This window comes from Peromyscus maniculatus, chromosome 1 (genome assembly GCF_049852395.1).
Source record: "Peromyscus maniculatus bairdii isolate BWxNUB_F1_BW_parent chromosome 1, HU_Pman_BW_mat_3.1, whole genome shotgun sequence".
NCBI classification, from domain to species: Eukaryota; Metazoa; Chordata; class Mammalia; order Rodentia; family Cricetidae; genus Peromyscus; species Peromyscus maniculatus.
Genome location: NC_134852.1, coordinates 188,772,393 through 188,916,571, shown reverse-complemented (window position 1 = coordinate 188,916,571; position 144,179 = coordinate 188,772,393). Strand labels below are relative to the sequence as shown.

Sequence of the window (144,179 nt, the reverse complement as noted above, 5' to 3'; positions counted from 1 at the left end):
CTTAAAAGTCTCTTTATATTTGACAGCTCAGAGGAGGAATATCACTTCTTAGAGATTTATAGGTAGCTTATGATATATCAGGGAGGTATTTGCTCTGAGGGTATGGCTGGACCACAGTATTATAGGTTGAACTACAAAGGACTTTAAATGCCCTCAACACTGGCATCTTTTCCCCAAGTCAAATCTCACCCCAACCCAAATCAATACCGTTTATATCTTGATCTGGGTGGAGGACCAGCCTATACCATGTCAGACAAGGTTACCTGTGTGCTGTGGTGTGTGCGGCCCTCAGTCAACCTCCACTATGGCTCATCTAACTGGAATTCCTGCTCTGGGTGGGCCAGGTTTTCAGACGAACTTGAGTCAGTGCACCTGAGAAATGGAGTACTGGTTGATGACTGCCTGTTACCCAAACGAGGAGCAACCCCAGCAGCACAAACCCTGGCTGTGGTGTAAGCATGTGGTATAATATAGATCACACACTGGTTAATAGGACCAGTCACACAGTTTCTGGTTGTTTTCTCTGATAAGACCAGGTACAAAGGACTGTGGGCAATGCTTTCAGAATCAGTTTAGAAGTCTCCCCATTTCTACCCTGTTCTCGTATTTGTGGTGGTCTCCATCAAGGTGGGGCTTACGTTTGCCCTGTCCTGGGTCTGAGCTGTTGCAACATCAAAGACTATCTACCTCTCACAATTTTACTATGGGGAAAAATGATTTCTTTCTTTCTTTCTTTCTTTCTTTCTTTCTTTCTTTCTTTCTTTCTTTCTTTCTTTCTTTCTTTCTTTCTTTCTTTCTTCCTTCCTTCCTTCCTTCCTTCCTTCCTTCCTTCCTTCCTTCCTTCCTTTCTTTCTTTCTTTCTTTCTTTCTTTCTTTCTTTCTTTCTTTCTTTCTTTCTTTCTTTCTTTCTTTCTCCCTTTCTCTCTTTTTTTGAAGGCACTATACCTTCTTCTAACCCACATCAAGGCTGTACTGATTAAGACAGTCATATTCTAGCATTTTATTATTGTATCAGGCACATGGCCTATCTTAACTGATAGGTACTTTTATAAAAAATAAGTTATATTGGACATTACTGATTTTACTATAACTTTTCTGTTTCCTTCATGGTTCATCTCCAACTTGATGGTCTACTACCAAATAACCATGTGATTAAAGGATTCATATCGGAAAGCTTTAAGATTGATTATAGATGAATTGCTAAAACTTTGTGAATCGTTTATTCATTAATGAATGATTTATTCATTAAATTAAATCACAAAGATAGTGTAATAAACGATGGCTAAAATAAATGGTATTTGGTGAATGCTACATTTGTAATCAGTGAGGTCTGGAACATTCCGAATCATCATCACTGAATCAGAAGCACCTGGTCAGCATTATTTCATTAGCAGGCTAAAGGGCTTCTTTTGTAACTCGTGTCCAGTCCTGTATTTCTAGACTGTGCCTTTCTGACTTAATGGCAAAATGTCGTTGATATTCATCTCCCTTAGATTTTTTCCCCTGGTACCAGAAAATTAAAATAATTAGGAGTTCTGAAATGGAAGTAATTCTGTAAGAATAGTATTTAGTGTTCTTTTCAGGCTGTTTTGTGATCATAAATTGCAAACTCTGGTCATGCTGACATCATAGTTGCTTCCATGTGAATCCCAAGTGCGCTACTCCCAATTTCAGTTCCAATTTCAGAAAACAAGATGGTTCCGATGAGTGACTCGGCTTCTAAGTCTTTGGAATCTTTTTCTATTGCCCCACCTCTCCGGAGGTCAGAGGTTCTCCTTCCATCATGTGGGTCCCAGGGATCGAACTCAGGTCGGCAGGCTTTGTGTTGAGTACACTTACCCTCTAAGCCATCTGCTGGCCAGGCTCTAAGTCTTTGTTTTTCACAGAATCCACTGTAGTTAGGGAAAGATCACATGATCCAGAGCCTGAGCTAAGAGGACCCTGTGCTCTCCTTAGCTGGAGATGCTTGTGGCTGGTGGGCGGGGCTGGCAACCTTATAGAAGCAAATGACATATTCTAGAGTTCCATGAGGTATTTGGGGGAGGATTTTGTCTCATTTCTTATTTGTTTATTTTGTTGGCTGCTAGTACTCATGAGCAGAAATGAATAGTAGATGTCCAAATAGAAAACTTTACTGAATAACTTAAAATTAAGTGAAATTTTATCCGCTGCATTTGAAGGCACAGATTAGGAACTCTCTCTCTCTCTCTCTCTCTCTCTCTCTCTTGTGTTTGGGTCAGCATGATGTGTACATGCAATGTTGAATTTAAGGACAAAAGCAGAAGCATCGTCTTCGTAAGCCACATGACCCAAAGAGGGTGAGGACAAAGACTCTGGTCCCTTGCTCTTCCCTGGTGTCTGCCTCTTCCATCTCTGAGGAGTCCACAAACGGAGTCTGGCTCTCGTTAGCTGCCTTGAGATGCCATCTGTGGCACTTGACTCCATGGGCTGTGTAGAGGGTTCCAATATGAAGATGGTTTGTGGGTAGTACAAGACAAGCTTGGCTGCAGGAGGTGTGGGAATGGAGCCTTTCTAGTGTGCCCATCGATGAAGAGTGCCATGCGGGCTGGGCACCAGTTCTGAGAAGTGGCTGAGCTGTGGACCACCAGTTTGCCCTCATAGGCATGCTCATAAGGGCATGGGAGTGTGGCCTGAGCACATTGAGAGACTTGTGACCTGCTACTCTAGTTGGAGCAGTGATTTGACCAAGGATAGGAGTCTCCCTTCTGTGGCTCAGATACCTGTGTTAGAAACAAGTATGAGAGAGAAGGGCCTCCGATCACTCATGTCTGAGCACATCTTCTCTAAACTATGTTACAGAACCTAAGGATGTCTCTGGGTAGGTGAGAACACAAGGAAAGTTGGAACATTTATAGCACAATACAGTTGCCAATGTACTCCAATATTTACATATTGATATTCTGGAGACAGATATTCTAAAGTTTTTAATTACATGTGTGTGTGTGTGTGTGTGTGTGTGTGTGTGTGTGTGTGGTGTGTGTGTAAGATATGTGTGTATATGAACATATTCACACATGCATGGTACATATGTGGAGGCTAGAGGATGACTTGGGGGGAATCTGGTCTCTTCTTCCACTATGTGGGTCCCAGGGTTTGAACTCAGGTCATCTGGATTGTTGGCAAGAGTCTCTATCTGCTGTGCTCTCGTGGCTGCCCTGGAAGGGTATTTTAACAGTGATTTCTATGACTGGAAATGTTTGATGTCTCCTGACCTCCCCTAAACGTCTGTAGTAGTTACTTTTCTTGTTGCCAGGACAGAACGCCTGATAAGGAATTAAAGGAAGAAATGATTTATTACAGCTGACAGTTCAAGAAGATTCATTGCAGGGAGGTGGGGCGGGACGAACCAGAGTCTAATTGGTCCCCTGTGTCCTCAGTTGGGAGGCAGAGGGTAAATGGGAAGTAGAGAAGGGCTGTAAACTCTTCAAGCCTGCTCCCAGTGACTCACTTCCCCCAGCAAGGTTCCACTTACTGAAGGGTCCACAGCCTTCCAAACAAGTGCTAACAGCTGGGGACCCAGTGCTGAAATGTGTGAACCTGTGGGGGACATTTCACATTCAAACCACAACAATGTCCCTGATGACTAATGTCAATCAGTGTCATTATTTTTAACTAATGTTAAATGTGATCGCACAGCCTTCCTAAGGAATCTGTGGTTAGAGAATATGCCTTATGTAATACTGGAATTCCTGGGGGCAGGGCGGGGGGCGGGGGGGGGGGGAGGCAATTGCAGTATATGCTGGAAATCTCCAAAATCTTAAGTAGAACAAGGGAGTGGCCGCTGCTAAGGCCAGCCCCGAGGGAAGACTGTCTTGTATGTCATCAACTCCCCTACCATCAACTCCTGCACTCCAGCCACTGCTCCTCTTCCTGAGCCCTGTCTGGACGCGCATTATGAGGCCAAGGCCCTTATAGCTACTGCCGTGCGATGTTGGGTGACGACATTCCTCATTTCTGGTCAGCTGTAAGTTCATTATATTACTCAGGCTACCGCCCCACACCTCCCTTCCCCATGTCCGTTGCTGGGACCATTGAAGTGTTTTCCTACCGGCTGGACCATTGCTGGGACTATTCACTTCTTCCCTCCACTGTCCAAGAAGGATGCTTTTGCTAGTTGCTTCTTGTCCTCTTTGGGCTGTCTTTTCTTAGGACTCCTTGTAGAAAGGGGGTAGGGATGAAGGCAGCTTTGGCAAGACCTAGAGAGAAACTCCTAGTCCCTCCAATTTCCTGGAGGGGCCTCTCTCAGCTGATTTTTTTTTTTTTTTTTAACTGCAGAAGTCTACCCCAAGGTGATTTGCTGCATTAACTTTCTATCACTGTGATGAAATACTTGAGGAAATCAGCTTACAGGAAGGAAGACTTGTTTTGGTTCCTGTTTCAGAGGTTTCAGTCCATGGCCACGTGGCTCCATTGTTCTGAGAAAGAGCATCATGGTGGGGAGAGTGTGGCAGGGCAAAGCTCTTCACCCCTTCATGGTGGCCTGTAGTGGGTAGCCATTCCAGCTTTGACCTGGAGGCTCCAACCCCCATTGAGGCTTCGGTAACAGTCACACCTACAAGGTGGGACTGAGAGAGGATGCTGAAGACCCTGGTTCCAGATGGGCAGGCTCTCTTAGTTCCTGGACCCTGGACGCTGGAGGTAGACTGAGCAGAGCACTATGCCACGCCTTTCCCAGACTCTGTAAACTATCCATTCACTTGTAAGTTACCCCACAAAATAAACCTCCCTTTTAACTACGTGGAGTGGCCTTAATAATTTCACCAATAGTGACCAGGAAAGGAGAGCGGTTAGGGACCAAGTGTAGCCTTCAAGGACATGTGCCAGTAACTTAACTCCCTCCAACTGACCTCACCTCCTACAGTTTCACGGACCTCTCAATGGCTTATAAATCTCCGACCCTTCAGTGGGATTAATCCATTAATGAGATTCGAGCCCTCACCATCAAATTACTTTCCAAAGATCCCCTTCTGAATGTGATTGCCCTGGGGTCCAAGCTTTCAGTATACCAACACTGGCATCATTTCAGATTGGAAATCACAGCACTTGCTGTCTCCAAAACTTCTAGGCATGATGGAGGCTGGCGTGATACAACTCCGCTTCATTAGCCACTCTCTCACAAAACAGATTCAAACAGGCCTTACCAGCCAGCAGTGACTCACTGGGGCACTCGTGTATTTCTGTCATTCACTCTGCTCAGAACTTCCATGTTTTCAGACTGGGTCTCCACTTCTTTCAACCTTTCTCTTCCAGAATGCTTTCTCCTGGATCTCCCGTCCTAAGTTCTCCTAACCCTCAGAGGCGGCTCAGAAAGCCTCTCTTCCACGCTGCCCTTCCCACATTGTTAGCCTGAAGGTCACGAATCGACGTGTTCTTCCTCACCGGCCAGTGCTGTTCTTTGCTCTGCTGGGTGCACCCTATTCCACTAGCTGTCCTGGCTTGTCCGCTGCCTAGTGGGGCACAGTGGCTGACGGCACCGTCTTTGGACTGCTTCTGCCCCCTGGCTCATTAGTTTTGGGCTTTGTGGGACTTAACCTTAACCTCTCTGATGCTCCTCAGTAGAACAAGGATGATGTGATGCCTTTATCTTCTGTTTATTGTGATGCTTACACGGGCTAGCTCTTCCTGGGGATATAAAAGGTCAGCTATTCATTCTATAAATATTTATTGTGTGTCAGACCCTGAAGATCTTATGCTAAACATCCAAGTCATTGCTTTTCTATTTTAATGATGAAGAAACACAATAAACAACAAGTAAGTCCTAAAACCATTATGCACTAACAGTGTCTGCCAATCACTGATCTAAGCATTGTAATGGGCTGCTAGAGCGTTCCTTCACAAAACTCCTCCGAGTTATACATAGTCATTATCTGCTTACAGATATGAAATGAAACAATCAGTATTTTACACCAAATCAAAAAGCTAGGAAGTGGTGCAGCAAGGACCACACTGACACTGTGTGTGTGTGTGTGTGTGTGTGTGTGTGTGTGTGTGTGTGTGTGTGTGTGTGTATGGGGAGGGCACATAGCCTGGAGGGAGGAAAGGACGCCAGGGCTCTTAGCACAGGGCCAAAGGGGGATGAAGGGCTTTGAGGTCACCTGCCGTTGAGTGAGGTCATGGGAGGCAGAAGAAGGAGGAGCAAATGCAGACTCTGAAGCAGGGATGAAATAGATGATACAAAGCAGTGTGAACGACAGTCCAACCAGGACCAGCGACCATTAGAGGCTGCAAGATGAATCTGAAGAGCTGTGAAGGTTGACTATTACAAATGCTGTTTGTTTTGGCCATTATAAACACACGTCTTGCTCTTCCCGTTAGCTGGTGAGGCCAGGATCGTGTACCTTGTTCAGTCTTGTGTGTGCCCACAGGACCTGGTAGAACACAGGCCTGCCTCTTTAAGAAACTGGTCATTCTCAAGAGACCAGATCTTGCAGCCTGAAGAGATCAAGCTATGCCCCCATGCAATTCTTTCTGGGACAGAGTTAACACACGCTTTTACTATGACTGAGCAGCTCATAACCTATGATGCCTACTTCTTCCAAGCTCTTTGACATGCATGCTATGTTATATAAAAAAATCTGGTGATGGGAAACTTCCTGCTAGTGCAGCCCCCAACTTCTAAAGATCTGATAGGATAGTTCCTTTGTTCTTGGGATTGCTCAGGGCCTTGCTCCCTGGGATTTTCTCTACAGTCTCCTCTGGCCTCTGGAGTCTTGGAATTAAAGGCTCGGTAATGAAGTTCTTCTCCAGGGTTTGAAAGGACACCACTCCTTCCTTTGAAAGCCCTCCTCCTGTTTACCTCTCATGTATGTTCTGCAGCTTTCTGTCTGGGGCTCTCCCTCCTACCTGGCCTGGTCATGGCCTGGAGGCCCCGTCTTCTAGTCACCGCCCCTTCCCGAAGGGGCATTGTGCGGCAGCCTTTTCTCCCTTGGGCCAACCACTGCTGCTCTTTTCTAATGTTATTATATTTAGTATCACTCTGTTCCGTGGCTTTGTTAGTAGAAATTTAATCTTTTTGTTGCTTTGGAGTTAGAATTTCAGTTTAATTGGGCAAACCTTAGGCTGTGGAGAACCAGCTTTTCAGCCAACTCTGCCACTTAATAGCACCTGTGGGGAGCATGCTTTTGTTTTTTGAATCTGTTCCAACATTTGTCAACTGCAGAGAGGAACATTCCCTTCAAAGAATGTTGTCAGGGTTATGGGAGTGATGCATATAAAGCACACAGCAGACATATATCATATATAGCAGACATATGTATATGTTATATATAAATTAGTTGTATATATAATATTTCTAATATGCTGTGGGACGTCTTTCTGTATGCTGTGAATATGTGTGGCTCCCATTGGATAATAAATAAAGCTGCTTTGGCCTATGGCAAGGTAGCTTAGATGCAGGCAGGAAATCCAAGCAGAGATACAGAGAGAAGAAGGGCAGAATTGGGGAGATGCCAACCTGCTGTCTAAGAAACAGCATGTAAAGGGACACAGATAAAGCCATGGAACACGTGGCAATACATAGATTAATAATAATGGGTTGAGTTAAGTTATACGAGCTAGTTAGCAAGAAGCAAGAAGCCATAGGCCATACAGTTTGTAATTAATATTAAGCCTCTGAATGATTATTTTATAAGCGGTTGTAGGACCGTGGGGCCAGGTGGGACTGAAGAAACTTCCGGCTACACTAGTACTCTGACTTCCTGCCCCTAGACTGTATAAACTGACAAGACTGCTCCATAGTATGATTAAAGCAAAGGTTTTTTATTGTATATACGAGAGAAAGAACAGAGGCATCTGGAAGAGTTCAGAGAAAGAAAGTAGGAGACTGAACTCGGCCAGCAGACTGGACCTGGCCATGACAGAAGCAGGAGCACAGAGAGGGGGTGGGTTTGAGGGGTGGACATAGAGAGGGAGAGTGTGAGGAAGACAGAGAAAGCCTGTTGAAAACAGCAGGGTTGCCAGGTGGTGGTGGCGCACGCCTTTAATCCCAGCACTCGGGAGGCAGAGCCAGGCGGATCTTTGTGAGTTCGAGGCCAGCCTGGTCTACAAAGTGAGTTCTAGGAAAGGCGCAAAACTACACAGAGAAAGCCTCTCTTGAAAAAACAAAACAAAACAAAAAAAAAAAAAAGAAAGAAAGAAAGAAAGAAAGAAAGAAAGAAAGAAAGAAAGAAAGAAAGAAAAGAAAATAGCAGGGTTATAAGGAGAATGAGTAGCTAGTGGGGAGGGAAGTCCATGAGCTGGAGGAGGGAGTTTAGGGTGGGGAGGAGGTGAGAAGGGCTAGGATACTAACAGACTTTGAAATGTGTAACAAGTACTTGTGATACTGAGGGAGCCTGGAGGCCAGCATGAGCTTTGGTATGCTATAGGCACAGATAGCCATTTGTCCCTTCTGCCTTTTGGAATTTGTGGAAATGGAGTTTTCTTTGGACCTGACAAAGACCTATCCAGCAATAACTCCCCAGAAAACTTTATTTCCATTTCTCAAAATCCTTAGATGATATCCACAGACAAAATGTCCTCCAACTATGCCCAGGCCCCATGGAAGCTTACAATTAATGTGCCCTTGACCTGTAGCCACTTTAAGTGTCCTTTACAGGGGATAACCTTGTCAATGAGCCACGATTTCAGAGCTGTACATGGTGCCTCTCAGGCAAGGTCTTACCTCAGCCCACAGGTTATGAGCTATCCTTTTAGATTTTTTTGTGTCTGCCCCCAGTGCCCCCTCACCCCGTGCCCTCTCCCCCCTTCCCCTCCTGCTGCCCCCCCCTGCTGCCACCTCCCCCCTCTCCCACTACCCCCTCCACCCTACTTACCCCCACCCCCACCCCCGCTACCCCCTCCCCTTAGTTTTACCATCAACTTGACACCACCTAGAGTCCCATGGGAAGAAAGAACCTCATTTGAAGAATTGCCTCCCTCAGCTTAGCCTATGGGCATATCTATGAGAGACTGTCTTGACTGATCACTGATATGGAAGGGCCTAGTCTACTGTGAGAGGCACCGTCCCTAGGCAGGTAGTCCTGGGCTGTGTAAGAAAGCCAAGAGCAAGCCAGTAAGCAGCATTACTTCATGGTTTCTGCTCAAATTTAGTTCCTGCCCTGACTTCCCTCAGTGATGGAATGTGACCTGGAAGGTAAGACAAATAAACCCTAAACCCCTTTCTCCTCAAGTTGCTTTTGGTTAGAATATTTTCTTCCTCCCTCCCTCCCTTCCTTCCTTTCTTCTATCTCTTTCTAATTTTTTAAAAAAATATTTCTTTTATTTTTTGAGATTATAATGACATCATTTCACCCCTTCCCTTTCCTCCCTCAAAACTCTTCCATATACATTTCCTTGCTCTCTTTCAAATTCATGGCCTCTTTTGTCCCCCATTAGTTGTTGTTACACACACACACACACACACACACACACACACACACACACACACACACACACTCCTAAATACACAAGTACAACCTGCTCAGCCTGTATAACGCTGCCTGCAGCTGTGCTCTCCCTGGGGAGATTGTTTCTCCCACTCTCAACATTCCGTAGTTGCCTGCCGCTCTTTGTGGGGGGTGGGGCCTCCTGGGCTCCCCCATCCCCTTTGGCATGTCTGTTGTCTCTGTTCAACTCGTGTTTAGGCAGCCATGTTGGTGAGACCTTATGTGTGTAGCTTCTCACTTTCCCAGGAGATATCATCTCACAGCAAACTCTGTGTCCCTCTGCATCTTAGTCTCTTTTTGCCCCCTCTTCCCAAGGGATCCCTGAGCGTTAGGAGCAGGAGTTGTATTATAGATCTACCCATGGAGATCGGGCTCCACAACTCTGCATTTTGATGGGTTGTGGTTTTCTGTAATGATCTCCGTTCCTTGCAAAGAGAAGTTTCCTTGATGACTGGGGAGAACTACATTTATCTGTGGTTGTAAGGCAAATATTTACAATGTAATTAGGGGTTGTGCTGGTTGTAGGTTCCCCTCCAGGGTTAATGACTTCAGTAGCCCTGGCTAGTTGGCTAGGTTTCCCATACCAGGCGTGGTTGCCCTCTTGTTGAGCAGGTCTTAAGTCCAATTAGAGAGATGTTGGTTACAGGCAAGGTATGTGCACCATTCATCATGCCATGTTGGTTATTGTGGTTCATAGACATCATAGCTGGGTGGGACTGTTGGTTTCTTCACTTTTTTGGCAGCTTGCTTGGTGCCTTTTGATACCATCAAAGCTAGTTCTCAGAGATGAGGCTTTCAGGTCAGTTCCAGCTCAGGGGTCTCTAAACCATGTGTCTGAAGTGCGTGGTGTCTTCAGCAATAAGTACTCACCTTCCTCCTCTGGGGGCACCCAGGGGCAATAGCAATAGCTTGTGATGTTTTGGGGGAGTCTCTGGGACAATCTGGTCAGACTGTTCTATCACAGGAGCTGAAACCAAACTAGAACACCAGCCAACTTGGGATCACAGGGAAATCGGTAGAACCCATCAATCAAAGAAGAGCTAGGCTATGGTTTTTCCTATGCTCTGATGGAGCCCATGGAAACATACAGCATGATTTGGCATGCCCCTTCTGAGAGATTTTGTGATCCCCCTAAGATTTTGGGATTCCCCCTAATAGATGAATGATTATTTTAATTCTTGGTTAGTTCTTCAATGTAGCATTACCCAGAAGCCTCTCTAATGGGAGGCTCCCCAATTCTTTCACATTGGTTGGTGGTATTGTTTGGATCATCAGTGTTCTCTAACACCCCACATGTTAAAGGATTGGTCTCTATGGTGACATTATTGGGACCTAGAGAAATGCTTATGACATGGGGCTTAGTGGAAGGTCTTTCGGTCATTGGGGTGTGTCCTTGAAAGGGAGAACAGGAGTTTGGTCCTCTCTTCCCTAGTCACAAGGAGAGTGGTCTTGCTCCATGATGTGCTCTTGCCATGATGGACTACTTTGTCACATACCCCAAAGCAAATGGTCATGGGTTGAAACCTCCAAAATCTTGAGTTCAGATAAGTCTTTTCTCTCCATCATCTGGTTGTCTCTGGTGTTTGTTATGGTGGTGCTAAATTAACCAACAGTCCAAAGAAACTTGGACGTTTCCCTTTTTTTAGCCAGTGGCCTAAATCCTAAAACATGTCCCTTGTTCTTTCTTTCTTAACCTTGGTGATGAGTCACTTGGAGCATATGACACCCCTACTCCTCCATGCCTCAGCTAGAATTTGCTGCACTGTGAGGAATTTCAGGGTGCATGTGATATGCAGAAGGGCAATTTGCAGGCGTACTCCAGATCTTAGAACCCAGGTTGGCCAGGCTATATGCATTCCATTCATTTCCCAGCCTGCCCAGTAAGTTCGCCTTATACCAGCACTGGGAAGAAACTGAGGCAACGCCTCTGCTGCCACTAAGTTACACTGGTTCCTTCTCCTGGGTCCACACTTGGAAACCTGTAATCTTTCCTCCAGCTAGACTCTTTGGGCCAAGACCAGGGACAAATTTCACTGGTGTCCTGGCTTTCTCTCATTGGACTTAGAAGGCATACCTTTCCCTTGCAGTGTTCTTTGACTTCTCTTTCACTCAAAATAAATTTACGTTTAAAAACAATCATGCTCAAAAAAAAAAAAAAATCATGGTTCAGTCTTTATAACTACTAGGAAAAATCTACAGTATTAATTGGTCCTGAGTACTTATCTGGCTACAGAGCAGTTGCCCTGTAAACGTCTGTGGGACCAAATGTTTTGTTGAACTTGTTGGGCTATTTAATTCTCAGAGATGCAGCCTGGTCTGTCTTATGTATATCTCACAGAAGACACATTCAGACTTGCAAATACTTCTGTGGAAAGGTAGGAGACTATTTTCAACATCCTTCCAAATGGAGGTAAAAGCTGGACTCTGATTTGACCAAAGCACAACCAGATCTATCATCTGCCAGATTAACTGGGGTCTGACAGTGTCTGCTACCAACTTCTAGCATTATAATTGTGGCCCAGGATACTGACAGTTGTTCCCTTTACCCAAACAGACCAATATAGCATGCTCTGGTTTGGAGGCTGCTAGGGGCAGAGGCTATGACTCACTTAACTTTGCATCCCTGAACCTGGTCCTGATGGATAGGGGATATTCAGTAAATATTTGCTCAATCAATGAATCTGTTAATCCTGAAATTCACCAGAAAAACCAGTTCCGCCATTTTGGCTTAATTTAAGCAAGCTTTTATTAAAATTTTAAATAATGACCAAGACGGAATTTGGTCAGGACCATCACCTGGAAACTTCTCAGTAAGTGGCCTGGAGACATTGTACTTTCCCATGAGGCTTCATTGTTATTTTCCAAGAACTGCAACTCCTAGAATCCCAGGAAGTTGTCTGGTCCTTGGACAGGTGTTATCTTTTAAGAACTACAATTCCCAGAATTCCAGGAAGTTACCTGGTCTTTGGGCAAGTAGGGCTTATGGTTAACTTTGGATCTAACAGAATAAAATTTAGGAATATATATATATATCATATTGATTTCAGAGAGAAACATTATTATTATTTTTTCACTGTGAAGGATGGACACAAGACAGCTACATAGTATGTTTTGAAAATCTAAAAACATTACAGCTTGAGGAATTATCCTTCATCATGCTTCTGAGAAGTTGGGCTCAGCTGGTCATCTTGGGGCATCATAAGCAAAGGTAAGTCTGAGAGAAAACAATAATGGAGACTTCTTTTATTTCACAACTTAGTAGCCGCTGCTTCTCCCTTGATGTGCAGTACCTTGAAGCATCACGGTCCTTACTGGGTCAGGGTTGACCTTGTATCTCGTATGATACAAAGTTAATGAGCAGCATTTTTTAAATGCCAGGTTAGTCATTCAGAATTTACTGTACAGACACACCTTGCAGTTATCCAAAAAAAGGATGGACCTTATAACGCCTCCCTGACATGTATGACCATGGAGCCACTGGGAAGGAGACACTGTGGGGTCTTAGAGACCTTAGAACCAATAGATGATAGCATCACGTGCTCAGGAAAACCCTACCCTTCCTCTCCTACCACACTGAGAATGAGTTATGTCTTCATGATCATAAAACTTAAGGGGATTCAGAAAAAGGGCCCCTGAAAAAGTTGCAAGCTATAATTTACCAATTTCTTAGTTTCCTTTCAATCTTCAAGTTCTATGATACTTGCATTATTTGGTAAATTCACCTCTAGGCATTTAACACAATCCCCCGCCCCTTTTTTCTCTTCTTCAGGCACTTGCTGACATCTATGAATAAAGTACGTGTACATACCACACAGATGCGCACGCGCGCGCGCGCGCGCGCGCGCGCACACACACACACACACACACACACACACACACACTCCCCTCTAGTCTTTTCTGGAGCGAATTATTTAAAATAACTGACTGACTGAATCTCTGCTCACTGGATCTCCAGCATGTCAGTCTCACTTGGGCTCTGACTGTACTTTTTATTTCAGTTAAAAGCAAACATTTCCAACAGAGAAATGGCTTGAGGCGGCAAAGGGCAGTTTTAAAACTTTTTTCTTCCTCTGCAGTAAGTAACAGGGCAGACAAATGGCACAAAACAGAAGCATATACCCGCTCCAGACTGGGGAGGAAAAAAAGCTGCTGTTGATTGTCTTGACTTATGCTAAATTTATCATGGTTTTCACACCCAAACCACCTCAGCCTCAAAAAAGAAAAGAAAAAGTGGCAGATCTCCAGTAAGTGAGGAAGCTGATAATTACCTACCAGGATGGTGTGACAGTTCCCTGAGTCTAAAGCCTCAGCAGACAGTGGCGTTCTTATTGAGGAAATGGACACACCTCAGCAGGTTTTTGCCCTCATGTTTCAGGGTGGTAAAACCACCCCCAAAGAGAGCCTTGGCTCCACGGTGTGAGGGTGTCTGTGGTTAGCGGTGGCGTATTCTAAACTGGAGGTGGTGGGAGGAAATGCTTGCTCTTTGTCAGAAGGCACCCGACCCCCACGTCTGCTCCACAGCCAAGTCTCGGGTCTCTCTGCACTGGGTAGTCCTCTTTTATTTTTCTCAAGAGTATCATTGCTGCTCAGTGTACTTGCTCAACTCAGACACTCCCTAATTCTCTAAGATGGTTGCAGCTGAACCAAAATGGGTGCTATGCTGAAAAGCCCCTCCAGGGCCGGGGTGGCCGGCCGGATCAGTGGACTTTCAATGTAGGGCAAGGACTGTGCGTGTGTCTTGTTAAAGGACAGAGGGGAAGCCTGATCAATCCTAGTGAAATTAAAAATTAACGTGCTTTTGTTTGCTCGGTTATAGTCTTCGAGTAGGTCAATACCCAGGGGCTGTGCCAGTAATCTGGTTTGAGGTTGGCCACAGAGTCTGCTTGAAGACCAGCATGGGTAAACAGGGCTGAGGGCAGCTGGGCAGGCCTGGGGCTAAATACATCTAGGATATGGACACTCACAAAGTGCTTACATGTTCCTTTCCGGGGCTGGCATTGGTGCTGCTGGCCAGAGGGTGTGAGAGGACCCGGGGCCTGGAGACATGTGTACTCCAGTGGTTCACTCCAAGAAGACTTAGGACACCAAAGACATCTGCCTCTTTCCTTCTTTCTTTTCTGTGCCTTTTCCTCTCCCCAGGGCAATATGGCAGGTAGAAGTATAAGGAGCTGGCTAGAGATGAGAGCGATGTGTTTATAGGAGACACATGTAACTAGACAAAATCTAAGAGTGACTTGTTCCCACTTACCCTTTCATTTGTGTGTGTGTGTGTGTGTGTGTGTGTGTGTGTGTGTGTGTGTGTGTGAATGTACCTGGGAAGTAGACTTAAGATGTGTCTATGAATGTTGTCATAGTTAGGGTTTCTATTTGCTGTGATGAAACACCATGAAAAGACCTCAACTTGGTGAGGGAAGGGTTTATTTCAGTCTATAGCAGCCGTTTATCATCCAGGAAGTACCAGTGCGAACCTGGAGGCAGGAACTAAATCAGAAGCTGCGGAAGAATGCTGCTTACCGGCTTGCTCAGTCTGCTTTCTTATATCACCCAGGACCAGAGGTGGCACCGCCCACAGTGATCTGGGCCTTCCCACATCAATCATCAACCAAGAAAATGCCCCATAGGCTTGACCACAGGCCCGTCTGGTGGGGGCTATTTTCTCAGTTGAGGTTCCCTCTTCCCGATGACTCTAGATGGAGTCAAGCTGGCATAAAACTCGCCAGGAGAGCCGTAAACTGAAGAACTGTGTTAAGAACTCTGCAAGGCCAAGTGACTGAACTTCATGATAGTGGAGAGTCAAACGTTGTAGACCAGAGCCAATTTATCTTGGGCTGTTTTTAGTCCTCTTGAAAGCAGTTTATCACTTAGCCCAGGTCTGACCCAACACCCTTGTAACTATCAAGGTTTACGTGTATATTTAGCCGATCCACCACTAGCTTCCACTAATTGAAAAGCCGAGAAGTCTTCAGAGAATACCTGAGACCTGTAGCAGCTTTTTCTCCCCATTTCTGTTCCCCATCAACCTGTGTCTCCACCAGCGTGTTTAGTGAATGACTTGATCTGTGGCTTTCTTTGTTAGGTAACTGAAAGACTCTCGTGTAAGCACTTCCACAGGTGAGTGAGTTTTTCACAGCAACCTGAACCCATCTTCCAGGACCCTGGTCACCCACATTTGACTCTAGCATCAATTCTTATTCTCTTTGAGGTGAAAGTTGCGGAGTTTTGTTTGTTTATTTTCTCATTGATGGCACAGCTACTAGTCTATAGCTACTCCATAAACACCTGGTGACTGAAATTCAAAAAAATGAGTGAGTGGACAAAGCTCATGTAAGACTAGGAACAAAAGAATGTAATTTTAATTTATAGTCAATCAATTGCATGTAGTTGTTGATGCCTATCTCTACCACTTTCTCCTCTCTTGTTTTTATTTATTTTCTGTGTCTGTGTGTGTGTGTGTGTGTGTGTGTGTATGTGTGTGTGTGTGTGTGTGTGTGTGAGAGAGAGAGAGAGACAGAGAGACAGAGAGACAGAGAGACAGAGAGAGAGAGAGAGATTTGTCCCCTGGAGATACTTAGCAATGTTTCAAGACGTATTGGCTGTCATGTCTCTTGGGGAGTGCTACTGGCATTTAGTGAATAGAGACCAGATATGTAGCTAGTCATCCTACAACACTGAAATACCTTGATCAAAATGTCCATAGTGAAAGACTAAGAAACATTTGTATTAATGCTAGTATAAGTGAATGCTGCCAAGTTGTTCACAGTGACAACTTATGCAGAGGAGGTGGAATAGGGTTTTGGAAAATGATTTACTTACTGAATTTAATCATTTATTTATTGTTAGAATTCTTTTTTGAACAGAGTCTGTATGTGGCCTGGAACTTAAGATCTGCCTGCTTCCACTTCTAGGGGGTTGGAATTACAGGAATGAATCATCATGCCCAGCTTCTGGAATTTATTAATTTTTATTTTACGTGCATGTGGTGGTTTAGATAGGAATGGCCCCCATATTTGAATGTTTAGTCACCAGGGACTGGAGTTCTTTGATAGGATTAGAAGGATCTGAAGGTGTGGCCTTATTGGAGGAAGTGTGTCACGGGGGTGGGGGTGGTGGTGGGGGTGGTGGTGGGGGTGGAGGTGGAGCTTTGAGGTTTCAGAACCCTGTGTCAGGCTCAGTCTCTGTCTGCTGCTTACAGATCAGGATGTCGCTCTCAGCCAGTGTTCCAGCACCTGCCTGCCTGAGTGCTGCCCAGCCTGCACCCCGCCTTGATGATAGCGGACGAAGCCTCTGAAACTGTAAGCAAGCCACCAACTAAGTGCTTTCTTTTATAAGAACTGCCTTGGTCATGGTGTCTCTTCACAGCAACGGAAGAGTGACTAAAGCACTGTATGAGTGTTTGCCTGAATGTATGCATCTGCACCACAAGTATGTAGTGTCTGCGGAGGCCAGCAGAGGGTGTCAGGTCCCATGGAACTGCAGTTACAGAGGGTTATAAGCCACAATGTGGGGCCTTGGGAAGAACAGCTGGGGTTTCTAAACACTGTGCCATCTCTCTAGCCCCCAGATTTAGAGTTAAAAATAAACAAACAACAAAACCCACCAGTAAATTAGAAAGATATCAAAACACTTAAGCTGGATACTTAGTTAACAGGCATCATTAGGATCCTAGCATAGAGTAAGGGAGACACAGTGGGTGCTGCTCACAGCAACAGAGCTGAGCAGACAAGCTCTCATTCATCAGGGCGGAAGGCCCTCAGTGTTTGCTGAAATACTGCTTCTCTTTTTTAGTTAAAAAGAGAAAGTGCTTGGGGTGATGTAATTACTGTGTGTGTTGGTTCCGAAGCACAGTTGACAGCACCTTGTCTTAAAAGGAGGAAGCCAGCTCTAGATAGAAGAAACTCCAGTCTGTGTCTGGCCTTGAGGGCAGCTTCCCCTTCTACCTCACCTATTTTGGCCCAGCCTCTGCCCTCAGGGAGCAGAGTCTCAGAGGAGAATGTGGTACAAGGAAGAAGATACTGATGGAACCCTGTGCTTGTGCTGAAATTGTTCTAGAAACATCCATGTTCGCACCTTCACTTCACGGAAGAGAAAATGAGGGCCAGGAAGGTTGAATTTGCCTGAGACTATCCAAATAGCTCATGTCAGAGTGGAGTTGAAGCCCAGGTTTCTGCCCCGAGGCTCTGGGGTGTGCTGTTGCTCCAAGACACCCACTGTTTCTCCTTTGCCACCAGAGCAGCTGTCAGATCATTTGCCAGGCAGGCCCTGGACTTGGTCCACATTCCCAGACTATGGTTTACACCCCTGGAAATCCATATGGGGCCTGAGGAGGTTCCAGCAGCAGCAGCAGCCCACACAGCAGCCCAGCCTGGGCCAAGCAGAACACATTCGGCCACTGTGCAGAGCAAGCCAGGGAGGTCTGGAAGCTGGTTGTGAGGGGAAACCACACAGACGTCAACTCATGTTTGGCAGACTGGGTCCATGGATGGGCACAGTGCCAGAATGGATAGCCTTGGGAATAAAATGATGTGTGGGATGGTGTGAAGTATGCTTGTGTATATACATACATGTCTGTATTAGTGAACAAACAGGAAGGTTGCGTGTTTGTGTGTGTGACTTTTCCTAGGGAGATGTGGAGAGTCATCTCTTCACTTCTGATAGGGCACCTACAGACCAAAGGAATGATTCCATTCAAATCCAGCTTGGTGGACCAATGAGCTTATTGGGTTTATTTATAGGGGCTCCGATAAGGAGTTACTAATAGGGAGTATTGGTGACCTGTGTGAATGGAAGTTCTCAGAAGTAAACTTCACCTCTCATGGAGAATCTACAACACTGAATGACTGAGTAGGACCTTGTGGTTGTGAAACGTTAGAATGTTGCCGACCCAGCAAATTATCTCAATTTTAGTACCTTTGAAAGCTACTCATCGTCCACCTTCATGTCTGATGTAATATCCTTATGACTGTCAAAACCTCTAAAGTGTATTCTGAAGCCTGGCAGTAGTGGCGCACGCCTTTAATCCTAGCACTCAGGAGGCAGGCAGATCGCTGTGAGTTCGAGGCCAGCTGGGCTACAGAGTGAGTTCCAGAACAGGCTCCAAAGTTACAAAGAGAAATCCTGTCTCAAAAAAAAAAAACACAAAAAACAAAAAACAACAAAAAAAAAGTGTATTCTGAGCAGACCGCTAATCTGCAATGATCCCAAAGCTGGGAATGCTATCAAAAGGCACCTGAAGCCCATGATAGGGCTTCCTCCTCTGTAATTTACCTATTTGTGGTCCCCACTAATGTATTTGGCAAATGTCTTGATTTATGACCCTCTTCATTCTACAGTTGATAGAATCTCATGTATCCACTTCTGCAGAAGAACATGTCTCTCAGAGCAACCTGAACCTGTGTCCCCAGACCACGGTCATTCATATTTGACCCTGTTTTCTTATTCCCTTGAGATAAGAGCTGTATTTTTGTGTTGACAGTTTTGGCACCTATATGTGGGGTCCAAGGATCCAGTTGGAGCAGTCACTAGGGTCAGCATCGGATACACACATGGGCCTTTTGTGGCCGGCTGTCTCTTTCCACCTTGAGTGGATGATGGAGAGTTCTTCTCTGTGGAGCTCAGGTCACCCTTGGCTTGGCGGGTGGTCCGTTGACAGGCTGCATGGTAACCTGCTTTGTTTTCAGACGGTGCTTACTTTTGCTCATTTCAGAGTGTTCACGTGTTTGCTCCCAGTCCTCTTCTCCTGTCGCTTCTTCAATGATGTAATTCTGTGTTTTTCTGTGACCTCTCCTGATGGTTGCAAATTTGCTCTTTGTTTATTGAAGATTTACTGCTCCTCCCTGCAGGGTGGAGACGTCAGGGAGAATGCCACACACAACATCATGAGAAAGTCCCAGAAAACACACCTTATTCCTGGGATGAAGGGATTCTTTTGGGATGAACGCCGGTGCTCAGCTCACACCCCAGCCCAGGGATGGTGCCGCTCATATCCAGGGTGCGTTGTCTCTTGTAGATGGAAGTTTCTGTCCCGCCCAGTCCTGCAGCTGTTCAGTCCCAAACAAACACACAGAGGCTTATATTAATTATAAAACTCTGGCCTATTGCTCAGGCTTATAACTAACTAGTTCTTATGCTTAAATTAACCCATAATTCTTGTCTATGTTTAGCCACGTGGCTTGGTACCTTTTCTCAGTCCAGGATTCTCATCTCATTTCCTCTGCATCTGGCTGGTGACCTCATCTCTCCTTTCCTCTTTCCAGAATTCTCCTAGTCCGGTTGCCATGCCTATACTTCCTGCCTGGCTACTGGCCAATCAGTGCTTTATTAAACCAATAGGAGTGACAAATCTTTACAGCGTACACGAGCATCATCCCACAGCAGTCTCTCCTCAGTTAAACATTTCTCAAAGACATACCAAGCTATGTGTTTCTGTGTCAAACTGACAATGAAGACGGATCATCGCGGGGCTACTGTCTGTTTGCCTGTACCCTCCCCTCTCTCTTCCCCTTCCCTACCACTGCCTCTCTTTAAAAGCCAGGCATTCTACACCCTTAGCCAAGCCTAGCTAAAGTAAACACATTGAAGACTTAACTGTAAAATTTGAGGCTTCAGAAAAATTCATTATGTAAGGAATTGATCTCAGGCCTGTCAAAAATGCAGATATTCAAATTAAAATATTAGTTTGTTTATTTTGTAAAAATTTGATTGTGTGTGTGTGTGTGTGTGTGTGTGTGTGTGTGTGTGTGATTACTTCCACATTTGTGTGGGTCCCAGAGGAGACCAGGAGAGGGCATTCAATATCCTGGAGCTGGAGTTACAGGCAGTTGTGAACAGCTTGATGTGTGTCCTGGGAACCTCACTTGGGTTCTCTGGAAGAACAGTGAGAAGGGAAGATTCAGTCAGGGTGCTTGATGCTCTCACATAGGACCTGGTTCGCTTCCCAGCACCCACATGGTGCCTCACAACCATCTGTAACTCCAGTTCCAGGGAATCTGATGCCCTCTGATCTCCATGGGTACCAGGTATACATACAGTACACGTATATACACGCACAAACAGCCTTACACATAAGATAATAATAATTAAAAATGAGGGGAAAAAATCCCTTTTTACTACTGAGTTGTGTTTTCAGCCCTAAAATGTTAATTTTGAGCATTCTAGTGTAATGTGAGTCGTATTGGCAAATTGTCCTGTGCTGTTTGTGCTTATTGTGAGCTGACTCTTTGAAGAACAGATGAGCTTTCCTGTCTCAGACTCAAGCACGCTTGTCTCAGCATCTTGTGCTTCCTGAGGCAGGCTTGCGCCCCTGCCTCTGTGTAAGGGAGGAAGGAGAACAGCAGAGCGGAGGGTTGTATACACATTGCATCCCTGAGCGAGGCTAGACCTTAGGCTGCTGAGTGTCCCAGGGAGTACACGCCCCTGCGGGCCATTGGGAGGGCCCAAGCTCACCCATGAGGATGCTCTGCTTTGCCTGGTCACCTTCAGCGGGGAGCCCCAGCAGGACTGCTTTCAGGACTTCCCCAGCTGGAGCTTGTGATGATGTCACTCTTCCTCCTGGCCCAGTTGGGTTCCTCCAGGTGTTTTGCTGGATGTTGTAAGGGTTTGATCTGCTACACTTGCTGCCTGTCGGCCCCTTCTATCAGCTGTTTGTGTTCTTCTACTTCTTCTCGATTATATCTAATAATCTCACTCAAGTGAGTGAGCATGCCTGTTGTGGATCATTTTTCATATTTAAAAATAGCTGATATTTTGCATTTTCTAATGTTAATTCTGAAAACTAAGGCAAAAAAGCAAAACCCTATCAAATTCCCCACTCCAGGTTTATAAGACATATAGCTAAGTTTTTAACATCTAAAAGGTGATTAAGTTGTTAAGATATGATTTTATTAAATTCTCATCAAATGTCTAGACTGATTTTTGCTGGGAAGAATTAAAATATAATTTTAGAAGATTAAAAAAAATTAAAGGAAAGACTGATGAGATAAAGGTATTGTCACCAAGCCTGACGACCTGAGCCCGATCTGAAGAGCCCACATTGTAGAAGGGAGGACCAACTCCCACAAGTTGCCCTATTACCTCAATATGTGTGCCATGGCACATGTATACACACATGCACACACACACACACACACACACACACACACACACACACATTTTTAAGTTTTAATTTGAAAAACATGAAGGACTGGCCTACATGCAGAGACAATTCTACATGGTTTCTGGGCTTTGCCTTACAAAATATACATGTATTTTTGTCAATGTTAAGGTCTCTATTCATGCTATGGCAAAATAAAGTTGCAAGATTTCAGCATTAGTTCATTGTTAACAGATAATACATTGTTATAAATAACGCTATGAGATCAGAAATTTCAAGATCTAATTTAGCACAGAGGCACATCCTGAAGCTATTAAGGCAAACCCAGACTTGTTCACAAAAGACAAGATTGGATCTAGGGTCTTTGTGTTCAATATTTATGCTCATAACAGAAGGTGATTTTAAGATACATGTGTGGTATTGTATTCCCCCAAATATTGTGCATGCTAATAAACTTATTTGGGCTCAGAGACAGAACAGCCACAATATTAAACATAAAGGATAGGCAGTGGTAGCACATGCCTTTAATCCTAGCATTCCAGAGGCAGAAATCCATGTGTTCAAGGATACAGCTAAGCATGGTGACTCATCATGCCTTTAATCCCAGAAAGCAAGCCTTTAATCCCAGGGAGTGGTGGTAGAAAGCAGAAAGGTATATAAGAAGTGAGGACCAGGAACTAGAAGCATTTGGCTGGTTAAGCATTTTGGCTGGTTAACCTTTCAGGCTTCTAGCAGCACAGTTCAACTGAGAGCCATTGGGATGAGGACACAGAAGCTTCCAGTCTGAGAAAATAGGACCAGCTGAGAAGTTGGCCAGGTGAGGTTAACCATGGCTCATTCTGTTTCTCTGATCTTCCAGTTCACCCCAATACCTGGCTCAGGTTTGATTTTATTAATAAGAACTTTCAAGATTCATGCTACATACATGAATATATAAACTGTATAAACAAGTCTCTGGCAGACACAACGTGGTAAAATGTCATTCAAAATTTTGTTGTCCTTTTCAGACAGGCTATATTTTTATTAATAGTGAGTATCTGAATGCTGTGGGTCAAGCCTGTTGTCATTGATTCTATCCAACCGGAAACACTGGATCTAATTCTATTTCTTCATTTTTATTATTTTATTTATTTATTTGTGTACAATAAATTTACTTATTTATTTATATGTGTGCATATGTGTATGTGTGTGTGTGATAGCACACATGTGGAGGTCAGAAGATAGCATGGAGAAGTCTGTGCTCTCCTTCCATCGTGTGAGTCCTGCTCAGGTGGCCAGGCTTGACAGTGAGAGTCTTCCCCAGCTGAGCTGGCTCTCCAGCTCTTCTCTCTCTTCCTTGGGTTCTCCAGAAAGGAGCTGCCAGCTCCTCTCATTCTTCAGAGGAGCAGTATATTTTTTACTCAACACTAAATTACAGAAGGAGTTTTGGTTCCCTGTGTGTTTCTCTGGCTTCTTCTGCCTTCTTGCTTACACAAGACAGTGTGCCGCCCACAGTCACTGGAAGGCCTTCCTGGATGTCATGTCATGTTCTCAGACTCTTGCTAGATCAAGACCAAAAAATATGTAAAAGATCCCCTGTCACCCTAAGTTTCTCTGGTCCCACCTGGCACCATGGTCCAGCAGCCACTTATAAAATAATCACTCAGAGGCTTAATATTAATTGTGAATTATATGGCCTATGGCTCAGGCTTCTTACTAGCTCTTATAACCTAACTACTTTCTATTAATCTATAAGTTGCCACGTGGCTGTGGCATTACTGGTCTGCTGGCATCTTGCTGCTTCTTTGGTGGCGGCTGGTGTTTCTTCTACCTCTGCCTTTCTTCTTCCTCTCTCACTCTTTTGGATTTCCTGCCTGGCTCTAACCTGGCTTGCCACAGGCCAGAGCAGCTTCTTTATTAACCAATCATAGCAGCACATTCACAACGTACAGAATGACACCCCGCAGCAATCCCCTTTAACTGATTAATTTTGTTTAACAATTTAAAAATACATGTGCATAATGTGTTCTGATTACATTTTCCCACCCACCCTCTCTCACCTCCCTTCCCCTCCCCCTTCCCCTCCCCCCCCTCTTCCCCTCTCCTCTCGCCCCCATCAACCTCACCTCATCTCTCAGTTCCTTTCCCAGGTTCATGATTCTTGGTTTTGTTTTATGAACCACTAGTTTAAATCCAAGTAATAATGAAGTCTGGGACCTACAAAAGGTGAAAACTTTACAGATTAGCAAGATGTGGGCAGATTATTTGCTTGTTATATCATAAATATAATTTAGATTCCATTCTCTTTCAATAAATTGGTAAGTTTGTTTATTTTATTATTTTGTTTTGTGATATTAAAGAAGGATTTTTTATGGTAAAAAAAGATGAGAACAAAACTAAAAGGCTTAAGTATGTTATGAAAAGGTTTATAAGGGATAAGACTTGAAGATAACACACACATGCATACATAAAGGCACACCCATGTATGCATACATACGCACACACATGTTTGTGCACACACAGTCACACATACACATGCACACACTATATAGTAACATACATAATTAAAAATTCCTTAGTTTAAAATAAATATATTATGTTAAAATTCAACTTTTTGTTTTAAAAAATTCCTCCCTGTATCTATAGGTATTTGTATTCTATGAAATGTGTTATTTGATATTAAGAGTATTTAAAAGGCTGGGCAGTAGAGGAGCACACCATCCATCCCAGCACTGGGGAGGCAGAGGCAGGTGGATCTCTGAGTTTGAGGCCAGCCTAGTTTACAAAGCAAGTTCCAGAACAGCCAGGGCTGTTACACAGAGAAACTCTGTCTCGAAAAACAAAACAAAACAAAACAAAACAAAAAAAAAGAATTAAATCAAATAACATTCCAGTATTTCTAATAACAGGTAGAAACAAAGGTCAGGCCTGATAAAAATTAAGAGTTACAGGTTTTGTGGCCATAACCAAATATTTTGATTTTTTTGAGACAAGATCTTGATACATAGCCCTGGTTTTCCTAGAACTCCCTATGTAGACCTTGAACTGTTCAAGGCTGGCCTTGAACTCACAGAGATCTGCCTGCCTTTGCCTTCCAAGTGCTGGGATTAAAGGCGTGTGCCACCACTCCCAGCCATAACCAAATCTTATCTTTTTTTTTTTTTTTGTAATCAGGAAGAGAACTCATTTTGCAATATTGTCAATTTACTTTTGATTGGCAAAATATGAATATTTAAAAAAATTTGAATCCCAGCTAACCTCACTGTGGGATACCTAAAAAACTTATTTGATCAGGAAACATGAGATCTTCAGTTATAAAACATCACACATGTTGTTTTAACCGGAGAGTGACATCTTTTGTATAATTTGAATAAGGAGAGTTTACCCAAGGAACATTCTTTTGGTTTCTTTCCAGGATCTTGATGTGGAAAAACTGCAAAGAATTCTGAATTTTTGTTGTAATTAAAATTAAGTCTTTTATAATAGTATACAACTCCTCTTAATAGAGGTGGCTCATCTAGGTTTTTACATAATTTTTATAGGTTGCTCGCTATTTCTATTTTCTTTTTCAAGACAGGGTTTTGCTGTGTAGTTTTGGTGCCTGTCCTGGATCTTGCTCTGTAGACCAGGCTGGCCTCGAACTCACAGAGATCCGCCTGGCTCTGCCTCCCGAGTGCTGGGATTAAAGGCATGCGCCACCACTACCCTCCTTGCTACTTCTTTTAGAAGGAGATAATAGATGTTTTTCTAGTAGAGACCTAGAGGAACCGTAGGGTGCACCTCAGGCTAAGGAAGCCAAAAGCTTTAGTCAGTTTTGAGAAGAATTAGTGTCACTTGTTTAACCATCAATCCAGAGGTTGAAGATCACAGACATGACTAAAGATTTGTATCATAAGCCAAACTTTACAAACAGATTTAAATATTTGTCCATTGACGTTGTACAATTGTTTTGTAAATTAGCAGGAATGTGACAAGTAGGAATAATTCCTTGCAATAGATTTTTAGGTTGTTTTTTTTTTTTTTTTTTCCTGCTGCTGAGGTGTGGTTATCCAGCTAGAGAAGGCTTCATCCAATGGGAAAAGAAACACAGATGCAGAATTTAGATACAATCTAATCACAGGTTTTAAACAGCTCATTTAGTAAAAGAATAAAACAAAATCCTTGTTTTCTAAGCCAGTCTTTTGTAAACATTACCAAGAACAGGTCAATATTTAAGAAAACCTTATTTGTTTTAAGCTAAGCATCAAGCATGTGTTGTATCCAAGGGCATTGGATTTTGGCCTTAGGAATTTTAACAACCTTCAATTCCAGCCAGTTTAGGTATACCCGTGTTATCTTTTAATGTTTCACAACCTTTTTACAACATACTTAACCTTCAAGTTTTGACCTCATTGGTCTATTTCCACTTTTGGAATAAATCTTTACTTTAGGACAAAATCTTTGTACAAAACACTTTCTCATCAAAAACTGTTTCCTTTTTTCTGTAGTCTTCTTTATCAGAAATACATTTTGTGCCTATAACCTTTGTATCTTCTTTTCTTACCTGATTTTTTTTCCTGTTTTAAGTTTCTTTATAAAGTTTTTAAACTGTTTTTTCTTAAAATAACTATATTCAAATGAGAACCCAGAAAACCATATCTGAAACACCAAAAATATGTACATTGCATCTTAAATATCTAACACAGATACAAGCAAAACATTAATATTGTTTCTGAAAACATCTGTTTCTCTTCTTATGTTAGTAATTCAAATGACCGATTATAAACTATGCAAGTCTCATTTGTAACAGGCACTGAGACATTGCTCATGATAAAAAGGGTATTTTCTTTTCTTCTAAAAATTTCTTTATTTTGGAGACAGGGTTTCTCTGTGCAGCCCTGGCTGTTCTGGAATCTGTATACCAGGCCAGCCTCGAACTCAGAGATCCACCTGCCTCTGCCTCCTGAGCTCTGGGATTAAAGGAATGTGTCACCACTGCCCAGACAAAAAAGACATTTTCATTTCTCAAGGGTACTAAAAGCAGGATTAAGGTGTGCCATTTCCATTTTCTTTGCTTTGGAGTCGCCCATTTACCTTTGCAGTAAGGACCTCAATCATTGGACAAGTATTTTACCAAAATTACCTTAACCTTCTTTAGACCAGAGGACTCAGAGATAAGTTGCTGTTGTGGGATAATTGATCGAATTGCGACACTCCAAGATTGCTAACAAAGTTAACTTTGAATCAGGGGACAGAATCAGTGGTTAGCTGCCTCAATTTAGCCATAGAGATTTTGGAGGACCCAAGATATGATAGAGAGGCACAGGAAGGCATAGTGAGGGGCTTAGAAAGATTCAGGGGGATTTTTTAAGCTGGAGAGTGTGGGGAGAGGGTCAACTGGTAGTTTCTCCACTGCTTTCTTGATCTATCAGTTTTCTAACCCAATATATGACTCTCATGATCTTATTGATAATAGAACAATTTAGATAAATGCTTCAGTCTCCAATAGACTGTAAAATAGAACTTATAAGTGTAATATAGTGTAGCACATTAGGATAATCTGAAATGACTTTGTCTGCTTTTAAGTTGGTTAAAAAGTTTTAAAATGACCATTTGTATTAATTTAAAATTTTTAGAATTATATCTTGGACATGGCTATGATAATAACCTTGAAAACCTTATTTTTCAAAAAGAGGAAATAGCAATAAAAATACTCCTAAAATGTTTATATTCACACACACACACACACACACACACACACACACACACACACACACACACACTCATGCATGTAACCATGACTTAAAGTTAAGGATATGCCAAGGATAGTGTGCACTAAGGCTGTTTAAAAAAATACACCTAGTTGTTTTTAGGAATTTTAGGGGCAGATTGAGTTTTGCCCATGAAAACAATTGCAGTGATCATGAACACGCAAAGTAGAAACAAAGTGTTCTTAGTAAAACAAAACAGAAACCTTATATGTTTATATTTCTAAGGCCAGAAAGGCTCCCTGGAAGTATCGAAGGTTAAGCTTGCTGCTCCATTGTTCCTGCTGAAGACTTACCCAGCAGAGACTCAAGGTACAACAGGAATTTTTATATAGTTCTGGGTCTCTCTTCCCTCTGGTTTTATCCTGAAGCAGCCCATGGCAGTCTTTCCTGTTGTTCTGCCTAAAGGAAGAGGCAGGATGGGGAAAGAGTGGATGAGAGTAGAGAGGTTGAGAACACTTAGACTTCTCAGACTGTATTTTTAGTTCATACATAACTGCTAACATTTTAAAAATTAGTTTCCTATCCAGTATTTCCCGCTAACTTAGATCTACTTTCTAGAACTTTTATTAATACATTTTAATGCATTTATTTTCTTTATTCCCCCCCGCCTCTCTCTCTCTCTCTCTCTCTCTCTCTCTCTCTCTCTCTCTCTCTCTCTCTCTCTCTCTCTCTCTCTCTCTCTCTCTGAAACAGGGTCTCTGTGTGTAGCCCTGGCTGTCCTGGAACTCACAATGTAGACCAGACTGGCCTTGAACTCAGAGATCCACCAGCCTCTGCCTTCCAAGTGCTGGGATTAAAGGTGTGTGCCACCACACCTGGCATATTTTCTAAATTCTGTATCATAGTCAGATGTGGTGGTGCATAATCTCAAGTATTGGGAGGCAGGGGCAGGAGGATCAGGAGTTCAGCATCATCTTTAGCTACATAATGCTCATCCTGTATTAAATTTCCCGGACTCCTTTCTATTGTAGTCTTTCTCTTCATAGTGTTAGGGGAGGGATTTGGATAACATTCTCAGTGAGGTCCCGTATGACTTAGATTTCTGTTTTAATTGTGATAAAAATGTATTATCCTTGGAATGAGTCAGAAGTCTATGGTTGCAAGAAACCAAAGCCCTACTGGCGTCTTGTTCTTCTGGTGAATGTAGGTGTCTGGTGGCTGCTGTTATCTTGACCCACAGCCTTTCTAATCCTCTTCTCCATCCGATTCTCCATGTGATTCTGGGTAGGCAATCCTCTGACTTACACATCCTGCATTGTGGGTGGCTTGTCCCCTTGATCTCTGGCTGGGGTTTCCACTGATCCAGAGTCGTCAGAAGGAACCAAGTCAATGTCACTTCATTCCTTCTCAGGCAGATTTGATAACTGAGCTGTTCCCAAGCAGTAAAGCAGGGTCAGCGACCATTGCTGGAATGTAGTCAATGAGGTCTTGGCAAGCATAGTTCTGCATCCAGCCTGCTGGAAACAAGGTGGGATTTAGGAAACCCACCTGCTGAGGGTAAAACTAGGAAGAGTTCACTATTCATCAATCACAGATTATTTATGAAAGGCTTGCATAATGCTTTAGGTAGGCCTTCTGTGAACATTCTTGAGGCTGCTCTGTGTGTACAGCACCCAAGATGCTAACTGAAAGGATGGTATATGGTGCCTGCCCGTAGGAGTGGCATCTCTTAGATTCCACTTGGTCCCTAGTACTTCCAATTGTGTGACCTTGGCAATGAATCTGCATGTCTCTGTGACTCAGGAATCAAACGCAAAGTGCTCACCTTGGAAGTTTGCTGTGAGCACTCTGGGGCACTTAATAATTGTAATATTTGTTCTATTAAATGAAAGGATTGGTGGAACACTCCTGGGAAGCTATTGGGTCTAAGGTGTGTGCTGTCGGTGTTCATATTTGTGTGTGTGTGTGTACTTGTGTGTGTTTGTGTGTGTTTTCTTGAGCATTTTAAAGTCATATTCCAGACAGCATGTTTTTGCACCCATAAATGCTTCAGCTCATACCTGTAGCAGAAACTTAAACATTAAAAAAAAACCCACCTCTAGGCAGTGCTATTATTACATGTACATAATTAATAATTCCTAAATGTCACTATATCCTATTCACATTCAAATTTCCCCTTTTTGATTATTTTGTTTGTGATTCCAGATGCTTTGGTACTGAGCATCCTTCTGGAAGCCTTGCTTTCCTCCTGCAGGCTGGCAGAGGAGGGTGGTACCACCACAGAGCTGTGATTTGCGAGTGACTGGAAGGGCTTAGTGATTCCACAGCCTCCTGACATTCCCACCAGCAAGGTGGGAACTGGGGCTCCACCGCACTGCTGCCGTGACCCCGTCTTCTGCAGAGAACGGAAGGATCCTTTGGCACACATACTCTTGCTAGGCAACCATCACCACCCGGAAACTCGATCGCTCTTTCCAGCTGGTTTTCAAATCAGAATCCAAAGTTCACAAAGTGTTTATTTTTATGTTTTACGTACTTGGCTTCTAATCTATGTTTGCTCCCTTAATCTCTGATCTGTTCCACGAATCATTTATCCTAGATATTTTCCTGCCCCCTCGGTTGTCATGATTGCTCTCCATAGGGTTGACTTTTCCTCTATCCTCTACATTTCCTGGAAAATGGTCCACTAGATCCAGAATCTGGATACTTTCTAAAATATTTCAAAGTAGTGCTGAGTTATGTCAGGAGGCACATAGTGTCTGCTTGTTTTGGTTTTGGTGATGAATCAGTGGGTTCAGACATGGCCAACTTGATCACACCATTTCTCAAGTTTCTCAGAAACATTCAACCACCGAAGATCATTCCTAGATCAATCACTGCTAGTTATATGGGAATTGTGTGTGTTCCCCTACATTTATAATTGTTTATATTTTACATACTACTTACTTTTATTACTGTCACTTAGTTTAGTGTGCTTAATCTGATGCTGAGTGGTAAGACATGAGGTAACTGAAGAAAACTGCAGTTTTATCTCCAGTTTGTCGGGCTGCCCTTTTGAGGCTAAGCATCCTTGGAGTGCTGTTGGGTTGTTCCTGCTGTATCAGAAATTAACACCAGGACATTCTCCCACATATGTGCGCTAAGGAAGGGTCTACATCTCACAAACCACCCGACATAATAATAATAACACTTGTATTTTGGTTTGACATCACCTCCCCTTTGTGTGGGGATCATGGGAAGAAGTATTTTTAAAGGGAGATCTAGCCCACCATGATTTGGGAATTTGAGAGAGGAAAAAATATCATCTTATCCCATAATATGTCACCGAGTCACAAATACTCACAAAAACTTCAAAATCCACAATGCAGAATCTAGTAGGGCACCTGTCTGGGGGCAGCACACTCGGATTTCTTTTTGGAGTGTTTGCTTAGCTTAGCTTGGTTTAATAAACTTCTGTTTAAACTGTTCTTGCCACTTGACTAAATTCTTTGGGAAGAGACCTGTAACAGACCTGCATGTGTTTATAGAGTATCTTTTAATTTCCTTACATGGGTGATGGTGAAACCAATGTCTTCTTTCCCTTTCATAAGCTGCCTGCTTTCTTCCCTTGGATAATCTTAGCCAATATTATTCGCCTGACTTTTTTTTTTATTAGTACAATTTCTTTATTGAATCTTTGGGAATTTCACATCTTGCACCCCAATTCTGCTCACCTCCCAGTCTCTCCATATCCTTCCCTCCCACTGCAGTGCCCCACCAATGAAAATTAAAGAAAAATAAAACCAAACCAAACCAAGCCAACGAACAAAAAGAAAAAGAAAATAAAAAAATTCAAAAGAACAACAACAACAAAACCAAACCAAAACAGCAAAAACAAACAAACAAACAACAAGAAAACCTCTTTGCTCCTGGTCTTTCCTGCCTCTCCAGCGTCTCTTCATTTGTCCCGGTGGCATCGGGGGCCATGGTATTCATATGGTAGATCCTCTGTCCAATCAGCTTTACTAGCAAATGTTCATTGCAATGAGTCACTGGTCCGGTTCAAGGCCTTTGGGTTCTGGTGCACCATCATCACTGGATCCTCACCAAAACTCCTCTCAGACATCCCATGGCCTCCCCTAGTCATGGAGATCCAGTCCCTTCACAAGCTCTAGAAGGTCCTAGATGGGGGTAGATGTTAGGGTGGGAGTTGAGATGGTCAGTCTAGGCCGCCAGGGCTGCCCCACTCAGGTGAGGGGACTGAGACAGCTCCTCTCTGCCCTTGCCGTCAGAGTCAGCTCTCCCTCACCCATGGTAAGGGGTGGGACCATCTCTCCTGAGTGGGGGAGCAACTATCCCATGAGGGTCAGGACCAGCTATCCCAGTGAAGGACGGGGCCAGCCCTGCATGGCCTTCTGATTCTATCACACATGGTTCCCTTGGCCCCCTGAGGCAACACAGACCTCAGCTGCAGCAGGACCGTGGACCCAGACATGGCCCTCAGCAGCAACGTGGGCCTGGATTTGCCCTGCTTTTTAATCTTGGTTTTAAGTGTGTGTATGTGGTGGTAATCTAATTGTACTGAAATGTGATTTTGATTGTATGTTAATAAATAAAGTTGCCCGGGGGTCAGAGCTATTAGAGCCATAGCAAGAGTGTGGCGGTAGTGGCACACGCCTTTAATCCCATAGATCTCTGTGTATTCAGGGATACAACCAGCATTGGAGACATATGCCTTTAAGACCTAGGGGGCTGTACATTCAGACAGTGACGAGGCAGTCACATGTTTGGGTTTACAACCAATGAGAAGGCAGAACAAAATACTATAAATAGACAAACAGACAGGATATAACTCTCTTTCGGGAAGCTGGGACACCGCAGGAGGAAGGGTGAGATTTTAGCTCTGAGCTCTGACCTCTCGGCTTTCTCTTTTACATTGTTCCTGTGTTTCTTATTTAATAAGACTGTTGGATACATCTACATGTGTACTGTATTGTCACCTGACATTTAAATTACCTTGTTTGGGTCTAGTTTAGTAATTTTTTTTTCATTTTTTTTTTTTGTATAAGTCCAGTGACTTATTTGTAGCTAGAGTTTTCCTGCCTGGCCCACAGTCAGGACAAATCTTTGTCACCTGCCAGTCCCACAGCTGCTCAGACCCAGCCAAGTAAACACAGAGACTTATATTGCTTACAAACTGTATGGACATGGCAGGCTTCTTGCTAACTGTTCTTATAGCTTAAATTAATCCATTTCCATAAATCTATACCTTGCCACGTGGCTCGTGGCTTACCGGCATCTTCACAAACTGCTTGTCATGGTGGTGGCTGGCAGTGTCTCCCTCTCCTTCCTGTTCCACTGCTTCTCTCTGTTAGTCCTGTCTATTCTTCCTGCCTACCCACTGGCCAATCAGTGTTTTATTTATTTGACCAATCAGAGCAATTTAACTTAACTTAATTTAGCTTCCCAAAGTAACTCTATTCTAGATGTCTGGGCCAGGTTTTCCTGGATTACCAGGTACCCTATATTTAGTTTTATAATGCATGTTTTTTTGGGGAAAATTACTTATACTGACTGCATTTTCCTATCCAGAGGAGACAGATAACCATACACCCTACTACATTATTCTCTAAGACTTTCTTCTTCTGCCCTGAGACCAACTGCAAATCTGGCTTTCCTGTGTGACAGGTAATTTAGTTATACTCCACTACATCTCAACAATACATCCATTTCTTTTTGTTTAATTGAAGCATTTCTCTGCTTGCTTCTTTGCAGTCCTGAGGATCTCCTCTCTGTTACCTTTGTTACCCGAGACCCATCTTTCCACTTCTGTTCCTCATCTTCCTCGGCAATTTTGGATGTTCCACTCAGAGACAAAGTTGGGGACACCCAGACTGTCTGTGATCTAAATCATTCAGATCTGCTCACTCAGCTCTGTCCCAAGTTCTCTAGGGGTGGTGTCCTGTTCCCTGTGGCCTCCATAGCATAATGCCTGATGCTTGAGAGGCAAGTTTCCCCTGAGGGTTGACACACAGGGGATCATTTTCTTCAAGGAACATATAGTGCAACAGGACAAACTATGTAACCTACGTACCAGTCACATGGATGTCCTGTGTCTGTCTGCTTTCAGACTCCATCTTGACTTGTATCTATCCACAGAGTCTGCAAACCCTTTCCCATACACTGTGGAAAGTCCTGGTGACCTGAGCCTTTCCCTGGGCGTCCTTACCTCCTATGCCAGCTCCCACATTTTCAAAGTCTCAACCTCTGCTTCTCAAAGCAGATCGCTTTTCTCCTTTTCACCTGGTGTGGACCATGTTTAAGATGCACACAGCTCTCTGGACATGCCAGCACATGTGCCCCAGGCGTGGGGTGTGGGGTGTGGAGGTGGGGGTGGTGGATGTGGGATGGGGTGGGGTGGGGGTGTGGGAGAACAGGGGTGGCATGGGGGGGAGAACTCATTCAACTGTCCCGCATGCAGAACAAAGGCACATCTAAGTTCTTAAGCACCCTTTCCCTCTGTCTAGCATCTGAAAGCCTTTGCTTTCCCAGGAGTTCTAGCCCCTCCACGTCTTGCTAGATACCACCTCCAATCTTGCTGGGCCCTTCTCCATCTCTCTGGACCCTCTCCTCGCTCCCTTACAACAGTGTCTCCCATGCTCCTGCTTTCTCTCTGCTCTCTTCTGGGATGGCCATGGGAACGCCAATGTCCCTTCCTAGTGTGGTCCAGGGATCTAGTGCCTTTGTCTATCTTGCCTGCTTCTGGGCCTTGCCCTGGGACTCTCTGGGGCTGTGAAGTCTTGTCAGAATGTTTTGCTAAACAAAAGCCAAGAGGTCTTCATTTCCTGCCAACTCCCGTTCCTACCCACTCTGTTACCTCTGCCACTGCACTAGACTGCACCAGCGTGATGGTTGCTGGACTCTGCTGTCTCCAGTATGACGTTCTTCACCTTTTCCAGTTCATGCTCACCCTCTACCCAGAATGTTCTTTACAAACAATAATGTGACTACATGGTGTCTCTTCTTAAAATGCCCCTGTGGCCCCCCACTGCCCTTCAGAGAACACCCTAGGTCTTCACTGTGTCAACTGCTCCCTGGTGCCCCACTGCCCTTCAGAGAGCACCCCAGATCCTCCTATGTTTTGATGACTGCACAGGTCCAGCCTGGCTGCTGCTCCTCCTCTCATGCTGTCCCCTCTCTCCCTCTTGGTAGTCCCTCTGGTTTCCCTCTAGTTCCTCAGAAACCCGGTTCTCCCTAGTGACCGGATGTGGCCACTTCCTTCCCCATCATTTCCTGCCATGCCTGCTTAGGGAGAAGATCAGGGCCTCTCTCCTGCTCCCTTGTCGTGCCTGCCACTCTAAAACAGCTCCTGCCAGAAGTCCACTTCTGTGTGACTTCTAGCTGGAGTGTGTGCTAAGTGGAGGAGGAACATCATTGTGTTCTTCACTGTTCTCTCCAGCAGTGTCTGGCACAAATCCTCAAGAAATAATTAGAGGGTGAACTCAACAGCCACGAGAATACTATGACTGCTTGCTGGGGGCATGGGGATGGGTGCTAATTAAAGACCTCAGCAACTAAAAAATGGGATACTGACTCTTTTGAGGAACTCAGTCACGCTGTATCGAATTTATATGCAGCTGTTAGGACTCTAAAAGCAGGGGAGGGGTGTTATATTCAGAGGTACCCAGCTTTGTTTCCAGAATTATTCGGTTGCATATGAAATCCCTCAGCTCCTGCTGATGAAGTGATTTCTTCGGAAAACTGGCTGCCTTCCGAGAGGAAGGAAGGCCCCCTGAGATGCTTCCCAAAGAGATGAAAGAATTTCCGAAATAGCAGCTTAATGTTGTACCACATATGGGCTTTTCAAATTCACAGCTGGTTGGAAAACCATTTCTGGCTCCAACCCATTGGAGTTACTGTCTTCCTGGTTTCAAGCACCCCACATGTTAACTCCTAGTTGTCAGGGATTTTCCCCTCCCCCATCTGCTCCTTCCTGGTCGATACAGTATTCTAGTGTGTGAATCTAGCATGACACTAAGTGTCCATGTAGGACATAGGCTCTGTGGGTTGAGGGATGTAGCTCAGTCAGCAGAATGCTCACCTAGCATGCATGAAGTCTCTAGGTTTGGTCTTCAGGTGTGGTAATGCACGCTCATCACCCAGTCAGTGATATAAAGGGCTCAAGGTCATTTTCTCTACCCAAACAGAGTTCAAAGACAGCTTAGCTTACATGATATAGGGTCCATGGAGGTGGGTGCTACACTTTCCTTCAATTTTTTTTCTACATAGTGTTGAATAAATGAGTCACCTATCAACCATCAAACAATGTAAAGGAGAACATTGACAGCAACCCAAACGCTCAGCTTAACCGTGCCCCCCCCCCCCCATGTCACCCTCTCCTGCTGCGGGATATTTGCACTCTGAAACTTCCGAGAAGGCCAGTAAAGTTCGCTTTGAATCAGAGGGCGGAGCTATCTACTAGCTGACCAAAATTAGCCATAGAGGTTTTGGAGGACCAAGGACATATAGAGAGACACAGGAAGTAGCAGGGTGGGGCTTAGAAAGAGTCTTAGCCCTTTTGGATGGAAGAAGGCGGGAGAGAGAGGAGATCACTGGTCACTTCTCTGCTGCTGCTTTAATCATTTAGGTTCTTACCCTGCTATCTGCCTCCTGAGTTTTTATTGATAAAGAACAATTAGATAAACACTTCACACTCCCTCCCTATGTGGTTACTATCGCTGCATAACGACCATCCCACGATATGCTTTAGAACAACATTTCCTATTATGCTCAAAGACAGATTTTAAACAGGGAACATGGGCTACGGCTCATCTATTCATATGACACCTGGGGCTTCAGTTGTGTCGACTCCAAGGTGAGGGGTTTGGGAGGTGTAATCACCCTGCAGCTCCTTCAAACAAGTCTTGAGGGTCGTGCTGCTTTGATTTGACCTGGGTGTGGTCGCTCCATGGTTTGGGCTTCTGCACAGCATGGCAGCATCAGGGTAATCAGATTTCCTACTTGACCGGAAGATTAACGTGTTGCGTATGGCAAACGTATTATGTGGTAGAACACTAAGGTCATTTTCTGCTGTCCTTCCTGAGTAAAAGAAATGACAAGAATTCTGAGGTTTGAGGGGAGAAGTCACCTTCACGTTCTGATGGGACCATGAAAAATTGCAGTCAGAGGAGAATATGGGCTGGGAGAGATTTCTGCAGCAGTCTCTTGGAAACACAATCTGGTGTACTCTCTCCATCCTCACCTACTGAGAAGCGGGTAACAGACTTTCATTAGTGGGCGCAGGAAGATGACTTTCAGTCAAAGTGATCCTGTGATCATTATGGGCCCTTTCCAGGTTTTACTGTTTCAATAATCTGCCCGTCCGTCTGTCCGTCTGTCCATCCATCTATCTAACTATGTAACTATCCATCCATTTCTCTTCTTCTCCTTCTCCTTCTCCTTCTCCTTCTCCTTCTCCTTCTCCTCCTCCTCCTCCTCCTCCTCCTCCTCCTCCTCCTCCTCCTCCTCCTTCTTCTTCTTCTTCTTTTTTAGAACTCTCTAGAGTTTTATTCAGTGGATCTCCGGGTCTAGAAGAAGGTGTTAGGCCCCTTGGTGGCGGAGCGAGGCTTGTGCTGGCCCCGCAACACACGATGTGGCAGCGCGAACTTGATCTTGGAGTCGTGGAACTGCTTGACAGCCAGCCGGTGGCACTTACCCACTGCAATCTCTTCTACCTCCAGGATCTGGATGGAGTGTGTGCGGGCACAGTGCCAGGCACCCATGTCTCGGTAGCATTGTGTGACAGCACCAGCGGTGGTCAGGTCCCGGTACTCCCGGTACAGGCTGTGTGTGCCACTGCGGGAGTCATAGCGCAGCCAGATGCCGAAGTTCTTCACACGTGGCAGTGATTTCTCAAACATCTGCCCGCAGTACACCATCTCCTCCATGACATCTTCATCTTCTACAGCTGCGACACGAAATACCAGAAGTGGGACTTGGCCAACACATGCTGGGGAGTGAAGATGTGCATTCGGCACAGTGGTGGCGTGTGGCACTTCTGGGTGGGCAAGCAGTGTCCTACCACCTTGTACTCCTGAAGAGTGCCCAAGGCCTTCATGGCGGTCCATCCTTGTTTGCTGCCTGTCACAAAAGGCCCATTTCATTTTAAAAAATTAACAAATTCCCACTACATTTATTTACTCTGTGTGTGTGTGTGTGTGTGTGTGTGTGTGTGTGTGTGTGTGTGTGCGCGCGCGCACATATGGAGGCCAGAGGACAACTTAACAGGAGCTGGTTAACCTTCTACCACATGGGAACTTGGAATTAAATTAACTCAAGTCATCAGGCTTGGCAGCAAATGCCTTACCTACTGAGCCATCTGACAAGCTCTTGGTTTTGTTATGTTTTAATCATGATAGATTTTGGCTTAGGAAATTATGTAGGCAAGATGAAAGTAACATTTTTGTCTTGTTTTTTTTTTTTAAATCAAGACATTAATAAATATGCCTTGGGGGAAATAAGGACTTGGAAAAACTTGTAGAAATAATTTTCGTCTTAGAAATTAATGTGCATTATTAGCATAAAGCCTGAGAAGTCTTGCATCAAAGTAATCTTCCATAAGGGCCCATGAGAGGGGAAAAGGGAAGCTTTGAGGCCTGGCAGAGGGAGATAATAGAGCACATGTCATCTGAAAGTGAAAGAGAGAATATGGATGGGGAGTGTCTAGAAAGGTTTAAGCAAGGATGTGGGGTAGGGTGATAAAAAAGAGGAGGAGTGAGGGACAGCCCCAAACTAAGTTTGTATAAAAAAAAAAATCACAAGGAAATCTGCTACTTTGTAAGCTAATTAAAAATAAAGTATAACACGAACCTCAATGGATATATATATATGAGTTTAATGGTGATTACAGACTCACTGATACAGGATAAGGTAAATCCAGTTGCAGCATCATTGGAAAGCTGGGGACAGATCACATGCTGCTTCGTGCCACCTGATCCAGTCTTCACCACCCAAGAGAGCAACCACTGGAGCCCTCCTCAGATAAAAGCAGTCATGCAACCAGCCAAGAGGCCATGCCCCAAAGGCTGGTACTCCAAAGCTATTGGCAGAACAAATTCCCACTACACTTTCCCTTCTGTCTAAATAAGAAGGTTCTAAACCTAATAAAAAAACTATATACAATAAGGATGGTTGTCAAGTACTGTCCAGGAGAAAGAAATGGTAAAAACATAAACAAAAATGGAACTACAACCAACAAGAACAACATCAAGCAAGAAACACATACTAGATGTCCAGACCATGGGTAAATGGCAAAATACAGAGATTACTCCAATAGCTGTCCTATCCTGAAAAATCTAAATCTAGTACCTGATATAGTCTTAGCTAAGATATGAGGGGATTGTAACTGTAACCATCTAGTCTTCAACCCTATCAATGACCTGAGAAAGAAAAATAATATTGCCTGAGTGAGCAGGAAGTACAAGCAAGCAACTAATGAAAATATGTAAGAAATGACAGAGACTACTGGCTGCCTGAACAGTCACCCAAAGTTTCCCTGCAGTGTTGGGGCATCCACTTTTGGCTACAGGCCTAGAATATCTGACAGACCATTTTCAGAAGCAGGAAAATTCTAAAGACTATCCTACCCTGTCTTGGCAAGGTTCAGCAGTCACTTTTTCTTGTGTCCTGCTTGTCCAAACTGGACAGCATGCTTACTGTCAGCAGTCATGGCAAGGGTAGTTCTTTGCTCAAGAGGCCATTTTTGCCAAGAAGACAAATTTCATATGGAGTGTCTTTGATACCCAGCATCCTCTTTGGAGTAGATAAGTGCTGCCAGGAGCAGTTGTGTCTCACATCAACGGAATTCTAAGTTATTAAAACATTTAAATGCCATATTCTCTAGGTCTATGAAGTGTTTGAAGCTACGCCCAAATTCCCAAATATACCAAGCTGGCTTTGGAGATGTGTAAAAGTTAAAACCTTCATTTAAAAAAAAAAAGAAGCTGGGCGGTGGTGGCACATGCCTTTAATCCCAGCACTTGGGAGGCAGAGCCAGGCGGATCTCTGTGAGTTCGAGGCCAGCCTGGGCTACCAAGTGAGTTCCAGGAAAGGCGCAAAGCTACATAGAGAAACCCTGTCTGGAAAAACAAAAACAAAAACAAAAACAAAAAAACAAAAAAAAAGAAAAGGAAAAGTGCTGTGGGATGGTCTGTATGTCAAATCTGTTGTTCTGATTGGTTAATAAATAAAACACTGATTGGCCAGTGGCCAGGCAGGAAGTATAGGCGGGACTAACAGAGAGGAGAATTGAGAGAACAGGAAGGTGGGAGGAGACACTGCCAGCTGCCGCCATGACAAGCATCATGTGAAGATGCCAGTAAGCCACGAGCCATGTGGCAAGGTATAGATTTATAGAAATGGATTAATTTAAGCTATAAGAACAGTTAGCAAGAAGCCTGCCACGGCCATACAGTTTGTAAGCAATATAAGTCTCTGTGTTTACTTGATTGGGTCTGAGTGGCTGTGGGACTGGCGGGTGACAGAGATTTTTTCTGACTGTGGGCAAGGCAGGAAAATTCTAGCTACAGAGGGGTAGAGCTGAGCAGTGGTAGCACACACCTTTAATTCCAGCACTTGGTAGACAGAGCTATGTAGATCTCTGTGTGGTCAAGGATACAGCCAGCATTGGAGACACACGCCTTTAATCTCAATACCACCCATAGAAGACCTGGAGGTCTGTACAGACAGGCAGTGACGAGGCGATCATATGGTTGGGTTTACAACCAATGAGAAGGCAGAACAGAAAGTCTATATAAAGACAAACACACAGGAAATAGGTCTCTCTTGGCTGAAGAGGATAGCTGCAGCAGATGGGTAAGGCTCTTAGCTCTGATCTCTTGGCTTTCTTTGCATTGGTTCTGTGTTTCTTATTGAATAAGACAGTTGGTTACATCTACACCTATCCATCTGACATATATTTCTGTACATATAGAAAACCTAACTAACATGATGATAAGAATGACAAGCATGGGTGACTATTAACCTATAATTTTTATCAACCTAAGTAGCTTCACATTATAAAGTAATCTGTAAACAGTGTACAGGTTGTACAGTATACAGATGTACAGTATAAGGACAATGACCTTGAATTTGTGACAATATACAAAAATATCTTAATCAGAGGTAGAAATGTATAGTGCAATATGACAACAATATCCTTAATTTGTATCAATATAATATATATATATGTATATATATATCATATATATATAAATCCTAAACAGAGATAGAACAAACATACAGAATGACAAATATAATTTTATATTTGTATCAATATACAAAAATACTTTAAACAGGAGTAGGAACATATGTACAATATGACAAATATATTTTTGAATTTGTATCAATATACAAGTTATCTTAAATAGGAATAGAATTTTGCATTTGTATCAATATACAAGAATCCACACCAATGCAAGTTATCTAAACCTGGCAGTTACTAAATTGGTTTAAAAGTAGATACAATAATCCACCTTATTATCCTATCCTATATATGTCTCTTTTTTCTTTTCCAGAAGAGATTCCTGAGTCTAAACTTTATTGATCCACCCCCAACCCTATTACAACTTATAACCAACTCTCCAGCCCCTATGTGGCAACTCATAATTGTTTTAAACTCAAGTTCCAATAAAGTTTAGATAGAGAGGCTTTAGTCAATGAAGTCTACTGCACAAACACAAGGACCCGAGTTTGAATCCCCGGCACTCACATAAACAGCTGAGTGTGCACATCTGTAACTCTTGTGTGGGGAGGTTGGGGGAGCAGAGACAGAGCCTAGAACTCATTGGCTAGCCAGCCTTGTCAATTTGATGAGTTCTAGATTCTGTGAGAATGGAGGTATTCTGAATGTGTATGGGTAGATAAAGCTGCTCCTAGAAGCCATAAGGTAATTAAATGAAAACCTTAGTACCAGGGATGGGCTACCTCTCTGTGAGTTTTTGGCTAGGCCCCAGAGACCCCCAAAATAACACAGGCTATTGTGCCATGTAGGCAGCTGGGGGCAGAATGGTCATTTAGAAATCTTACTCAGTTGTGGACTTTATGTTCTATACTACCAATCTACCAGGCAAGGTGTGCCCACTGGTATAGGAGTAACAAGACTATTCTGGAGGGTTATGAATTTGAAGTCCATTCTCCAGAAAGGAATTCACATCTGGTACTGCAAACCTGCTCAGAAGCCTGTGGTTGGGAAAGACAGAGGAAGCCACTATGCTAAATAGACACGATAAGTCTGTCAAGTTGTCTCCTAGACATCTGTGTTGATGCCCAAAAGATGAGTGCCACTGTCAGGTTTGATTAGTGAAGTTTCCTTTTGCAACTGGAGAATGTTAATGCAGACTCACAACTAACCTAAGGGCTGAGAATATGTGACTGACCAGTGCTCGGCCCTGACAAGGGCCATCTATGTCATCCCTCCATGGCTCAGGGAACATCAAAGAAGAAGGTACAGAAGGAATATGAAGTCCAGAGAAAGAGCTGGAGCGCTGTGAAAGTCTGACACATGGTTACACTCGAGCGCCCAGCAGCCGTGACTAACTGCGCAGGATTAAGCCTGTCTGTGTAGGCATGGAGGCCTATGCCTTTAGTCCTAGCATTCTAAAGCATATGCAAGCAGGCCTTTATGAGCTTGAGGCTAACCTGGTCTAGATAGTGAGTTCCAGGTCAGCCATGGTTGCATAGTGAGACCCTGTCTCAACTCAATCAAATAAATCCATGATTAAGCTTGTCAGCATTCTGTCTCAGAAGAGGGAAGGGCTCATCGACCCTGCTCCTCTCTGAGGATCTGAAGGTATTTAATAATTGCTGGTGTAGGGAAGGATGGAGGCCATTCTCTCTCTCTCTCTCTCTCTCTCTCTCTCTCTCTCTCTCTCTCTCTCTCTCTCTCTTGATTTTTTGAGACAGAGTGTCTCTGTGTAGTCTTGGTTGTCCTAGAACTCACTCTGTAGACCAGGCTGGCCTTGAACTCACAGAGATCCACCTGGTTCTGCCTCCTGAGTTCTGGGATTAAAGGTGTGCGTCACCACCGCCTGGCTTGGGGGCCGTTTTCTTCAGTGGTGTAGCTGCTGATAAGTTGTCTCCTGCAGATAATTCCTCACCTGTGTTTCTGTAAACAACTTTGATTAAACTTACTGGGACACCAGAAAACAAAACAAAAAAGACACCAACATAGAAGGGGACTAATTGGGACAAGGAGGGGATCAGGAGGATAATGGAGAGTGAATTTGGTCAAAATACATTATATAAATGGATGAATATGCCATAGTGAAATTCATGCTTAACAGTAAAAGAATAAAATTTTCAAACATAAAAGAAGAAAGAAATCAAATCTTTAGGTTCTAGGGGTAGGGTTAGTGAAGAAACCAACAAAAAGAAAGAACTCTCATTTTTTAAATTTGGGCACCTGTTGGACTGTTAATGACCATTATTTCTACTCCTGTTGTGATCGCTTAAAATTACAATTGTTTATTTATTTTGTGTGTATGTATATAGATGCATGTGTGTCATGGGGTGTGTGTGTGTGGAAGTCAGAGGACAATTTATCAGAGTCTGTGGATTCTGAGTGTCGAACTCAGGTGGTCAGGTTTGGTGGCACATCTCTCTCCTTGTTGAACCATCTTTTCGTCCCCCGATGTGATTGTTAATGAACTGGAACTTATTGGGCCTTGACGCCTTCATCTATGTCCTTTATCATAATGTCCAGCCTGTAAACGGTACCTGACAGATGACAATTGCTATTAGCATTATTAAGCTATTCCAACCTCATCTTGTTCTCTCATTCTTCCCTAGAGCTCTACCATGAATGGAACACTACAGTTTACATCAGAGTGTTCCCACCCTGCTTACTTCAGGGACCACACTGAGTGGGAGCAAGAAGCCCAGCCCCTCACTTCCCCGTTCCTGCACTAAGGGAAGGGCAACAGAATGCTACTCCTTGAGAAAATCACTTGCTTTGGGGATTCTCAAGTAGTTGGATCTGTTTTTACAAAGACAGGCACCTTGATGAAAGGAAAGTGGAGCAAAAAGCTGTAAATTCTCTCTGCTCACCCTCTCCTCTCCAGCCCTGGATGTCTCAGGAGCTGCAGAGGGCACTGTATTATATCAGCTCATCCCCTCAGCATTCACAAACCAATATGCATGTCCTTATGTCAACCACATAGGCTTAAGACTTATGCAGAAGATTGTCACAGAATCCAGTGGGATGGGAGAATGTCAGTCAGGCCACAGGTAAAGCTGAGCTTGAGGCTCAGGCTGGGACACAAGCTCTATCTTTAGGCATTCACAAACCAATATGCATGTCCTTATGTTAACCACATAGGCTTAAGACTTATGCAGAAGATTGTCACAGAATCCAGTGGGATGGGAGAATGTCAGTCAGGCCACAGGTAAAGCTGAGCTTGAGGCTCAGGCTGGGACACAAGCTCTATCTTTAGGCAGGAACGGAGCTGGAGAGAACATAAAAATCTGGCCTCAAAGAACCAAGGTACCTATCCAGCTTTGCCCCACCAGGTTGCAAGGCCTGGGCAAGTCACTTGCCTTCACTTAAAGTAGAGCTGAGATAGAATTCTAAATGAAGATGAGGTGAATTTGATATTAGCTCCTAATTGTCAAAATCTGCATGCTTTATGACTGACAAGGACACAGACAAGTTCATAGATTGTTATTTGTTGTAATAGCCCAGCCTGGGAATTACTTGAATGTCTACTCACAGTCAAATGGGTAAACATATTATCTGAGATTCCCAGTGAAATCAATGAGAAAGACAAGAGATATAGTACATGCAAAGACATGGATTAACCTGCCAGACACAAGAATATGAAAGACCAGTGGCTATCCCTAGTGTCTACAGTCTACAAAGAACACAGGGCTACCCTAGGGTCATGTTCTGCTTCTAGATCTGAATGTTGGTGTCTTAAACCTTACGAAAAAATGTTCTAAACAAGGAGACTAGAGAGATAGCTCAGCAGTTAATAGTATGGCTGCTTTTCCAAAGGACTTGGATTCAACTTCTCGCACCCACAACCATAAGTAACTCTAGTTCTAGGGGCCTCTTCTGGCCTCTATGGGCACCAGGTACACACAGACATACACACAAGCAAAACACACAATTTTTATGTTTGTAGATGAAATTGTAAGCCAGCTCCAATGAAATGTTTTCCTTTATAAGAGTTGCCTTGGTCATAGTGTCTCTTCACACCATCCCATGCCCTTGAGCAAGTCAGTTCCCTTCCGTGGTTCACATCTTCTAATACTCATAAGGCGAGTCCTTGAATAAAGTTGAGAGGAAGCATGGCCATCTCTGGCACAGCTATTAACCCCCCCACCAGCCTCTGTAAAGCCTTGCCATGCCCAGCACACAGCAAGATAGCCCCCTTCTTCATCACCGACCCTAAGCAACACCAGGTCAGAAGACCCCAGGCGGACACCACAAGTCTGTCTTTGTTTACCATGCTGGGACAATCTCTGAATTCAGCCTCGCAGGGCAGCTGTGGGGATCAAGACACTGTGCAAATCCGATAGAGATTACTCACACTGTTACAACAACACTCGAAGGCAAGTCTGCAGTCCAACTGGCAGAGGGACCGAATTGAAGTGTGGACTATTGACGACAGCACCGATTACTCAGAGCTGAGCCTGTAAACTGTCCATCGAAGGCAAGCTGCAGACAAACAGGTTGCAATTCCTGGGGCCAAGAGGCTGAGTGTTGAAATTGGTTACGAAAGTGAATAGCCACAGAGTTTTGGCAAAATTGGGCAGAGGAGCCTCATGAGGAAAGACCTCCCAGGAGCTTCAGGTGCTGTTCTGTCTGCAGTTCCTATGAGAGCCTTACCCTGGGCCCCAACATAGACCATCTAGGTTGGGACCAGAGAAGCCCAGGCTACATGAGCTCCTGAGCTGGGACAGGTCCTGAAGCTCCCTCCATGAGTGTCCTGTTAATCACGCTATAAGCTTGTTCTGTTCAGTTCTCCCAATGACCTTGTTGGTTGAGTCTAGTTAACACCCTGATGGTCTAAGTGAGGAGAGGTGACAGTGTTTGACCAGATGTTGTGACAATGTCTGTGCTCTTCCTGTAGTTATTGGCCTCAGAGTTCTCACTGGTGCTTTTCCCGTGGGAATGAAAATGGTGTTTACTGGGCAGCCACAAGAAGGCGATCACCCAACTCACAGTCCTCAGGTGTCCTGCTGCCCTGAGCTGGGCGCCATTCTCCTTACTTTATAGGTGAGTTGATGTCTGTAGGGTTAACCTGAATCTGCCATCCAGCAGGAAGCAGAAGTTTTAAACTTGGTTGAACCAAGTTGAGCCAATCCAAGAGCCTTTATTCTACCCTTCTGCCCTCTGATCCCCTTGAACCTCTGCTCACAGAAATGACTGCTCTCAGTTCTCTACATGGGCCAAGCACATGGCCTTGAACTTTAGTTCAAGTAGTAGTACATACAAATCCTGGTTCTCTACCCAGTGGAAAGCTCTCAATGGCCAGGACTCTGGTCGTATCTCATCTCTGTTTTCTGTGTCACCGAGCCAAGGGACCGGAGAAGGCAGGAAGAGCTGTACGGGACTCAGAGCTAAACTAGGGGAGTTGAGTTTACCAGGGAAAGATCCCAGGAGCTTGTTGGCTGAGGGTGTGAACTGGAGCAAATATCTTAGTTGGAGAAGGGTGGTGGACATTCTAATGCTTTGTACATTAACTGCGTAGACAAGGACTCAGGAAGGAATACGGGAAGTCGGCGAGGAAGGAGGAAACGTAAGAGGCTCTGACCGCTTGCTGCAAGCCAGCGGGCACGGTTTCAGATGCTTTGTAGACAATCTTAAACACACACACACACACACACACACACACACACACTTTGCCTATTGCATTGCTCTTTCATAGATGTCATGAAGATCATGGCCTCATGCCACTCCCACCCTTCTATCCCTATGGAGGCTTGGACAGAGGCATCAAGCCAGTGAGCAGAAGCAGAAAGAGAACCATGGGGAAGGGAAGGGCAACTTCCATCCTGGTCACCTGAGGCAGTGCCAGGCCACCCTACTGGAGTGCCAGGATGCCCAACCCTCTCACAAACTGTCTGAGACCCATAATGTCGCAACTGCATGCCTTGCTGGGAGTTGACATGGCTCCAGGAAATCTTGACAAGAGGAAGGAAGAGCAGTTTGGTAAAGGCCAACCTACCTGGGGAACCAGCGTGGCGTCATTGTCAGCCTGGCCAGCAGTGTAATGGGCAGGGCAATCCCCTCCCCCTCCCGTACCAGGACTCCTGGAAAGCTGCAGGCTGACCAGACCGATTTGATCAGTGATTTTTTTTAAAAAGCGATTTCATAGAGATTTGGAAGCTCCATGGGTCTGTAAAGAGACCAGAAGTGGAACTACAAGCCAGAGGCAGGTGACTCTGAGCCCCTTCACCACTATTTCAAAGGAAGCATTATGGTAATATTTTATTTGTATTGAAATGTGATTTTAATTGTATGTTAATAAATAAAGTTGCCCAGGGGTCAGAGCTATTAGAGCCATAGCAAGAGCGTGATGGTGGCGCACGCCTTTAATCCCAGCACTTGGTAGGCAGAACTAGGTAGATCTCTGTGTGTTCAAGGATACAGCCAGCATTGGAGACACACACCTTTAATCTCAATACCATGGAAGACTTGGAAGTCTCTACAGACAGGCAGTGATGAGGCAGTCATGTGTTTGTGTTTACAACCAATGAGAAGGCAGAACAGAAAGACTATATAAAGACAAACACACAGGAAGTAGCTCTTTTTTGGAGAGGTCTCTTGGCTTAAGAGGCTAGCTACAGCAGGCAGGTAAGGCTCTTAGCTCTGATCTCTTGGCTTTCTTTGCATTGGTTCTGTGTTTCTTATTTAATAAGATGGTTGGTTACATCTACAAAGCATTCTGTGCCCGTTGAGTTATTTGTGCTGTGTGTACCCCTGAAGGATGGGATGAGTGCTCTCTCTGCCTTTCTCTTCTGTCCTTCTCAGGATGGGAACCCTCCCCTTTTCCAGCGTATCCACCCTGTATACACCATCTCCTCGTACGTATCACACAGTGGCCCCTTTGCTCACACCCATTGCTGCAGCACCAGGTGCTAGCGTTCACGTAAGCGTGAGCCTGAGCTGCACACACCGTGATGCTGAGAACTTGCTTCTGCCGAAGAGAAGAGGCTCTACTGTGTTTTCTCTGAGCAAAAGGGGGAAGGTTCTTGACTTAATAAGGAAAAGGCACCGTCTAAAGTGGGGCCCTTCATCTGAAGCTTCAGATACCCACCAGAACAGGGCTTCTTAATGTTTCCACTCATAACCCTTGTTGCCTAAGAAAGTTTTATATACTCCCAAGCATCTGAGTACATAGAATAGGTACACAGATTAAACATTTACCGACAACAAATCATGTGTATTTGTGGGATTATTTATTTTTTATATAAAAATTAAGCCCTGACTGAGTATTTGGTATTGTGGAATATAGAACATCTTCAGTAGTTTTCAGTCAGTATTTTTTTATTTGTAATAGTCAATGCTGAGAATTCTACTTTATATAATGTAGTAATAAAACAGTGGGAGAAGTATGTTTAGGGCCATTTCAGAAAGTGTGGAAAATGTTATCCTAGTCCTCAGATAAAATTCACTTAATAACTTTTAAATGAAAATTAAATCAGCAAACTCAAACAGCAAATAAAAAATCAGACATCATCTATCCATTGTGTGTAAGCAGAAAGAGGGCTCCAGAGGGAGCAGGGGACCAGCAAGAAAAGCAGGGCTGGGGAGGAGGGCGGACACGAACCAAGTATGTGTGAAAATGCCCGATAGAGTCCAGTACTTTGTAAGCTAACTTAAAAAAAAAAAAAAAAAAAACAAAAAAAAAAAAAACAAGAAAAAATATTACAGGGTGCTATTTGAGAAAAAGAGAAAACACTGCTAAAAGTGTATGTGTGTATATATGTATATATATGTGTGTGTGTATACACACACATATTAACATTTAGTGTGTGTCTGTGTATATGGGTCCACACACAACAGGTGTGGAAATCAGTTCTCTCCTTCTACCAGATGGTTTCTGGGAGTCAAAGGAAGGTCCCCAGACTTGGTGGCAAGCACCTTCACCCCGTGAGCCGGTCCAGTAAAAAGCTGTAGCACAAGGCAATCCCAAGAGATGCTAACTTGATCCCTGTCTGCGAATGGTGGTGGAAAATATTAAAAAGCCTTTGTTTTCTGTAATTAAACCGCCATGTTTCTGTAAGAGCAGAAAACTTGCCACGTGCAGTGAAAACACTGCCATTGGTGACGTGCAGTACCCTCACATCCGAGCCCAGGTGTCACTCCCTCTGTGGCGTGACGGCATGTGGCACTCTGTGTGCTCAGAAGCCAGCCTGCAGGGAAGTCACGGGATGCAACACGTACGAGGGCTTCCAGAAACACCTAAGACTCGGCACACATTGGATTTTGAATTTTGGGCCACTGTGTTCTCAGAAAGCTTTTGATAATGCTGATTTCCACCCTGCCCTCGCCCAGTCAGTGACATGGCCCCATAGGGGATGGTGACCCACAGTTTAAGAAGCTGGGCACTCGATACCTTGCATATTTCCCACGGATAAATTCAGATGCGCAGACATTAAAAACCCGGACTTCAAAAAGGAACCTTCCTAGAGTGTCGGCCTCCAGCCCTCCATCCAGATGCCCTTTTTGAGAGCAGCTCTATTGACGGGCTCTGCCCAGCACACTGGGGTGCCCCCGTGAACTAACTACGCAGGTTTCTCTGGCTCCCCCCCCCCGCCCCCCCCCCCCCCACATACATAGAGTCTGGGTCTAGTTTGGCTCCTCCCATGTTCCACTCCCTCTACGGGCGGTCCTAAAGCAGGTAAGAGGAGGACCGCACAGGCAGGCATGGAGTGTGAGGATTGGAGTTTGAATAACTGACCCCAGCTCGTGTGTTGGAGGCTTTGATGCCCAATACAATGTTTCAAAATCGGGATTCAAGGAAAGTGAATCTTGAGGGCTCAGACTTCATCGTGGATTTGTTTGTTGATGGAGTCATAACTTGATTGTACAATGGAGAGATGGTACGAACTTGGAGGTGTACCCTGACATACTTTGTTTCTGGTGCCTCCCCGTCTCTCCGCTTCCTGGATGCCATGAGGAGAGCAGCTTTCTTCTCCCACGCTCTTCTGTCATGATGTTTCTGCCTTGACCCAGGCTTAAAAGCAATGAGGCCAGCTTGGCCATGGTCTGAAACTCCAAAACCTTGAGCCCAAATCAACCCTTCCTCCCTGTAGTTGGTTTGTTCAGGTAGTTTGAAACAGCAATGAGAAGTGACTGACCTAGGACATGGCCTGACACCCTGTGGCATGGGCAATCTGAAAATCTAGTGCTGTAAATTCAGTCATTCTCCCAAGAAGCCAAGCAGAGAGTTTTGGGCCTTAGTGGCCATGAGATCACCTTTCTCCTTTGTGATCTTCCAGGAAGTCCTTGGTGCTCATAGGAACAGATTAGTGACAAGACTCAATGACTTCTGGGCTCAGGCTTTGCTTATAAGTTTGTGCTTGTCAAACGGGCCCAGGGTGCATCCCAGCAGCACATCACATTGCTCACCAGCGCTATGCTCCTCATCCTCCTCAGCTGGATGCCCTGCCCTGGCTGGGTGAGACTATGATGACCACAGCAACTCCAGTGGGGTCCAGGTAGAAAAGGCCAGTTTGTGCCTACAGTCTCAGGCTGGGCTGAGCTGCCTTTCTGGTCTCCAGTAAGCACTGGGGCAAATGTCTGAATCTTCCTGTCCTGAGCCGTGTGGACCTCAGGCTTCTCTGCACGTGTGTCTCTGCATGGCGGGTGAGGGGACCATTCCTGGTGATTTTGGGAGATGCTCACACTGGCCTGCGCTGACGTTCTCTCTGGGGTTCACAAGTCACATCACCTTGTGCTGAAAGAGTAGTTTGGTTGTATAAGGCTGCACTGAAGGCTATCTGACAAATTTCCCAGGAGACAGGTAACACTGACGGTATGGCTTCGTAGTAGGTGAGCCCAATGGTCACCACTGTCCCAGGCCAAAATGAAGTGAGGCATGGGTGTGGCTATTACTGTTTATCTGGGTCCTAGTGCTCTTTCAGGAGCCCAAGTCAGGATCTCAGGGATAACAACCATATTCTGTCCTTGGCCATGGGCAGTTGAGTAAAAGGTACAGCTTTGGGAGTCCCACCCTGGTTTCAATGGCAACCCTGTTCAGTTTGGTGACCCAGTTCCGAGCCTGAGGAAGTGAGAGCGGGGAGGGGCTTATTTGCTTTTCTCTTTTGAAAAGTCTAGATTCAGCCTTGAGAAATGGAAACTGTCCTATTTTTTTTTTTTTTTTTTAATGTACCGAGGCTTTCCCAAAGTAAACAAATGCTGGTTACTGATTACCTGACCTACATTTCTCATGATTGCAGGGGCGGGTGGCAGCTCTGCAGAGGAGGTGCTGGGAAGCAGTGGAGGGGGAGAATCCTGACCCCTCAGCGAAAGCCAGAGTCCAGGTATCCCCACCCCATCCCGTCTTTAACACAAACAACAGCCAGCCTAAGTATGTAGAGATTGTCTTCTCTTCTCAGCATTATTTCTGCTCTACCTGGGAATAGCAGAACATCTGAAATCAATTTTCAAGTACTTTGGATACAGTTAATCAAAAAGCTAACCACAGGAATAATAGCTGGACTACTGTAGGAAAGCTGTGGATGAACTGAAAAGATCCAGTATGGCACTAAGAGCATCCTTATTACCACGCCCACCGTAACTTCAGTGGGACTGTGTGGAATAAAAATACTTCCAGAGGAGGGCACAATAGTGACTCCCAAATATGTCCAAAGGCCTGTGGGTTCTGTGACTGTTACATGGCAACAGAGACTTTCTGCATGTAATTGAATTTAGGGTTTTGATTGAGAAACTCTCTTGAATCATCCAGGTGCTACCTCCCAGTGTTAGCCTCTCTTATAAACAAGACAGGAAGCAGAAGAGTCCATGCTACACTGTGGGTTTGAAGGTGAAGGAAGAGGCCATGAACCATGGAATGAGGGAAACTTTTAAGACTTAAAAAAGGAAAGGAGGCCGGGCGGTGGTGGCGCACGCCTTTAATCCCAGCACTCGGGAGGCAGAGCCAGGTGGATTTCTGTGGGTTTGAGGCCAGCCTGGGCTACCAAGTAAGTTCCAGGAAAAGGCCCAAAGCTACACAGAGAAACCCTGTCTCGAAAAACCAAAAAAAAAAAAAAAAAAAAAAAAAAAGGAAAGGAATCAGATTCTCTGTGGACCTTCCAAAAGGAAGGCAGCCCTTTCAAGACCTTGATTTTGCTCCATAAAACAAATTTTGCCTAGCTCTCTATAGCTCTAGGCCAAGAAATGGGTGTTGTTTGAAGCTCCTGTGGTGATTTGTTAGAGGGGCAATAGGAAAATGATACACCTTCATTTATTGATCTTGCATGTGGAGATAGTCTTTGATTTGCCATTCCTCAAGCCCAGATCTGAATTCAAACATTCTGCTTAGAGCCAGGACACGTTGTGGTCCTTGACGACCAGGAACTAGTCCGGCATTCTTGGTACTGCCTTCTCCATGAACCAGTCACCCTATGGAAACCTTGGTAGGTTCTCAGAATCAGGAAGAAAAGTGACAGGTACATCCTCTTGACCTCCGGAGTGTGCGCAAGGACCAGGGGCACATCGACTCCAGGCTTTTCCAAGACGCCAGGGAGGTAGGTGGAGGTGATGTTCTTGTCTCCATGGTTGACTCTTGAAGGCTCTGGAAGTTGCTTGCCTGAACCCATGGAGTAGGCTAGGACCTGAGCAAGGATGAGATGGCCTTTCTTCCTTGTTGCAGCTTAGCAGCTGCACCTGACTCTACCTTCCTCTGGTTAGTCTGTGAGACACAGCCGTTTTGGCCCATCAGAGGACACGTCTGAAAGGTGACATTTGCTTTGTCAGGACTATGCCACTTTGACTGCTGCCTCATTCTCTTGTCACCTTCTTTTCACTGGCCTTGATTCTTAATAACTTGGTGTCTTCCTAGACCAATGGCAGCTTCTTTGCCTGAGCATTCAGCCTGTGATCCTGAGGGACAGTTGGCTCCAGTCAGTGTAAATGGAAGTGGTACACACTATTGTGGCGTTGGCCTCTGAAATCTTCTGGGCAGGTGCATTATCCCTCCTCCTTTAGCTCCCTAGATACGGTCTTCAGTGATACCCTATAGCAGTGGTTCTCAAGCTTCCTAATGCTGAAACTCTTTAATACAGTTCCTGATGTTGTGGTGACCCCCAACCATAAAATTATTTCATTGCTACTTCATAACTCTAATTTTGCTACTGCTATGAATTGTAATGTAAATATCCAATATGTAGAATGGTCTTAGGCTACCCCTGTGAAAGGGTTGTTTGACCCCAAAAGGGTCACAACCCACAGGTTGAGAAACACTGCCCTACAGCATGGTAGGCCCACAGGATAGACGTAACTAGGGATCAGGACGAAGAGATGCCTTGCTAACCTGAGCATCCTTGCAGAACTCTTATATGAGTTACAAATGAGCTGGTATTGTACACAGCTGTGTGTTTGGTAGGTCAGTTGATCTATCTGACAGCCTCTCATCTAATCTACCTCTTTAGATACAAGTGGAGGAATTAGAGAAAGATGTGCCCCTAAATATGAACGGTCATTGCCAGGAATGAGTGGACACTTGAGTGCTTACTATGGCTAGACTTAGGCTTAAGTCAGAGATGCTCAGACCAGATGATTACACAGAAGGACAAGCCTAGGGCAGCTTATTGCATCGAGAGCTAAACTCAGTTAAAATGTAGTCCAATGCTACTAAGTTGTTATCAATTTAAAAAAGCAGCAGCCCCCTCTGGGGGTGGGCAACAATCATAGAACAGGGTAAGAAAGTTCTCATTCTAACAAAGAGGAGAATAAAAACATCCCTCCCCTTCTTAATAGGTCAAGTTTGGGATGGAACATAGTTAATTCTCTTGACTATGGAATCATCCATTCCTTTCAATAATTCACAATGATAGATGGAAGACATATGGTATATAGTTGTATACATTGTAGGTAGCTAAAAGGTAGGTGGAGACCAAAGATAGGCGAGGGATGGTAGATGTGTAGATAGAGAGTACATTGCTATCTTGGTGGATGTCTAGTGGGTAAACACAGAAAACACGGAAGCTAGAGACATTGGGGTCTGTTCTCATGGCTATGTAACTAGTACCTGGGGGTGGGTGTGGGTATTCAGCTGTAGTTAGATATGGGACTCAAAACCCACCTCCACATTCTAGCCCAATAGAGGACAGCTATCAGGCAAAGGACATTCTATTTGTCCCAGAAAGTTCCCTTTGTCTTGCCACTGTTTTGTTTTTCTTTAACTTTATTATGTTTAGAATTTATCTGCTCAAAATCTGTCATCTAGTGGGGTAGAGGGAGGGGACACATGTAACGGCTTCGTTCCCTAAGTCCTAGCATGCTCAGACATGGTTCTTCTGCCCTTTCCTTGTAACACAAGTTGGATTAGGGCATAGTTGTAAATAAATTTTCCTTTTGGAATTCTTCACATTTTTTTTATTTGTGTTTATTCCACATATTGGGTGTCCAAGGAGACCAGAAGGCATCTGATCCCTTGGAGCTGGAGTTTACAGGAGGTTGTGAGCTGCCTGATGTGGGTGCTGGGTTACTGGCAACATAGAACCATTGGAGGGTTCTGAGCAATGCAGTGAGTGGTAGGTTCCATGAACAGACAGGATGGCTGTCACAGAGATCAGCCAAATGTGTCAGCCAGTGATTGAAGGCATTCCACTGTTCAGTCCAACTTGCCCAACCTTGGCTCCTATGAACCTCCTTAAGATAGATAGGCCACAATCCTCCTATATAGCACCAAAACTTATCATAAAGCCACACTAAGAGCGTCAAGATGAGCTGGAGAGATGACTCAGTGGTTAAGAAAGTCTACTGTCCCTACAGAGGACCCAAGCTCCATTCCCAGCACCCACATCAGCCAGGGGTTAAGTGGTCAAGGCCTGGACTGGGGCAGTGGCAGTGTAAACAGATATATGGTGGATGTAGAATTGCTGGGCTCTGATGAGGTTACCAATGGGACAGGCCAACGGAGAAGGAACTATTAAGTAGAATGCTTCGGATTAAAGTAAGCTATTGGGGAGACTTCCATTTATATAGCCAAATGGGAAGGAAGTAGGGGGAGGAGAGGAGGAGGTGGGGGAGGAAAGGAAGGTGGTGATGGCCGGAGTGGTGGAGTTGGTAGGAAATTCAGTGACGCTGCCCAGTGGCTGTTGAGCCTGGGAGTGGAGGTCAGATAAGTAGCTTGTAGGGCAGAGTGGAAGTAGAGTCCCTAAGAGTGAGGAAGACGCCCACCATGAGCTTCTTTCCAAGGGTAGATCCTTACTCATTTCCTGCAAGACAGGAAATCAGCCCTTCAAACTCCCTTTTCTTCTAGTTAGTGACAGAATTTCGGCTTCTGCAGAATGGGGGATCCCCGGGTGTCAGCAGTTCTCTTGTTATTTGCAAACATATTTCATTGCTGCCCTGGAGTATCTTTCTTGTTTTCGTAATATTTGCTAGTTTAACGATTTCTCAGCCTTACCAGGCAGAGTGTTCACGGCTCCAGCAACTATACTGTTTTTGTTTCTTATTCATTGATGATTTTATTTTTCTCTGTTGCCTGCCTACACACCTCTCCTCTCACTTTTACTTGCTGGTTGAATTCTTTAATTTTATCTCGTGGTAATGCAGAGTTCCTATGTTTCCTGGAAAGTGGTACTTTGATACCTCAGGTGACAGACACATAGCATTTTTACTGAAATGGCTTTCCAAGTAGTTATTGTTACAGGCATAATTTCTCTCCTAGTCTAGATGAATTTGTTATTCTGTATTTCTTTATTTTGAGGATATTCATCATCACTTTTCTCTGAAGAGAGACAATGAGAAACAAGGAGAAGTAAACGCAGAATTGTCTAAGTTGGACAGCCAGTGTCAGGTGAATGGCCAGAACTCAGGTTGACTGATTCCTGGTTTTGCCTGTGAAGTTATGCTGTGGCTACATTTAATGGAATCATTCAAAGTTGCATGGTGTTGAAAAAGCCTATGAAGTGGACATTTTGGAGTTAGACGGACATTAATTCAGGTTCTTTCTGGGCTCCTTGATAGCTGTGTGATATGGAGCAAATTTCTAGGCCATTCTGAATTTTAGAAAATAACATCAATTTTGTGGTAATTTTAAAAAGATGTACTGAAATGTGAAGTTGCATATATAAAATGCCTCATATAATATAAGTGCATATAGAGATTTTTTTATTGAAAATAAACATTTTCCATACACTATATTATATTCATGGTTTCCCCTTCCCTAGTGATTTATAAAAAATTATCTCTGTTCCTTTTTGTTAGTGTCTTGTAAACTCAAGGTACTGGATTTTGTGTGCGTTTGTGCGTGCGTGTATGTGTATAAGACATCAAGTGTCCTGCTTTATTCTTGTCTGTCATCTTCCCTTGAGACAGGGTCTCTCACTGAACCTGGAGTTCACCATTTTGGCTAAACCAGCTAGCCGGCAATCCTCCTGTCACTGCCGTCTCTGGAGGCCAGAGGGCATGAGTGGTGGCCTGGCTTTTTGTGACATGGTGCTCATGTCCTTGAGCTTGTGCAGCAAGCTCTCTTCCTCTGCCATCTGGCCAGCCCCAGGATAAGTGACTTAAACAATTAAAAGATTAAGCCAGGGTCAAAGCTAATCACACCTTTGGCTTAGTGTGTTTCCTAGATCATCCCATTTGAAATTCAATTGAGAAGGAGCTTATGGCTTTTAAGCATCCATGAGTTGAAACAGATCCCTAGAGACATAAGATGGCGGAGACTGAACTGACAAAGTTGAATCTTCCTGAGAGCTTTTGCTTGAGAGTGATTTCAGCCCGCAGATGCTCCTTTCATTGTGAACCACCACCAGATGCTATTGAACTAGAAAGTCTGGAGTTTCTGCAGCCCAGGCAGGCAGGGACTTCTGAGTTCCCCAGCACTCAGCTGAACTTCCCTGTAAGGCAGGAGCTGCAGAGACTCTGAAATGTTCCCCTCCTGGTGGCAGCTGGGAAGGCAGAGCCAAGATGACACAGTTTCTCAATTGGTCCTGGGGAAGTTAATTTGTGGACACAGCAGGGATGAGTCCACTTTGAAAGAGAAGTGGGAATCGGGTGCAGAAACTTAGGAAATGAATGAACGATCTGATCAACAGTTGCATGAAGGCTGTGCTGGCTAATTTCATCAACTTGACACAAGCCAGTCATTTGGCAAGAGGGACCCTCAACTGAGAAAGTTCCCCTACCAGATTTACCTATAGGCAAGTCTGTAGGGCATTTTCTTCTTGATGATTGATATGGGAGGGTCCAGCTCACATGCCTGGGCAGGTGGCCCTGGATGATATAAGAATGCAGGCTTATCAAGCCATGGGGGAAAAGCCAGTAAGCAGTACTCCTTCATGGCTCTTCCCCCAGGCTCCTGCCCTGACTTCCCTGGATGATGGACTGTGTGATATGGAAGTGTAAATGAAACAAACCCTTTCCTCTTCAGGTTGCTTTTGGTCATGGTGTTTCACCTCAGCAACAGAAACTCTAGCTAAAATAGAAACAGATACCAGGCTGTGGGATATTGCCGTGACAGACCTGATCAGGTGTTTTGGGGAGGATTATGGAAGGACTTTGGAACTTTGGGTTAGAAAATCCATTGAGTGCTTAGAGTCTAATGAACTATTGTGGGAACTGAGAAGATAAGCATGCCAAGAGCAGTGCAGACAATGGCAGCCTGGCTTGTCAAGGTTCAGAAAGAAGTTCTGATAGTTTCTTAGAGACTCTATTAGGGCTGCTGACATTTTGGATTAAGAACCACTAAGTGAAAACTTGGCTTTACTGGGACAATTGGACTGTTTGGATTGAGCTGAGAAATTAGTGGTGGCTAAGAAAAGACCAGCCTCATTGAGGTGAAATCTTCTGAGAAGTGTTTCCTGAGAGCACCCAGAAGCTGTGTTCCAGAGGTGGCCAAGGTTGTTCCTATGCTGGCATCTGAACTTGGTCATGTAAGAGTCACCAAGGTGGTACTGGTTTTAAAGGCATGAAGGGGTCATGGAGAGCAGCTGAGGCTTGGCACTGTGTAAAAGGGTTGGAGTCTCTAAAGAGAGGCCAGGAGAGGCTACTGGTGAAGGTGCAGCCTCAGTTGTAGCAGAAGGCCCAGCATTGAAGGGGTTATGGAGAAAATTGAGGTTTGCAGCATGTTGCAGAGTAAGAGTCCTTGAACAGAGGCCAGAAAAGGCTATTGGTAAAAGTGCAGCACAGTTGCAGAAAGAGACACTAGCATTCTGGAGATGCCAGAGCCGTGGGACAACTACCAAGGCCAACAGCAGCCCTGGAGTGGAGCTGGCTTGAGCCTGAGACAGCTGTGTGTGCTGCAGATGGGAGGCCCAAGAGGGGAGCGAGCTGCTCAGGACCTTCAGAGCCTGGAGGATCCTAAGTGGGTCCCAGTGGTTACTATTAATGAAGTGTGACATAGTCTTTTGGAACTTGCAGATATACATCCACACACATACTTATACACACTCATCCACATATGAACACTCAAAATTTGGGTCACACCACTTAAGTTAGTTTTACTTTCTTTTTGAAGTGTGGAATGGCCACCTCCACTCATTGTTTGGTTTGCAGAATGAGCTACAAGGTAATGAAGGCAGGCAGGCTAAGGCTCTGCGTAGTCTGGAGTGGGGAGGCAGACCTATGTTGATGGTAGTTGGGACGAGGGCTTCAGAAGGTATTTCTTTTTCAATTATGTATCCATGCCTGTATTTGAGTGGGTTTGTGTATGAGTACAGTGCCTATGGAGGCCAGAAGAGGGTGGCATATCCCTTGGAGCTAGAGTTACAGGAGGTTGTGAGCTGTCAAATGTGGGTTCGGAGAAATGAACTTGGGTCCTTTGCAAAAGCAAAGTGTTCTTAGCTGCTGAGCCATCTCTCCAGTCCCCAGAAGGTATTTTCTTGAAGCTCTACACTGAAGTCCTGAGGTCAGGATAAGCGTACATTTGTGAGTCAGTGCGGCAGGCTAATATTTTGAGAGAAGCTTCTTAGCCACATGGGTCTCTAGTTAATGCCACTGATTTACCAAGTTGCATGTGTGGAGTAAGGCAAGAAGTTGGATCAGAGTTGATGTGACTTTCCTGATCCCGCACTGTGTAAGGTGTTCAGTGGGGACACAGGAAATACCTGCTCTTGAGCTTGATGTGCACATACCTAACCGCATCCATCTGAAAACACTAACACAGCCTGAGAAATGAGGACTGACACAGGGCAGGAAGACAGCATTTGCCTTCCGGCTAGGCGCCTTGTTCGTGTGGTGGTGGTGAGTCAGGCTTAGCAGTGGGCAGAGAATTCTGGTTTGGGGAGATTACAGAAGAGACTGGAGTGGGTTGGAGTGGACAGAAACTGACTGGTGAGAAAGGAACAAAGACACTTGAGAAGGCAGTAGGCTGAGCAGGCGACCGGAGAGTCGAACAAGCACGAGATACCTCAGATTCTTCACAGGGAGGTGAACAATGACAACAGAATTTTACCATGGTTAACTGTAGAGTCTCGGGATAAAGGGAAGAGGAAGCCTACAGGGAAGTCTATGAATGGTTGAATGTCCATCTAAACCAAGGAAGAGGCTGTTCTATGACAGTCAAGGCTGAGAGACAACACAAAGACGAAGCTGGTTGACAGGAAGGCCAAAGAAAAGGAAAAGACACAATAAGACCAATGTTTTTAAGCCACCAGGACCTGGACAAGATTGCAGGAGAGAGAAATAATCAAGTCAAGAAAGCACACGGACAGTCTTTTGAGTTCCCTATATTCAATGGGAAACACGGCATAAGATTGTCTTTCATACAGGAGCATCAACAGCAATGCCAATATTAGTGATACTAGGGAACACTTACCAGTCAGAAATAAAGGTGAGCCATTTGTGATGATTAATCTCGGCTGAAATCAACTCAAAAACAAGCCTCTGGGTGGGCCTGTGAGGGTGTTGACTGGGGTGATAACGGAAGAGGGAAGACCCTCCTCCAGGAGTGGGCCGCAGCTTCCAGTGGCAGCCCAGGTATGAAGGAGCTCCAGGGGGAAAGCAGTGGCTGCCTGTCCACCTTGCTCCTTGCTGAGTGCATCCACCCTGCTGCTGTCACTGCTGCCATCCTTACCGTCTCCTGGGCCTCCCAATGTGGACCAGAGACCAGCAGCTCTTCAGGAATTCTCCAGGTCTTCAGCACCAGAATGGGACTGTTGAGTCATCTGGCCTTGTGGATGGGTATCAGTCTCTCCAGAGTACAGTCACTGCTGGACTACCCAGCCTGCACTGGGAAAGCCAATCTGATGAACCCCCTTTGTAATATATATTTATACTATCCGTTTGTTCTTTTAGAGAACCCTAATACATCAGCCATAAGGATATTCTTGTATTATGTATACTTTACACATTGATATTATACTAAATGCATAAACACACACATACATGTTTATTCATAAACTATTTAACAATTATATGGGCTGAGTATTTTAATTTACAGATGAGTAAACTGAAGCTGTAACTCTTGTTAACAAAGGGTTAATAATATCTAGAATAAAGAAGTAACTCCTAAAAACCAATGAATAAAAATTGGTAAAGAATCTGAGTGTAAATGGTGTTCAGAATTGTTAACTGTGAAAATGCAAATTTAAACACAGTTGTCACATAAGCTAAAACAAACAAACAAACAAAACCACAAAACAACCCTCCCCCCCCCACTGACACCAAGTGCTGGGAATGTGGAGAAAAGACAAGTCTCCTGCAATGCTGGCGGAAAGGGGTGCTGCACCCACACACAAGTCTGGAAGCAGCAAGAATCTGCTGAGGCTGAAGACAGGCTTTTTCACTTGAGCAGCTCCACCTCTGGAATACGCTCTGGGGAGACTCAGGCTGTTCAATCGCACACCTCAGAGCCTGGGTCACACATCTGCCATTACCATGCAGGAAGATCAACAAACTGAGGTGTGGCCAATTTAATAAGACTATTCTATGCATTAAGGTGGATGGATTATATTTAAGTGAATCATTAGGGAAAAGTCTAGAAAAGATAGAATTGAATAAAATTAAGTTGTAGAGAGACACAGAGTATCAGGTAACTATGACTACTGTATACTGTATAGACACATACATTACAACCGTAAAGATGATATAGGAAGGATTCACACAAACTAGAGGTTAAGGAGGGAACAAAGATGAAGAATACTGGGAATAGACTAGGGCATTCAGGGGCTGGCAAAATGGTAACCTGAGTGTGACGCCTGGAGCCCATATAAAGGTGGAAGAAGAGAATTCACTTATCAAGTTGTTGTCTGACCTCCACGTGTGTTCTGTGGGCATGTTTAACCACACATGTAACACACACACCCACCCACACACCCACACACACCCCTACAATAATAATAAACAAGCATAAAAGGGAGCTTCAATTTCTCCTGTAATTTTTCTATTTTAAAAGTGCTTGGTGAAATATAAGAGCACCTTGACAGGAGTGTTGTGGAATGTTAGTTGAAGATGGGTTACATTTGTTTATGCTGTGGAACATTTGTTTAATGATGCAAAGATGTGTTGCATTCTTTTATGTTGCATTTGTTTAACTCTGTGAAGCTGTGTTACTTTGCCTGTCTAAAACACCTGATTGGTTTAATAAAGAGTGGAACAGCCAATAGCCAGAGAGGAGAGAGAAACAGGTAGGGCTGGTGGGCAGACAGAATAAATAGAAGGAGAAAAAGCAAAGAGGAAGGCAAGGAAAGGAGAAGGAGGAGAGAGGACACCAGGGGCCAGCCACCTAGCTACACAGCAAGCCATGGAGTAAAGAAAGGTATAGAGAATAGAGAAAGATAAAAGCCCAGAGGCAAAAGGTAGATGGGATAATTTAAGAAAAGTTGGCTAGAAACAAGCCAAGCTAAAGCCAGGCATTCATAAGAAAGAGTAAGTCTCCATGTGTTTATTTGGGGGCTGGGTGGTGGCCCCCAATGAGTAAAGAGTAAAGACAACCAGCCACACAGGAGCACAGAGATGTGTCTTTAGTAAAACTGCTCAATCTTTGCAGATGTTTTTTTCTATATTTTAAATTATTCATTGAAGTGCTTAGTTTTCAATTAAAAAATACCTTGTTATACTTGTACAAAGCAGCATTAAAACCCTTGTGTAGTACAATATCAGTATAAATTCTACAAGTGTGTAGAATGAGATTCTCCTTATACATTTTTATGCTTCAAGAGCTCCTGTGTTCTTTAAACTCTGGTTGAAATTAATGTATGAGACAAAACTCCTAGTATGAGAGCAAGACGGCTGAGGGGCTGTGGGCAAAGGTGTCATCACCTTAGCATCATGTCACAACCCTTGCCAGTCATTACCATATGCCGGTCACTGTGTTCACACATTATCCCACTTGATCTTCCCTAAAAACTGCAAGTAGACTAGATATCTCCATCTTACAAATTATTTCTATTTTGCAATTGTGACATTGCAGTTAAACATGAGGTTAAGCTGTCTCCCTTCAAAGCCAAGTACTGCAGTCTTGAGGATGAATGGCTAGCTGGGTTGACTGACCCATGTCCTCCTAAGAAAACCCACCTTGGTCTTTCTTCAAAGGTCATCGGTCACTGTCAGATCTAGGTTCAAACTGTAGCAACACAGTAACTTGACAGAATCCACAACAGGATGGGGAGAAGGCTCAATGGGGAGCAGGTACCAAGACTGAAGTTTGAGTCCCAGGAAACACATCTGAGGGGCGGTACATCTGTAACCAGGACTGGGAGACAAGGGGCATCCTAGAGACTCATGCCAGCCAGCCAGTCTACTGGAAGTGGTGACTTCCAGGTTCAGCAAAGGACTCTTGTCTCTAAAATAAAGTGGAGCGTGATAAGGACACCTGGCACGGATGTCTGCCTCAACATATGTGCTCCTTCTGTCTCTCTGTCTCACTCTCTCCCCGACCCCAATAAATAACTCCTAGAGGTTATTCATAAGGAATCAAACCCCTAAATGTTAGAAGTAGATTTTTGTATATATTGACTATCCACAGCATTCGCTCCTCATTTTCACTCTCTTCTCTTTCTTAAGCTTAGGTAACATGGGCAGGAGAGACAGGCCAAAGGAACGGTTTTAAGGAAGAATGCTGAAGATAAGAAGTTGCCTATGTGCGGTCAATAAAATGTGCTAGGGTGTCCACTCTGGGTGCACTTCATTGCTACTATGTATTCACTTGGTAAGACATCTTATCCATGTGACCATTCAGATACATAATTTCACACTAAGAATATGCTAAGGAATCTGACTATACTGGGGGTTAACTACCGAGCTTTTGAAGCTGTATGTTTTAGCAATTTTCCTAGTCATAACATCTTGTAAAGAGCAGTATGATTTATATTTTACATCTATTCTTTTAATTAATCATCCAGTGTTTAAAAAATAAACTGAAGCCTGACTGACTGTATAATTTTAATATTTGAAAATGTTTGTACACAAATTAACTCAATACAATACAGATTTGTACAAAAGGACTGCTAAAAACTTATCATACAGAAAAAAAATAAATAGGTTTTTAAAAAAGGACAAGACAGTTTATAAATACTAATAAATACTTTTCAATGCTTTAATTTACTATGGCGGATACAAAACTCAAGAAATCATTAACAGATTGTATATTTAAAAAGCTACATGAATTTTCTAGCTGATTAAATTAAAATGTAACAGTAGTGGTTTTTACTTTTAAAATGAGGTATTATTACATTGTAAACAAAAACAGAGCATAAATATGTGACTAAGTAATTCATGGTTATAAATTTCAACTTAATAAAAGACAACAAAACTCCCCAGTATTTATGGACTTTGCCACTTGAGTTTGGCTTGCTTGTGTACTTACTAAAGTGACAAAACTATCATTACACACACATCGTTAGACATGCACACCAAGCCAACACTGTTTCCATGAGTCATCTCTAACAAATAAGAACTTGGTTTACATTTTACTTAAAACACTTACATCTGGTTTCGTATATACGAGTCTTTGTGCTTGTTAGTAGTAACCTACATTAAACATCGTACTTTCTAGTTTAAGCAGTACAAGAGAGAAGCAGTTTTATTTGCATATGAATGAAAAACAATGTATGAACCAAACCAAATGTGCCGTTAGCTGTCTCAGGCTTTCTGAGACTTGTAAGAACAATCTGTTTGGTATACTCAAATGGAAAAGCAGTCATCTGCAGTCTCGAGCAGTACAGGGAGGGAGTTCGGTCCTAGCAGGTGTGGGCGGGCTTCAGAACTGTGGGCAAGTTGATGAGTTCCTGTCCCCTTGAATTCTGCTGGTTGGGTGCAGGAAGCGGGACCACAGGGAAATGCCTCGCTCAGAGAAGACCTGGGCCAGGCAGCAGTTGCCTGTGGATCATCTGCTGGTACTAAATGCTGGTTTCATTCTTATTGCAAATGCCAACTTCAGAGTTTTCTGAAGAAAAGCTATCAGAGAATGAGAGAAGTCTTGAGATGGACATGTTGTAATGTGCTAATAAAACTGCTTCATTCGCTATCAATTGAAAAAAAAATCTGGGACTTATAAATGCAGTTTTTACATGCTACTTTATTAGAAATAGAAAACAAGGGTACTCTTGAATTTACTATATTTAGAATCCAGTGAAAAACAAACATTTTAGCCAAAATGTCAAACTTTTCTTTTATACCAAGCTAGATCATTTTGACACAAATGTTTTTATTGTATTTCACTTTTGTCAAATACCTTATTCTACATTTTCCAAAAATTAGTTTCCATGTAACTGGTGATCAAAAATGTAGATAAGTTGTACATCAAAATATATTAAGTGGCAGTTTTTTTGTGCTTGTAATTAACTTAAGTAGTCAATGACTAGTTCAGTCTAATTTGCTCTATCTTGATTTTTAAGAAGAAATGACCATTATACAAACATTACAGAATACTCAAGTAACCGATTTACCGCCAGTGAGCATGCGGACTAACAATACTTAAAAGAATATAACCTCGAATCCAATTGGTCTGAAAATACTCTTGTACAATCATCTTTATTGATTTGTAAAAGCTGTATACACATCTAAAACCCTAAATTTACTTTGTAAAAATAAATCTTTAGCAATAAATGGCACTATCAAAATCCCATGATTCTTAGGCTGTTATGTAGTTATTTACATGCTTTTCAGCAACAGTTGAAAAGATCTTATAGGACCCCAAACCAATATATCAAAAGACCCTGTAAACTGCATTTGCGATTATACCGTTGTTTACTGTTGTATGAAAATATGGCTACATGCTTTATGGTAAAGATGATGTAGCTATCTGCTCTGCTCCAGTGTGCTGCCAGCACACGTCTGCCACTGGGTTCCATCACGTCCTAACGCACTCTTACTGCACGTGGCTTTCCCAGTGGACACCTGTGACTAACTACATGTGGAAAACAACAAGATGCTATAAAAAAAGAGCACTGGACCCAGGCTTGTTTCTGCCATATGCTCTTTTCTTACTCTATTAATAAATTTCTGTTTTTTTTTAAAAAATCATGCCTTCACTACACATATTTCGCATTTGAGTAAAAAAAAAAAAACCCTCATTATTTTAAAAGTGGTGAGCTTTGTGAAAGTGTTCTGAAACAGAAACATGAAAATGTTAAAGGCACAATAAGAGGGAAGTAAATGCTACATATAAAATACTGTATTTCAAGTCTTCTAGGTTACTCAAGTCCAAAACCTTCTGAATTTGAGATTCCAATGATCAGTTTCTGTTTTAGATCTTTTTTGCTCTTGTATGGGGGAAGGCAGAGTTGATTGAAGCAGGTGTGTGCCACAGGTAACCTAGGGAAAAATAAGTTTTTAAGGAATACTGTCGTAAAACACACACAAAGTGACTAAGAAAAGTTTAAAAAACACTGCATATATTCACATCTTTTTTACTGTTATGTGATGACTCATCTCTTCTTTATTGGACAAACACTTACTGAATACTTAAGTATCAAGTGCCATTCTAGATAGCAGGACCATGTGACAAGACAATCAGTATGCCGGCCTTCACTAAACTCTAATTTGAAAAGCATTTTGTTTGGAGTCAGACAGATCCGAATTTAAATACTGTTTCCCTCACTTACCAGAGGTGGGGCTTTGTTGGAAGTGCTTAATATGTCTCCCATCTGTTTCCTCATCACCATGGTAAACTATGCACTTACATTACAAGAACAAGACTGTGATCTATGCAAACACCTAGCGAAGTAGCAGACACTATATTGTTATAGTTCAGTCTTGATTCTCAGAAAGTTAGGAAACGCCTTCTTTCAAAGCTGTTGTCCTCTGCACATGAAGCATTCAGTCCTTGAAATCTCTTGATCAGCTCCTGCAACATTTCACCTGGCTGACACTGTTATCTTCATTTGAGCTTCTAGAGGTATCTCAGATCCTTCTCTTTGGTTTTTATGATTCCACAGCACCACAATAGCTTTTAGTAAAGTCAGTGTGTAAAATGGAGAATAAACCAGAGAACACTTGAAAAGAATTTTGTATGATCAGAGCTCACACTGCAAGACCATACAAGAAGACAATCATAGGTCAGTAGTTATGGTTTATGGAGCCTCTGGCTTACACTAAGCACGGAGCATATGTCTGCTAGGCACTGCTTCATTTAAGCCCCAAAGCAACCTAAAAATGGTTGCTATCCCCAGTGTAGGGAGGAGGAAACTTAGAATGGGAATATACAGATCAAATATTCAAAGCTACAGAGCTGGAAAGGTGTAAGCTTGAGTTTCAAACCCAGTCTAGTGTGACTCCAAAGCCAGAGCTGTTTGCTATGATGGGAAGCTTCGCCATTCCCATTCAACACCGACCCATCGGTCTCCAACAGTGCGCCTTACAGAAGGACGGAAAGTCTTCCTTCAGATGGAACCCTGTCCTTGCCTTTGAAGAGTGCTGCCACTGGACGGGAAAAACGTCAAGCATTTCTGACAGTCAGATACATTTCACCAGTGGGAGGTTCCTGCTGGGAATCTAGAGTCTCCAGAGTCAGAACTAAGCCATGCCAGCTCCTAAAGTAATCTCTGAAGTAAAAAATAATTGGAGACATTTATATGTTGCCTGTGTATTAAAATATGCTATTCACATTACCTTTTAAATTGATCATATTTTTGTTGCTACAAATATTCCAAAAAATTTCTGTTGAACAAATAAGTCTTCAAATGCAAAACCTTCTCTTAAAGTTTTCTCATTTTAGATCTTTAAGTATGACTCATACAGAAATTTAATTGAATATAAATATTCACTTACGTTTTTAAATCTAATCTTTTCTTCTTTGTGTTTATTTTTGTTGTGGGGTAAGCTCATGTGCATGTGTGGCAGTACACACACTCATATGCACACACGGAGGCCAGAGGAGGATACTGGCTGCCTCTTCTACCACTCTTTGCCTTCATTTCACTGAAACAGGCTCTTTGACCTTAAAACTTGTCTTTTCTTTGATTAGGCTGGCTGTTACACAAGCCCCAGGGATCTTCATGAGTCCCTAGTCTTCCTCCATCTCATGGTTATAAGATGACGTGCCATAACTGGCTTTTTACTCGGGTGCTAGGAATCTAACTCAGATGTTTGTGCTTAACTGCAGAGCAACATTCTGAGCCGTCGGGTATAACTGACACAGGTTTTAAATATTCATTCAGTAACCACTTACTACCTGTGTGCCTACTCGGAGAATAAGACACATAGGCCCACCCTCTCTGCTGTAAGAGCTAAATGACTTCAATCTAAGGTCACACGTGAAAAAGGAATTTAATAAGGGAATGATGACTTTTTGGTGTTACAGGAGAAGACAACATTAAAAGGATCTTCATGAGAGGTAGCAAGCACATATCACATGCAAAGGGAACAAATCAGAGGATGGAGGAAGGCAGGCAGTGTGTTTTAGGGATGACACAAAACAGTGTGTGGGCGTGAGCAGAAATGATGGACCCTAGGAATGGAACTGATGGGGTAAAGCTACAATAAAACAACTAATGCCCAGTGTGTCAGGGCCAGAGCAGTGTCATGGAAAAGGAGTTGTATCGGAACCTGGGCAGCAAGGAGGCCTTAACTCAGCTAGGAATGAGGTGACAAGTAATAGCACCAGAGTGGTGGCACCTGGAAAGCACAGGGCCAACTCAAGTTCTAAAATGAAAGCACTGAGAGAGGATTTGAGAAATGTTCAACCACCATAGGGCAAGGGTGATTATAACGAAAGCTGTCTTTCGAAGGACTTTTTGAAGCCATAGAATACTGGATGAGGAGTAAAGAAGACTAACATTAATTGCCCATTACACTATTAGAAAGCTGTTTAAAGTCATGGTTTTTATCACTTCACATGTGAGGAGCATGAGCTTTAGAAGATGCAAGTACCAGAACTTCAAGTACTAACACACAGTTATCTCTGCCCCTTCCAAGAGCCTCAGATTCAGATAGTTCCTAATTACAGAAATCATTTATACAAAGATGAGCACTAGACAACATCTACTACTGAAAGAGACCACAGAGCAATCCTTGACCCAGCCATGTGAGAAGCAGACGGAAGGGAATCACCAACAGAACTGGAATGTGTCAACACTGCCCGGGAACTTTCAGCCACAGTCTCTTCCATTTCAAGGTCACATTGACCCTGAAGAATTTTACATGACAATGACTTCAGACTAAAAGACTCTTTTGATTCCAAAATTAGTAATAAGTTATATATTAAAAATAAAGTTATAGCCGGGCGGTGGTGGCGCACGCCTTTAATCCCAGCACTCGGGAGGCAGAGCCAGGCGGATCTCTGTGAGTTCGAGGCCAGCCTGGGCTACCAAGTGAGCTCCAGGAAAGGCGCAAAGCTACGCAGAGAAACCCTGTCTCGAAAAACAAAAACAAAAACAAAACAAAAAAAAAAAAAATAAAGTTATAATGCAGAGTTTACCAGTTGGTAGAAGTTTCATTCTTTGAAATTTTAAAGTTCAAATCAGCCATCCCTCCCACAGGCACTCTGTCACTTCCTGTAGTAAAATGTAGCAACTTCTTCTGAAGATCAAGAGGAAATCCAAGCACAACATCCCAGAAGTATCTACAGAAGGAGATTGACACAATGACGCAATCCTAATTAACTTGAGACTCTAATAAAGTAAATTCCGAGAAAGTTTCTATAACACATGTGTTTGATAATAGTATAAAACAACATTTTATAACATTATTTAACTAGTGTAACAATGGGTAGCATAGAGCTTGTTTTTTGTTCTCTATATAATCTAAAAGTCTTATTTTTCAACACAGTGCCAGTAAAATTCTATTTATAAATTTAGCATATTTGAAAAAAAAACTCTATACTTTGATAGAAAGTTATATAATTTTCTCCCAAGGGAATTGCTAAATGCATTCATATTTTAGTATTCTCTTAATTTTAGAAATGAACTCAGACAGGGTGGACTGCAGAACATTTAACTTAAGTGACTGGAGAATTCTAAGTTATACAAAAAACCAACTCCTATGACCGCAGCATCCGAAGATGAAGGAGCTCACCGGATAGTCGGGTCCGTTTTCGCATAGCCATCGTACTGAGTACTCCTCTGCAGAGCATGCATATCCAGTTCAGGACTGCCACAAACCAGAATTTCAACTTCTTCTGGACGAAGCAGCTGTCAATAGTCATAAAAGTCATAATTAAAAATGATGCTCTTAAATGAAATTTGAACAGTTTTAATTGTATAATCAAATCATAGAAATCATGACATTTTTTAGTAAATCAAATAATTTTTGTTGAAGAAAATGCTTTTCATTCATATTTTCCTACTATAGCAAGGTATTTTGTTTCAAAAGTTTACATCTTATAAAAAAGTAATTAGCAGTCTGCTGGAAACCAAGGGAACAGCTCGGCAGGAAGCAAACTCACTCTTCTGGCCCTCAGCAGGGAGCACCAGTGTGCACTGCTCTGCCGCCCTGCAGCTCGGCGGGGAGCACCAGTGTGCACTGCTCTGCCAGCCCTGCAGCTCGGCAGGGAGCACCAGTGTGCACTGCTCTGCTCATCCTGCAGCTCGGCGGGGAGCACCAGTGTGCACTGCTCTGCTCATCCTGCAGCTCGGCGGGGAGCACCAGTGTGCACTGCTCTGCTCATCCTGCAGCTCGGCGGGGAGCACCAGTGTGCACTGCTCTGCCCGCCCTGCAGCTCGGCAGGGAGCACCAGTGTGCACTGCTCTGCTCATCCTGCAGCTCGGCAGGGAGCACCAGTGTGCACTGCTCTGCCGCCCTGCAGCTCGGCAGGGAGCACCAGTGTGCACTGCTCTGCCCGCCCTGCAGTTCGGCAGGGAGCACCAGTGTGCACTGCTCTGCCGCCCTGCAGCTCGGCAGGGAGCACCAGTGTGCACTGCTCTGCCCGCCCTGCAGCTCGGCAGGGAGCACCAGTGTGCACTGCTCTGCCCGCCCTGCAGCTTGGCAGGGAGCACCAGTGTGCACTGCTCTGCACGCCCTGCAGCTCGGCAGGGAGCACCAGTGTGCACTGCTCTGCACGCCCTGCAGCTCGGCAGGGAGCACCAGTGTGCACTGCTCTGCCCGCCCTGCAGCTCGGCAGGGAGCACCAGTGTGCACTGCTCTGCCCGCCCTGCAGCTCGGCAGCACCCGTGCCCTGCAGAGCGCGCACTGAGTCTGCTCTGTGAGCCCACCAGCTGTCCACCTTTTAGGAGAGTTTGTCCTCACTTAGAGATTAGATCTGAGAAGCAGACAGTGCTATGCCATTTAATTTGTATTTTCCCCTTCTCTATCCTCCCATTATCAGAGTTACCGCTTAGTTAACTTTGTTAGGTAACTTATTCACCGCTCAACAGTACTTAGTTAACTTAGTAAGGTAACTTAGTTACCGCTCAATAGTACTTCTTTTTCAAAGGCACTTTGAGCCAACATGTTAAAGCAGTGGTTCTCAACCTTCCTAATGCTGTGACCCTTTAATATAGTTCTTCATGTTGTAGTGACACCCAACCATAAAATTATTTGTTACTTTTTAACTGTAATTTTGCTACTGTTATGAATTGCAATGTAAATATCTGGTATGCAGGATATCTGATATGCAACCCCCGTGAAAGGGTTGTTGGGCCCCTAAAGGGCTAGCAATGCTCAGGTTGAGAATCACTGCTCTAAAACAAGCTGGAAAGAACTAGGCTACTGCCCCCAAAGTCACCTAGATAGTCCCTTTCTTTCTTCTCTAAAAACAACTCAAATGAAAGGCCACTCCAGCCTCTCATGATAGAACAAAAGGGACATGTGGGAGGCATGATGGCATGTGCCTGGGTATATGAGGGGAAGGAATCATACGATATTTACAATATGGCATTCTAACTCCAGTTACCACGTGAGTCCACCATGCTTCTGGAGATGAACTAAAGACCCAAGGTTGCTGACAGACCCTTGAGTAGGCAGGGAACACGCTCCTTACTGAGTGAGAAGTGGCTTTGCCCCTGGAGCGAGGCATTTACTCTCCTCTGTGCTTGGCTCCTGAATTTTAACATCGACTTACAGCTTTTAAAGTCCTAATTTAAGGCACAGCAGAAGGAAGAAAGATCTGAAGTCACGTCTCTCTCTCTCTCTCCTCTCTCTCTCTCTCTCTCTCTCTCTCTCTCTCTCTCTCTCTCTCTCTCTCTCTCTCTCTCTCTCTCTCTCCCCCCCCCTCTCTCTCTGAGAAAAGCTGAAGCAGGAGCACTACTGTTATATCTATTTTTTAAAAGTAGAAAATGTTTTCTAATTTTAAAAGCTCATCTACCAAGATACTAAGGAATTATCTGTTATACCATCACAAAACCTAATTGAAAGCTTAAAAATGTAAACTCACCATTAGGGCATTTGAAGCACACACACTATGAAATCCACAATAAAATGCAGCAAACTGCTTATAGATAGATTTGTTCAAAAGGAAGTCTGTATAAAGCTGTACGTATTCTGGAAAGCAATTTCACATCTGTTACATAGTCATAGTAAATGAAAAGTACTAATTCACTGCAATTAAAAATGGCATCTAACTTACCTTTTCTATTCTGATTGGTAACTGGAATCTTATCACCCCCTGGCTTTAAGTTATAGGACTTAATTATTCCAAATTCTTCTTGAAAAACCTGATGGGCGATACCACGACATGTTTATTGGTACTGTTGATGAACACTGGGCTTCAGTGAGCAGATCTGTATAACAGTTCTGTCCCACCCTGTAAACACACAACTGCCGAAAGCCTCAACCTTTTGTCTATTTCCTGTATTGGGGTGATGTAGTAGGCTAACTTCGGTAAAAAAGCCAATTAGTCATAGGAATATGCACCTGCCCAGCGGAGTGCCATGCTGCGATGAACTCATTTCCACATGCTTATCTGCATGTGTCTGCTGCACTTTCTCTGTGACATTATAGCTTTGATCCTTTTAAAATGAACTGAGATAGGGTCTCTCTGTGTAGCCCAGGCTGACCTCAAAATCCCAGTTCTGCCCCGAGTCCCTGAGTGCCAGGACCCTGCTGCACTGCTACATGAGACGTAAGGTCCTTGTCTTGAGATTCTGTGTTCGTTAGTCCTTGTTCACCCAACATTAAGCGTTTAGTAACAAACGGCATTTTCATAGTAAGATTTACAGCTGACAGACAGCGCATGCTCTCATCAGTACCTGGAATGTTGAGTAGAAATCTTCTTCAACGTTGCCTTCATATGATAAGAGTTCCTTTAATCCATGGGCCAATTCCTGTGAAAATAAATCTGTCACCTGTCTTTTACAGTCAACTAGCATTCCTTCAGAGTGTAGGGAGACAGGCTGTGAGTTCCTTATCCGTGAGACTGCAGAGCAAACTCATATTTAAGACAAATAGTTAAGATATGATACTTGTTAATGATTTCTACCATCCACAGCTTGGAAAAATTGAAGTCAACCAGGAAGGAGTATCTAGTTCATCCTGGAGCTCTAACCTACGGCCCAGTCTTCAGCAAGCAGGTGCTGAGCTCTATGATTTCCAGTGTGATTCCTGGCTCTCTGCCACATCACTGTTTGTGGGTTTGTAGTGCTTCTCACTTTCAACTTATATATATAGTCTTAAAAATGTGCTACTATTTTAGGATGCATTGTTTAAACATTAGACATACAGTTCACATATGTTAAGGGCTTATACATTTTAGGTATCGTATACTCCTCTCCCAAGAAAAGCCTGAGAATGCTGGAAGAAATATTTTCTTACAACTTCAGTTATTTATGAACAAGAACTTAACAGCAGAACTGGCTCAATGCTTCATTTTTTTTTCAAGCCTCATGAAAAATTACTTTTAATTTACATTAAATTATTTGAAAAGATAAGTAATGTCATGGGTTGCAATAATCTTATATACTTTACATAATAAAATTCTATTCCATTAAAAGCATAGGAGTGAGGGCCTGAGATTTGGCAGAGTGGTGGGGATTTTATCATGACTACTGTGATATGTATATTACCCATGACCACCAACTGTAAGAAGACACACTGCAGTGGCAGGATACACAGAGAATGGAAAGTCTACCACCAGAAATGGATGGAAGATTACAGTGCGAATTCTAATTGGTCTTAATAATAAAAACCCGGAGCCAGATATTGGGGTAAATGCTGAAAGGTTGGAGAGACAAAGGAGCAAGCCATAGCCTGAAAGGGGGGTGAGTTCCTGCCTCCTCCCGCCTTATATTCCTTTTTCTGCCCAGCCACATCACTTCCTGTCTCCAGGAATTCCTAGTGCTCGAATTAAAGGTGTGTGTGCCCCCCAAGTACTGGGATCAAAGGCATGAGATCCCAAGTGCTGGGATTAAAGGTTTGAGCCACCACTGCCTGGCTTCTGTGGTTAACTAGCGGCTAGCTCCACACTTAATCTCCAGGAAAGCTTTATTTGTTAGAACACACACACGCCACACATTTTAGGACAGCCATTTATTCTTCGTCCTCAGAAGAGCAGGCCCAGAACCTGACAAAACAATGGCTGCATTTCAACAAGGAATGGTATCTCCAGCTCCACCCTCTGCTCCTCCCCCTGCAGGGAAATAATCCTAATTCTCCCCAGTCTCCTGTGTCCTCCTCATCTGTATGATGCCCGCACCCCACATGGGAGGTCCTCCTGTGACGCCAACGATAGGCCCTTCTCCTGGGATGATGTCTATGGGACCTGCTCTTGGAATGAGGCCACCCATGGGAGGCCACAGGCCCATGATGGCCAAGTCTCCAGTGATGAGACTGCCTGCTTGCCCCATGAGGGTGCCCACTCATCCTGGCATGACTTGACCGGACAGATAACAGCAGAGGGGCTTTATCAGTTTTGTGGTACTTGTTCTGTTTTGCCAGAAGATCATGGTGCTGCATCTAAGTGTTTTCTAGTGGCAAGACAAAGGAGACGTTTCCCCACTCCTATCAAAGAGAATAGCCTTGGATGGGAGGAGTGGGGTTAAAAAGAGTATACTTTTTACTTGTATTGTGAAATGTGAAAATAAAATTGTCAGTTTTTTTTTTTTTTTTTTTTTTTTTTTAGTGAAAGCACGTATTTTTATACAAATCTAGCCTGGTAGAGACTTGATATGCCTATCACCATTAAGAAAGATTTATTTTAAATTATGTGTATTTGTGCAAGTCTGTTTATGAGTATATGCACATATGTGCTGGTGTCTCCAGAGGCCAGAGGTGTCGGATCCCCTGGAGCTGGCATTACAGGTACTGTCAGCATCCTGATATGGGCACCAGGACCGACCCTAGTTACTCTGCAAGAGCAGTAAGTGCTCTTAACTGGTACGCCACCTTTCCAGCCCATCGTCTGTTTTTAATTATTAATTAAAAAATCCTATTATTCCCATAAGGACATTAGTGTTCAGAGGTTAAATAACTCACCCAAGTTCACAAAGCCAATAGGTGGCATGGTCTGGATTCAAATCAATGCCCATCAGACCTATAAATCTGTTCTGTTCTGTAAGAGCTTAAGTACACTGCAAAACAGGTGACTATCTCCACACAGATGTGGTGGGGGCTGAAAGCAAGACGGAGAAGCGGTCTACAAGGGAAGCCCTCTTTGAAAGTGAGAACAGCGTTAGAAGACTGTACAAAGAGAGGCCTTTATCATGACATGACTACGAGATGGTAAGAACATACTTACAGGCATAATCTGACACAAGTCATCAATGGTAACACTGCAGATGCCGACTGGTGTATTCTGATCACTAGGGACGATGGGAGGGCTCAGTAACTTCCTGTAACAGCAGGGAGGAAAACGAATATCCAAGGTGATGCTGTTATAAACAGCTAGTCCCATGAGCTACGCATACTAAATGTTAAGTATTAACATAAAATCCATGACAACAACTGAGGCCTGAATTATGCATCAGCCTACTTCTTACATACTTCCTTCAGATCTAACGCTGACTTTCTAATTAGTTCAACACACCTCTCTTCTTTCCTTAATTTCCCTTTATTTACATACTATAATTCTTGATTAACAAAAGTCATGGGAAAACGTGTTGTTTTAATGATTTTTTAAATCTCACTTTATAGGCATTCATATAAATTATTTAATATATAAAAATTGCTAAATTTAAGCAAGCATGTTGGTGGTTTTCTAAGCAGCACCAAGCGTTTTATTCACTGCAGAATACAGCACTGATTTTAGGAATTGCCATATTCAGCTATTTAAAGCTTAAATAAGACTGTGTTAAAGGAGCTGGAATGAAAAAGCATATGGATCTACAATGCTGTTAATGCGATAATAGTGTAAGTAGACTCATCTAAAACGTGAAGGGCTCTAGTTCAGATATCTTATTTATTGTAAAATTTGTCTACTTATATAGCAGAAGGTAACATCAATTGCTGAAAGAGGGGGTCTAAATCAAATTTCTTAGTATTTAAATGGTCAGTTATCATATTAAAGTTACTTAAAAAGTAATTCATTTTATAGATTCAAAAGGAAACCTAAACACATGGGCCTACCAAATTGCTGTAAACAATCTGGAATACTGTCAGTTCAATCTGCAAGGGCCAAGTAAGGCCTGGCGACGTAAGAATAGCTGCACTGTTTTCTAAGGAACCATGTAGGCTGACTAGTGTGTGGAAGGAGACTCCTGAAAATATGTTCAAATACACTTCCATAATCGGGATAGTAGTAATAATGATGATAACCATAATACTACAGCATTATAACTATAATTTATAATTCTCTACTATGGTGATAACTTCTAAACATTTTTCATTTAAAAAATGTAAATTCCTAAAACCTAATCTACAGCAAGGAAATAGGCTAAGAGGCTTTAGTACAGAGCCCTCTCGCATACTAAAATACTTCACACTAAATCAACCTATTCTGGTTGAGACAGGGATGGGGTCATTTTCTGTTGGCGTCACTGAAGTCTGTGCTGTGAACACTGAAAACCTGCACTGTGCTATAGTTTGCTACTCTGTTTCAATGTCCTTCTTGGTATAGGCAATTCCACTTTTAAAATGTCACTGTATTAATGCTCTTGATGTAATCTTTACAATATTTTACCATTATTTTGTGCTTTATTGCTTTATTTCTTGTAAACACCAAGACCTTACCAGATTTAAAAATAACTGTAATCAAATACTAAATAATTGTGTGAGTATAACTTTAGACACATTTGTTCAACATGAAATATATAATATATAATATATATAATATATAAGGACATGCTTACTATGGTCTTTTGGGTAGTGACTGAGTAAAACCACCAATATTGTGAAGCAAGATGACTGCAATTCACAACTGTATGAATAGTGTCATTTCAAAAGTGTAACAGCTGTCTTTATTAAAAAGATTAGGAAGTTAAAATACAACTCTGAGCTGTGACCTAGGAACTGCAAAGCATGATAACCACATGCACCAAGAAGTCCAAATAGGTCAAGTTAGTCAAAAGTGCCAGAGAAGTGGGACCCTCTCCCGTGAGAACTGTAAGATCCATGCACGTTCAGCATTCTTGGATACTGTGGAACTGGTGCTCTGGACCTTAGATATGACAATCTATAAAGCATCTCAAATTAACTTCCTATTCAATGCGCAGTTTTGTTTCCTGTTACTTTTTGTTTCACTTACTCTTTTAACTTCAAATACATCCTCAGGATTTAGTTACAATAAACGCAGCACAGGATTTATATGGGTGGATGCTCAGGATTTCCTGTGCGGCCAGTGTGATGCTGCTGTATAGCAAGTCCGTAACTACTCAGCCTTTTATTTCCCTCCTTATCCTCTCCGTTTAAATCCCTACCTTTTCTGAGAAGACTATAACAGCACATCTTTCCCACCTTAGGACCCCACCACACTTATTTCATGCTAATCTTGGTTTTAATGACGTCACAAAGCCCTTAGTACTTATTAATGCCATGCTGCATGGTCCTCTGGCTGAGAATAAACGACCCCACACTGAAGGTCATCTTTTTGTTTACATGCTACACTTCTCAAAGTTGAATTTTTTTCTCCTTTAACCCACACATCTTCAGCACTTGCTCATCTATTTCCTCTTCCTGCATTTTCCAGACAATTATATTTCTTGGAATTTAAAAAGCTAATGTACAAGGCATCTTGTCTGCTATCTAACATCTCTTTAGCTCTACCAATGTAGGAGTAAATTACACAACACACTGAGACAGAGATGAGAGGATGATAAATGGATTCATAAAATTAAAAAGTTGTAAAATAATTAGGTATGTTTAAAATATTCCCCATTGTATTTACTTGTAAATTTTTTAGGGTCATCTTCTTCATGTCTCAGGATTTCAGGGTACATAAAAAAAACCAACCTAGGTTTAATTCTTGTAATTTCAATTTAGTAAACTGAGTAACTGATCACAAAAAAAGAACAGAAAATACTTTATTAAAATGGAAAATACTCTAGATTTTAAAAATGTTTTAAATGTTTAATAATTTTGATATTTAAATAATCATTTTGAGGTAAAAGGGAAAAATTTAAAACTCAGCCATTTTCTTTAACATATTGAGACTATGGCTATGAAGGTGTGATATTACATATTACACAGATTAGAGAAAATCTAATTACTAAATTTGATAATGTTTAATTTTCTAAACCAACATTTTTCTAAAATACAGGTTAAAAAAAAAAAAACTTAAAAAAAAAAAAACTCCCTAGTCTAGTAGCACCTCCTAGTGGAAAGTTTAAAGGATACAATTCCAACCAATCGGAATTCAGAATAGTTATCACACTTGAAACTGCTAAACCAATGGCAGTTCGAATCCTTGTGGTATGTAAACATGCCTGCAAAGAGGAAACACAGTTTGTCCACACTACAAAAAGCACTGTTAAAATACATATACATATGATATCTACTGAAAGCTAACCACTCTAACAAGTTGTGTTACAAATCATCTTTCATGTTAAAAATTTCACAGAAAACATCTGTACATCTTAGTAAAATATATTAGAAGGCATTTTATTTTTCTTTGATATCTTGAGTTGAGAATAAAAGTTATAAATTAATCAGATAACTTCATAAAAACTATAGTGTTATAGCTTATGAACACACTAAATTTTGGTCATCATCTGCACACTTCAATCTATCTTTGGCATCCCTATGTCATATCACCAGAAAGATTTTTACACATACACCTATGTTATCTATAATATGTATGATATGTGTACCGTATAGAATATAGACATTCTCCTTTGAAGGAAAACATTCAATAGACACTAATAATTTTGTAGGCAGTTCCTCTAAATAAATAAAATAAAATTTGAAGACTTCTGTCCTTAAAAAAAATTAACTTGTGAATTACTATTTCTTTGTGTCTTTCTGTGCTATACACATGTGTGTATACATGTGTGTATGTGTGTACTGTGTGTTCACATGGTCATATGTGTGTGCATGCTACAGGTTAATGTCAGGCATCTTCCTAAGTCACATTCCACCTTATTTTTTTTTTTTTTTTTTTTTTTTTGGTTTTCCGAGACAGGGTTTCTCTTGTGTAGCTTTGCGCCTTTCCTGGATCTCACTTGGTAGCCCAGGCTGGCCTCGAACTCACAGAGATCCGCCTGCCTCTGCCTCCCGAGTGCTGGGATTAAAGGCGTGCGCCACCACCGCCCGGCCACCTTATTTTTGAAACAGAGTCTCCCACTGAATTTGGAGTTCACTAATTAAGCTAAGACTAGTTATCTAGCAAGCTCTAGGGACCTACCCATCTCTGTCTCCCCAGTGCTGGGATTACAGAGGAGTGATCCCAGTACCTTGCTTTTCACATGAATGCTGGGGATCTATGTTGAGACCCTCAGGCTCACCCAGCCAGTGTTTTACTGACTAAACTATCTCCCAAGAACACAGATGTCTATTTCTTAAAATGACCCACTATTTAATGAAAGAAGTTTCACAAATAAGTATAGAAAAAAAAACTTATGGGCTTGCTTTTGAATTTTGAATATTCAACAGTACATTTTCATGCATTTGGTTTATTCAAGAGATACAAGGTTATCGCTGTACAAGTTCTTCATTTATAGCTGATGAGAATGTCAGAGCTGCTACTGAACTCTAACAAGCCTGGGAGACACTGGTCACACACATTACATACTCACCATAATCTGGATGGAAAATCTGGCGAATTAGCAGAAGGAACCATTCTTTAGTCAAGCCACCCATATCCAAACCAGCTTCACCTACAAATGTAACCTTCAACTTCTTCTTCAAGTCTGCTCTTTTCCGGGTTAACTATTTGAAGAAGTTTAGTAAGTGAGAACAAGGGCAATGAAAAGGGAATTCATTTATTTTTTAATTTTGGGAACAATATTAGGCAGACTTTAGCTTATTTTTACTTCCATCCATCCACCCACCCACCCACCCACCCATCCATCCATCCATCCATCCATCCATCCATCCATCCATCCATCCATCCATCCCCCATGTTGCCAGACATGATAAGCTAGGTATTATTATATTTGTTTTATAGATTAGAAAAAAGAATTAGAGGTCAGATGCTTAACAAATGTTACAATCCCTAAAAATCATAGTGCATCCAAAATTTTAATTTCATAGACAATAATATAAAATAACTTCTTATGCCCTTTTTCTCTTTCAACACTAAATTTAAAAAAAACATATGGATATGATAGTCATTATCTTGTCTTAACTTCATGACGGTCTGACTGCAGTATGTACATGTAAGAAACTCTGCTATATACATACATGGATCAATGTTTGTGTGACTCTAAATAGGCCCAATATACCCCTAAAGGTCAGACCTGTAAGTTTACAGATGAGCAATCTGAGGTCTGGAGATTTTAAAATGACTCGTTACACACCTAATCAGAAATAGAGATGGGTGGGTCTAGAATCCAGGTGGCATACTAAGAAACATGAATGATGCATTTAAGTATTCTACATCAACTCCTCTAAGGAATTAATCAACTATTAATAAACATTAAAATGAAATAAAGCTTATTGATACAAAATTTATCTTAACTGCATCAGAATTTTTGGAAGCATATATATTGGCACATAAAAATAATAACTTAATAAAATTTTAGTAGTAAGTCACATAGTTGAATTTATTTTAATCATTGACATTTTGGAATAAATTATACCTCATCAAGTGAGTCGCTAACCAGATGTGTCCGCCTTACTTTCATATTTAGGAATAACATATTCATGTCAGGTCTTTGTCTTCGAGATACTTTATCCACCAGACTTTGCTAATTAAATAAGAAAGCAAACATTTTCACTTTTACTTAAACTATAATTTCATTTAAAACACTTTAGTCAAAATAGCTTAATTCTTGTTTATGCTATCTCTCATGTAAATAATTTCATAAAGCAATTACATACATTTTAGCTTATGAAACATTATTGTTTTATTTTGGAACAATGGTATTAAACTCTCGTTCAACTTTTATAGTGAGAAGGCTGCACTGTAATTTCCCCAGGCTCAGTCCTTCAAAAGTAAAGTTTTCTGTGTAATAAAAGGGGCACATTTAGCTAGGCCACATGGCACATGCCTTTAATCCCAGCACTCTGGGAGGCAGAGGCAGGTGGATCTCTGTGAATTCAAGGCCAGCTTGGTTTACAAAGTGAGTTCCAGGACAGCCAAAGCTTCGCAAAGAAACACTGTCTCGAAAAAAACAGGAAAAAAAGGGGGGAGGGGAACATTTAAACCAATTTAGTTATTTCTAATAATAAACTCAGGCTTAATCTATTTTAGATAGTGAATTTATTCTAAAAGAATAGTCAACTTCTAGAAAGTAAATTAATGTATCTACCGTGTCAGAGTCTTTAGCAATGTTCAGACCTTTCACTCTAATACTTCTGCTTTTGGAAATTTTAAAGATTAGAAAAAAATTATTCCACAAGATATTTATAAAAATATTATTCATAAAAGCAAAGCTTTAGAACTATCCTAAGTAGATCTAGTTAATGGAATATAATGCAACTACTAAAACTGAGTAGGAAAACTGTTCAAACAGGGATCAAAATTACGTATATAACACTGCTTTACCTCTGCTGATTTTAAAGACTACCAAAAGAAAATTTACCAAACTGTTAACAACAGATATATTGAGTGATACAGATATGAAAGATTTGAAAAATGCATTTTCATGTTCTTCAAAATATAAGCACTGAGTATATAAAAACCAACATATTAAAATGTATAAGAAATATGTAAATGTCATTTACTATACAAAATCAACATGTGTGTATATTTACTTATCTAGATAACAATTACTGGGCTATTTCATTGTCTTTGGTGACAATGAAGATGAATTCTGTGCAGATAAGGATGAATATTTCAGACAGCTGAAGTGTAGTAATTTGTATCCTCCAGGCCTCCAATCTTCAATGTTAAGACTTAGTAGCTTTTTGCTTTTCTGGGCCCCGTCTTACCAAGAAGTTTGTGTTTTTGGACAGTGTCTATATAATGGGTCTTTTGTTTTACCCTTCTCTTCCTGCTCTTGCCCTTAAGAAGCTGTCACATGTCGACACTAACTGCATTTACCCTGATGCTAATGAAGACAAGTTTACTGGTTCTTTCCACTGGAAATGTGTATTTGCCATTAAAGCACTCCAAATGAAAGAGGTCAAGGAAGGTAGAATTTGACAGTCTTAGAGAACATTTATTTTTACAATTTCAGACTACAGCATAAGCTGTGTCAAAAGAGTCACCAGTCATTAATTTGAGTGGCATGACAGTTAGGAAGAACCTGTGAGAACTAACAATGCCTCTGGAGTCTTAGTCTCTACTTCCTCCCTCCCGTGTTCTGCTGCTCTCCTTTCCAGTACAAGAAATGCAGCCCAGCAGACACCTGACTCCTCAAGCATGAGTGGCGGGGATTACTAGAGAAATCTGGATAAACTAGCCCTCTCTGTTTTACTTAAAACTATAACAAACCACAGAGCCAAAGTGAAAAAAAAAAAACTTAAAAAAAGACACATGACACAGAAATGCAACTGAGCCAAAATGCCAGATGACTAGCTGTACAGATTAACCCTGGAGCCAGGATCTGGTGCTGAACACACCCAATTAAACTCATTCTTCAGGGGCACTGTGGCTTTGGGATTCTCTTTGAAGCCATAGGCAATACAATTTCTTCTAATATATCATACTCAATGCAAGCTATTTTTGGAGTTTATCAAGCACCAAAACCTTTGTCCCTGTCTGTGACAGAAAAAAAATATCTGGGGACTAAATTGCTGAATAAACTATTCTTATTTTTATATTTTGAAATATCATAATTTATACTTTGTTTTTAAACTCTGGAACAAGACATGGAAATAATTTCTATCCACTCTGTTTTTCTTTCTATTTTAAGAAGACCACAGCTAAGCCTTTCTCTCATTTTAAAAGTGTATATAATCTTGTTACACACTAGGAGCTTGAGATGTACAAGTGTGTAGGTGAGTAGTCTGGGTTCTTCCTAGGCCATACTGAACACAGTGGTAGGCTCTACAATTTTTCGAAAGTCTGTCCTACTTTTTGTGGGTTTCTCATGTACTGAGAAGCAATTTCCTCCAAGACATATACTCAGTGTTGTGTCATCTAATGTCTTGGTTGTTTCTGTTTTCATGAAGTCCAGAGAATGCTATAGTGTGAGTGATTTAAGGCTCTCCTGGCCTCACCATGGTTTTCAGTGATATTTCTCTGGCTACGTGTAACAGGAGCTCTATAGAAAATGGATTCCAATAAGCTCCTCAAATTTGAGTCTATTAGAAACATTCCTGCTGTATTTATAATATAGTTGGAAGCTGACTAGATGAGTGTTCTATCTCTCATACTGTGAACAGGATTACCTTGTAGGGGTAATAACAAATTATATTTTTAACAATTCCTGATTACACTAAAACAATCACAAGACACTTAACTTATTTATTATTTACTATATTGATTACAGTCGGCATAAATAGGTTTCATAGCTGGCTTACCCTTGCGATGCTTATCATCTGTTGTTCTGAGTCTCTCTGAATAATGATTTTTTTTGCAGCTATAGAAATAACGAATGGGTACTGACAGAAGGAAAACCTGCTCAACAAGCGAAAACAGAAAAAGCAAAATGGTGCATTTTTAGCAAAATTACACTAAGGGAATCTAAGGTACCCTTCTTGTAATATAAAACATTACTTTTGTATGGTGTTTTACCATTTACAAAAGATTTTATGCGCATGACTTTATATCCACAAATCTATGAAAAATGTATCATTCCTGGAAGTGCAGCACCTTAATTCTCCATAGGAAGCCACAGCTAACTTTCAAAATATGTGCTCGTCATTTACATTATTCACACAAATCATTTCCATTTTCATAGTCACCTACATTATCATCTGTGAAAAACATGGCCAACAGCAGGATCAGGAGGCAAGAGTGTTGATGGCAGAGAAGCAGGACAGAATATTTACATGTTCAAACGACTATCAAATATTCAAGGACTATTTCTGATGTGCAGACATCAGAAATGAGGAAATATAGCAATAAGTATAGCATACAAAAAGCAGCCATAAATTTAAGAGCAACATAATAAGAAGTTAGAAAAATGTCAGTAGTGCTATATTTAATGGTATAAAAATATGAAATGCATGTACTTATAAAGATATAACAGTTATCAAAGTGTATGGAAATAACTTGGCTCCCAGATCAGAGCTAAGTCTTACACTGTGTATGAAAGCCACAAAGTGCACAGACAGAATGATGTGGAAAGATGAACACAGCAGCAGTGACACTTTGGGCAAGGTCAGACTCCCATCAGAAGGGGCTGCAGTGTGGGACGGGGTGGAGCTCAGTGGTGGAAGCAACTGCAGGGAATCCATCAATTTTAGCTGGACTCCATCTGAACAGAGGAGGTGGTACGTTTGTGGCCACTGGTTGCAAAGAAGACACGAGAAAGGAGACAGCCGGCTGTGCTGAACACTAGACAGCTTCTACTCTGATTCAAAACTGATAATGAACACAACTTGCTCAGTACTAGTAATAATAACAGCAATAATGGTAGTAAGTGAATGACTAAGCTAAGTCAAAGTTTGGAAATAAAAGAAAATGCGATGAACTTAAAAAGGATATATGTTGGTTTCATTATATACTTTAAAACAGTGCTTCTCAGCCTTTGTCATTTTGGTACATAAAAACATACCATGTGCATGGAGTACCCAGATAAACACCCCATAGTCAGTAGTGACTTGCCCTGAGGTCCAGATCCCATTCTGGATTTCAGCTGACTGCCAGTGGCAGATGGGATCAACTGGATCACCTGTGGAGTACACTGTTGGTACACTGCCCTGCCACTGGGAGAAGCTCAGTATTAAAAGCTGTCAATGAAACAGTGCAACTCTTGTTTTATGGCCACAATTATATTAAAATAGAAGGAAAGTATCTTTGTAAAAGAAACTCTATCAAGAAAATATTCCTCAGACTGACTACAGTCTTTAGAAAAATTGTTTTTCAGTTTGATTGTTCATGTGTGCACTGAGATTTGATCATAGGGTCCTTATAAATTTTAGGTCAATTCTGGGAGAATTCCTGGAAAGTTTAGCCAATCCATGTGTTTATCTGGGTTCTCTGGGCTATTTTTATCTACAGTTACATCTCTTCAACTCCTTAAGAAAAAAGAAATCTTTTGGATATCTCATGTTTGGAGAATACATTTTTGGGATAGGATCAATAATTTAATCCAACTGTGGATTAAACAGTATAGAGTATTCAAGAATTTTGCAAAGCATTTTGAAAATCTGTTGCATGAAATAAACCGTGAAGCGCTTTTCTCTGAAATATCTATTCTTTCTATAAATAATTCACAACCACTATTTGGGTGCAGATTAAGGGAGAAGGAATGAACGTATATTAAGTGGCCACATGTGTGTGACAATGAATTAGATTAAGCACTGGTACATTATGGCCTCTAAGACAAGATGGCTTATCACCAGTCTTTGTGAAGAGGTCTGGAACATTCACAGACATTCATTTACATATTGTTTAGGGCTTTTTCATGCTAAAATAGCAATATGTATTGTTGGTCGACTGAAAATATTTATTTTCTAGTCCTTTACAGAAACAAATATGCAAGTTGCTCTTGTGGTAGACAGCACACAAAATACTAAGCTCCGGAAAAACCACGTACCTAGGGAAGAACCCTGCTGTTCTTGAAAACACGTTATTAACTAAAACAAAACTATATTAATGTGTATAAACTCAAAATATAGCAAAAGCAAAACCTTTTGATAGACACAATGACATTTTAAAGCTATGTATCTAAATAATATATTTCTATTTACAGGAATTATATTATTTGTAATATAAACTTAAAATCCAATTATTATTTTAAATAATATTTTGTTAGATAGATGAGCTGTTGATCATACCTGTGAGAATTCCCAAAGCTCTGCCAAGTATGATACTCTTCCATGAGATCAATGTGATCCAAGGTAGAATTATAGAAATCAGTGTAAGGAATAAGGGGAGGCTGAATCAAATTATTGGCAGTATCTGTGAAGATAAATTCTCATATAGTGCTCTTTTCCAACATGAGATACATTATAACAATAAACACACTATTTAGTATCTACTGGCTATCTTTAACCTAAACTCCTGTTTTAAATAATTGCAGTTCCAATGAAAAAGGCCATTTTTAAACACTGGTCAAATGCAGCTATTTTTTTACTTAAAAAAAAAAAACTTGTGATGAGGATCATAAAAATATTTGGAGAAGAGTGCAGATGGTCATCCACTCATCACTTCTCCCCAGTGTTCTCTTGTAGGGTTCCTCTATAATTAGTGGAGTCCATGTTTTCTCAGGAGTTAGTACTTAGTGGATCATATGTACTTAAGACCATAATATACTGCAGAAACAATGCTTTTCCCATAAATTTAATTTAAAATTAAAAAATTATATACTGTAAAAGTCATAAACAAAACAGAAAATGAATTTTCTTCTTCAAAATAATGCTTTAAAAGTTAAAGCTCCCTCTTTAGTGCTCAGAGGTCTTTAAGGTCTGACTCTGCTACTTCTCAAGAGACAAGTGAGGGTGTGAGAAGACCTGAGACCTACTGAGTAAAGCCAGTACTTTGGAGGCTGATGGGATCCACCAGGTACACTTCGTCAGAGGTGGAAACTCTTCAGGCTTTGCTGGAAACAGACGTAAAGACACAAACTGCAACAATCTCTCTACCAGTTGCTTGAATTTCTTCTGGGATAATCTGGCAAAGATTTTGAAATAGTTCCAATCAAAATTTTCATTTCTTATTTTGTCAAAATATTTGTTAGAGATCAAACTACATCCTATACACACAGAATATAGACTATTCATTCTCTCAAATTATATTTATTAAGTTGACAACATTTCAAAAGATAAGACTCTACCATGAATACTGCTTCTCATGTAAGAAATAAACACCAAAGTTATTGTAGTGTCATTAACATAATTGTAAGGTTTTCAGTGTTTAGTCAGTTTCATTAGTCACAGATCCTGCACTTGCAGACTAACCTGTATGCTAACGTGTACTCCTTACCCCACAGGTCAGCACTGTGCTTTCACGGCTGTTTGTGGACATTAAACAAAGGCGAGAACGCTGAGTCGTTCGGCATGCACGAATGAGGGTCAGCAAGGCAGCGCTTTAACGCTTCTATCAGTTCTCACACCAGAAGCAAGTGTCCCTTTCACAGTCTAATGACATGTTTTCCATATTTTCGTGCTTTTTTTTTTTTTGATGATTCTGTTATTTTAAAAAATGGCCCTCCAAGCAGGCATGGCGGTATATACCTGTAATCCCTAGGACTGGGAGGCTGAGACTGGAGGATTGTGTGTTAGAGGTCCATTGGGATATATGGTAAACTCTAGGCCAGCCTCAGGTACAGAGTGATAGCCTGTCTCGAAAAAAAAAAAAAAAAAAAAAAAGCAAAACTCCAAATCCTACAATGTAATAATTAAGTGCTGACCAGTTCCAATGAACAAGAAGGATGTGGTGTGCTGTATAAAGAAAATGTGTGTGTTACACCTGTACTGGCATGGTTTATAGTAAAACTGTCATGATCTCAACTTAACCAATCAACTTACATGGAATGAAGTCAAGTATTAGCACTCACAAAGCGGATGCTTGGTGAGCAGACAGGACTGTCTCAGAGGCTCCTAATAAACCATCCATGAGCAAAGGCTCAGTGATGTCAGCTAGTTCATCACTGATGGTGACTTTGTAAACACAACTAGTGTGAATTATGAGAACTGACAGCATCTAAATTTTTTTTTCGAGACAGGGTTTCTCTGTGTAGCAACAACATCTAAATTTTATTTTGGAAATATTTTGCCCTTTTAGTTTTTACCCATCATAGAGAAAAGTCTGTTAACTGTAAATCTAGTTCTGGGGGAAGAAGCTATGTGCTTTTCAATCTGGTATTTTTAATGAGGCAAAGAGAAAGTATCACATTTATAATAAGATGTGTGAATAAACAGAGAGGAAATAAAAAGATACACAATAAAACAATGGCTGAGCAAATCAGTTGAAATGTATAAAAAACTCAGAAATGTGCTATACAAAAATTGTAAGTGATAGATATTTTCAACAATTTTCACAAAAACATGGCTACTTAGATTAAAAATAGATTTTTATGTGTATCTTTTATGTATTACTAGAGTATACATTTTATAACTGGCTTTTGAAGCATTTCAAAGTATAAACATCATTCCTAAAAATCTTTAAAACATTCAAATATGGTAAAGGTTTACAGTAGTTTATCATAAAATTAATAATATCACATTTAAAACTGAGAGACTATGAAACTTCTTAGTATTGCAGAATGATTTACTTTTTAAGCCAGTGAACTAGGAAATGATGGTCAGCTTCCACTAAGGTAGCTATCTGTCGTAGCAAATGAGCATAGATGACGTATGTAGATGTGATATTAAATTGAGGATTCTGAAAAAGATATTAAAGATAACTGTGTTAAAATTGTGTTGACAAGGAAAATCATAAAGCTTAATGAGTTTTAAGTGGCAAATTCAGGAAGCTACTTTTGAGTAGCTTCCTGCAGGTCTTACTATTTATTTAAGCAAGGCTTCTGCCACAGTTCAATGCACACCTTTGGCGGTAAGGCAGCTCTGGGTCTGAGGATTGATCCTACCATACATTAGCTGTGTGCTATCAGGCCTGGTTGTGAGACTTTAACTCTCAATTCCTTCAGCTGTAAGATGGACATAATATCTACCTAAGAGTTGTTCTGAGTTTTCAAAAAGAAAACATACATAAAACACTTAGGTTCATCTTTCATGAATACTGGCAATCACTATTATCCAATTAAATAACAAGAAAATAATATGGGTTTTCTGGATTGAAAAAAAGGAAAAACAGGTAAATGCTAGTTGTAAAACTTTGCACTTGGAAACGAATCAGCTGTATATGTCACAAAGAATAAGTCTTAATGTTAAAGGACAGAAAGAATACTCACAACTAAGCAAAACCCATACTTATCTTTCAAAAGGTTGATGCTCTATGACAATGTACATCTCAGAAATGTCTCAAAGTCACTATTATTAAAAATCAGGTGCTGGATGGAGCCGTGGCCTGGTGGTTTAGAGTACCTGCTGCCCTTCCAGAGGACTTGAGTTTGGTTTTAGAACCCAGAACTGTATGCAATGCTGGTTCCAGGGCATGTGACTAGTCTTCATGGGCACTCCACTCATATAGCATGCACACACACACACACACAACACACAACACACAACACACACACACATAAAAAGTAAAAGTAAATTTCTAAAAACTAATCCAATTGTGATAATGATCAAAAAGAGAACACTGTTTGTCAAAACTAACTGACAAGCAGGAGTGAAATCAGGGCACTGAGCATTTATTCCAGCCACAGCTCTGGGAAAGGGGATGGGTGAGCAGAGCGCACAGCTGACTACGATGTCCTCTAAGATAAGGGGATGTGTGAGCAGAATTCACAGCTGACTAGGATGTCCTCTAAGATAAGGGGATGTGTGAGCAGAGCTCACAGCTGACTAGGATGTCCTCTAAGATAAGGGGATGAATGAGCAGAGCTCACAGCTGACTACGATGTCCTCTAAGATAGCCAGCTTCACGGTGTCATTTTGTAGCCTTTCTCTCTCTGCATGTTTCTGTTCTTCTTCTAGTTTTGATGCTTTTCTCATTTGTTTCCTTTATCTTTCTTGGTCATTCTCCCCCTTTATATTTTTTGTTTTTTCTTTTGTTTCCCATGTTTCTTTTATTGAACATGATACTGGTAATATCACAATACTGAAATTAAATGCTATAGCTTAATATTTTTACATTTAAATGAATTATTATACATGAACAACTTGGTAAATTATAAAGAATGATACAAATGTGTTAAATAAGATAATATAGTTTTTCAAAAATAATTAAAAATGAAAATTTGCTCTTTATATTTTTGAATCTGCATCTCTCTCATGAGGAAGCAAGTATCATTTTGCTATAACAAATAGTAACAACTTTTATGTTTCTATCAGAATTCTAATGAACATTGCTGAAAACTATGGACAAGTTAGAAACCGAGCAAAAGGGAAAATTCTATAGCCTGTCCCAGTTAGTTCAAGGAAAGCGTTTGAGTGGAGAGGGAGGTTCCCAAACACTGTGGAAGGCAGGCAAGAAGTCACTTACAATTTAATCCCTCACATAACTTAGCTTCTGAGTGTTTGTTACAATGTTAGTCTTTGGGTTACAAGTAACTATTACTCTAAAGAGCATTAATATGATTGCCAAGTAACAGTTATCTGCTATCATTTAATTTGCACATGCAGACTGACATAAATTCAAAAATTCTCACTTACCTGTAACAGTATAAAATATGCTCTAAGATCATCTTTTGTTCGTGGGCTGAAAAAGGAACATGCATGATTGATTCCAGATAAGTGTTTAATTTCATAGTATCTAACAGAGACATGACCATTACATGTGTTTGTAAGAACTGAAAAGCCAAAATGAACTTCAATTTACATGCATTATTTTTATTGAGATAGTAGCACGTCTCTAAGTATAGTGGGAAAACAGTTGGCTGGTTCTGAGTACCACTTAAAGCCCAAGTTCTTCAGGAAAGCTATAGCATTTTTAGGTAAAAGACTAACTACAGAAATGGTTAAAATTCTAATAAATAATTAGCAATTTAAAAATGTATTTTGTTTAACATGGATTATTTTTACTTAATATCTATCTACGCATTAAAGAAAGAAAACATGATTCTACTTATAATCCACTCCGGAAGTGACAGAGATGTCTGTAAACTGCAAGAAGCAGGCTGATGGTGGGTCCACACCTCTCCTGCTCCTCCAGATCCAATCCCCCCAGTCTCATTTTGAGCTCTGTAGCAGAGAACCTCCCTGTCCCTTCTGACCCCACCCCCAGTGAATCACAATCTCCTTCAACTCCCCTTTCCCCAACTTATCCCAGTATCCCAGCCTCAAAACACCAGCAGGCATTCCCTGGGAACACATCATCTGAGCAGGCCAGGGAAACAGGTCCACAGAAACTTTCCTACTAGGCAGTACAGTCATCACACTCTCTACCTGCAGGCTGTGACCCCTTTTGGGGTCAAATGACCCTTTCACAGGGGTTGCATAATAGATACTCTGCATATCAGATATTTAATTATGATTCATAACAGTAGCAAAATTACAGTTATAAAGTAGCAATGAAAATAATTTTATGTTTGAGGGTCACCACAACGTGAGGAACTGTATTAAAGGGTCATAGCATTAGGAAGGTTGAGAATCAATGACCTAGATCTTTAATCATTCCAATCCCAGATGCCTAGATGCCAACATAAAAACACCATCAATAATAACCAGGGCAATATGTCTCAATTAGAGCTCAGCTATCCTACCATACCAGGCCCTGAATTTGCCAACACAGCTGAAGGATAAGAAAAAGATCCCAAAACTGTCTATACGAAGATGATAGGGTTATTAAAGAGGAAATTAATAAATCCATAAAAGAAATCCAGGAAAATACAAACAAACTGTAAGGAAATGAACCAATTATTTAAAGAAATCTATGAAAACACAAACAGTGGAAGGAAATGAATAAAATTCTTAAATATCTGAAAACAGAAATAGAATCAATAAAGAAAACCCAAACTGAGAGAATTCTGGAAGTGAAAAAATTTAGGAATTCAAACAGGAACTACAGAGGCAAGCTTCGCCAACACACACACACACACACACACACACACACACACACACACACACACGCCAATAATAATAACAAAATAACAGAAATCAACAATCACCTGTCATAGACCAACACCAGAGACTAGATAGTCCAGAGACCTAGAGTAAAACCAAATACTACTGGTCTTAAAAAAAAAAAAAACCAAACAATAAAATGACTCTTAATGATATTCTGCTATACTCATAGGTTGGTGCCTTATTCAGCCATCATCAGAGAAGCTTCCTTCTGCAGCAGATGGGAACAAACACAGAGACCCACAGCCAGACACTACACACAGCGGGAGAGACCTTGGAACACAGCTCTAAACAAGATGCTTCCATCAAATTCCTCCCCTCAGAGCTCAGCGAACCCCATGGAAGAGGAGGCAGAAGGAGTGGAGGAGACAGAGGGGATGGAGGACACCAGAGGAACAAGGCCCTCCAAAATAACTGTGCAAAGGTCCTAAGAATTCAGACTGAAGCAGCAATCCCAGGGCCCACACGTTTCTGCACCAAGTCCTCTGCATACATACTATAGCTTTCAGTTTAGTATCTCATGGTGAATCCTGATGTGTAAAGGAGTGGGACTCTGATTCTTATGCCTTCTCTTTTTGCTCTTTGTTTTCCTATGGGTTTGGCTGGTCCAACCTCATATGATAGGTGCTGTGGATATCATTCTATATAAATAAAACACTGATGGCCAGTGACCAGGCAGGAAGTAGGTGGCCAGGCAGGAAGTAGGTGGGACAAGGAGAGAGGAGAATTCTGGGAAGCGGAAGGCTGAGGAGGAGACACTGCAGCCACCGCCAGGACAAGCAACATGTGAAGACGCTGGTAAGCCACCAGCCACGTGGCAAGGTATAGATTTATAAAAATGGGTTAATTTAAGATAAAAGAACAGTTAACAAGAAGCCTGCCATGGCCATAGAGTTTATAAGTGATATAAGCGTCTGAGTGATTATTTTATAAGTAGATTGTGGGACTGCGGGGCTTGGGGAACCTGGAGAGAAGCCCTCCAGCAACAGATAGGTTTTGTTTTATTTATAATTATCTATAATAATATAATAATTTTAGTTTGTTATATTTTGTTGTTATCTCCTAGAAGCCTGTTCTTTTCTAATGAGAGACAGAAAAGGTGTGGATCTGGATGGGAGAGGAGGTGGGGAGAAACTGGGAGGACTTGGTGGAGGGAACTGTATTCAGATTATATTGTATGAGAAAAGAATCTCTGTTTAATAAAAAGGGTAAAATAAATGTCTATAAACCAATTCACATCTACCTGCGAACTAAAAGAATTTTAGTTTGGACATCCTGAAAAACAGTATTTTTTTTCAGTGTTAATCTTGATTTTAACATTATCAGTTTTGTAAGAGATTTTTAGTCTCAAATTTAACCAATGTTTCTCACATGGTCTAGGTCTACAGTGCACTGTCACAGATGCAGAGCAGGAGCCTTCTGGACATGAAATCCTATGTAATCCAAGATCCTGAACTGGATCCCAGGTTAAAGGCAGCACTTAGCTATCAAGGCTTCTGACGAGCGACTGCTGTAGGTTCCGGACTTGGGTTTTATCTACTGCTTTTGTCTCAAGTCCTTACCATTCCCAGTGGACTCCATCAAACTAGTACTGCTGTTTATGTTTACATGAATTAGTAGGCACAGGAAACAGAGTATCTATGAGCTTGTCTTCTGTTCTTGAGGATGTTTCTGTTGGTATGCTCAGGAAGTAGACATGGCCATTTGGCCTGAGGTGCTCACCTGGGTTTTCTGCTAAGTAAGACAAGTTTTCTTTAAGACTAGTAATTTATTTTCTGAGAAAATTGTACTGGCTACCCAGAAGCCCAAGGTTACTGATTAGTACTCATCCTATATTTGCATAGCACATATGCCTGCACACAGAAATATTTACATAGTTTTGAAAGATTCATTGATTTTATTATGCTTATTTACAGATCCCAAGAAATCACAAATCTTGGTAAACTAAACAGCTTTGTTTCAAGTATTCTATGATCCTTTCTGATCCATGTCAATATTAAAACCCATCTAAGATATTTCCTAAGTGTAAAACATACCTATATTAAGGATAGATGAGATACATATCTACGTCATCTATACAGATTAAAAACAAGTTACAATTACCCTTTCCATTCTCGTAACAGGCTGTTAATGATTCCCTTCAATACTGATTTCTGAATATCTTGAGGCTGGAAGCAAAAGAAAATAATAAGATATAATAATGGCTAAGATATTTTGTGATTTTACATTCATTTTATTTACAGATCTATCTGGATAATTACAAGCAGACTTAATGACTGTAGAATGGTACTAAGAGGAGTATCCATTTCACACCTGAGAACTCCAGGGAGCATTAATGATGTAGACTATTATGAGTTTGCTCTCTGGGATACATAGAGTACAATCTTCAGAAATATTTATGGTCATCCTTTAATGACCAGCAATAATTTTATGTAACTGAAAAACAATTTAATTTTCCTTTCTTTGAGAGGACAAAATCATGAACAGTATCGTGTTTATTAATTTAAAATGGCAGGCATATATTTGGATATATATACATAGAATCAAATATACCTTTTTTGTGCCAAAGGTTTCAATATGTAATCCAGGCTGGCCCTGAACATTTGATCTGCCTCAGCTTCTTAAGTGCTGGGATTACAAGTATGCACAATTATACCTGGCTATTTGTAATGCATTTAATCCTAACAAGTTAGGCTTGGTAATTTAGCAAGTGCAACCAAGTTATGTTCTATTAAAATTGCATTTTCTTTTGAGATTATAATGTAATTACATTATTCCCCCTTCTCTTTCCTTTCTCCAAATTCTCCTCTACAGCCCTCTTCACTCTTTCAAATTCATGGTTTCTTTTTTCACTAGCTGTTACATGTGTATATGTATATGAAACACACACACACACACACACACACACACACACACACACACACACACACACAAGTATAACCTGCTCAGTCTGTATAATGCTATGTGTACATATGTTTTCAGGGATGACCTTTGGAATTGAATAGCCAAATAAAAGAAAAAAATTTACCTAATGCCCCAAACAAAAAAAAAATCATAAGAAAAGTATAGATCAGTTGTAATCAACCTGAGGGCCATGATCCCTTTGGCAAACCTCTATCTCCAAAAATATTACATGATTCATAACAGTAGCAAAATTATAGTTATGAAGTAATGATAAAAATAATTTTATGGTTGGGGGTCACCACAACATGAGGAACTGTAGGGTCACAGAATAGGAAGGTTGAGAACCATTGGTATAGACCAATATCTTTCTGAAGCATAGATTAAACACTCAACAAAATATTACAAATTGAGCCAAAAACACTAAAAGGATTATACATTATGGCCATGTAGGATTTATTCCAACTTTTCAAGGCTGGTTTGACCTTTGAAAATAAAAGTATATGATTAGTTACATTAACAAACTAAAGAAAATTCTTAATTTATACTCAAGACCTACTGACTCTGAGACAGTGTTAATAGCATTTCCTGTGACTGATTCAGAACTAAACTTTGAGAATCATACAAGTCACTTTTGCATGACTTTAAAAAGTCTTTCTAAATACAGACTAGACACAGAAGTATTTTGTTTCCTTCTCAATTAATTAGGATAAGAATGATCCAATTTTCTGGAAATTCCAATTCTATTTATCATAAAATTATATCTGAATTTCTACTGAATTTATGTTATAAAGTGGCTGCACTTGAAATAGAGGAGCTGAAGAGATGGCGCAGTGGTGAAGAACACTTGCTCCTTTTCCAAAGGACCTGAGTTCAATTCCCAGCACCCACACAGTAAGCTCATAACCTTCTCTAATTCCAGCTCTAGGGGATTAGATGTGCTCTTTGGTCTCTGTGAGTACCCTTTCACACACAGCATACATTCACACAAACATACACACGAATTAAAAATAAAAATAAATCTTTTTTAAAAAAATAAAAAAAGAGTTGTGCAATAAAGAACATAGAATTATACTACAGGAATATGTCCATTAACAATACTTACAGTGTTAAGTAAGGCATCGAATACAGCATTCACCAAATTAGTGTTAACCCCAGAGTCCTCAATTGTATTAAATGAGGAAGTGGCATCTTTCTGCAAATTCAATTAAAGAATTAAATGTTTGGCAAATCATGTATTATTCTTAATAACATCTGAACCATACTTTTTTATCTCAACTAATATTATTGTCTGATGACCCCCAAAGAGTAAATGAGTACATAAGAAAGATTTTAATAATGTTTTTAAAACAGAAAGAAATCAAACATTAATAATGGTGAAATAAATACAATATGTACTAAATCAAAAATAGTATTTTGATACATATAGTAGTTTGAATGTGTTTGGCCTCCATAAGCTTATAGGGAGTGGCACTATTAGGAGGTGTGGCCTTGTTGGAGGAGGCTGGATGACACATGCCTTTTATCCAGACCTTGAGGCTGGAAGGCACACTTTAATCTGGGCCACACATCTGTTGGAAGTGTGTCATGGTGGGTGTGGGCTTTGAGGTCTTTTTTTCAAGCTTCACTCAGTGTGACAGTCAGTGACTTCCGTTGCCTGCAAGATGTAAGACACTCAGCCATTTCTCCAACACCATGCCCACCTGCATGCTGCGACGCTCCCCGCCATGATAAACTGAACCTCTGAACTGTAAGCAAGCCTGTAAGGACTCAGTCCTTAATTGTGTCATCAACCTGTGATGTCGTCCCAGCCTAAAAAGCAGGTGGGCCCGCTGTGTCCCTCACTTTCCTTTCTGCTCCTTCCTTCCGTCTGTCCTCTCTCCCTCTCTCTCCCTCCCTCTCTTTCTCCCCCCAAATAAAGCTCTAAAAAGTAACTATGGCTTGTGATTCTTCCAACCAGCACTCTCCTCCGCCCGCAATAAGCAGTGCACGTTTAACCAACATTGGTGCCATGACTCAGATACACCACCGAGCACTGAGGACCTGCTGTGACCACTGCCCCCTCCTCCCCCATCCAGTGAGACTAGAGCGTGCACAAGCGCGTGAGTCCCTCACTGCCTCCACTGGACCCCCACACAGCTGCCGTCACCACAGTGAGTCCGCTGTTCTCGCGGCTGTAGTCTGAGCTATATTCTTTGCAACGGACACCCTGGGGGTTGTCCTCAGGCTGTACTGGTAAGGGCAGGCACATTGTCACTCCTGAAGAGGGGGTAAATGGTGTCTGTGGTTCAATGGTGGACCAACTACAATACAGTCGCAGCCCTCATGATCCCTTGATGAAGAGGACTCGTGACTTGAGCTGATTCATAGATCTCTCTCCACTCTCGGGGACACCCGAAATTGTAGTCTGATCCTGGTGTGTTATTTTAATTTTTTATTTTTCTCTCGGCTACAGCCATGAGACAAAGGGGAAGATACATTTGCCACCTACATTGGCGGATAGGGGCGGGCACCAGTAAATCTGGCCACATAACAGTGTCTCGGGAACTTCTGCCAGCAAACAGGCAAATAAGAAGTTACTTTATCTCCAAGCTTTCTGCTAAAGCTCTGAACCCTTCTCCTTCCCCACTTCTGTGTCCGCCACGTGCAACCTTTTCTGTCGGACTTCCGCCGGCAGTGGGCGGGCTCAAATGGGCGGGCTCAAATGGGCGGGCTCAAATGGGCGGACTCAAATGGGCGGGCTTGGGTGGCTTCTACGACTCGCCTAACTCACCTTAACTCCACCCACTCATTCTCAAACTGCCTTGAGAAGCACAGACGGGTCTGGAAGTGGCTAAGATCCATACAAATAAGTTTACAGTAGTCAGGATGGCTCTTAAGCAAAAAATCAACTTATAGCCTCAGACAAGTCTTCCAAAAGGATCGGTTTATAATCTGCCTACTGGCAGATCTTCCAAAAGGCTGTCCTTAAGTCACCAGTCATCAAAAAAATTCAGGACACGGAGTAAAATCCGTCTCTTGTTCCCCAGACCTCCCCGACTAAAATTTAAGCATCTGGAGAGCAAGGCTCCTGACCCCACGAGCAAGAGAGTCATCTGTGACATGTAAGGTGTGCCAGGGAAGAAATAAAAGCCTGAAAACAAATTGCCAAGTGCTGGCACTCGCTGACTCCCAAAAGCTGTTGGGTCCCTGTTTTAAGTTCGGAAAAGGCCACCGGCTAGCGAATGCCCTGTCAGGCCATTGTTAAAAGTGCCGCCTAGAAAGACAACGAGTCAGCTGACTGGCCCCCAGGCACCAAGACGCATGGGTACATCAAGCTAAGACCTCCAGCAGACCTAGGCTTGGCTACAGACATGGCAGGGGACCCAGAATGCAGCAGGGGAGTGATCCGTTTCTTTCCTTCTGGACACCAGAGCCACTGACTCAGTCCTGGGAGTTTTGGGATGTCACCTCTCCTTTATTGTCAGGTACAGAGGACAGCCTTACTCACCTCACCAGATTTAATTGCACTTTCAGAGTTACTTAATGAAAACAGATTTCCACCTAAAATAAGAGCTCATTGCTTCACTCCAGATCCACTGCCTGTGTTTCTCACATGAATACAGACAGGGGCCTGATCTTTGCCTTGTCTCTAAATCCAAAAAAATAAATTCTCATGCACCACAAGCTTTTCTCTTCCTAGTTCCCTGTTCTAACTCACTGTTCAGCCAGTGATATAGGACCACCACAGAACCGGAGTCCAGAGATCAACAAGTAAGAAACTGTAACAGCTAAAGTTATTTACACCCCCAGACCCAAAAGCGTCTGGGCACTATAAAAAAGACTTTAATGTAAACATCTATTACTGTGAGATGCTTTCAACAATTGATCACCTGGCTCCTGGATGCTAAACTAGTTAAAAAAACAAAAACAAAAACAAAAACAAACAGGTGCTTTAAAATAATCTGTCTCTGATAAAGCTTAACATGTTTCAAAATCCATAGGGACAGGCCAGATCTACCTCAGATAAATATCAACATAAAATAATAATGATTCTTTTATCTAAGTTTTTTTCTGTGTCACCAGCATCTTGTCAAACAGACAGTTCCCAGCCACAGCCAAGAGGGATACATGTCTCCAGAGCAAACGGATGACACACAGCATTCCACAACGCCTGTCTACCTCGGAAAACTCCCCTTCTCCATTCCCCCCAGAGCCAACCAATGTCCAAAAGTCAGCTGGAAGTAGTTTTTGAGAGGGATGATTTCCCCAGTCCCATCTACCTGCTTTTTTAATAAGCGAAAGTCTGGGATGTAAGGATTTGGCCCTTAATTATGTCATCAGCTTGTGACGGCGTCCCAGCCTAAAAAGCCGGTGGGCCCTCTGTGTGTCCTTCTCTTTCCTTTCTGCTCCTTCCTTCCATCTGTCCTCTCTCCCTCTCTCTCTTCCTTCCTCTTTCTCTCTCTCCCTTTCTCTCTCTCCCCTGCTCTCTCCCAATAAAGCTCTAAAAAGGTAACTATGGCTTGTGATTCTTCCGACCAGCACTCTCCTCCACTGGCATGGCCGCCGCAGGTGGCGGCCAACCAAGAGCAGTGTGCCATTTAACCAACAAAGCCCCCTCAATTAAATGTTTTCTTTATAAGAGTCTCCTCACAGCAATAAAAACCTAAGACAATATATATAATTAAAAAAAAGCACACTGTTTAAGTCAATACTAACTATAAAATGATTTTTTTTATTTAAGATTATAAGCGAATGGAAAGTATCTTTTATATATTATTTAGTACCTTAAATGCAGCATTTAATTCTGGAAAGGAATCAAACGCTGTTATATAAAATGCATGTACTGTTTTCCAATTTCCTGTTGACTCAGCTTTTTCTAAATCTTCCCTAAAAAACAAAGCAAAACAAACAAAACCATATATTAACCATAAGTGGAGAGAAACATCACTCAGAAAAAACAGCATTTCTTTTTTAAAAAATGTCATCATATAATTTTAAGTAATGAAAACAACAAAATTTGTTATAGTTGATATAAAAATAGCATATAAGTCTGTAGTTAATTGCATTAAAATATTAATTTAGCTTTACCTCTTTTCATTTACCTATTTTTTCAAAAGTTTTTTTTCCCCAAGAGAGTGTTGTTCTGCAGTCCATGTTGGACTCAGATTTGGGGTGTTCCTGCCTCAGGCTTCTGAGTGCTAGAATCACTGATATGTACTATCCTGCCCATCATTTCTTCCTTTTCCTTCACCATCCGGCTCCTGGAGCTTTTGTGATTTACAGCTTGAGTCTCTACTTTGCCATTCCCACTTTAGTGTTTCAAATTATGCATTTTGACTTTCTGACAGCTTTTATAGTATGCTACATAGTAGATGAATTCGTGTGTGTGTGTGTGTGTGTGTGTGTGTGTGTGTGTGTGTGTGTGTATGTGTGTGTTAGAATTCACTATTTTATTGACACACCCTTTTAAGCCAATCCTAACTGAAGATTCTCTTGGTGTTTGGTTTCTTTTACTACAACATATCCACTATCCATTATTCACACATTTATTTATAACTTCAACTTGAGATAAGTTGTCAAGATGTCTTCTGTGTCTTCCCTTTGTCTGACACCTTACAACAATCTGTAAGTTCAGCTAATTTTTCAGGTAAAGATGTTAAGCCATGTAAAGCATTGCCATGCAGATAGATCACTATCAGTCTACACAAAAGAGTGAGTTGGAACTTACTCAAAGTCTTTCACACTTCTGGGCTGGCTAGGAAGGGCAGGTTCTGGAAGGGCTGGGACCTTCACTTCAGATGGTAATGCATCCAGAGACATACGCTGTTTTTGTCTAACATCAAGACAAATTGGTGGGAGGTCTCTCACTGCGAAGTGGAAGAGATTGTAATGTAATGAATCAAAACTCGTCCAAGTTAGCAAATATTAGGGTAACCCAACACAAACAGAAAACAGAGTATTTTATAAGGCATTCACTTTGGGATCATGTAACAAAAACCCCATCCCAGTGAATGGCACTCCACGGCATTTCACGTCTAATAGCTATTAGGCCATGCCTTCCATAAATTCAGAGCCTTTAACAGCTATCTGGCCATACCTTACATAAATACAGAGTTACTACCTACCTCCATTTCTCCCCAAAGCCATTTTATCAATGAAATGTATAATTTTCTCTCTCCTTCCTTTTTAAAAGTGTCTTTCAAGGATCGTTTCAGTGAAACTTAATATTACTAATGCTTACTAACGTTTTAGAAACATGTAAATCACTTATACATGTCCTCTATCACTTGTAAGTCTTAGCATTTTCTTATCAGTGTACATAATAAGTAAGAGCTTACTTCCCTTTCCCTTATATCTCAGTTTTGTGCTGACCTATATTTGTTCTTTCAAGTGCTCTATCATTTTCGTCAAGCAGTTACATATACGTAAGATCTTATTGTGGACAGGCATTTCTCATGTGTTTTCACTGTCTTCAAGGCCATTCCTTAGTTCCTTGCTATAATAAAGATTTGTAATTGAAAATTACAAAATTTGACCATGATCCTTTTTGTTGCTAAGTTTTACTTGAAAATGTTATTTTTGAACTCTCAGAACCTCGTACACCTCTGTCATCTGCTGTTTCCGTGTAGAATCTACACAATGGAAGTCTGCTTTCTGATCTCTATTATCCATACCCACCCCTCTGCTTTCACTCACACAGTATTTTTCTTCGGTCCCTGTGCTGTTCAGTTCTGTTATAAGCTCAGTTTGCATGCCCTGGGCTGGGAAGGCCCTCAGTTATCACAGACAATTTTCAGGGAGCTCATTGCTTCCCACAGACCTAATCATGAGACCGACATTCACCTGCTCTTGTCAAAACCCTTCCAGTGTGTCAGCCTTTGTTCTAGAACATGCCTCCGGAGCTTAGGAGTGGATTCTTACTGTTTTGAAACTATTATTCTGAAACTCTTATTCCATGGTCCACCAGACAGCTCTGCTTCGTTCTCCTGATACCTTCTGCCCAGCAGCTAACACCAGGGAGAACTTATTTTGGTTATATGTTCTGCTTATCTTTAGGGGTTTAGGTGGTCATTTTATATTAATTTTATTGTAACTTATGTTCATGATTTTAAACACTGATACACAGTTAACCTATGTTTTAAGTAGTGATTTAGAGAGAATGAAAAGTTGTACTGTTTTTGCCGCTATAATCACAGAATCTGGCATTTGGCTTTTAAATTTTATTTTAGAAAACAGAAAATTCTCTCATAACTGCATTAGCTGATTTTATCTACTTTTCCTTTTAGTGTTTTATATCTTTTTGATTAACAAAATTGGAATCTAAATCTCTTCTAATGTGTTTTTCTTCCCTGAAGTATATTTAACACTAAGAACAATGTTCAGTAAGTAGTAAATGACCATCAGGGTGCTGATGCCATCAATGAATTAGTCTACTGATGAGATAGGAGTTGAATGGACTGTTAGGAGGTGGGGCCTAACTAGAGCAAGAAGGTTAATAACTCTTTTAGTCAGTGTTCTTTGCTGTTAAGAGCCACCTGACCAGGGCAACTCTTATAAAGGAAAGCATTTAATTAGGGCTTGCAAACAGTTTCAGAGGTTCAGTCCATTATAACGGCAGGGAGCATGGTGGCCTGCAGGTAGACATGGTGCTGGAGAAGTACTGAGAGTTCTACATTTGAATTTACAGGCATCAGGAAGAGAGAGTCACTGGGCTTTTGGGCTTTTGAACCCTCAAAGCGCACTTCTATTGACACACTTGCTCCAACAAGGCCACCCCTCCTAATCCTATTAAACAGTGCCATTCCCTGGTGACCAAGCATTCAAATCTATGAGCCTATGGAGGTCATTTTCACTCAAACCACTGCAGTTACTTATTAGAAGTGTGTGCCTTCAAAGAGCTTTATCTTATCCTCAGACTCATTCATTCTCTCTCTCTCTCTCTCTCTCTCTCTCTCTCTCTCTCTCTCTCTCTCTCTCTCTCTCACACACACACACACACACACACACACACACACACACACACACACACTTTCCAGCTGCCTCGAGATGAGCAACTGCTCTTCTCCACCTCTGTCCCATGCATAACGGGCTAAGTGACAACGGACTGAAACAGTGACTCCAAAGAAGTCTTTCTTCCCTGTAAATGGATTTTCTCAGGTTATTTGGTCCTAGTTAAAAAAGCTAACTAAGACAGTCTATTTTAAAATAAACTTTCATATTAGAAGTTAGTAGAGTTTTCAGTTTTTCATACTCCAGAGAGTATGGCTTTCAAGCTTTACTAAGCAAGCTTGGACCACTGATGGCTGAGCCCCCTTGGAGTGTGCAATGAAGCAGGTTGGGCGAGACTTAAGACGGATTCCTAACAGGCTCAGGTGATGCTGATGCTGCCTGTCTAGGAGTTACGCTGTGATGTACTACTCAGTGCTGTGAGTGAGATGACAGTGATGCTGACCACATAATAGATGATTACATTTCTTGGTTTCCATGATTATTTTATATCTCTTACTAAGTATATAAACATTAAAGATCTAGTGATTTGTAATGTAAAAAAGATTTGATAAAGGCTTGATTTATTAACAAGTAAAATTAAATATTTCCATAAATGACGGAAGTTTAGAAATTTTTATTAACAGGAAAAGGCATTTTAGCAGAAAAGAAATAAAGCCTAGTCTTGTTACAATGATTTTTTGGGATGCTTCTAGTTTTTTCTCACTCTTCACTAGGCTTACCCTTCCCTAGCCCTTCCCACACACTTTTCCCAACCTGGCTATAAACACCCACTACTAAACACAAACAGACTCATTCAACTGTAAATTAACTTATTCACACACTAAGCCTATATGCATGTACATTTTTATACCCACTCACTTTTATTAATACCATGCTGAGGTAGAAGAGCAGTGAAATCAAGTTAGTAAGAGAACTTGATTTTGGCAGCGTTGGAGAATGGGAGGGGGGGTCTTATATAAGAGAACCGTTAATGCTAAGGCCAGTGAGGCAATCGGAGGCCAATCAGGCGTTCTATTTTTAGTTCTAAAGATAACTTGACTGAAAAAAAAAAACTTCAGAATGTTAACACACATATTAATGAAATCTAAGTCTGAAAGGAGCTGAATCCTTTGCTCATATCAGTGAATGAAAGCCAAATTACAGGATGTGACATTTAGCTATTAAGGGAAGAAAAATAACAGCTCACAGCTGCTCCTATGTCCCCAAATATCAAGGCATTGTTTCTAGAGATAGGCTTTCTGCCTTTTCTCACAGATGGTTTATTAAAATCTAATTCAAAAGAAAAAAAAAACAATAACTATGGTGATTAATTAAACCTCATATCAATATCATAAATAGAACAGGAAAATCTTCGTCCTGACATATGCAACTGCAATATCATCGGAGGATATTGTAATACAGTAAAAAAGCAAAATTACATTTGTGAAAACCTGTCATTTAGGTTTCATTCAGCCAATACTTGGGAACACTCCGTGCTAAATTGATAAGCAGTAATCATTTTCCTTCCTTTTAATAAACTGCTGCCAATTTTAGTTGGTTGCTTAGAAACATTAAGTAAAACACTTGAAGCCAATGTAAGGAGAACGTGACTGTGGTGAGGGCTGGTAGTATATTAAAATGTGTGTGGACTATAATACAGTTATGTAGCAGAGTGAGATAACCAGCAAAGTTTTGCCATCTCACTATGTCTACTGGTTGACTGGTTGAAAATGGTATATATAGCTTTCTACAACTGCAGCAATCAGAATGAAAACTGACATTTTGGTTGGCCATATAAAGACTGTTCCTGCATAGCCATCACATATGACAAGAGTAGCTCAGAGATAAACAAGAGTGTCTATGTAGATTGTGTGTTCAAGAGAAGGGACCTGGGTCTGTGTGCGGCTGACGAGGAAGTAATGACATACAAAGAGTTGCTGCTTTTAATACACAACAGCAAAATGTTATACCCCAAGTTTCCAAAGTAACTAAAAAGCACAAGCCTTGAAAATAAGGGACTGGATCTGTTGCTTCCTGAGTTACTCTGTTAACCTTAGTCACTGAAGCTCTTGGGACGCCAGCTCTGATATAAAATGGTCAGTCATTCCCAAGGTTGCAGAAAACCTGAAAGGCCAACTTGGGCGTGTAACTGAATGGACTGCCTGACTGCGAGTAGCTCACCCTTTCTTTGCTTAAGATTATCAGCCCTTCGAGATTCTTTATATTGTAACTATTTGTTTACTGCTCTAGCTGGAGGCATGAACCTGGGAGAGTAGAGCCTAAAAATGAGCCAACTTTATTCAGAGTATCAGATAATTTATACTCTGAAGGTTAAGAAGAGTCACCTGAGTAAAGTTTACAATCACAAGGACAAGCTGCATGTGGTAAAAACATGTTTTTCCATAGAACATGGAATATGACTGTGAATAACATATGAGTCATATAAATAACAACAGCTGAAGTAAACTCACTCCTGTGTGCTACACAAGACAAATTTCAAGATCAATTCTGTGTTTTGAAGAAACTGAGGTTGTAAGACTCATGTCTTGTTTTCTTAGAATTTTCTCACAAGCACTCACAATCCTCACATGACTCCATTCTTGGACTGTGTTCTGACAACTATTCAAAAACAAAATGGACAGGACCTACAATACAATCAAATATTTAAAAAATCTCTTATCAATGTGATTAATATCGTGATCTGTGATAGAGAAGATGAAGTAGCAAAGGAAAATAAAATGTACCCACCACCTAAAAACCTCATTTCAGGGACAGGGCTCTGCTCTACAGCATGCTTTAAGGACAGTTTTGGAGGAATCAAAGTCCTATCTTCTTTTCCCGGGTCTATATATTATATCCACAGATGTGGTAGTTTAAAATATGCCCATAGACTCTTCGATATTCCTTCAATCAAAAGATGGAGTCTACCCAGTGGAGGAAGTGGGACACCAAGCAAGCCACATAACCTTCAACTTACAGTCTTTCTGGCCTATGGGATGTGCTGGGGTAAGGATGGTGCAGAGAGTGTGGCCAACCAATGACTGTTCTAGCCTCAGACCCATGCCAGGAGAGTGAGCCCACCTGACAGTGCCTGGAGCTCCAGGACCCAGAGGCTGGATAGACCAGAGACCTGGGAGAAACCAAACATGACTGGGAAAAGTGTCAACGTAATGATGCCTAATGATATTTTGCTATACTCATAGATTGGTGCCTAGCTCAACTGTCATCAGAGCCAAATTTTAGGCAGAGTTCAGAGATCCTGCTGAACAGAGGGAGGAAGGATTGTAGGAGCTAGAGAGGTCAAGGGAATCACAACAAAACCCACAAAATCAACTAACCTGGGCTCAAAGGAGCTCACAGAGACTGAACTAACAACCAGGGAGCCTGCATGGGACTGACCTAGGCCCTCTGCATATATGTTATGATTGTGTAGCTTGGTCCTCTTGTGGACTCCTAATGCTGGGAGCAGGGGCTGTATTTGACTCTTTTGTTGGTTTTTGGAACCCTACTCCTCATATTGTGTTGCCTTGCTCAGCCTTAACACAAGGAAAGATGCTTAGTCTTACTGCAACTTGATATGCCATGTTTTGTTGATATCCTTGGGAGGCCTAACCTTTTTCTGAATAGAAATGGAGGGGGAGGGACTTGGAGGAGAGGAGAGAGAGGTTGGGATGTAAAATAAATAAATAAAATTTAAAAATTAAAGTAAAACAGACTGAGTCTTATTGCCATCTCTTTGAATATGGGCCAATCTTACAGAATCCCTGTTAATAAAATGTGGTACAAATCATGACTTGATTATAAAAGGCCTTGCAAGTTTTGTTTGGCTTTCTCTTCGGGGACATTCAGTTTTGTAATTCAGTCATTATGCTGTACAGAAGCTAGGAAGCCACATACAAAGGCCACATGTAGGTGCCTCGTTCCAGTCCAATCTACAGTCCAAGAATCCAGCCACATTAATGTTCAGCAAGTTATCAGGTGACTTTAGGTCCCTCATTTTCAAGCCAACTCAGATGATGCTCAAAGAAAAAAAGATCCCCTTCCAAATTACACATTTATGATATTAAATAAATATTGCCATTGTTTTAATTACTAAGTTTTGAGGTGGTTGTTATAATGCAAATAGATAATGGAAAATATGACTTTGTGTGAATCAAGTCATCTCTCAGAATTTCACGTCTCATCTTTTAAACAAATAAAGGGTGCAGAAGACCTGGGCTTGGTTCCCAACACTCACATCTGGCAATCATAACTTCCCAAGATGGTTCAAGGGGATCTGATGCCCTCTTCTGGTCTCTGTGGGAATTTGCATGTATATGGTGTACATATACATATATGCATATACATATAAACATACATGGGTACATGCACAATACATGTTTTTTTTTTTTTTAAAAAAAGGGACAAGTGGAGGCTTTTCAAGATAAATGGCCAATTGAGTAGACTTTTAATTCCTCTCAAAATTCCATTAAAACTACAACAAGCGCTGGGCGGTGGCGCACGCCTTTAATCCCAGCACTCGGGAGGCAGAGGCAGGAGGATCTCTGTGAGTTCGAGGCCAGCCTGGGCTACCAAGTGAGTTCCAGGAAAGGCGCAAAGCTACACAAGAGAAACCCTGTCTCGAAAAACCAAAAAAAAAAAAAAAAAAAAAAAAACCCTACAACAAAAGGTTTTCTGTTACCTTCACAACATAAATCCACACATTCAAAAAGAATACACAAAAGGCTATATAGCTTCAAAGGTAAAAAGAATGTGTGAACACTGACTCAGAAGATTCAAGACAGCTGAACACCAAGGCTCAATGAAGTAAGATAAAATGGAACTTGACTTACACTACTGAATTCCTGAAGGAGACAGTATCTGGACATGGCCATTGAAATAGTGAGGCTAAAATAGGAAGAACTGAAGTGAAAACTGAAGACAAACTCAGGTCCCTAGTTGGTCTCTGTCACTGGACCACATCCCTCCTCCACTCCTACTCCAATGGAAGTCTGGAGATTTATATTCTTTAGAGAGAATACAACAGCGGCACTGTGGACTGGGGAAATGTCACACAGATAGTAAGAACAGCAAGAATAAGGGTGGTAAATAATTACTTACTGACTTCTGAAAATGATCAGTCAATCAACACAACACTTGCACTCCTGTCCTCCCAACAAGTCACACACTCAATTGAGCTTCACCCCATAATGGCCTCCCTCTCCCCATACCCCAGGAGATTACAGATTTCTTGGGGAATCTGACATGCCTCAAAAGAAATAATGATGTTAATTAACCAGATTTAATTCCCTAAACAGAAGCCCACCCATATCACCTTATGATAAAGCTTAAGGTCAATAAACCTTACCCATGCCTCAGATTTTAATTATTTGGTTCCTTTCTGGAAATGATAAGCAGAAAACTAAAGCTTCTGATTTAATGCCTCCAATGTGGAAGATAAGAGATAAAAACAAAGACAAATAAAATTTGAATTAATCAAAATCCATGAAAGGAGGCAGGGTAGAAACCTATATTAGAAACCTCTCAGGATTTTTCTTCTGATGGATTAAAAAATCATGACATAAGAAAATTCTGTAAAAAATATTCCGAGTGTGACAAAGAATTCTTAATACCTAAAGATACAAGTAAAGAAATTAAGTTCTCGTAGAAAGGACCTTTATGCTCCTGAGCATGGAGCAGCATGCCTATAATGCCAGTTCTGCAGGAGGCTGAAGGCGAAGAATCATAAGTGTGGGTCAGTCTAGACCACTGCTGCACAATGTTTGCCTAGGATTCTCAAAACTCTGCACTCCGTCCTCAGTAATGGTGGGAGGGAGAGACAGGGAGACAAGAAGAGGAAAGAAAAGAAAGAATGGGAATCTCCCAAAATACAGAACAACAAGAGTCAGGGAAGGGAAGAGAAAGGTGAGGGAAGAGAAAAAAAAAAAAAGAAGGGAAAAGAAAAGTCAAAACAGGAGGTCAGAAGCTCTGACTTTTGAACTACAGGAGACCTAGAGACGAAGGACAGAAACAGCAGGGGAAGGAAATAACTAAAAGTTTCTTCTAGAATATAAAAACAGGAGCTGATAAAAAGGGTCTACCAAGCACATATCATAAGAGATTTAAAAGGATTCAAAACATTACTCTGTAGTTTCAAACCCTAAGAGACAGACATGGTTCTGTAAGTTCTATGTGGTCAAAGGCAGAACTGCAGAGATAGCTGTCTTACAAACAGAGCCAGGAATCACAGTAGCCCAGATGAGGGCTTTATTCTGCACAGTGGACAGAGTATGCTGGGAATCAGACATTTTTGACACTTGTCATTACCAAGATCTTGACTGCCTTTGTGTTCTTTTGCAACTGAGAGATTGAACAGGAGAACCCTGCACAGACTCAGTTATTCTTGGTTGGCCTGCCAGTGTGCTGGTGAAGTTCCTGCAGCTCCAGGGAGGCTAGCTAGCAGGGGGGACCCTGGGATGACTGTGGCTTATAATAATTTTTGGTTTTACCCAATCACTGGGCAATGTTTAGTAAAACATTTCACTATTAGGATAAGAATTTGTACTGTATCAAGCTGATGAAAGAAAATGCTGGCCATACTTTCAGGAGGGGAGGCTAAAATCTTTTTAGATTATGGATTACCCCATGGAAAAATGTCTGCCATAAATCAAACAGTGAAGAAGATGAATAGGAATCTCACTTACACAACTTAAGTAAAACATAGCTCTCTGAACAGGTTAAGATAGTTCTCTTCTGTGTCACAGAATCTAATCAATATTTGTATGTATAATTCAACTATCATTTGGCTTAAAAGGACTTATTGGGAAATGTTACCATTTTTACTATTTTCTACAGAGAAATATTTTATTGTTTATAATAAATAAATTAAAAAATGTAGAAGGGATTATGAGGGTTAGATGGATAAGAGTGGACGGACAGCTGCAGGCAGTCAGCTGGCAGTGTGAGTACCAGGCGAAGCATATAAAGGAATAATCTGGAAGTTCCTTCTCTTAGCTCAGTGCTTGTGCTCCTTTTGACTACTTCAGTTTTGGCACGAAGCAGAAACAGGGAAAGACCGGAGTAGATTAGTCATAACAGGTGGTGTTTATGTCACTGTCTATAAGAGTACTTTTCTAATAATTCAGCAAAAATAGAGCCAAGGATGGGAGAAAGGAAGAAGGTGTGTGGGGAACTGTGTAAGTCACAGAACTTGAGTCATCAGAACCAAATAAAGCGATGCATTCACTAGCTTTTGGAATGGACCTTTTACCAAGTTCAGTGAAGAGTATGTAAAATGCAACCATGAATGAAATGTACTTTTAAGACTTCGACATAGAAATACAAGTTATTTCTGTAGAAGATGCTTTATCAAAATAGATGCTTAATACCAGATTGTCTTACAGAAAAGACTAGAGAAGGCTTTGATACCCCAGGAGGGAAAAGAGGCCAGCCTAGAAAAAGTGCCTCCCATTTCTTTCTTCATTCAGTAAATTATCTACCAAGTACAGACTACATGGGTCATGATGCTGGGCCTTAGAGACAGCTGGACTAAAAACTCAAGAATATTAGAAATACGTACATGCCCAGATCTGACAGTCACAGTTCCAGGAATATCTTACAAATATTTTGCAGATAAACAAAATGTCATATGTATGTATAAAGTCACTTGTTGAGGTACTGTTTCTGCTAAGAAAAAAAAGGTGGATACAATTCAATTTTTAAATGGGGTCTGAATGAAGGTGTACATCTAATATAATGTAATATAGTTGTAAAAAAAAAACAAGAAAGATAACTTAAATGAAACAACTGAAAATAACAACCCAAACTGCTGGACAATGTACTCATACTTATCTTTTAGGTAGGGAAATAAGAATATATGTTTATTTACATAAAAATACAGGACAAAATACAGAACAAAACAATGTGATAGCGACATACATGGAGCTACTTATTTTTATTGCTTTTTAAAAACTCTTGAACAATTCTACTAACATTTAAAAGAAAAGCTCCAGGGCAGACACACTATAAATCTCAGCAGCTGCCCAGAGGAAGACAGAGGAGAAAAGGCAAACAGCTGAGCTATATGAGTTCAGCTGGCAGGGAGGTCAGCTGTATGGTGACAGGCTGCATGGTGACAGGCGGCTGTATGGTGACAGGCTGTATGGTGACAGGCGGCTGTATGGTGACAGGCGGCTGTATGGTTGAGAGGAGTGAAGCCACAGCACTGGGAAGACAATGTGTTAGGAAGGGCAGATAGAAAAGAGAACAGGAAAGAGAAAACTATGCTTTCCAAGTAGTTCTGAAAAGCAGGCAGACTTCTGAAGCTGCATGTCTGTGCTCTGTAGGAGACTGCCAGCTGTGGGGGTAGGAATACAAGGGAGAAGTACACTATCCACGAGAGGGATGATTTTTCTACCATCTCTTTAGGGTGCCTTAAGGTGAGCCTGCTTTTGAAAAACATAAATGTGATATTTCAAAAGGTTAATTCTGATCAAAACAACAGCCCTTTCTCTCTCCAAAATACACACTCGAGGAGCACAGAGCAGTAAAATACATAAGTAAACCAATGCAGCAAAATATTTTTTCAGATATGCATTTCTCCAGGAATAGTTAAGAAAATAACTAAGACACTTACCCTGGCTTAGGGGAAGGTAGTAGAGATTTAGCTCAAGATCAGTTCATGTTCAAAGGAAACCTGGATCTCAGGGTCACTTGAGGCCTTGGAGATACTCTCAAGGTAGAAATCCTCAAGTGGCAAATCCTTTGCTCTCACCAGACAAAAAGGCCTGCACTGGATTCCCTCTAACTGCTTATTTCAGTCTCTCCTTCAAACTGCTCCTAAATGGGAACTCTGGACTAACCCTGCAAATACATCACAGGACCCTCCTGCGGATCTAATCACTGAGCTAGGTCCACCTTTTCCTTTGGCTATTTCAGAGTGACGGAGATGCACTTCTCAAGTAAGAATTAAAGAGCTCATGTCACACCAGGCTCCGTCAAGAATAAATTCATAAACTAGCTGAGGTGGGAATGAAACACTGGCCTCCAGGTAACTAGGAGTTCACATCCACTTTTTCCTGAAATACTAAGAAAGAAGAGATCTTTCAAAAGGCTTGAGGAAGAACTTCTTTTAAAGGTGTTTTATGCTTTTTTTAAAAAAACATGTTTTAAATAAGTCTAAAGGGGGGAAAGAAAAATACAAAACAAAAAAGTAAAAACTTTTACTTCTTTTTTTTTTTTTTTACCCACACAACTCCACTCCTACTTTGCTTATCTTCTGGGTCATTTTTTTGGAAGATGCATCATCTCCAGCAGCTGTTGTAGTAGGTAAAACGCCTACACTTCTCAGCTTTTTCAAAGGACAGCCAACTTGACAGGCTTACCTAGTCACATGATCTGGAGGGAGGAAAGGATCCCTCAGCTGTTAGGGAACCCACGCTGGGCTTCCTCAGCTTCTCTAACACCACTTGGAGATCAGATGGGAGACAAGTTGTTAAGAGAATACCTGGCCATAGGTCCTGCCAACAGGACAGGAAGCAAAGGATAAAACTGCTAAGAATCAAACTTCAGAAGAAATAACCTCACGGACAAGCAAGAGAGGCTTCTCACAAAGCCAAGGAATTATAAGAATACTTCCACAAAGATGACTAGTTTAATTTTCAGTCAATAGAAGAACTTTCTCTGTAGCACCTATGACATGTGCACACAGCAAGATGAAGGACACATTCAGACAGAATGGCCAGATGTTCTAGTAAGTTCTAGTAAGGTAAAGAAGTCTGCTGAAAGACCTATCCATCTAGAGTGACATGTGCAAAAATTCCAAGGGGAGTTATTCCACAAGACTGGCTCCTATGAGATAAAAACAGGCAAGAAATTGGAGTTTGGCTAGGTGGAACATATTTAGTCAATGAATCTACTCAAAAACCTGTAGGCACATGAGGTAACAAGCCTAGTTCACAAATCAAGTGTGGTGATAATTTGTAATTTAAGAAATAAAGCTTGCCTGAAGATCAGAGGACAGAGTCAGCCACAGAGTTAAACACAGAGGTCAGGCAGTGGTGGCACACACACCTTTAATCCTAGCACTCGGGAGGCAGAGATCAGTCTGGATCTCTGTGAGTCAAGGCCACACTGGGTTACATGAGATTGATCCAGTCTAGGAGAGAAACAGAGCCAGGCAGTGGTGGCACACACCTTTAATCCTAGTACTTGGGAGTCACAAACCTTTAATCCCAGCACTAGGAAGGCTGACACAGGAAGTGATATGGCTGGGCAGAGAAAGGAATATAAAATGGGAGGAGCCAGGAACTAAGCCCTTTCGGCTGAGGACTCAGAGGCATTCAGTCAGAGGATTCATGGAGACAGGGTCTTATCTTCCATTTGGCCTGAGGATTTGGTAGTGGTGAGAAGTTTCTCTAGTGGTTTATTCCTTTGTCTCTCTGATCTTTCAGCATTTACCCCAATATCTGGCTCTGGGTTTTTATTATAAGACCATTTAGGATTTGTACAACAATCAAGGTATCTGTACAGATAGGAGAGCAAGAGACCGGCATACACATGGTACACAGACAGACACACGGTACACAGACACACATGCAGGCAGACCAGCATACACATGGTACACAGACAGACACACGGTATACAGACACACACGCAGACAGACCGGCATACACATGGTACACAGACAGACACGGTACACAGACACACACGCAGACAGACCGGCATACACATGGTACACAGACAGACATTGTACACAGACACACACGCAGGCTACGCACCCATGCATAAAATAAACACCCATAAATAAAATGAAAGAGAAAGGGTTAGGTAGAATCAGAATGGAGACTCAGAGGCTAAGCAATTTAAACAGAAAGTCCAAACAAAGGTCACTGCTATCGATTACAGTGTGACTTGCCATCATCCTCCATAGCCCACAGTTCAGTTTTCTTAAGGTTGACAGGTCGGTCCCTGCTGTGCCGAATTGTATCCCTGTACCCTCTTAAATGATATGTTAAAGTCCTAAACCTCAAACCTGTGGATATGACCCTAAAATAGGGAGACTCTCCAGATTCTAAGCATAAAACCTAGCGACATCCTTCTAGACTTCCGACCTCCAGAGCTGTGAGCTAATAACTAGGTGCTGTTTCAAAACCAGTGGATCACAACAATTCGTTATGTAGCAACAGAAAACAATATGAGGAGATTTTACTTGACTATTGTGAAGGTCCAATAAAAAATTCTTTCTAAATTATGAAAATAAATGTTATTATGCAGTTGATACGTCTAAATAGAAATCATCTTCCATAACTCATCTAATTCGTCTAATTTTCTTTATTTCTCTATTTCTATAATGCTACCACAATTATAGCTTTGTTTAACTGTGTTGTGGAACTGTGTAAAACACATACCTCTGGGATATGACCCATGTGTGATGGAACATATATGTGAGGGTGAGGGTGTACATAAATCAGAGAAATGAAGATGTTATCAGGCAAAGGTGAAGAAACACAAAACAAATATTTGAAGTTTGGATGCCCCCATGCTCTAGCCAGACAAAATAACTTCATAGATGGTCAATTACTCTTACCACAATGTTCATTTTGGCAGTGCATGCTGACATGAGACCTACTGTACACTCTAATTTCTAAGATTGTACCTTGTGTTTTTACAGGGTAAGGGACATTGAAGAAAACATAAATAATTTATATTTTCAATGACAAAAGAAGTTGTATAAAGCTGGGTGGTGGTGGCACATGACTTTAGTCCCAACACTCAGGAGGCAGAAGCAGGTTGGTCTCCATGAGTTTGAGGCTAGCCTGGTCTACAGAGCTAGTTGCAGGACAGCCAGGGCTAACACAAACAAATCCTTTCTCAAAAAAAAAAAAAGTTATATAAAGAAACACTAATAACATATGTCTAATCCTCCTGATGGAAACCATTTACAGATTTGTGAAAAGCCTTACAGAAGAATCAAAATATATACTCAAAGGATAAAAGGTTTGATCCACTTAAAAATATTGGAGTCAAGCTGGGCGGTGGTGGAGCACGCCTTTAATCCCAGCACTCAGGAGGCAGAGGCAGGTGGATCTCTGTGAGTTCAAAGCCAGCCTGGTCTACAAAGTGAGTTCCAGGAAAGGCGCAAAACTACACAGAGAAACCCTGTCTCGAAAAACAAAAACAAAAAACAAACAAAAAAATAGGAGTTAAAACCTACCTTTATTTTATAATTGCTTCTTTTAATCTTATAATATACTATAGGCATTTCCCCCATTTTTTATATCCTATAACATTCTTTTTAATAGAAGCACAGCATTTACAATACAAATTGATATAATGTAGTTGCCCAACCTCCTGTTCCAGATCCTACTACAGACAATGTACACCTTTCCTTTCCCTTCTGTCTCTGCACACAGACCATGTTGCTTCCTTAGACTAAACTCCTACAGGTAAAATTACTAGGTTGCTGAGTCTATCTGCATATTTGAAAATCTTCTGCATAGTCTTTCAGTACTTTTATAATTAAATTGTTCTAACTACTATTTTTGAGAGGTCTTCCAGTTGTTCTAATTATGCTTTTTGAGTAATTTAATACCACTTATGGCACTCAGAGGGCATGGGTCCTCCTATGTCCTCTTGGATATTTATCCTTATAAATCAAGTATGGAATGATTTTGCCAAGTTTTCTCAAAGAACTGTTGTAATTATTAAATATGTAGAATAAATTGGATGACGCTTCTATGATTTTTCCATTCAAACTTTTTGTCTTTTGATAGTTTCATATTTTCTCTATATAACTTTTGCCTATTTCCTTTTGGGGTTTATTTCTAGTATTTTATATATTTTCTAACATGTTTTCTAATAATCTGCTGCTTAAATATTGGCACTATATTAAATATCTGTATCATATTTATATGCTGTCATGAAGGTCAGAATGTGAAGTGCCCCCACAAAAGGCCCATGTGTTGAAGGCTTACTCCTTATGTAGTGGCAATATTGAGATGTGAATGGATCGTGAATGTGTAAATTTCATCAATCTACTAAATCCACCAATGAGTTTATACTAAAGGGACTATTAGAAGGTAGAGCAGAAAGTAGGTCACTGGGGGCATGACTTTTAAGGGCTATCTTATGCCCGGTCTCTCCTTGCCTCTTTCCCTCTGCTTCCCAGTTGCCATAAAGTAATCAAATATCGTTTCACATGCCCTCCCCACTGCATGTTCTGTCCCACCACAGGCACTGAAACATAGAGCCAAGCAACCCTAAAGTAAAACCATGAGCCAAAATATAAATCCTTATTCATTAAGGCTGTTTCTCTCAGGTATTTTGTTACAATGGTAGAAAGGTTAATGCAAATGTATTATACAAAGATACATACAACATATTTTACATATGCATCATATTCTACATATGCCATAGCTCTCACTCTAATCAGACTTTACTATTCACTACTTTTTATTTTATTCTTACTCTAGATAACACCTAAAACTTTTAGGTTAAAAGTAATGATTCTGGATCTTCTTGTAAATATTTACATAGCTTATTTCTCTTTTTTCGTAATAACTAAACTTATAGAAAAAGTGCTAAATAATTAAAAGTACACTGTAAGTAGTTTGCTCCTCTAGCAAACTCCCAGCCTGGACACACAGAGCATTACCATTCCTGATGTTCGGGAGAGCCAGAGGGGTAGGGGAGCTTCTGTTTTCCGCGGCTTCTTTCTTCTGGGTCACTGTGGAGACAAAGCTGCTGAAAGTGGAGGTCTGGCCCTTGGGTGCTCTGTCCAAGCCCTAAAAACAAAACATTCAACGTTTTAACATCATTTCTCCTGACTGCAGCTAAGTAATTTTATTGTAGAAATCAAAGTGTTATCATAGAGTATTTGCTTTTATGACAGAAAGACAATGAAATTGTTATATATGCAACTGACCAAATCTCTTAGCATAACAGAGCCACGTCAATCATCTAACTATGTACAAACTGGTAAGGTACCTATTTCACAGTTATGACAGTTAACAAATTCTACTCACAGAGTAGTTAGCACTTCTCCTTGTACACAATATATATTCCATAATGTTAACTATTTTAATTATGTATTTGGATAATACTGTTTTTATGAGCTCCAAATTTGTAAGCTTTAATAATGTATGAATTACATTACAGGTTGATTTATAAATCTTTTAATAATCATTTGATCCACTTTAAAAATTCAAATAAAATGATAAATCCTTTAGTGCTGATTTTTTCCAAAGCATTATAATTATATTGTGGGTATACCAGGATTAAGAAAAATGTTCTAAACATGTAGGGATCCTTAGGTATAGACCACAGAGCTCTCTAAACAAGAAATTATCCATTAACATATTTTCTACTACAACAACTCCAAAAATTCTTAAAATATTTAATTAACTTGTACTTTGTAAATAATAAAACATAAGCGGAGCACAATTGAGCTACAGTGCTGACTGAGGCCTTTTCTTAGTTCTTCGATCTTTATGAACTAAGATCATGTTCCAGATCTTAGGTTCTGTTTTGTTTGAGACAAGGCCTCACTATGTACCCCTGCTGGCCTGAAACTTGGTATACAGCTTAGACTAGCCTTGGACTCCTGTCTCCACCTCCCCAATGCTGAGATCATAGATATATACCACCACACCCCACTTTCCAGCTCCCAGAATCTTGAGAATAGTAGTTAACCTCTTAACATACTTTGTTCACATTTCCTGTGTGTTTGTGTGTGTCGAGGGGGTTTGTGTGTGTGTGTGTGTGTTGTGTATACATGTGCATGTGCCCATGTAAATGTGTGCTGTGCTGCCCAAGGGGAGGCCAGAGGGCTATCTCAGGGTATCTGCTCTCTCCTTCCACCATGTAGATCCTGGTGATTGAGCTCAGGTCAACAGTCTCAGTGGCAAGCACCTTACCCACTGAGCCATCTTGCCAGCCCCACATCTACTTTTTAATTAAAGGTAGTTTTATTTTCATAGCAGTAAAATGAAGAGTTTTCAAAATGAAGAGTTTCTTTATTCACTCACCAGATTGATTCCCTTTTATAACCAATTCATACATAATATAGCAAAAACGTTTATGCTCACCAAATCTTCATGTGTTCTCATGAAATGTCCTGCGCCTTTACAGAGCCGTCATTACCTCTGATAGGCTACGGACAGAAATACCATCTATCGGTTCTGGAGAGAAGTGCTGACACATTTGGGACTGCTGGGGAAACCCAGCTCTGCTGTTTTCCAGCACTGGAACATCGGCGGGTGCTAAGAGCGGAGGTGCTGGATTATTCAGGAGCTTGGGTCCTGAGTGATGGATTCTATGAAGCACAGCCACTTCTGATCCATAGGCTATCCACTAGCAACAATGAAACTTCTTTTTTTATTGTTGAAAACACTGAAATTAGAGCTGAGTAACTGAAACAACAGCTTAGAACTGGTCTGTGAAGTTCTTTCTGTTTTCACTTTTCTGTAAACCAATCCTCTTGTTAATTCTTGTAATGTATTTAAATTACTCCAGAGAATTAATGGTTTCCTTCTTGGTCCACTAAGCTGCACTAGAGTCCTTATTGATCACAGGGTTTGACGTAACTTGGGCACAGGCTCTAAGTCCACTGTTTTTCTTTTTAAAAAGATTATTAGAATTAAGCCGGGCGTTGGTGGCGCATGCCTTTAATCCCAGCACTCGGGAGGCAGAGCCAGGCGGATCTCTGTGAGTTCGAGGCCAGCCTGGGCTACCAAGTGAGCTCCAGGAAAGGCGCAAAGCTACACAGAGAAACCCTGTCTCGAAAAACCCCAAAAAAAAAAAAAAAAAAAAAAAAAAAAAAAAAAAAAAAAAAAAAAAAGATTATTAGAATTAAAAGAGCTCAGAGAAAATAAATTTCAGGTACTACACACACAGTGTTTAAATTTCTGGATTTAAGAGACTTTGGAATCCTTATTTCATGGGTATGGACTGGAGACTTCTGGGAGTCACCAAAAGTCAGGAGGCTAACAAGTACCAGAAATGTGACAGCTGGGCTGAGGAATGGCTCAGGCAGCAGAACAGACTCAAGTGGTCCTCAGAAGCCAGGCAACAAGAACTCTGGTGGACGCCTCCTGCTTTACCAGAGGCCACGCTGGCACCCAGAACCCCAGGTAAGTCTCCTACCCACAGACCACCAACACTCCCTGAGTGCCTGCTCAGCCTACCCCCCCAACCACCCCTCCACCCCTGTCATCATGCCCTGGCCTACAATTCTGGTGGAAGCCCCCTGCCCCACCAAAGGCCACCAGATGCCAGCAGAGGCCCGGGTAGACCAGTCGTCCGCTGACTGCCTCCACTTTCTCAGGGCTTGACCAGTCCACCCCGACCGGCCCTCCCCTTCTCATTACCATATCCTGTCCCCCAACTCTGGCTGAGGCACCCTGCTGGACCAGAGGACACACAGGTCAGCCACTAGAACCTCAGCACTGTCCTCAATCAGTGTCTGTCCAGCCTACCTCCAACCCCCCCCACTCCTCCCCATCATCATATCCTGGCACCCAGCTCCTGTGGACCCCAGACTGGACCAGAGGCCATGCTGGTCAATAGAACTCCAGCCCCCAACTCAGATAGAGACCCTCTGCTCAACCACAGGCCACTCAAGCCAGAAGAACAGAGAGGAAACAGAAACACCCATCCAACAAAGACACACTCAGAAACTGGCACCTAGACCTACAATTAACCCAAACCTAGATGTCCAGATGCCAGTGTAAGAACACAGTCAACAATAGCCAGGACAACATGTCACCACCAGAGTCCAGCTAACCTACCACAGCAAGTCCTGAGTATTCAAACACAGCTGCAGCATAAGAAAATGACCTCAAAACTAACTTTATGAAGATGATAGAGGTCTTTAAAGAGGAAATGAATACATCCCTTAAATTGAGGGAAAGACAAACAAAAAATTGGAGGAAATAAATAAATCCTTTAAAGTAAGCCCCCAAAAGAAAAAAAAAACAGTTGAAGAAAATGACAAAACTGTTCAAGACCTGAAAATGGAAATAGAGGCAATAAGAGAACACAAACTGAGGGAATCCTGGAGGCGGAAAATCTAGGAAAGGGAACCACAGATGCAAGCATTACCAACAGAATACAAGCGATAGAACAAAGAATCTCAGGTGTTGAAGACACAATAGAAGAAATATATACATCAGCCAAAGAAAATTTATATCTAAAAAATTCCTGACACAAACAGCCAGGAAATCTGGGATACTATGAAAAGACCAAACATAAGAATAATAGGAATAGAAGAAGGAGAAGAATCCCAGCACAAAGATCCAGAAAATATTTTTTAACAAAATCATAGAAGAAAAATTTCCTATCTAAAGGACAGCCTATAAAGGTACAAGAAGCTTAAAGAACACCAAATAGACTGGACCAAAAAAGAAAGTTCCCTTACCACATATTAATCAAAACATTAAACATACAGAACAAAGAAAGAATATTAAAAGGTACAAGGGAAAAGACCAAGTAACATATAAAGGCAGACCTATCAGAATTATACCCAACTTCTCAATGGAGACTCTAAAAGCCAGATGGGCCTGTACAGATATGCCGCAGACTCTTAAGAGACCACAGATGCCAGCCCAGATTACTATACCCAGTAAAACTCCCAATCACCATAGATGGAGAAAATAAGATATTCCATGATAAAGTCAAATTCAAGCAACGTTTATCTACAAATCCAGCCCTATAGAAGGTGCTAAGGAAAACTCCAACCTAAGGAGGTTAACTACAACCATGAAGACGGAGATTAAATAATCCCACCAGCAAAACCAAAAGAAGGGAAACACACCCACCACCACCACCACCACCAACAACAACAACAAAATAAGAGGAATTAGCAATCATTGATCATTGATATCTCTCAATACCTGATATAGAAACATAGTATATAGACATGATGGGATAAAAGGGTAGATTATTGAATCTACTTTTAAAGAGCAACAACTTGCTTAAAACATTTTTACATTGCTATGGATTTTAGTTTATTGATACAAATTTAAAGTTAATTTTGTTATACTGTATGTATATTTTTACTCTTGTTTAAGGTATTTATACAATTCATTTAAGATTGTAATGCATAATTAAGAGATACAGATTAATAATTAGTCATCTATGATAATCAAACTTATGGCATGTTAGTTAAGTCTTCTAGGTATACATAGCTATATTTCAATTAAGTAGGTAATCTTCAAATACTTCAAAGACCTACAGAATATGGCATTTAAAATGTTTTAAGAACTTTGACCTTCTGGACATTGAGACACATCTGCTCCTAACAGCCCCAATCTACTTCAGAGATAAGATAATGAGCATTGAAGAAACTCATTATGGAGTTTGCTTTCTTTGTGGAAAAAGTCAGCCACTGGGCAAATAAGTGCCCTTGTGTCGACTGACTGACAGCATGTTCTATAAACTGGACATGCAGGACCCATAGGAAGCTGACCACTGAACTTTGCAAGGCAAAATGGTCCTTCAGATTCCTGTTTCAAAGAAGAAACTGCCAGGCATTCTACAGAACACAGAGAAAAACGACTGAGAGACTCTAGGCCTGTAGGCTAAAGAATAGATGCCCTAACACTGCAGAAGAACTTTGGGTGACTGTCCAGGTAGCCAGCTGTCTCTGTCACTCTAGATTTTTGGAAATTGCTCACAATGTACTTCCTGTTTACTTAGATAATATTGTATCCTTCCGAGGTCTCTGATGTAGTTGAAGATTAGATAGTTATAATTTTCCTTGGTTATAATAAAAGATAAATTAGATATAAAACTTTAAACTCACAAATATAGGATAGATGACAGAATATTTTCTTTAACTTTGCCAAATACAAATAGACTAGATATTGTAACTGTAATTCTTACTTGTTCCATTATATGCAATTTTACTATATTAAAGTTAAAAACCTTCCTTTTGATTAGACAGAAAAGAGGAGGTGTTGTGGAATGTCGTTCTGTATGCTGTGAATGTTGCTCTGATTGGTTGATAAATAAAATGATGATTGGCCAGTAGCCAGGCAGGAAGTATAGGCAGGATAAGCAGACAAAGAGAATGCTGGGAAGAGGAAGGTTGAGTCAGGAGTCATCAGCCAGACACAGAGGAAGCAAGATAACAAGGCAGTGCTGAGAAAAAGTACCAAGCCACGTGGCTAAACATGGATGAGAATTTTGGGTTAATTTGAATGTAAGAGCTAGTCAGTAATAAGCCTGAGCTAATGGCCATACAGTTCAAAATATATTAATATAAGCCTCTGTGTAATTGTTTTATAAACAGCTGTGGTACCGTGGGGCCAGGCAGGACACAGAAAAACTTCTGCTATAAATATCAATGAACTCAATTCCCCAGTAAAAAGACAGAGGCTAACAGAGTGGATGAAAAAACAGGATCCATCTTTCTGCTGCATTCAAGAAACACATCTCAACATCAAAGATAGATATTACCTCAGAATAAAGGGTTAGAAAAAGACTTCTCAAGCAAATGGATGTAAGAAACAAACTGGTGTAGCCATTCTAATATCTAACAAAATAGACTTCAGACCAAAATTAATCAAAAGAGGCAGGGAAGGACACTTTATATTCCTCAGAGGAAAGATCCACCAAGATAATCTTTCAATTAACATCTATGCCCCAAACACAAAGGCATCCATGTTTGTAAAGGAAACACTACTAAAATTTAAATCACACATTGACCCTCATACATCGATAGTGGAAGACTTCAGTACCCCACTCTTACCAATGGACATGTCATCCAGACAAAACTAAGCTGAGAAAATACTGGAGCTAACAGACATTATAAACCAAATGGACCTAACAGATATCTACAGAACATTTAGCCCAAACACAAAAGAATACACCTTCTTCTCAGCACCTCATAGAACCTTTACCAAAAACTGACCACATACTCAGTCACAAAGCAAGTCTCAACAGATACAAAAAAATTGAAATAACCCCTTGTATACTATCAGACCACCACAGATTAAAACTGAATTTCAACAACAACAGAAACAACAGAAAAACTACAAACTCATTGACACTGAATAACCGATGAATTACTGCTAGGTCAAGGAAGAAGTAAAGAAAGAAATTAAAAGACTTCCTATAATTCAATGAAAATGAATGTACAACATACCCAAACTTATGGGACACAATGAACGTGCTGCTAACAGGTAAGTTCATAGCACTAAGTACCTACAGAAAGAAACTGGAGAGATCTCATACTAATGACTTAACTGAAAGTTCTAGAACAAAAGTAAGCAAGCTCACCCAAGAGGAGTAGGTGGTAGGAAATAATCAAACCGAGCCTGAAATCAATAAAATAGAAACAGAGAACAATACATAGAATCAATGAAATAAAGAGTTGGTAAACTCTTATCTAAACTAACTAAAAGACAGAAAAAGAATATCTAAATTAACAAAATCAGAAATGAAATGGGGGATATAACAACAAACACCAAGGAAATCCAAAGAATCATTAGGTCATACTCTATTCCATAAAATTGGAAAATCTAAAAGAAATGGATAATTTTCTCAATATATACCACTTACCAAAGTTAAATCCAGATCAGATAAACAATTTAAATAGACTCATAACCCCTAAGGAAATAGAAGCAGTCATTAAAAGCCCAGGGCCAGATGGTTTTAGCACAGAATTCTACCAGACTTTCAAAGAAGAGCTAATGCTAATACTCCTCAAATTATTATATAAAATAGAAATAGAAGAAACATTTCTGAATTCATTTTATGAGGCCACAGTCACTCCAATACCTAAACCACACAAAGATTCAACCAAGAAAGAGAATTACAGACCAATTTTCCCCATGAACATTGATGCAAAAATACTCAATAAAATACTCGCAAACCAAATCCAAGTACACATTAAGAAGATCATCCACTATGATCAAGTAGGCTTCATCCTAGAGATGTAGGAATGGTTCAACATATGAAAATCTGCCAATGTAATCTACCATATCAACAAACTGCAAAACAAAAACCACATGATCATCTCATTAGATGCTGAAAAAGCCTCTGACAAAACTCAACACCCCTTCATGACAAAAGTCCTGGAATGAAGCACATCTGAATAAGGGCAATTTACAGCAAGTCTGAAAGAACATCAAATCAAATGGAAAGAATCTCAAATCAATCTCACCAAAACTCAGGAACAAGACAAGGTGGTCCATTCTCTCCATATCTATTCAATATAGTACTTGACGTTCTAGCTGGAGCATAAGACAACTGAAGGAGATCAAGGGGACATAAATTGGAAAGGAAAAAGTCAAAGTTTCATTATTTGCAGATGATATGATAGTATACATAAGCAACCAAAAAAATTCTACCAGAGAACTCCTACAGCTGATAAACACCTTTGGTGACTTGGCTAAATACAAGATTAACTAAAAAAAAAAAAAAAAATCAGTGGCCCTCCTAAACACAAATGACAAACAGGCTGAGAAAGAAATCAGGGAAATAACACCCTTCATAATAGCCACAAATAAAACATCTTGGGGTAAACTCTAACCAAGTAAGTGAAAAGGACAAGAACTTTAGGTTTTTGAAGAAAGAAATTGGAGAAGATGAAAAGATCTCCCATGCTCATGGGTCAGTAGGATTAACATAATAAAAATGGCCATTCTACCAAAAGCAATCTATGGATTCAATGAAATCCCCATCAAATTCCAATGCAATTCTTTACAGACCTGGAAAGGACAATACTTAACTTTACATAGAAAAACAAAAAGAAATCTAGGATAGCTAAAACAATCCTGTACAATAGAAGAACTGCCAGAGGTATCACCATCCCTGATTTCAAACTGTATTACTGAGTTATAGTAACAAAAACTGCATGGTACTGGCATATAAATAGACAGGTGTATCAATGAAATCAAATTGAAGACAGACAAAAATTTACACACATATGGACACATGAATTTTGGTAAAGAAGCCAGAAATATAGAACAGGAAAAAAGAAAGCATTGTCAACAAATGGTGCTGGTCTAACTGGATGTCAGCATGTAGAAGAATGCAAATAGATCCATACTCATCACCCTGCAAAAAACTCAAGTCCAAGTGGATCAAAGATCTCAGAATAAACCAGATATACTGAACCTAATAGAAAAGAAAATGGGAAATAGCCTTGAACACATTGGCACAGGAGACAACTTCCTGAACAGAACACCGATAGCACAAGTACTAAGAACTGTTGTGTGATATTTTGTTTGTGTTCTGACAAAGCTTGCCTGGAGATCAGAGGGCAGAGCTAGCCACTAGTTAACCACAGAGGTCAGGTGGTGGTGGCTCACACTTTTAATCCCAGCACGTGGGAGGCTCATACTTTTAATCCCAGTACTTGGAAGGCTCACACCTTTAATCCCAGCACGATTGGGAGGTGGAGACAGGAATATAAGGCGGGTGGAGACAAGATTTCGGTTCCTCCACTCAGTCTGATGATGATTCATAGAGGTAAGAAGTCTCTAGTGGCTGCTGCTCTGCTTCTCTGATTTTTCAGCTTTACCCTGATATCTGACTCCTGGTTTTTATTAATAAGACTAATTAGGATCATGCTTCAGGCAACAATCAATAAATGAGACCTCATGAAACTGAAAAGCTTCTGTAAGGCAAAGCCCACTGTCAACGGGAAAAAATGACAGCCTAGAGAATGGGAAAAATTTTTTACCAACTCCACAACTGACAGAGGGCTAATATCCAAAATATATAAAGAACTCAAGAAACTACACCAACAAACCAAATAATTCAACTAAAAAATGGGGTACAGATCTAAACAGAATTCTCAACAGAAGAATCTCAAATGGCTAAGAAATACTTAAAGAAATGTTCAACATCCTTAGCCATCATGGAAATACAAATCAGAATTACTTTCAAGATTCCTTCTCACACCTGTCAGAATGGCTAAGATCAAAAACACAAACACTCCTACATTGCTTGTGGGAGTGCAAACTTGTACAGCCACTTTGGAAATCAATATAGCAGTTTGTCAAAAAATTGGGAATTGATTTACCTCAAGATCCAGCTATACCACTCTTGGGCATAAGCCCAAAGAACACTCCATCCTACCACAAGGACACTTGCTCAACTATGATCATTGCCACTTTATTCATAATAGCCAGAAACTGGAAACAAACTAGATGTCCCTTATCTGAAGAATGGATAAAGAAAATGTATTGCTCAGCTGTTAAGAACAATGATATCATGAAATTTGCAGGTAAATGAATGGAACTAGAAAAGATCATCCTGAGTGAGATAACCTAGACCCAGGAAGACAAACATGGTATGTACTCACTTTTAAGTGCACATTAGCTGTTAAGTAAAGGATAACCATTACTTTTATGGCTACAATCCACAGACCCAGTAAGGCTAAGTAACAAGGAGAGATTAAAGGGGGACACATGGATCTTTGTGGGAAGGGGAAATAGAATAGATTTTGTGGGTGGGGATGAAGGGCATAGAGAATAGAGAAAGATAAAAGCCCAGAGACAAAAGGTAGAGGGGATAATTTAAGTTAAGAAAAGCTAGCTAGAAAGAAGCCAAGCTAAGGCCGGGCATTCTTAAGTAAGACTAAGCCTCTGTGTGATTTATTTGGGAGCTGGGTGGCGGGTCCCCCAAAGACTAAAGAGCCAAAAGAGTAAGAGTAAAAACAACTGAATATAGGGGAGGAAGGATTGTAGGAGCCAGAGGCATCAAGGACACCACAAGAACATGGCCCACAGAATCAACTAAGCAGGGCTCATGGGGGCTCCCAGAGACTGAAGTGACAAACGTGGACCCCTACAGGTCTGAGCTAGGTCCTTTGTATGTACTTTATGATTGTGTAGCTTGGTGTTCTTGTGTGACTCACAACAGTGAAGGCGGGTGTCTCTGACTCTTTTGGGACCCCCTTTCCTCTTACTGGGTTACCTCATGCAGCCTTGAAGTGAGGATTTGTGCCAGTCTTATTGTATCTTGTTAGGGCATGTTTGGTGGATATCTCTGGGAAGCCTGTTCTTTTTTATTTTTTTGGAAGGTAAACACAGGAGGAGTGGATATGTGAGAGAAGGGAGTTGGGGGGAGGGACTGGAAGATTAGACAGTGGCTGTTCACTTGGTTCTGTATTTGTGAGTGTATCTTCCCCTTTATTACTTTCATAAATCCTTGTCACTCCCTTAAACAGACTCATGTGGATTTCTCATAATAGGAAACTACAGTCAGGATATAATGGATGAGAGAAAAATAAAAATAAAACAGGCATGGTGGTACATGCTTGTAATCCTAGCACTGAGGAGGTGGACACAGGCAGATCCTTGGAGTGTGCGGGCCGGACTCCAGGTTAGTTGAGAAAGACCTTGCCTTAAAACACAAAGGTGGGAGTGCCTGTTGAAGGCTCAAGGTTGTCTGCTGATTTCCACTGCACATGTATGTATATACACACTTGTATACACTTGAACTTGCACACACATGTGTAACTGAACACATAAAAATATGCACACATATACATATGCTCCACCCAAAATGTAATAAGACATTGAGAATCTGAAGGATGTATTTCCACAAGAACATAGATGCATTTTTTTTTTTTTAATTTTTCGAGACCGGGTTTCTCTGTGTAGTTTTGGTGCTTGTTCTGGATCTCATTCTGTAGACCAGGCTGGCCTCGAACTCACAGAGATCCACCTGGCTCTGCCTCCCGAGTGCTGGGATTAAAGGCATGCACCATCAACGCCCAGCTAGATGCATTTTTTTTTCATGTGTGACCTCTTTGGCTGCTCACAGACTTTGCTATTGCTATTTGCTTATGCAGCTCAGTGAATCCCAAGTTAATATTTCTTTGTTAGAGTTAGAGGACACAACACTATCTATAAAAGTTCAACATACCTGGGCTGGGAAGATGCCTCAGTTGGCAAAGTGCTTGCTCCACAAGCATGAGGACCTGAGTTTGGATCCAAACACCCAATAATTGGCCAGGGTAGCTAAGTGGTGAGGGCAGACTGTGTCTTAAAAATCATGTGGAGAATAACTGAAGAAGGTGCCCAGCCCTGACTTCTACACTCATGTGCACACACACATGAACATCCACACATATATAGAAAAGTTGAACATATTATGTAACTGAAAATATAGTCTTTTGTTTGTTTGTTTGTTTGTTTGTTTGTTTGTTTTTGGTTTTTCGAGACAGGGTTTCTCTGTGTAGCTTTGCGCCTTTCCTGGAACTCACTTGGTAGCCCAGGTTGGCCTCGAACTCACAGAGATCCGCCTGGCTCTGCCTCCCGAGTGCTGGGATTAAAGGCGTGCGCCACCACCGCCCAGCGAAAATATAGTCTTTTAATAGATATGGGAAAGGAATCACAAATCTCAGAATCATAGACATATATGTCAAAGGTCTTATTACAACTACAATATAATGAATACTCAAGAAATGATTATTACTGCTATAACACCACACTGGAACAGATCATTCATTGGATGTTTACTATACCCCTACTACTATATTTGATGCTTTAATCCATTAAAACATTCCTATGATACAGATACTTGTGTGGCTAATCTTGGTTGTCAACTTGACACACGTGGAAAGAGAAGACCTCAACTGAAGAACTGCCTCCATCAGACTGGCCTATGAGCATGTCTGTGAGGCATTTTCTTGACTGCTAATTGATGCAGGAGGGCCCAGTCTACTGTGGGGAGTACCATCCCTAGGCAGGTGGGCCTGAGCTGAACAGAAGCCTGGGAACAAGCCAGTAAGCCATGTTCCTCTATAGTTTCTGCTCCAGGTCCCTGCCTCGAGTTCCTACTTTGGTTTCCCTTCATGATGGACAGTATAGTATAAGATAAAACAAACCCTTTCCTCCCCCAACTTGTTTTTGGTGTGGCGTTTATCACAGCGATAGAAAAGCAGACTAGAGCAGTACTCACACTTCATTGTACAGATGAGGAACTTGAAATGTCATCCATGCTCAAGTTCACAGACCATGGTATGGTGATATTTTATTTGTATTAAAATGTCATTTGTATGTTAATAAATAAAGTTGCCCAGGGGTCAGCGCTATTAGCAAGCCATAAGAAAGCAGGGCAGTGGTGGTGTATGCTTGTAATCCCAGCATTTGGTAGGCAGAGCTAGGTAAGTCTCTGTGTGTTCAGGGATACAGCCAGTATTGGATACACATGCCTTTAATCTCAATACCAATCAATAGAAAACCTGGAGGTCTATTTAGACGAGGCGGTCATGTGGTTGGGTTTACAACCAATGAGAAGGCAGAACAGAAAGTCTATATAAAGACTTTAACACAGGAAATAGCTCTGGTTCGGAGAGGTAGGACCACCGCAGGAGGAAGGGTAAGGTTTTAGCTCTGAGTTCTGACCTCTTGGCTTTCTTCTTTGCATTGGTTCTGTGTTTCTTATTTAATAAGACGGTTGGTTACATCTACACCATGGGAACCAGAGTTCAAACTCCATTCTACTGACTATCAAGTCTACACTTTTAAATCACCACATCACAGAACCTCTAGCTTGTGGGGGCCCACAAGGGCTCCCTAGTAAGAGCTTACTCAAAGTCAGAGTTCTGAGCTTGCTTTACTCAGCAAGGCTGCATAATGGGATGATTTGGCCTTGGGCGTGGGTACCAGGTGTTTTGAAGGGTCTACACTTGGCTGTACATTGTGCTTTGATCTTGAAAGGGGGAGGTCTTTTGCCTCGGCCTTTGGCATTGTACTCGAGGCAACTGGGTAAGGGCCCAGGATCCTCCTGAAGCTATCCTGTGTTTGTCTTTCTTATCATCTCTTTCTATTTATCATTTCTCCATTCCCACTCCTCCCCGCAAGAACCCTTCACCAAGTCAGAGCTGGACTCAGATGGACTCCCACACTAGCTATAGTAGCCATCGCTAGTAGGGGCTTGACATGTGGAAATAAAAATGTTAAATATAATATACTGGCAAGTTTCTAACTACTCTTTGTGCTTATACTTTTATTGATGTTGAATGATATTTAATAACTTTAGGAGTAACTCAACTAACCAGAGGAAATTAATATACATACAAAATTAAGTATACTTTAGGGAGACCTCTAATGCCCTAATGATTTAGGAAAGGCTTGCAGTTTTTCCCTCTCCCTTCCTTCACCTTGTCTTAATAAAGATGAAGCCTCCAGGAACACTGCTGAGTTCACTTGTGAGATTTTGAAATACTAATAAAATAATTAATTTAGTTAGCAACTATATAACCACTATAGTCCTAATCTCTCTTACATTTGTAATGTTGATTCCCAAAGGTAAGAGAGAAAATTGAAAAGAGATACATAGTATTGGGAGATAAATCAACCCAATTTCAAGAAATGGAACCTGAACTGATATAGTTTAAAGAGTGACTAAAAGATGGCAGCCTGGCCAACCAAGAATGAAATGGCAAGAACTATTAATAGTCTAAGTTTGAAGCAGTGAGGATGAGAAACTGTTTAATAAGTTATATGAGAAATGAACAACATATAATGCTTGAAATTTCAAGAGAAAACATATTTTGGCATCTCATTGCAATGAAGAGGGCTAATTGGAGGAACATCTTAGGGTGATGTAGGCAGATATACAGTTTGTGAGTAACTAGACAAGGAGCCAAGGCTCAGTAGCAAATATGGTTTTACATGATAAATTAACTGACATTTTCTAATAGGGCTTTGTATACAGGAACAAACAATATAGGGGTAAAACTGTTTGATGTGAGATAGTATGGGAAGTAAAGAGTAAGTGATGAAAGAGAAGAAATCCAGAAGAAAGCGATGTGTTAAAAAACCAAGGGGGCTGGAGAGATGGTTCAGTGGTTAAGAGCACTGACCGTTCTTCCAAAGAACCAGTATTTGATTCCCAGCAAACACATGGCAGCTTACAACCATCTGTACCTCCAGGGAATCCAACGCCCTCTTCTGACCACTAAGGGCACCAGGCAAACACATGGTGTGCACAGATACCACGCAGGCATAAAAACACATATACATAAAATAATTTAAAAGAAAGCTGGGCGGTGGTGGCATATGCCTTTAATCCCAGCACTTGGGAGACAGCAGCAGGCGGATCTCTGTGAGTTTGAGGTCAACCTTGTCTACGAAGTGAGTTTCAGGACAGCCGGGGCTGTTACACAGAGAAACCCTGTCTTGAAAAACTGATAATAATAATAATAACAACAATAATAATATCAACCAAATATAATAATAATAACTATTAGTATTATTGGGTTATTATTATACTATTATTAGGGTGCATCTATCCCAATGAATAACTACAATATCTTAAGAGACAGCACAGACAAACAGATTCAGTGGGATGGAATGGCAGAAATCATGTGAATGAACTGACCATGAATGGGAAGCTAGAGAATGAAGGCAATGACAAGGACTGACGAGAAAACTCTGATGAAGTTGTAGGGACTGAAATGCTGACGAACACTGCACCCCGTCTTAAGCTGCGACCTGCCACACACACTATAACTGACTTTCAGGGTTTTCAGTCTTGTCTGGAGTTCTGCAGAAGAATACTAGAGATGAAGTCTTGGAATATGGCCAGCCTGCAAACAGTGGGCTGTATGTGTTGAAGAATAGACAGGAGGAGGATACTCAACCAGCTGTTACAGATTGAAACACAAAGAGCCGAGGATGGGAGGGGGCAGGGAGTTGAACTTTAAAAATTCATTGAGAGAAAAATATACTCAAAATACTTCAACCTAGTAATAAATAATAGAATTCATTCTCTGAGCAGAGATGGTCCATGAATTTATTAAATAAGTTCATATTTGAAGCAGCAGAAAAGTCTAATTATAATAATTTTTATTTTGCTAGTACCTAACATGGGCCTCCACAGTTTTCTGACTATATAAACATTCAGGTTATATGTTATATTACAATATTAAATAATATTAAAAAGTTAAATACACAAATACTTAGAATACCTGCTCTGCTCATATTAACACATAATGATGTATTTCAACCTTATTTTCTTTGAATATTTGAGTCCTACTTTCAAAATCTATTGAGGAACAATATCTGAGTCAAATATCTAATTTCTTAAATCATATTTTCTATTAGATGCCCAAAGGGGAGGTATCCAGTTTTCATTGATGAGTTTTAAGTACCAATTTCTGTTGTGAATATGATTTTAGTACAATCTACTTTGATCATCCTCCAAAAACTGCCTTAGAAGATAAACATTTTTGTTTATATTCCAACACAATACTTGATAAAGGTATAATTGCCTCTGTTCCATCACACAATGCTATAAAATGGTAATCTCTCCCCCTATCTTACAGTCTCTGAAATACACTAAATTGAATTTCTACATCTATAAAACCCATCCTTCAGTCTCAAGGGATGCAGGGTGGACTAGCTATGATGGATATAAAAACTACTTTTTACAAAAGAGTAAATGGTTTCCTGAAGTACTCAGTAAAGGTCATTATGTCAAATGAGTAACAGGCAAATACATCTGTGTGTTTTAAGTTAAAATAAGCAATACTTAAGATCTCTTGCTTTGTCCGTTTCTAAAACAAACTCTTCTAGCTACCAATCAGGAGCATATCAGATATAAGGCCTCAAGTGTATTTAGAATCCATAAAAGAACTATTTCAGGTCTTGATACCAGGTAAGATATGTTCTCTTTTATATTCTTTCCCTACAGTTAAGACGCTGGATTACAAAATCCCAAATACTAACTTTATATTCTTAAAGTGTGAATTTTCAGGTACTCTTAAGTTGTGACCTTTTTTTCTAAACTACATAGTACCAGTCCCCAAGTAGAATTTTTATATAAACTGTATCCTTTATAAGATATTAATAAAGATAAAGATTTTGAAATAATTTTATTATCACTTAATTGACACAAGGCTCACCTAAGATACAGTTTACTTTTTTTTTTTTAAGAGACTCTAAGCTCGAACTAACGTTATTTTCCATTATAGAAGTCACAATGCAGAGGAGGATCTGTGATTGGTATGTAAAATGAATAAAAAATGTCTTAATAAAAAAAAATACATGTGGGGGAGATGACTGGGAAATGTAGTCATTTCCTGGCCACAGAGGTTCTGCTCTTTCTGAGACATATGGCAGAACCATAGATCCCCCAGAAGAGCTGTTTTATATTAATGGCTTAAACAGACTCTCTGAGTACCATTATACATGCACAGCAGTTTGATAATCCTACCCATAACAGACTAAAATAAACCAATACACTTTAATCCAAAAAAAAAAAAGTCGCAATGCAATTAATCTTAACGACAGCTGACAACTGACTGTCACAGACATCAGCACTTCAGCACTGACCTTCAGTGTTCACTTACCATCAGGAGGCAAGGCGGCCTCTGAGATGTATTCATCTGCTTCACAACACACACACGGGGGGGGGGGGGGGGGAGCCCTTACACAGCAAAATACTTTTAGGCTTTATTTTTACCTGTGTGTGTGCCTGGCTGTGTCTGTGTAGGTGTGTGCATAAGTGTGCAGGTGTGCAGAGGCAAGAAGAGGTTATCAGAGCCCATGGAGCTGGAGTCAGAGGTGGTTGTGGACCACCCAACACGGGTGCTGGGAACTGAATTTCAGTCCTCTGGAAGGGCAATAAGTGCTCTTAACCACTGAGCCATCTCTCCAGACCTAAATACTATTTTAGAATAAGGTCATAATCCTACCACTAATTAATAAGAATCTTGCTGTTCTTTAATAAAAACATCTGAATTAACACCAAGTTAATTTTATTGTACCTCTGATAACTAAACTTCAGTATAACTTTTCTTTTTCTTTTTCTTTTTTTGGTTTTTTGAGACAGGGTTTCTCTGTGTAGCTTTGCGCCTTTCCTGGAACTCGTTTTGGAGACCAGGCTGGCCTCGAACTCACAGAGATCCGCCTGCCTCTGCCTCCCAAGTGCTGGGATTAAAGGCGTGCGCCACCACCACCCAGCCAGAATAACTTTTCAATTCAACCTAATTAGTAAAATTTCAATAAATTTTACATTTAAACCATGCATTCAACTATAGTCATTCCAGTCTTTGATCCCTACCTCTGGACCTGGGGATGGAACCTAACTTTGTGCATGCTGGGAAAGTGCTCTACCACTGGGCTATACTCCAGTCCAACTATATTCATTCTTAACAATAGTTTAACTCTTATCTAAAATGCCACACAGATCCTTCTTAAGGTAGGAATATCAACTTAAGAACAACTAGTTATTTGTATAAGGATCAACATAAAACATTTTACCCATACATTTAACTGTAATGCTAGAAAAAGTAGGTGAAAAATCAGATAAAGCTTCTCAGAGCCTTCTCAGCTCCACCCACTTCCTCATTTAGCCACAGTGGATCTTTTTTTCCTCAACTCTAAAACCAAGGAAGCTAATTTTAAAACAATGCCAAAAGCACTTGCTAATTCTTGTAACACTAAGCTAATACCCCCTTTGCAGCTATTTTTTCTTCTTCAAAAAGAAATTTATATGAATTCTCCCATATACCAGTCTTGAAGAGTTCAGAGTGTAGGGCATCTCTTAATTCTGTGAGGCCTGGAAAAGGGATGGATTGGTGCAGAGCTTACACTTGATACAGAGGGCTGAGAAGAAAAGTACCAAAATAAGAGGAATAGCAAGGGCTGACTGACTTACAATTTCTCAGTACAGATGTAGATTTTTTGTGTATTATTTTAGATTTCATATCTATTATGTGATACGGGTGCTATTATTATTTTCCTCACTTCATAGACAAAGAATTACAAATAGCAAAGTGGTCTTACACTTGACATTTTGGGGGCATTTTCTGGTTCACAATTTATAAACACATTTTTTCCAGTTGTTAAATATAGTCATATTATTTTTGTTCCAAATCCTGGGTTAAGCAAGAATGGGAGGATAAGCAGATGTGCATTCTGGTTTTGCAGCCAAAAAAAAAAAAAAAAAAAGTTGAGAGACTTTACAATCCACTTAAAATTAGATACCCAGGATATGTATTTATATAGCTACCATTCCTCTTTTCTTAACTGAAAACTCTTTAAGGACTATTTTAATCTCTCTGAGAGGTTATTTTTACTTTATCAGATTGCTTTGTTTTATATAGAATTTAATTACATATTCATACCATAACATTAAAACCAAATGATCAGATATTCTAGAATATATTTTCTTTCCCATAATATTCCCATCTTTGGAAACAAGTTTAAACAAATATGTTGCTGGACGGCATCCTCTTTTCCAAATTGGAATTACTGCTTTAGGTGGAGGCTCTTTGTGCCCCATGCTGCCACCAGAGAGGGACACATGGAGTTTAGAATAGGGAAAAGCATATTTTTGAAACAACCATTGTACCTGAGTATCATTTTACCCTTTAGCAAGGTATAAGAAATCTGATTTAAATTTCTGTCCTGAAAAAAATGGGATAATAACTTATACACTGGTTTGTTGTGTGATTGTTGCTGGTTGCATTAACTGACTAAATGACACACAACACATGAAAAAACGGATAGCGCAGAGTATGTACTCAATAGTTATTATTTATTATATACACTTTTGAGGGGGTGGGGAGAGACTTGCTATGTAGTCCCAACTCTCCTGGAACTCAAGATAAAGCATGTACCACCACATCAGGTCACATATATTTTTTAAAATCTGTAGTTTATTAAATTATGTAGGATACATTCAGCATCATTTAGAATACATCAGACAAAAAGCACAAGAGTTTCCATATATAAGATGTTCCAAATGATAAGCTGGGCAGCATTTAGGTAAGTTTACACTTACATACAACCACACACACACACACACACACACACACACACACACACACATTTTTTGAATGTTACTGCATGGACTGCTTTTTTTTAATATGCCTTTTTTTTTCCTTCTGAGAAATTTTCACTGGAAAACTGTTTGTTTCCCCTATATTAATCTTTTTTCTCTTCCACCCTGACCACTTTGTAGACACCACTGTGGTCTGTGGTCACCACTCCAATGGATGTGTTTGTCATCTCAAGCATGGGCCACAACCCTCCTTCCTCACTTTCTTCCCACCTCCTCCAGTCTAACTACATACTACCAGGAACTTCATTATGTTGTTCTTCTATTCAGAGAATTCCAAAGGCTTCCTTCCCATTAGCCACAGGGAAAACGTCCAAACTTCTCCAGCCCCCACGCACTCTTACTTCCCTCCCCCAAGGCCCCAGCATGCTGCCACTGGGCTTGTTTTATTGCTCCCAACTTTCCCCGTGAAGGCTTGCTCATGTTATTTTCCCCACTGTTTACCTTGCGTATTTTCTTTTGCTCACCCAGATCCTACCATTCCTTGAACGGCCAGGCAGCTTAAATAACTGCCTTTGCTTCAAGGCCTTTCGGCACAGTTCTGAGCACAGCGATCTCCTATACTGCAAACTGTTTCTGTAGCTTATTGTGATGTTAACATACTGATGTGCTCTTAATCATCAGCCCCGAATCACCTGAGGCAGGACCTGTGGATAAACTTGGTCTGTGGTTTCTGCAGCATTTAGTGCACAGCTAGGCTAGGCATAACACATGTTCAGTGACTGGTAGTTCCATCTTGGTCCAGGGCTTCCAGCAACCCATTTATACACAACACAAACTTCTCACTCTTGCCCTCTATTATGCACCTTGTGTTTTCTCTCAAACTCTTCTCCTACCTATTTGACACAGTTCCGAGTCTTCTATTTGTGGGCAAAGTTCCCTTTGAAATTCTAAACTAGGGATGGAGATCTAACTCAGTGGTAGAATGTATGTGTGCAAAGCCCTGAGTGCTTGATCCTCTGCAACACACACACACACACACACACACACACACACACACACACACACACACACACGGGGGTGTGGGGGGGCAGACTGACAGAGTTTAAACTGATTTCTCTTCACCTCCCCAGTTTATATAAAATTTAGATTTCTTGAATCCATTTTATTCCTTGGTATATCCCATTCCATGGAGAATCCCATGTTCAGCTCATTAAATATCAAATATTAAAGCAATCGAACTTATCCTCACTTGCCTCAGTTAATTCTGCCTCTCCTTTTTTTGCTATGTTTTTCTAACATTTGTATTAAACCAGTAATTAATTGATGATATTCGTCTCCACTTCAGTCTGTCAACCTGAGTGAATTCAGGACTTCCATCAGTGGCCCTTCACATGCATACCCACATGCACACACTACTTCAAATTCTTTCTCTTTCTCTTGGGCCATGCTCATGGATCTCCTAATTCATTATATACAGCATCAGTTTTCACTCTCAGCTACACCAAGGAGTTAAAAGAAAAATATAATGTCTCCACTTCCTCCTCTGAAATTCTGACTGAAAGAGCTTGTTTCCCAGGTGATTTTACTGTGGTTTCATCAAAGGCTGAAAACTAGGGTGGGATTGTGAGTCAGGACCTCAACATGCTACCAAAGTAACTCTATGGTCCATCTAGTTTGAGTCCTGTGTCAGGCATCTTCTGAATGGAACTGCACTTGGCATTGAGGGAATGTCAGGATCTATCAGTTTCTAGCATTCTCTCTCCCATCCTAGAGGGAGAATCTCATCCCCTCTTTAAACCTTCAGAATTCAGCTTCAACTTTTTAGCCTTGTTTAGGATCAACATGATCTGGCTTCTGCTTTCGAGCTGTCACTCTTGCCTGTGTCCACACTGTCACAACCATGGCACACCAATTCTCTGAAAAAGCCATGGCTACAGGGCCACTTGGATTGAAATATAACATAAGCTCAACTTGGAAAAACAAAGCTACTAATTTGGGCAAAAAGGAAGAATCACTAAAATGCCCCCCAAAGTTACAGATGCCAATTAGGTTGCTAAACAAACCTTGAGTTGCTTAACTAATAAGGAGTTCAAAAACAACCCAAGAGGCAGCAAACTGTCCTTCCCTGTCCACCATATTCCGTCAAGTCCTCCCCAATCCACTGGAGAAGTCGGTCATTCCAGTGGCTGGCTTTTCTGACTTTCAGGTCAGCATATTTTTTCTTAGACCTTTTATTGTGATACCTCAAAAACTTCAGCTCTGAAAATGCCCTTGACAAATACACAATACACATACTGTTCCCTTAAAGTGCCATTTAAAATTCCAACAGCAGTACCTGTTGAAAGACCCTTCAAGGCACCACCAGAAACTCCCTTCAGAGTCCCAAGTTTTCTATTCCAAACTGTTTTCGCCCCCAATGCTTACTTACAAGATTTAAAATATTCTTAAACTATAGTCTTTTTGTCCAGTCCACAATTCTGAAATAAATGTCTTTGCAATTCATTTGGTGGCAAAAACATGAATCTGTCTTGAAATGACATGAGGCAAGTAAGTTTTTAACCTTATTCTATTTAGCATAATCAGACAATATATTTTCTACAGTTTTAAATATAATTGATTCTGAGAAATTGGCTGGAACTTCACTGTAGATATTACATGTAGTATATGTGCTTAGTTACTTTCTCAAAATCTGAAAAACTTGAAATTACAAAGACCTATGGGCTTCAAATATTACACATTAGACTTACATCCACACTGTATCAACTTCCGTAATTTTTTTTTATTACAAACCTTTCTTTCAGTTACACTGATATAAATATAGATTTGGGGAAAGGTACTTGACTTTAGAAACTAAATCATTCATATAATTGCTTCTAAAAACAGATACATTTCCCCCCCTTAATAACTACCTCAGGAAAAAACTGCTGGGAGGCTGGGGAGATGGCTCAGTAGGTAAAATCATTTGCCTCTAGGTGTGGGGATCTGAGTTCACATCCTCAGAACCCACGTAAAGATGGGTTCAGTGGTGTGTGCCTGTAATCCCAAGGCCCCTATAGATCGATAAGAGACAGAGATAAAGAGAATCCTGGAAAGCTGGTTTATGAAGACTCAGAAACAAGAGACCTTGTCTCAAGTAAGTTCAAAGATGAGGACTGACACCAGAGGTTTCCCGACCTCTGCACGCGTACACTCACACTAAGACACACACACACACACACACACACACACACACCCCAGACACACACACACACAGATTTGAAAACAAACAAACCAAACAAACACTTTGGGGTTAAGAAATCCTATATAATAAGCTCTGAAAACCCAGGGCATCCCCAGCAGGAACCAGGACTTCAATTTAATGACAAATTGCTTCAAAGCATTTCCCAAGGAAATCCCTAACCACAGCTGCAATTTACCAATCAGCTGTAGCTACTCTTAAATGTGTCATTGCTGTCCAGGATTTGCTGCACTGACTTAGGATAAAAGAGTTGTCAGTTATTACAGGCGTTAGACATTTCTGAGAAACCCACCAAATCATAACATTATTCCAATACTAATATTTTATAAAGAGCAGTGAGCTATTTTAGTAAGTTCTTAGTCATTTAAGAGGGCGGCTTCAAGAAACTAATTGCAAGTAGAAAATTTAAAATGTATAATATTCCCTAAACTTTTACTATTTTGTCACGTACAGATGCGTGACAAGTCATAATCTTTAAATACATGAAAGCCAACTTATCCAAAGTATTTAAATAGTATGTCAAATAAGAATGTCAGAATCAGAGGTTAATTACAAGCAACCAGACTCACAACCACAAGTACGAACAGGGGGAAGGGAAGAAGGGATGATGTCCCATGACATCATTTGGCAGTATGTAGTTTGAAGGCTGAGAGCGCCTTCCAAATAACCCTTGGAAATCCAGCTGGCAAATTACCCCTGTTAAGCTTAGATAACTGAGTTTTAAAAGAAGATAAAGCCCCTCTCCTTTAAGTCACATGTCTGTACCACATGAAAAAAATAAAAGCAGGAGGGATGCATCTACCTCCCACTCCCCAGATAGCAACGGAAAGGTCAGAATTAGGTGGAAACTCGCCTCGGAGTCTGTTCAATCTGAAGGAAGAAAGGGCAGAAAAAGCGAAGAAGAGAGAAGCGCTGCCTCGGCGCCCTCCGGGCAGGTTTTCCATCCCGGTGGGAACCCACGGCCGCCCTCCTGACATCTCTGCTCATCCAACAGAGGATGCCGACCCTTTGGAGAAAGTCGGGAGCCAGACCGACCCCCCGAAGACAAGCAAACGCCCAGCGTCGGGCAGCGGACCACACTCCCCGAGTGTGGACAGAGGGGGCTCCCAAGTGTCCGCCGCGCTCGCCCTCGAGGCGCGACTTCCCCGGGGTCCCCGCGCCAGGCCTTCCTCGCCCGCCGCCCCCCGACCCCCGACCCCCGCCGCACCTACCGCGGCTGCGCCGGCCGCCACGATGGGCGGCAGCTTCTCCCGCTCGGGCTCTTTCCCCTTTCTCTCCTCCGAGGCGGCCGCGGCTACGGCCGGCGGCGCTCCGGGCGACGGATCCCGAGCCGCCTCACTCATGTCGGGCCGGGCGGCTGGGGCGCGAGGCGGCGGCGGCGGCGGCGGCGGCGGCGGCGGCGGCGGCGGCGGCGGCGGCGGCGGCCGGACTGCAGCCGTGGCGGGCGCTGCTGCTGCTGCTGCCGCGGCCGCGAGAGGGCTCTGGGCCGCAGCTTCCCACCACCGCCGCCGCCGCCGCTCCGCCCCCGGCCGGCGCGCGGCCCCGCGAGCCCGGATGTCGGCGCGCGCGCCCTCCCTCCACGCCCCCCTTCCTCCCCGCGCGCACGCACGCGCCCCAGGCCGGCCGCCGGGCTCCGCCGCCCCTGCGCGCGCCCGGCTCGCACGCTCGGCCGCGCGCCTCTCCCGCGCGGGTCGCCTGGGGCTCCGGGCCGCGGCCTCGCGTCACCAGCGAGGGGACCTGCGGAGGAGGCGGCGCCGGTGGGGGGAATCGGGGGTGGGAAAGGGGGGAGCGGGGCGCCGGGCCGCCATGTTGTTGGCGAGCGAGCCGTCGCCCGAGTCGAGGAGCTGGGGACCGCGCGGTGGGGCTTCCGTGGGAGGGTCTGGACCCTGCAGAGGACCGGGCACGGACTTCGACCCCGGCTTTCCTCCCACCTAGAGCGGCGGGCGAGCCGGGGACCTCTGACCTGGCCTTTGGCCTTTAAAGTCCCCGTCGTCGTCGCGCACGAAGCCGGCCCGGGGACACCGCTGCCTCTTGACCTTGCCTTCTCGGCGGGTCCTCCAGTCCCCGGGAGGCTGCATGGCTGAGCACCCTCAGGGCTAACCCTGTCCCTGGGCGTCCTGCCGTGGCCTCATCCTCCAGGGTCGGGAGAGGACAATGCGACACCGTGCTCCCCTCCCACACACCCGACGGGGCAGGACGGCCGGGCCACACTTTCCATTTCTGAGCCGCGGTCCCTCATGACTGCCAAATCCGCCTCTCCCTTCCCGGGCCCACGCGCCTACATTTCGCTCTCTGCTCCATCCTTGGTTGTTGCCTCTCTCTTATCCCCAGTCCCCTTCCGTTTATATGTTACAGATGGACATACCCAAACTGCTGAGTAATCCTTTAATAAACCTTCGTAATAAATTATGGGCAAGAACGTTAAAATTGAATTTAAGGCATGAATTGCTTTAAACCATGCTATTAAAATATCCCCACCTCCACCACTGAAAGACGTAGACAATTTCCTTTCTCCTCGCCCCCTCCTTTTTTATCAGTCTGCTGGAACGGCACAGACACCTGCTGATGGAGGGGAAGGGAGGGAGGAAGTAGTCACTGTACCACTTACTAAAAATAGAGAATTTCTCGACATTGAGGTCTTTGGATTTTTAGTTGAGACTTCGTTATTTTATTCATGGTGAAGTGAATTTTCTAAGCCAAGAATGCTCAGATCCAAATACAAGAAGCAGGAACATCTCCGAAACAAACTCAACGGGGATTTGGAGGATGTCATTTTATATAATTCAGTGTCGACAGAACTAAATACTAGTTACAGTTCTACATGGCATGAGGCTGTTTTTGAAGCCCAGAATTTGCAGCAAGCAGTAACGTGACTAGGATAGTGTCTACTGTACTGCTTTTGAAAAGATTTTCCTTTCATTCATGGGAAGGCTTTGTAGTTTTATGATAGTTGCTGTCACCAACATTTTCCTATTAACAAAAGGTGTGGAATAAGTATCATAATCAACAAAAAGTATTTTAGTACTAATTCTCGTTAGAGGCAAATGATGACGTAGGCGTTACTTTGTAGCATCCTTTTCCACTTCCTTTTTTCTTGAATTTTTTTTTTCAGACCTCTCTTAAATCTCAGAAAAAAAACTCATGGAGAGAAACATTATTTCCTTTTAGCAGGTCTGCATGCTGAAAACTGACAAACAACAAATACGCAAAACTGACCCTTGATTTTAAGTACAACTCAAGATGCACGGTGCTACTGTGTCTAGACTGATAGACTAAGTACGGAAATGGTGGTGGGTTGTCTTTCCTATTGTCTTGAACTAAATTTAGTAGTTTACTATTAAAGTACTTGGCTGAGAAACGAGTTGGATTACACGCCTTATGCTTCCACTTTTCATGTGTGAGACGAAATAAAAGTGTGTCTGTACATCTAGTCACACTCAATAGAACAAAAATGTTTACATACTGGCCAAACCTGGCAAGTCAGAAATGTTCATTTCTACTGCATCAGAGGAGACAGGCCAACTGAAAGAAGTCCGTGGGTTTATTCACCCATTATATAGAAAAAATAAGCGATGTGTTGAATTTGTTTCCACTTCCTACTAAATAGATGCCTCTCTTTACCTACTCTTTCATACAAGCCCTGGGAAGTAGATATGGGTGCTCTTGGTAAGCTAGTGATAACTCGGGGGTGGGGGGGCACTTAGAGGCTTGAAAGGCACCTGCCATTAAAGACTTTCTGTGTGTGTCCAGTGCAGGGTTGGGGCGGTGGGGTTGGAGTCATACAGAGTTCTGTTCTGTATAAATGTATACAGAAGATGCTTTCAGCCACACCAAGTGTGATGGTTGAGTACAAACTCATTAGCCTCAGAAGTGGGGACCTTCCTAAGTTCAGATGTAACTGAACTTCATTAGTCAGGTTTTCCCTCTGAATTTAGGAAGGTGAAATACCTAAAAGGGTTGCAGGGGTGATGAAATGGAATGTAGAAATATTATTTCCAAAGAAAAATGTAAAGATGGAGTTAGAAGGTAATGGAAAGTCTAACTGACCAAAAACCTTCTACTTTAATTACACACAGTAATAATAATGTACTAAACAATAGCAAAATTGGTTCTGGAAGAACATTTAAGAATGCTCATAATGAAATCATGTGGTCTATTTTAATTTTTTCTTCAGTCTCATTTTTAAGTTTTCTCACATTAATTTATTGTGAGTGCCACACTGCATAAGTGGAGATCAGTTAATTTGAGTAAGTCAGTTCTCTCGTTCTATTGTGTGGGTCCCTGAGGCTTGAGCTCAGGTTGTCAGGCTGGGCAGCAAGTGCCTTAATCCGGTGAGCGATCCTGTCAGCCTTGCAATGTATTCCTTAAGGACAGCATCTTTTTCAGATTCCAGTTGAGTATTGTCCTGAAATAGTGAAGTTGGTAAATATACTTCTTGCAACGGTGCTGACATACTTCCTTAGCTATAATGATTGTGGCTTTTTGGAGGAAAGAAAAACCACCAACAATCTATTTCATTACAGAAAAAAAGAACATACTGGTTATCAAAATGAAGCAAATAAGCAGTAAAGGTCCTGTTCAACTGTAGATATTCACTAAGACCCTGGTCAGTGTCTTTAGAATATCTCTCATAACTATTTCTACTTTCACATACAAAGATACAATGCTTCTTACTTGACTTGAGGAAAACAAAAAGCCCAAACTGTACCCAGACACTGCATTAAATCTGTGTAACTCATTTTTTTAGACAGCTCCAAATGGTGGGATAATAATGAGAGAGAGAAAAAGAATATGGAGTTGGGTGGGTAAGGAGATGAGGAGGTACTGGGGGAAGTATGAGGATGGGAAAGAATATGATCAAAATATTTTGTATGAAAAAATTGTTATAAAAATGTACAAAACAGCCACTGATAGCAGTAGAGAGTAGGTTAGCGGTGACTTATGGGTAGAGGTCAGAAGATGGGGATGGGAAAGACAAAGTTGACAAGTGGTAAAGCTGCTTTTGTAGGAGAAGACGGGCTGACCCCAGCAATGGCTCTCTTCGCCTGTGACAGAAACTCAGGATGGGTGAGCTGCATAATATGGGACTATGTTTCAAATGGGTGGAACTGTTTAGAAAGAACACAGTACAAGAATTCAGAGCAAAGAGAGGATAAATCTTTTCAAATGTGTACAATGCTGCGTAGAGCCGAGACTCGGGAGTGGAGCGGTGATACTCACACTTAGCACGCGCAAACCAGATGCCCCGTCACTGACTCATGGGTGCCCTCAGCGTGGCACATCTCACTCCTTGGGTCTTGCCTTCGGTTTCTTTCCTACTCTAATTGCCACCAAAATGACCTCATAATATAAATATATATAATTCTTTGCCAGTCCTTTGTTTAAAAACACCTCCATAGCCTTTCAAAGCTCTTACAATAAAAATCCAAACCCCCTGCTCTGGCATTCACCTGAATTCTTTGCAAAGAAGGATTTTCAGAATGCTCTAATTAGAGTAGTTTTTTTTTTCTTTCTGCCTCCAGAACATACTGTACATATTGACTTTGCATTCACAGACTACACTGAGTCTTTGTTATTTGTTCCACAATAAATTCATGTAGATGAGGGAAAGCACTGTGTCTAATTGCTCCTTTGAGCCCCCCACCTGCAGGGAGCATACTATCTGGAGTGTGCTGCTGAGGTAGCTTAATAAGCTCAGATTAATAAAGCAAGATGTTTCTTTACTATGAGGGGGCTCTGATACTGTTCCCAAGGAGGAATTAGAAAAGTACTCTGCATGATAGGTTACACTTACATAGAGGATTTGGTCCTAGTATCGTTGCTTTTTAATTTTAAAGTTTATTTATTCATTTTAGAAATAAGGTCTTGCTGTACAGCCCAAGCTAGTCCAGAACTCTCTATGGAAACCAACCGGTTCTCAATTTTTTGTTGATTTCCCTGTCTCTGCCTCCCAAACCCTGGGGTAACAAGTATATGCCACCCTGGTATTACTTCTTAAACACCTCAATTTTAAGAACAAGGCCACCAAAAGAACTTTCCGGATGCTAGAAATGATCCATATCTGTACTGTCCCATGGAACAGACACTAATTTGGTTTCATATCTGAATAGTCATGTGTGACTGGTGGCCACCAGCAGGATAGCTCTAGGATGTTATCTCAACTACAATAGAGCCTCTTCAAACTGGTGGGCCCTGTCTAAATGACCTCCTCTCTAAATCTTATTTTTCAGAGTGTATGCAAGCCAACTTTCATCAAAGCAATGAATACATATCTAAAGGCTCAGAAAGCAAGCCTAAGAAGCTAAATTATTCCCCCTCTTTAGGGATGTCTTTTACAAAGCATACAGTTGGACTGGACTAGGCCCTCTGCATAAGCGAGACA

General features: G+C 41.5%; 1 protein-coding gene and 2 pseudogenes across 5 annotated transcripts; 1 reads left to right on the top strand and 2 right to left on the bottom strand.

Annotated features, from left to right (window-relative positions):
* Positions 1-36,739: 36,739 nt before the first annotated feature.
* Positions 36,740-37,360, bottom strand: LOC102917180 (large ribosomal subunit protein eL20 pseudogene; annotated as a pseudogene).
* Positions 37,361-62,875: 25,515 nt separating this feature from the next.
* Hectd2 (HECT domain E3 ubiquitin protein ligase 2) lies at positions 62,876-139,185 on the bottom strand. Of its 5 annotated transcripts, none has more exons than XR_013048276.1 (21): positions 139,009-139,184; positions 115,457-115,586; positions 99,563-99,701; positions 98,619-98,721; positions 94,958-95,047; positions 93,055-93,119; positions 89,542-89,587; positions 87,537-87,646; positions 85,785-85,933; positions 85,099-85,222; positions 82,675-82,771; positions 79,845-79,952; positions 78,840-78,972; positions 77,443-77,531; positions 74,411-74,578; positions 71,928-72,002; positions 71,306-71,393; positions 71,114-71,220; positions 68,818-68,933; positions 68,222-68,365; positions 62,876-65,118 (listed from the first exon to the last, which is right to left on the bottom strand). XR_013048276.1 is itself a non-coding variant. In XM_042262899.2 (21 exons), exons 1-21 carry the CDS (start codon positions 139,138-139,140, stop codon positions 64,998-65,000), a joined length of 2,325 nt encoding a protein of 774 aa, XP_042118833.2. In that variant the 5' UTR covers positions 139,141-139,184; the 3' UTR covers positions 62,876-64,997. The 5 variants fall into 5 exon arrangements, 1 of the variants encoding a protein (XP_042118833.2); XM_042262899.2 differs by having other exon boundaries at positions 74,411-74,569; XR_013048277.1 differs by lacking the exon at positions 82,675-82,771 and having other exon boundaries at positions 74,411-74,569; positions 139,009-139,185.
* LOC143271216 (U1 small nuclear ribonucleoprotein C pseudogene) lies at positions 72,134-73,563 on the top strand (annotated as a pseudogene).
* Positions 139,186-144,179: the final 4,994 nt, after the last annotated feature.

Excerpts from the sequence above, each read along its gene's own strand:
- Hectd2 (XM_042262899.2), bottom strand. The coding sequence starts at position 139,140 with ATGAGTGAGGCGGCTCGGGATCCGTCGCCCGGAGCGCCGCCGGCCGTA. Across the intron at positions 77,532-78,839 it reads GATTTTCCATCCAGATTATG|GCATGTTTACATACCACAAG; the intron begins GTGAGTATGTAA and ends TCCTCTTTGCAG. Across the intron at positions 72,003-74,410 it reads ACTTGTGTCAGATTATGCCT|GAATTGGCCCATGGATTAAA; the intron begins GTAAGTATGTTC and ends TTATTTTCACAG.